This window comes from Silurus meridionalis, chromosome 22 (genome assembly GCF_014805685.1).
Source record: "Silurus meridionalis isolate SWU-2019-XX chromosome 22, ASM1480568v1, whole genome shotgun sequence".
NCBI classification, from domain to species: domain Eukaryota; kingdom Metazoa; phylum Chordata; class Actinopteri; order Siluriformes; family Siluridae; genus Silurus; species Silurus meridionalis.
The window spans coordinates 18,692,962-18,814,857 of NC_060905.1; the positions used below are offsets into that span (position 1 = coordinate 18,692,962).

The following is a 121,896-nucleotide window of genomic DNA, read 5'->3' on the forward strand; positions in this document are numbered from 1 at the left end:
GCACACATTCATCTGCAATTGAAATTAGTGAAAAGATTTTCACTGCATCAATCCTACAGTTACTGTCTTTATATAAAGCAACATACAGCATAACATCAAGATTTAGCTGCCTGTCCTTGACTTAAACACAGGCTCTATTCTCCTACACAATGGTAACCCACAAAACACACAACAGGTATTTCACTGTTAGGTTTTACAGTATTTTGTTGCTTTTTTTCTTGATTTTACGGTAAACGACAAGCAGCAGGGTATCTACTGTTTTTATTTACAGTTTGCTTTCATAAATTAAACTTACTGTTAAAATACATTTTATTTCACACATTTAAACGCTTTAATCTCACAGCAAAATCCTCAGTAATAAAAGAGCACTTACACAGTGGTGAAGTAACACTGAAGCAGTGATGAAGTTAATAAAACATGGGGATTGAACTTTGATGGACACCTGTGAATAAGCAGGATCACTGAAGGGAAGAGAAACAAGAGCAGAGAAACACAACTTACAGCCAAAGCCAAAGATGAAATCAACTGAAAATAAAACATTAAATCTCTCAAGATTTCAGCAGAGGATCATTAAACAATCCCCAAAACAGCATCACCAGCTTCACTTATTAAAAGCTCTATTGGAGATTTTGTATGTTTATGTGTGCGTTTATTTGTAGTCACCATAATGGAGATCAGTGTTTTAGTGTTGCTCTTGAAACTTGACTACTTAAAATTAGCTAGGAAAAAGAGTAGAAAAAATGTATTAGGAAGAAGATTAATAAAATAAAAGCCTCACAACAGATTGGATCAGATCATATCTGATCACCATGGAACAGTTGAGTAAAAAGTCATTGCCTAAAAATAAGTGAAGGAAATTATATGAACAGCTGAATAAATTATTCATGCTGTGATGTTTTTTGGGAGTTTTGTACTATTCTGGCACCCAGCATGCATTGTGGCATGAAAGTTATTAAATCACCATTCTTGAGTTTCATATGCTGATTCTTGATGTCTGTGTATCTAAATGGTGTTACAGCTCTAAAAGCTTTATGCATAAAATATTTTCCCTATACTTAGTATTTTGTCAAGTTACATTGAAGTCCTATTACTGTCATAAACAATAGACGTTTTATTAGAAATCAACACTAAGTTAAGTTCATTATGCAATGTTTATTTCACCATCACTACCATCACCACCAAATAAAAAAATTCTCTTGATTTTTCTTGTCATAACAAATGTGCTTTACAAACACAGTTACAACAACCAGAGAAATTCTAACAAAGAGTCAGGAGTCAAAAGCCCAACTAAAGCATCCACTGATTTTAGAAACGATGAGGTCAAACGAAACATTGACAATAATATAAACCCCTGTTAAGTCTTAAAGAATATTTTGTAGAAATTTGACAGAAATAAAGTCAAACTATAATAAGTGAAGCTGGTAATTCTGTATTTGGAGTTGTTTAATCATCATGTTTTAATTCAGTTGATTTTATTTAAGGCTGTAACTGTCACCCATCATGCATTGCAGCATGAAGGTTTGTTTGTTAATAGTCACCATTTTTGAGTTTTATGTGCTGATTCTTGATGTGTGTGTGTGAGAGATGTTAATAGTGCTGTAGCGCTAAAGGTTTTGTGACTAAAATGACCAACATTTTCTTGGAGAGTTGTTTTACTATCATAAACACTAAATAATTTACTAGAACGAAAGAAAGATCCTCAAAGCTTAAGCACTCATTAGTATCTTAACATAATGATCATTATATAATCAGTCATATTTAACCATGGACATTTAATTAAAAGCTCTTTCATTTTCTTGTTGCAATAAATGTGCTTTACAAACACAAATATAACAGCAAGAAAAAAACTAATGCTAAAGAGTGGAGGGTCAAGAAGCCCAATTAACACATCCACTGATCTCCAAAATGGTGAGGTCAAACTAAACTGTTTAATAAAATATAAACCAAGTCTTAAATAATGTTTTTAGAAATCCCATATGAAAATCTGATATATGCCATATATAAACATATATATAAAATCATACTTAATATATATGAACATACTTGTAGTTATATTGGTTTCTTGAGACATATATAATAAAGTATATGCACAAACATTTGGAAAACATGTTATTTAACTTATAGTCTAATGTTTTTATACATACAGTATGTAGGATACATATACTTTAATATACATTTAAGTACAAATACATATATGAGAAACCTGATGTTGAGTTATGGAATTAGTTACTATGTGAAACTAATGTTACTTAGATGTTCCTGTAGAATTTGCCCATGGGACTATTTTACACTGCTATGCTCCTAGAGAGTCCTTTGAGAGGTCAGTCTCCGCTGTTGGATGGAGATCTGCCAAATGTATAAATGTAAATGCTGGGGAATTCAATTATTTTGGCTCTTCCTTGAATAGAAGCAAATAATTCAAATAAGATATGTTTAAAATACTATAAGATAATTATAATTGTTCCCAAATTACTCTCTCATAACATGAATGTAATGGATCCAAAACCAACCTGATCAAATTTTATACATTATACATGCCATTTTACCATTATACATTAAAGATGAAAAACAAAAAAAAATACATAAATGGAGGCAAGTGGGCAGAATACTTCAGCTTTGTCATCTCGGTGTATATTTTCCTTTGATAATATTCAAATTTTCAAACAAACATGACTGTCTCTAAATCTTTTACTTTATTTTAACTTACATTTACTTGTGTAATTTCTTTGTAAAAGGGTTGACACGCTACAAGCCGTCACGCTCCCTGAGATCTCAAAACTCTGGGCTTCTAGTAGTTCCTAGAATAGCAAAGTCCACTAAAGGTGGTAGATCATTCTCACATTTAGCTCCTAAACTCTGGAACAGTCTTCCTGACAGTGTTCGGGGCTCAGACACACTCTCCCAGTTTAAGTGTAGATTAAAAACATATCTTTTTAGCAAAGCCTACACATAACACACATCACATATCATAACCTTGTGCTCCAGAACATCTGATCACATGCACATTATCAACTTGTGCTGTTAATATCATGAACAGCAGCTACGCTAATTCCTCTCCACTGCTTCTCTTTCTCTCCCATCCCGAGACACCCTGAGGTTTGGCCAGCTCCAGTCATGTCCCACCTCATGAAGATTATGGACTTTAAAGAAGTAGATGCCGAACTCGCAAACATCCTGAACCATCTAGAGACGTACCAGGGCCAATTGGATCCCACTTCATGTGTGGAGTTTGACATTGGACCTCCTGAAGTGTTTAAAGGCTCTGGCATGGAGAAGCTGATGCTGGATCTGTGATGATCACAAATGTTGAGCTCAGTAGCTCCTACTTTTATACCAAAGACTGTAGAAAGAACATTTACTTATAATCTTATACTCCAGTGCTCATGTTAGTTCTCACTGTCCAGTGTTCTGTATTGTTGAAAGATTTATGATCAAACTCTTGATGTCACCCAAATGAGGATGAAGTTCCCCTTTTGAGTCTGGTTCCTCTCAAGGTTTCTTCCTCATTACATCTAAGAGAGTTTTTCCTTGCCACAGTTGCCACGGCTGTTCATCAGTTAACGCTGTTAATTCACAGTATACAGTTTATATGAAATTAAAAAATGGCATGTTTCTGTCAGTGTAGAACAGAAAAAAATGTTCAATTAAGTTGCGATTAATTACAAATGAACTCGTTTGATTAATCATGACAAAAATATTTTAATCTATTGACAGCCAATATATAAATAATATATATAAATATGTATGTATGTATGTATGTATGTATGTATGTATGTATGTATGTATGTATGTATGTATATTTGTTTGTGAGTAAGTTTGATATGATGTTAAAAGTCTGTGTATATGGCCTCTGATGTTTTCACCCTCAATGTCTGCTCCATGCTCTCCCAATCTATAAATGTAAATGCTGGGGAATTCAATTATTTTGGCTCTTCCTTGAATAGAAGCAAATAATTCAAATAAGATATGTTTAAAATACTATAAGATAATTATAATTGTTCCCAAATTACTCTCTCATAACATGAATGTAATGGATCCAAAACCAACCTGATCAAATTTTATACATTATACATGCCATTTTACCATTATACATTAAAGATGAAAACAAAAAAATACATAAATGGAGGCAAGTGGGCAGAATACTTCAGCTTTGTCATCTCGGTGTATATTTTCCTTTGATAATATTCAAATTTTCAAACAAACATGACTGTCTCTAAATCTTTTACTTTATTTTAACTTACATTTACTTGTGCAATTTCTTTGTAAAAGGGTTGACACGCTACAAGCCGTCACGCTCCCTGAGATCTCAAAACTCTGGGCTTCTAGTAGTTCCTAGAATAGCAAAGTCCACTAAAGGTGGTAGATCATTCTCACATTTAGCTCCTAAACTCTGGAACAGTCTTCCTGACAGTGTTCGGGGCTCAGACACACTCTCCCAGTTTAAGTGTAGATTAAAAACATATCTTTTTAGCAAAGCCCACACATAACACACATCACATATCATAACCTTGTGCTCCAGAACATCTGATCACATGCACATTATCAACTTGTGCTGTTAATATCATGAACAGCAGCTACGCTAATTCCTCTCCACTGCTTCTCTTTCTCTCCCCATCCCGAGACACCCTGAGGTTTGGCCAGCTCCAGTCATGTCCCACCTCATGAAGATTATGGACTTTAAAGAAGTAGATGCCGAACTCGCAAACATCCTGAACCATCTAGAGACGTACCAGGGCCAATTGGATCCCACTTCATGTGTGGAGTTTGACATTGGACCTCCTGAAGTGTTTAAAGGCTCTGGCATGGAGAAGCTGATGCTGGATCTGTGATGATCACAAATGTTGAGCTCAGTAGCTCCTACTTTTATACCAAAGACTGTAGAAAGAACATTTACTTATAATCTTATACTCCAGTGCTCATGTTAGTTCTCACTGTCCAGTGTTCTGTATTGTTGAAAGATTTATGATCAAACTCTTGATGTCACCCAAATGAGGATGAAGTTCCCCTTTTGAGTCTGGTTCCTCTCAAGGTTTCTTCCTCATTACATCTAAGAGAGTTTTTCCTTGCCACAGTTGCCACGGCTGTTCATCAGTTAACGCTGTTAATTCACAGTATACAGTTTATATGAAATTAAAAAATGGCATGTTTCTGTCAGTGTAGAACAGAAAAAAATGTTCAATTAAGTTGCGATTAATTACAAATGAACTCGTTTGATTAATCATGACAAAAATATTTTAATCTATTGACAGCCAATATATAAATAATATATATAAATATGTATGTATGTATGTATGTATGTATGTATGTATGTATGTATGTATGTATGTATGTATATTTGTTTGTGAGTAAGTTTGATATGATGTTAAAAGTCTGTGTATATGGCCTCTGATGTTTTTTCACCCTCAATGTCTGCTCCATGCTCTCCCAATCTCCTAAAACAAGCTGACCTGTGTATTATTTTCATTTGTTGCGCACACTCAGCACATAACAATGACAGAGTGAGAATGTTTACTCGCGATTAGCAGAAAGGCCTGTCACTAATTAGTCCGATCTACCTTTATTGTTCCATTTGCACATTTCAGACAGACAGATCGTTATTAATTAGGGTCACGGCTGAGGTAAATGAAGTGAACAAGAAGCCCTACAGCTATATGAAGGACACTGAAACTATTCTCCCATTACCCCCAGCGGAGCATTTAGCGAAGTAAAGTATTGGCACTACATAAAAGCTGCATTAGAATTGCAGAGGCAGCTCATAAACTCTCCAATCAGAGCTTTAAAATGGTTCGCTAATGCATTCACAAGTGATCCTTAATGACCTTTCAGCTCAATACAGTTTATTAACTGGTTTAAATACCTCTCAAATGTGAATAATGACCTTAATAGCAATATGAGTTAAGCATATTATTGGAAAACTCAGACCCATGTATGTAGTACACAGTGCAGCGTATTGATAAAATTATGGGTCTGCTAGATTTTAGGAACCAGAGAAATCAAACATTAAATACTTACTTACTGTATAAGCTAAGAATAAATGTTAAAAAGCTTTATATGTTCTCCTTTTTGACATTACCATTGATGATTAAGCTTTAAAAAACACAAAGATTAATTTATTTTACTGCATTTAAAGAATATTTCGCAACAATAGGTTTGGACTTCAATTGCCGCAAATAGTTTTTCACTCAAGTCTTCATCAGTGTACTGATGCTACACTGTAAAAGTTTACGATAAAAAAAAAATGGCATCTATGGTTGCCAAATCTGCCACAATGAACTTTTCAGTGAAAAAAATGCTCCTGTAAATTAACGGTAAAACACTGGCAACTCATTTTATTTGCAAAAACCGAATGCACTTAAATTTGCCAACAGATTTACATACAGAATAATACAAACGCATTAAAAATAGCTATTAAAATAAAATTTCTTGCAGATAACAACAGCACAAATTGATGTGTATATACTGTATACTGTATTGTGTCTTTATTCTTTTATATATTTGCACATTTCTTTTTTTTCTGCAGTAACAGAGACATTTCACTACTGTGGGATGAATAAAGGTAGATCTTATCTTATATCTAAAATTAGTGAAGAGATTCTGCATCAGTAATAACAGTTACTGTCTTTATATAAAGCATCATGCAGCATAACATCAATGTTTCACTGTCCGTTCTTGACTTAAACACAGGTTCTATTCTCCTACACAATGGTAACCCAAACAAACAACAGGAATTTGACTGTTAGGTTCTTCAGCATTTTGTTGGAGTTTCATTATTTTACAGTAAAAAACTGTCAGCAGGGTTAAAATCAACTGAAAATAAAACACAATAAATCTCTAATGATCTCAGCAGAGGATGATTAAATAATCCAAAAACAGCATTAGCAGCTTTAGACTATGAATTAAATTGAATTGAATTGAATTAAAATGTATTAAAGCCATTGAATTGAATGAATAAGGTTAGTCATGCATACACAGCTATTATAAGAGCTGCTGAAAATGAAGCAACACCTTCCAATTAATCTGATTTGAGAATCTAAGTTGAACAGATACATTTATGAGATCATAATGGAGACTCTGTTTTTCACAGATTAATAGATGGCGGCAGAAAATCAATTCGACAAATTCTAAAAAGATGAATTCGATGTTATAGACAAGGATATAAAGAAATAATCAATTATTAATAAAATGAAGTCTTCGCATGTGAGCAAGAGTCTCTATTTAATGAAACTGTTTAACCATCTAACCATCTAATGTTAACTAAATGATTCAAAGCAATTTTAATGCAATCATCATCTTTATTCATTTTTTGCATTTATTTGGATGGATTACTTAATAATTTGAATAAAATAATAAATCTTGCTACATATAACATTTTTGGAAAAGCTAAATAAGATACTAAAGTGACTGATCTGTTGATCCCTACTTCTGTAGACAGGAAGCTACGCTGTAAGTTGCTACACCTACACCTGACCATGAGATTGGTCTTTTTTTTAACATCCTATTCCTAATTTTAGTTGCCATTCGATGTTATAATAACCTCCACTCTTCTGAGAAGATGTTCCAACAGATTTTGTGGAGATTCATTCAGTCATGAGTTGTTAGTAAAGTCAGGTACTGTTGTAAGTGAGGTGAGGAGGTCTGGGGGTGCAGTCAGCATGAATTCATCCCAAAGATGTTCAACTGAGTTGCTGCTCTATAGCAGGAGATCTTCCACTCAAACCCATTTTCATGGAGCTGGCTTTATGCACAGGAGCATTGTGATGCTGGAACAGGTTTCAGTCTCCAAGTTCAAGTAAGGTGAAAGTTTCAGCTACAGCATCAAAAAGCGTCCTCTACAATTGTGTGTCTCCAACTTTGTGGTAACAGTTTGGGCAAAAAAAAAAAAAAACATATGGTTGAAAAGGTCTCCCAAAAATGTTGTCTAAATGGTGTCTCTTATTAGATGAATGAGATTTGTTTATTAAGTTCTATGTCATTGATATCTAAAGCTCTTATGAAAATAAAGGTGAACATTTTTTGACACCATGAGGTGGTGCTACAATCTCACTCTTACAATCTCAGTTTGTGAATTTGATTTCATATGAAGAATTTGTGATTGAATGGACATCATAAGATATTGAGAAGTTAAGAATAAATAAATCTTCTTAATATTTAAAATTTTGTAAGAGAAAATCAAAATTTAGCAGTTTAATCTTTTTTGATTTGTCTTTTACACAAACACACAGTACAGCATGCAGTAAAATGCTTATTGCAACAGTCTGTGACATAAAAAGAGTTGGAAACAATTAAAAGGCAAACTGCATGAAAGGCAAGAAATGCATAATAGAGTAGAATTTCCAATACAAAAAATGTATATACATATAAAAAATGCAATATATATAATATATAAAATTACAGTGAACTGAAATAAAATATCATCTTTGCAAAAAATGTACTTTTATTATTTATCATTTTTACTTATTTATTTAATTCATATTGCACCAATAATTAAATGTATTTAAACATGTTATATGCAAGTAAGAACTCCTCGATGACAAACAGGAAAATACTTATGGCCATTAATTCTTCCGATTACAGTCTTTTATTCCTTCTAAATCACAGCAATTGAATAAAAATCACAAACAATAATAATAAAGAAAGAACAGAATGTAACAGTTATTACTGCTATAAGTTTTTAGTAATAGTTAATGCTGTTAAACATTCATGAAATGTTAGAATATGTTAAACTAGCTATAAACATTTAGCAAAACGCATACAAAAGAATAATTGATCAGCCTCTATTTTTTAATCTCTCTGTCAAAATAAAAAAAACAGTACAGTTTCATATGTGATTGAAAAACTAGAAAGCCTTCTGTGTTGAAAATGCAAAACTGTCTACTCACAGACTTTCTTACTCTACTTACACACGATTTCTGCCATACAAAGTTATAGAAATTATAATGCATTAGAACTAACGGATTAACATAAACCTTGTAGCTGTGAGGACGGTCAGAGATGCTGTGATAGAAAATCCTTCAAACTCAGCATTGAGTAAGTTTTGTGCCCTTCCACTTATTTCTAGAAAATCAGTTCAGTTCAAATTTTCACATTTGTCAATGAGATTTCCCATAAAGCACACATGATTTATTTTCCAGTGTCCTTCACAATAACTTTACGATTATAAGTTTAAAAATGGTTTTAAACATTTTTATTATTATTTTTATTATTATTATATATCTTGTCCAACCATGCCATGTTCTCACATCTCTCTGTGCTGCTGGATCTGCCTGGACATTGTGTCTATTGATTAACCATGAATCTATTGAGCGAGTATTGAGGTCACTGTATTTGTTAATAAAAACACAAAATGCCACAGTGGAACTCCATTAATCATATGAGCCTCTGCTTTCCCTTTTACTTTCACAGTCTTCACTGTGTTGTTTGTTTGGCGACTTTCAAACACGTCCTGAATACGTTTCTTTATAGAGATATGTGCAAAAAGCCATAACGTCACTTTGTAGCAACAGACAGTTTGATGAAGTTAAAATTTATAACATGCAACTGATGTGACTCAAACACACCACAGTAATCTACTGTAACTTTTATTTATATATCTACTGTTATATGTTATATTCCTTATATGTATTGTGATGATTTGTTGTCAGAAAACGAGCTGTTACATATTATTAGTTATTTCCATTGCCAGTTATTATCATGTATTTTTGTTAGATTAGCTGATGTTTTCCTTGGGGAAAGAGTGCAATCAGTAAATAAAATCAGCAAATAAATACAATCACATGCAATCAGTAAATAAAATCAGTATTAAATACAATCACCTACAATCAGTAAATAAAATCAGTATTAAATACAATCACCTACAATCAGTAAATAAAATCAGCAAATACATACAATCACCTACAATCAGTAAATAAAATCAGTGTGTGAGCTGAGGATTTATTTATTTTTTGCTTGAATTTCTCCTGCTTTAGTTTCATTGAGGAATATGAAAATCTTTTTATGTATTTATTTAGGTGAGTAATTCCACAGAATTAAATGTTGTCAACTCTCAGTGCCTCTGTGGTGGCCAAGATCAAGTGGTGTCAGTCAACACCCTGAAAAAGTGTTGTGGTCTCACGGAGACGGGTGCCGTGGACGCCTGTAGTCTTTCAAGCTATCAGCTGTCTGATAAACACCTCGGGTTAAACACCTGTGATTTTCTACAGTGGAAATGTCCATCTCAGAGTAACTCTAGAGCATGTCCACATGTGATGTCCACTCATCAATATTCACTCATAATGTCTACTCATGACTGTCATGCTCCTGAGGTCCAGGCGATCAGTGTTCCTGTCTCTTTCTTCTCTTAGGATCTGCCTGATTAATCCCGACTTCCTACCTCTGGATGGAGTTCTCTTTAATTTGAGACCACTGTGTGAAGCTGAGGATAATGTTTACTCATTATGTCCACTCATTATTTTAATTCAAAATGTTTACTCAAAATACCTATCCGTAATTTCTACTCATACATATCCACTTACAATATCGACTCAATATATTAACACATAAATGCTCAATCATAATGTAAATTTTATCTGAAAAACATTTGCTTGATTTGTATGTGAGAGAGCAGTCCATAGTCTCTCCCTGACAGTAGCAGCACCTCGTCTGTTCGCGGGCTTATTTCAGATTCTGGACTCATTGTTCTGTGTTTGATGTTTTCATCCTTCAATAAGTTATATGGCTGTGGGCACACTGCAGGCTGAGAAAGCAGACATAATGTCATTAATACGTGACGTGTCCCACCACGATCCATTGAGAGCTCAGGGTGTCCCCAGGGGAAACTCCTCTTTATTCCCACCGTCTCGGCAGATATTCTCCTCGGATAAAGATCTAACCAGGGAAAGAGGTCAACTATAAGCAAATATCTCACAATAATGGCTCAAAGTGGATTTAATTTTTCACAAAGCATCCATATTATCCCAGAGGATGAAGCTCATAAAGCACAGACCTTTGTTCTGGGGAGGTTTTATAATGTTAATTAGACTTGGAGGTGGTGAATGTTTTTTTTGTCTCTGGACTGTAATAAATTATTTTCCAGAATGTGTGTAGTATGTTTGGATAAAGTCTGAATATTGGAAATTCATAATTTATTATTTGAAACTAATTTTATCATATTTTAAAATTATATTTTTCTTATAAAGTGTTTTTCTCTACAACTGCAATTTGTGATTTTTGTTATAAAAATGTATTGATTTATTAAAAAAAATTACAATGCATGTCACTTTTTATCCATTTATAACTACATTTAAGTGTATTTTCTTAGTTAAAGTTAAGTTTTAGGTTTTATTTCATGCTTTTTATTATTATGTACAGCATTTTGGATCAGCTTCAACCAAGGTTGATTTTAAATGTGCTTTATAAATTTGATTTGATATTTAGCATTTATGTTCTTGTGGCTATAATGTGTGTAATGTGTGTTTCTTTTACAGTCGATTTCCTTTTTTTTTAAGTTAATAAAACAAATAAAATGCTCATGTTACTGAGAAACCCGAAGTAAACAGTCTTCTGTCATGAATACTTTCCAGCGGTGGAAACTATTTTACTGTTACAAAATGTTGACACTTTTTCAGTTTCAGGTTTGGATGATGTTGCTATTGAAGTCTCTATGGATTTGCTGTTACTATAGAAACAGTGACGGATTCAAACAGACTGTGCTGTCATATAAACTTGTGATCTGAATTGCTGTTGGTACGACTTTCAGAGCTGCTGTTGAAAAAAAATGGAATTGACGCCTTCTGAACATTAGTATTTAAAACTACAATAGCTACATGTGATATAAAAAAAAAAATGATTTAGAGATGGAACATTAACGTGATTGTGTCCCACATTAATACCATCCACATGGCAGAATCCTGACCACCCACATCACTATAAAAATAATTCAAAATATAGTTATTTATAAAATGTTTTTATATTATTGCTATTGTTTGTTAAAATAACAATAAAGGAACATGTGACTATAAGATTTTTAGTCTTCTTTTAAACAAAAGAGCTCAAATTCTTGAGGCTCATGTGCCTCCCTCCTAAATGTGTGTGTATGCATGAAAAAGAGCTCTGCTTCAAGCTTTGGCTCCATGTTCCCAGTGTGTTCCTCTTATTAGTCTTGCCGGGTGTGTGAGCGGCCCTCTCCTCTGGCCTGTTGTTGTTTGTGAGTGCTAGGGGAGCTGCTGAAATGACAGGACATGCCAACAAATTGCATCACTTCTGCCTCAGTGACTGAGGACAAAGTAGCGCCATATGCCCAGATCCAGCGATGAATGGGGTTCATTTCCATGGTCTACTTCTGCCCCAGTACCCCCCCATACCCCTCCCTCCCACCCCACTCCATCCCAAACCACCCCAACTGCTTTATCTTCTTTCTTCTTCTACCCAAGATGCCTGTATGCTATTGCAGCATGATTAATATTTCTTGTTTGGGAAACTGCCTTTATTTTATTTTTTTTATTTTATTATAAACTATGCAATGCATTGCTGTATCATTATGGGTCCAGCTGTGACCGACTCTAAAACTGACTATAAATAAAATTCCGAACACCGATGACTTCAGAAGTAATGTGGAGACATTTTTGTGTATTTAAAATTTCTGATATTATTTACCACAGTATAGATTAAAGAGTTTGTAGACAGTATATTGATTTCATGTACATTTAAAAAGCAAGTTATTTTAAGTCTTTTATATTAAGTTACTATTACAATAATAAAAATTGTGTTACTGTTTATTTATTTCAACTTTATTGATTTTAACTAATGTAAATAAATGATTTAATTAGTTGAAATAAATAACTAAACTTTATTTTACATCATCATCATCATTATTATTATTATTATTATTATTATTATTATTATTATTATTATTATTATTATTATTATTATTGTACCAGTAGTAATAGTTCATTATATTTATCATCATGACATGATTGATTCTTTATATATATATATATATATATATATATATATAAATGTTGTTTTTAATTCTATAATTACTGCCACTACTAATAATAGTGATTATTATTATTATTATTATTATTATTATTATTATTATTATTTTAGATTGGAGAATTGCTTTTTTTTTTATTCCTTTATTTTAGAATAAAATGAGCTGCTGCATCTGGAGAAGGTATCGGTTAATGGTATCTACACTAAACCCCACTCTGTCTCCAGCAGAGTTATGTGTCCTCGTAATCCCTCTAATTAGAGTGCAGCACTGATAATCAATTAAAACACTAGGGTCTAATCTGTTAACTTCACCCTTTGCCCTGCGCTTGCAAACTCACCCATTAGTATCAGTTTATTTTATTAAAACGGCAATTAAGTTTGGAGAAGGGAAACAATCTAAAACCTTTATCACGATCACTGCCTATTTGTGGCACTGTGTTTACTGATTAGTTATTTGGAGTGTCTGATAATACATCTAATTACAAAATGTGTGTGTGTGTGTGTGTGTGTGTGTGTGTGTGTGTGTGTGTGTGTGTGTGTGTGTGTGTAAGAGAGAGAGCGAGAGAGAGAGAAATAGAAGGAACGAGAGAGAGCGAGATGGCGAGAGAAAGAGAGAGAGAGAGAGGAATATATATATATATAGAGAGAGAGAGAGAGAGAGAGAGAGAGAGCGAGAGAGAGAAAGAAAGAAAGGAGAGAGAAGAGAGAGAGAGAGAGAAAGAGAGGACGAGAGAGAGAGAGAGAGAGGAAGGAGAGAGAACGAGAAAGGGAGAGAGAGAGAGAGAGAGAGAGAGAGAGAGAGAGAGAGAGAGAGAGAGAGAGAGAGAGAGAGAGAGAGAGAGAGAGAGAGAACGAGAAAGGGAGAGAGAGAGAGAGAGAGAGAGAGAGAGAGAGAGAGAGAGAGAGAGAGAGAGAGTTCGTCTCTCAGTGTCTGTCAGTGTTAAATTGAGCGTAGACAGTCCAGAGGTTGAAACCATGTCTGTACAGATGTTGGATGGCAGATTTCTGATTGTCGGCCCCCCTTAATGAATGTAGGTCACTTTACTACTGCTAATGTGCAGCATGCAGGACAGCTGCTAATCACTTAACTCTTTTTCTGTTATAAAAAAAAATTAACATCACGTTTTTATAAAATATTTCTATGTTCTGTTGAACATCTGTAATGCAGCACAATACACTATACAGATCTACTATTCTACTTCTACGCTGTTAAATGAATCAGAACGATGAGTTTAACTCCTGACTGTTTTTCAGTTTTGTGCTATTTTATATTTAGAGTATATCATGTTTGATGAGAGACAGAAGATATTCTGCTTCAACCTGCATCCTCTGTGCTATCAGCTTATTATTATGACTTTTTTAAGGATTTGATTTGATATGTGAAAAAAGAAAAAGAGCAAGACTGTGTATTTTCAGGACTCTTCTGACATGCCTGGGTTTATTACGCTAGAGGTCATGTTATATCTTTTTCTTTGTACCACAAAGTTACTGGATTCTTTAATCTGATTGGCCGAGGGCTGCTCTGAAAGTAGCTCTGACTGTAATTCGACTCACAGTTGAGAAAATGAATGAACAGATTTTTTTCTTAAAAAAAAAAAGATATTTATTTTGTATTTGTTGAAGGGTCTTTAGTGGTATTGGACATCACAGAAATAGAGATAAAACTTATGTAAGTATTGTGTCTAGCAAAGGAAAAACTTCAGCAGTGAGCACGCATTTTAATCTTTAACAGATTCCTGGCTGTAGCCAATCAGGTTCAATGCTGAGATGTTGAGATGTTCACAAAGGCTGAAAAGAATGAATATCTGACTTACTTTATCTTTTGTTGAACAAATCTGGCTTTTTTCTTCTAAGGTCTCTTATCAACAAGGCATTTCCTTTAATAGAACTAGTGCTCACTTGATGTTTTTTCTTATGTAAAATAGTGACGGTAAAATCCTGTAAATTATAAAACATGAACTTACTGTTTATTTACCAGTTGAATATTGTAAATGTAAATAACAGTAAAAATAATACTTTTTGCTTTATTGCTTTGTAAAACTATTCCCTACATTAGTTTACTAGTTTAGTCCACTTGACAGAGTGAATGAAAACAAATGAGTGAATTGAGACACTGATGAACACCTGCTGTTAACAAACACAATCACTGAAAGAAAGAACAAGAAACAAAACTACACACAGTTACAGACTTTAATGAAATCAACTGAATTAAAACATGATGATTAAACAACTCCAAATACAGAATTATCAGCTTCACTTATTATAGTTTACTTTATTTCTGTCAAAATTCTACAAAATATTCTTTAAGACTTAACAGGGGTTTATATTTTATAGGAAATGTTTCGCTTGACCTCACCGTTTCTAAAATCAGTGGATGCTTTAGTTGGGCTTTTGACCCCTGACTCTTTAACATTAGTTTGTTTCTGGCTGTTGTGTACGACGGCATTAATACACCATCGTACACAACAGCCAGAAACAAACTAATGTTAAAGACGAAGCTTTCGAGATTTAAACTCAAATATTGTGATATTGATGATTTTATCCCAAAGTGGCCTTAATGCACCATTGTGGTTGTGAATGTGTTTGTAAATCTTATTTGATTTTGGTTAAACATTGATGGTAAAATAAACATCAGCTAATGAAATTAACTTTTCAACACAAATAACTTGTGCACTACTTTCTTCATTTATTTTTATTTTGATGTTATTTGACTTGTTAGGACTTTTTACTAGTCTGTTTCATGGTGAGCAATTTCGATTGGCTTGGTTTGGTTTTGTTTTCCAAAAACGAATTTAAACAGGTCAAGGTTCTAGAGCAACACTAAAACACTGTTCTCCATTATGGTGACTACAAATTAGTACACTTAAACACCTAAAATCCCTATTAGAGCTTTTAATAAGTGAAGCTGGTGATGCTGTTTTGGGGATTGTTTAATGATCCTCTGCTAAAATCTTGAGAAACTTTGTTTTATTTTCAGTTGATTTCATCTTTTGTAAGTTGTGTTTCTCTGCTCTTGTTTCTCTTCCCTTCAGTGATCCTGCTTGTTCACAGGTGTCCAGCAAAGTTCAATCCCCATGTAATTATTCAATTTATTATTTTATTAACTTCATCACTGCTTCAGTGTTACTGCAACACTGTGTTGTGTGGACACACATAAGTGCGCTTTTATTACTGAGGATTTTGCTGTGGGATTAAAGGGTTTAAATGTGTAAAATAATATAAAAAAAAACACAGTACAACATTTATTTAACAGTAATATACTGTAAGTTTAATTTACAGATGCAAACTGTAACAAAATAAATAAACAAACAAATAAATAAATAAATAAATAAATAAATAAATAAATAAATAAATAAATAAATAAATAAAGATTACTGGCAAACCTGCTGCCAGTAGTTTACTGTAAAATCAAGAAACAAATCAGCAACAGTCAAATTCCTGTTGTGCATGTTGTGGGTTATCATTGTGCAGGAGATTAGAGCCTGTGTTTAATTCAAGGACAGACAGCAGAGAAATATTGATGTTGTATGTTACTTTATATTAAATGTAGTAACTGTGTAGGATTGATGCAGTGAGAATTTGAATTTATGCTGCTGTTTCATAAAAAAAGATTTGACTTGAATTGATACTTTTAATGATTTTGAAAAAAAAATAGTTTTTTGTCATGGACTTATAAAATACATTCTGAGTACTAATATGCTCAAATTATTTAATTATTATAAATATTAGTTTATAAACAAATGGCCATTGGTTAATTTAAGTGTAGTCAGTTTTTGCGAATAAATTGAGTTAACTCCAGCTGACAGTATTTTACCATTCATTTACAGGACAATTTTTTACAATGTAAAGTACCAGTTTATCCATATTTCCTACAGTAGATTTCTGGCAAACACAGCTGACATTTTTTACCTTAAGTTTTACAGGATTTTATTTTACACTGCACTATCCTGCGTAATTCTAAAGTCTGTTGCAAGTCCATGAAAATAGAAATTATTGCCATTTTGCTGTTGCCTTGTGACTGGCTGATTAGTTCATCGAAAGAGAGTACAGGTGTTCTAATAAAGTGGACAGCACATGTGTTAGCTTTGATTTATTTTCGTGATGACAAGTATGTCTTCTTTTAGGTACAAATTCCAGCTTCAGCTCCACCCTGCAAACTTCACATTAATGTCACAAATGCATGTAATAACATACAGCATTACTCGTGTGTACCTACAGTATGTTCTTACATGTATATTATTCCATGTGATTTGTGTTCACTGCTGACTCTGAAACAATTTACTAACATTAAAATAAATTAATTAATTAAAATAAACCTCCTTACTTTGAGCTGTAAAGTAGTTCAAGGTTCTTAGTAAGCATATGTTTACTCTGGGATCAGGGGAATCTCTGTGGGCTGTAATTCTGACCTGGCTCACTGATGATGATTGCTATGTGTTCCTGCCACCTTCTCTGGCTCACTACCAGCTGTTCCCTGCCACGGGGCATTCAGACTCGATCTCTCAGTGTCTGACCAGGAGTGTGTCGGCCCTCAGGTGATGTTTTGGTGCCAGGTTGGCTGGGTTCATGCCAGATAGCATAGTGTTTATGTCCTTAACAGTCATTATCATTGCTTGTGATCTTGAATAATCAGGTGTGAAAAGTGAAGCAGCTTTTTAAAATTTCTCAATATTGTTTACTGAATTGCCAAATGTTTGTGAATACTCAACCTTAGGTTTGATCTATAGAGCAACGAGGGCTTTTATAAGAACAAATATTATAAAAAATTAATGATGTTGTCCATTTCTACTTTCAAACTTCAAAAAATAAAAATAATTAAATGACTTCTTCAGTGTTTTACAAAATCTTTAATGGATTAAGAAACTGTAACAAACTAAATATGACTTTAAATATAACCACCTTTTGGTTGTGGAGCGAAAAAGAAAAGAAACACCCACTACTGGTCTCCTTTATTCTTTTTTTTCTTTTGGCTCTCTCTTTTATTTTCTAAAAAAAAGCAGATCAAATATTTCTGCATGAGGAGACTTTTTTACATCCTGCTCTGACTGTTGTCCCGGCCCCGCCGTTTCCGCTTAGACACTCTGATCCCCCTGACGGCACCCCAAATGTCACCATCGTGCTGCAGTTCCTGGGTGTGTGTGTGTGTGTGTGTGTGTGTGTGTGTGTGTGTGTGTGTGTGTGTGTGGGGGGTAAAGTGAAGGTGCGGAGGGGAATCTCCTCCTAGTTTACCTTTACACATGCAGATTAGACAGTGACTTTAATGCATTAAACCAATCAATGTTTACATATAGAGCATTAATTCTAATTATTATATAGACCGTGTATTTGCACTGTGCATATAATCATGTAATAACACTGACACTGTGATTATTGCATGGTGATTATTACAGTAAAGTATGTGGTGTCCTGGTTAGTTGTTTTTTGCATTATCGTGCGTTGTTGCCTGTAGCACATTGGTTCTAGGGGAAAGTTTTTTTGTTTCATAGTGTACTGTACCAAAAGTGCATGACTGAAATGACAATAAAAGACTAGTTTACTTGTCAAATACAATTAAATTCATGGACAATAATCACCTTAGAATGAATACATTCTCTTTTCCATTCATTCCCAAACACGAAACATATAGTACTATAATATTACTAATAATATAACTTTTTATTTTATAACCTCTTTATTTCTGTAGCACTGCTTTAGAACAATATGTATTGCTAAAACCACTCTACAAATAAAATGATGAATTCACGATTAATAGAATTGAATATAACTAAAATAATAGTAATGTTTCAGTTTATTATATTTGAATAAATGTGTGCTGGTCTCAGGTCAGTAACAGCTACTTCATAAATAAGATTTAAACATTATTTTATTAAATATTCAAGACTTTGGACCTTTGTAACAAATGAAATATGACGTCCTCTTAACCTCTTTGCTTTAGTGCAATTTAAACATAATCATATAGTTAGTTTCAGTAACACTGGATAGAATAGCAGCTACTGAAGATGATGGTGATTATGTTTCATGTTTACTTGTTTCAGTGACTTTAGGGTAAATTATTTCTGAAATATTTTAAGCAGCTGTGTACAGCAATGCCAGGTCTGTATCTGTTTGGTGCTCTGGGGTTGTTTATTTATTTAGGGGATAAAATCGAATACAAAACTCTAGAGATAGGAATAGTAGTGTCCTAATGATCTATAAATTGTGGCATTTGTTGGGATTTGGATTCTAATCCCAATGAACATCAAAAAACCGTAGACTTGCTAGGTCTAAACTATATATATATGTGTGTGTGTGTGTGTGTGTGTGTGTGTGTGTGTGTGTGTGTGTGTGTGTGTGTGTGTATGTGTGTGTGTGTGTGTGTGTGTGTGTGTGTGTGTGTGTGTGTGTGTGTGTGTGTGTGTGTGTGTGTGTGTGTGTGTGTGTGTGTGTGTGTGTGTGTGTGTGTTCAATTCTGACAAAATGCTGTCTCCAAATGTGACCAAAAAACCCCATAAGTATTAAAGTAAAGATGATGTGTAATGTGTGTTTTAGGAAATGACACAGGCAATTTCTGCTATTGTAGATCTTCTCAGTTTTGGCCTGACTCTGATCACAGATTTATGTCTTTAGCAGGGGTGTGTGAAAAAAAACAACAGCTTAACCACAGAGCAAGACAAATGTTTTCTCACTCATGATTTTGTTCTCTCACTTTCTTTCCAGTGACCAGCTGACTAAATCCATGAAGTCAAACATAACATTCATCATTGCGCCGAAGCGTTCCTGCCTGTTTCGGATAAGCCATGGCTTATATTTGTTCCAACATTTTTAGCATAACTCCACTTATGCAAACAGGGATGTGAAAGACTAGCGAAAGAGTCGTGAATTCTCAGGACTTATTACCACCATTACAATGGCGTCTTATGAACCATATAAAGTGTGTGTGAGGGGGGACTCAGAGGCACCCAAAGTCAACTTTTATCCATTTGTGTTTGTTCATGATCTTCTTCAGCTTGGATTTTAAACATGATTGGGGTCTCCAGGGAAAAAGCTCTCATATGGAAAGAATGACTTTTTTTTTAAATCCAGGCTCTACCCCTGAGGCCATTCCTTCATTTTCTTGACTGCTTTATTTGAGAGAGAATGATGGTAATGTTAATGGTTTGGGACCTGATGTGTATTTCAATCTCATCCTACACTGCGGGAATAAAACAATCCAAGATCAGAGGTGGAAAAACATTGCAAAGAAAACTCCAAATATGCCAATTGTTCGAGAAATTGGTGTAAATGGTATAAATGGTATAATAATATTTAGTAATGTTGTATTATTATATATAACATAACTAAATATGATTATACCATTTATGCCATTTCTTCAGTAAAAAAAAATCCTGTGTTGGAAATCGGAAATTGGAAATCTTTACTCACACTGGATTTGTTTTCCAGATCGATGAATTTGAATTTTATTGGCTATTTGATAATAAAATACAAATAAGGTATTGGACCCTATTTTATTATTCATGTAGTTCATACAGTCATTAACTAAACAAAATAAATAAATAAAATATCAGTTTTTATGTTAATGTTACATTCAAATACATAAAAAGGACATAAATGGTAAATACACCATACATAATAGTTTAGCACACTCCAACCCATATAAAGCATACTGTATATTCATGCTGCTGACTTTGTGCACAGGGGCATTGTCCTGTTGGAACAGGACTGGGTCACCAAGAGAAGGCAAAATGTTTGGCAACAGCAGCCATAGACCTTCTATACAACTATACAACTCACTAGTATAGTGTCATAACAAGTTATAATTATTTTCCACCAATTTCCAGGATGTGCTGTTATGGAAAAGTAATATATATATATATATATTACTTTTCCATAACAGCACACCTGAAGGCCAGGTTTGTGAACATCCCCGAGCGCAGGCCGGGAGATCTGAGTGCTATACCGCTACAGAGATTTAAACTGAAGTGTCATATACACACACACCATGGTAAAATATACATTATGGTAAAAAACTGGCAGCAGTGTTTGCTTACTTGTTTAATTACAATATTTAAATAATGTGATCATGTTAGTACTCAGAATGTATTTTATTTAGGTCTGTGATAAAAAATGTAAAGAATTATGCAAAATCATTAAAAGTATCAATCCAAGTCAAAACTTCTTGTAGATAAATGCAGCACACATTCATCTGCAATTTAAATTAGTGAAAAGATTCTCACTGCATCAATCCTACAGTTACTGTCTTTATATAAAGCAACATACAGCATAACATCAAGATTTAGCTGCCTGTCCTTGACTTAAACACAGGCTCTATTCTCCTACACAATGGTAACCCACAAAACACACAACAGGTATTTCACTGTATTTTGGTTTTTTTTTCTTGATTTTACAGTAAACTACCAGCAGCAGGGTTGCCAGTAATCTACTGTGCTTTTTTTACAGTTTGCTTCCGTAAATTTTATTTACAGAATATTACTGTTTAAATAAATTACATACTGTGTTTTTTTTTTTTTCACAAACTTACAGCCAAAGCCAAAGATGAAATCAACTGAAAATAAAACACATTAAATCTCTCAAGGTTTAAGCAGTGGATCATTAAACAATCCCCAAAACATCAGCATCATCAGCCTCACTTATTAAAAGCTTTAATTGGGATTTTAGACATTTAAGTGTACATTCATTTGTAGTCACCATAATGGAGATCAGTGTTTGCTTTAGTATTGCTCTTGAAACTTGATCCTTTTTAATTAGTTCATGAGAAAAAATAAAAAAAAATAAAAAAAATTTAACTCTGATGTCAATGAAATAGTCTAGTAAAAAGTCTTAAGAAATTAAATTACATCACAATAAAACCAAGTGATGACAATAGTGAATAATTTATTAATGCTTTAATGCATGTTGGGAGTTTTGTACTATTTGGGCACCCAGCATGCATTGGGGCATGAAAGTTATTAAATAATCACCATTCTTACATGTCTGTGTCTTTTTAAAATCCTTAAAGTTTCTTTGAGGTCATATTACTATAAAAAAAATTAAAATAAATTAATTAGTAACCACCCATAAAAAGATAAGTTCATTATGTGATGATTATATCATCAATAGTTAACCAAAACCACCAAATTACAATTTCTTTTGACTTTTTCTGTCTTAAAAAACGTGCTTTACAAAGACAATTACAACAGCCAGAGAAAAACTAAAGCATCCACTGATTTTAGAAACGATGAGGTCAAGCGAAACATTTCCTATAAAATATAAACTTATATAAAAATAAATTATAAAATAAATATTAAGTCTTTTGTCAGAAATAATTTTGACAGAAATAAAGTAAACTATAATAAGTGAAGCTGATAATTCTGTATTTGGAGTTGTTTAATCATCATGTTTTAATTCAGTTGATTTTATTAAAGTCTGTAACTGTGTGTAGTTTTGTTTCTTGTTCTTTCTTTCAGTGATTGTGTTTGTTAACAGCAGGTGTTCATCAGTGTCTCAATTCACTCATTTGTTTTCATTCACTCTGTCAAGTGGACTAAACTAGTAAACTAATGTAGAGAATAGTTTTACAAAGCAATAAAGCAAAAGTATTATTTTTACTGTTATTTACATTTACAATATTCAACTGTTATTTCATGTTTTATAAGTTACAGGATTTTGCCGTTGCTATTTTACATTTTTTCACAGCTAAAACTATGAACATTATATATATATATATCTCAACTCTTAAAAGTCAGGAGATTATCTCTAAAACTAAATGTGCAGCAGAAATGAGAATAAAAATCTTCATTCGGAATTCAGAGCTCTTTAGTTTCTCAGACAGCCACTTCCCATGCTTTCTTTCCACTGAATAATTCCAATATAATAATCATTGTTTTTTTAATAACGAAGGCCATGCTGCTGAAAACCAGCTTAAAGGAACAATGATGTAATTGCTGCTGGAGAAGAGGCTTTACAGGATGAGGGTTCTCCACATCTATACCACACGGCCACTTTTCCAATTAAATACACTTCAGTAGAGAGAGAACATGAGATACAGCTACTGTAAAGAGTGACAAAAGATGAGTGTCTGAAAGCTTCTGGATTATCACAAATCTACAGTCCTCCTCAGTCTTTGTTTGATTTGTGTTGTTTTTGAGAACAAAAAAAATGTTCATTTGATATAATGAAGAGAGTGTTTAATTACTTAAAACAAATAATAGCAGTAATATTAATAACAGTTATGATGATAATGATAATAATAATAATAATAATAATAATAATAATAATAATAATAATAATAACAGTAATAATAATAATAATAACAATTATTATTATGATTGTTATTATTATTATTATTATTATTATGCACTGTACTTTACAGTATTAATGCTCTTTGCACTTTGTGTGTTTATTGTTATTTGCACGGCTATGTTACTTGCCTTATACCTCATTCTCTTACTTGCTTTTTTGCATGTTTTAATTATTACAAGCGTCACTGTAAAGACACCTGATAGTCACTGGATATTTTCACCACATTTCTCTGCACAATGCACCTTTACATTTGCACACAGTGTCATTTTCACTGAGCTGTTCTCTGCTTACGTCCTCATACTTATACTTTTTATATAGCATCTATCTCTGTTTTAGACGCTAACTGCATTCCATCTGCTCTACTTGTTCTAATCTAATCTAAAATAAACATTACTTTAGAGATTCGAAGGTTAAGTTGATTTTAAACCATTTTTTAAATATAGCTTTAAACATCAGCTATTTAAATTCTTGACCTCTGACTAAACATCAATCTGAGATCAAAAATATTGGTCCACATGATGGATTTTACAAAAATAAAAACATCAACAGAAACAATAACAATCCTGAAACTGAATTCTTTTTCTATTTCGAATGCAAATGAATGCAAATGATAACTAACTTTATTTAATAGATGCAGTATTTTAATACTACGAAATTGAAAAAGCCTTGACAATTTATCATTTTCTACTGTTAACTAATAACTAATGTTTTTTCTTATGATTCAAAATGTTGAGCTAGAAAAAAAAATGCTGTCATGGTTGAAAAACTACACCGTCAACAATTCTGCTCCTTTTTCTATAACATTAAGGGAAATCTGTCTGAAATACTGCATGGTGATTTGCATACAGTAGGTATATATATATATATATATATATATATATATATATATATATATATATATATATATATATATATATATATATATATATATATATACATCACCTAAACTTTAATATATGAAAATATGTTGTAAATTGTTTTCAAGACTGATTGGTGCAAAACAAAACAATTTATTTAAAGAATAAATTATCCCTTAAATGTAATTCTGGATATTTTTACTGACATGGATCAGTAGATTACCACAGATTCATATTAGTTTAATTCAGATCTACAACAAATTGCTGTATGTGCAAATCATATCAAATTGTGATGACATAATAAAAGAAAATAATAATAATAATAATTATAGAAATATTGGAAATGCAAATAAAACCACTTAAAAATGTATTTGTTAAATGAGCACAAGTTTTAGTTGTATGATGTGTTGTGTCTCTGTGTGAGGTGTCCAGGCGATTCAAACACTTTGAATTCATATCAGTTCCAAGCTTGGCTCGAGCAAGTGCCAAGGTAATAAGCCCATAAAGACAGTCACAGCGACATTTCAATTTGCATCTGAACACTCGCAAAGGGACTCTCTCTCCTTCTCTCTCTCCTTTGCTCTCTGTCTCTCTTCCTGCCCCTTTCCTCCAACCGTGATTAATACACACATGTTGCACAAAGAGCTCCTTGTTAGCTTAATGGCAGGGTCTAAATGGAGACTTATATTTCCAGGATTATATCTGTATTCAATTGCAAATGATTTTTTGGGGGGACTTTTAATACCCCACTCCCTTGTCTATGAATAATAGTATCATTTAAATGTAGCAGACACCTGGTGGAAGGGGGGAGGACGTGGGGCTACGATGCTGACCTGGCACCACTGCCAACTTCCCTCTTTCCCAGCCTAGTCTTATCCTTACCAAGCAGCCTCCAATTTCACTCCCGTACCTTCAAATGCCACACACTTGAAACTTTATTCTCCCTTCGGTAAGGAGGGGGGAAAAAATCATTCCCCTGTGAAAGGGAGAACATGATGGAAAAAAAGGATTGTGGTGGTTTAAGGAGGATGGAGGGACAATAAAGAAATTCTTATCAATCTTTTCTTTAGAATTGTAAGAAAAGTCATCTAAAGGAATAGTGTATACCGTTTCAATGCAAGTCACCAATTAAATACTGTAAAAGGAAAAAGAAAATCCCATTGGTGGCCTTAATGCCCTTTTGTTGGCTTACAACGAAATGATTTATGTTCATCAGCCTCGGAGCCCAGGACAGAAACGAGGGGCACATTTTAGACAGGAGGCGATTTGTATGCGTCCCTCGTCTTTCCCGCACACAATTGGGCCAGTATTGCAGTTTTGCAAATTTATACCAGGATGTTGGTTTAGAGTGTTTCCCTGAAAAAAGGAGAAGTTTTTCAAGCAAGTGTCTGCTTTCATGAGCACAAGTGACTGAGAACCACAAACAAAGCGTTGTTTCAAAACTCACAGATGTATGGCCGGGGTGAGGCTTTGTCCTCCAAGCCGGAGAGGCTTTTTTTTGGACATTTTCTGTTCAGGCACAGCGTAGAACTTTTCAAAAAAATACTTGTCCGCTTGATGGCCGATATAAGCTTAAGCTTTCCCAGGGCTATATTTTCCACCCAAGAGGCTCTCTCTCTCTCTCTCTCTCTCTCTCTCTCTCTCTCTCTCTCTCTCTGAGCTCATTGGAAGGTGAACATTCCTCCCTACTTTCTGTGTCAATCTTTAAGAGCTCTTTGGTTGTCCCTTTGGAGGAAATTTTAAAGGCTTTATGCAGAACCATACAACAGAGTTTATCCAAATGAAAATCTAGCATGTAGTATGAATTCATTTTTCAGAATAAACAGATGTCATAAAGTAATAGAATATATTAATTGTTTTACTTGCTTGTGTTTTTTTGCCACAAATCAAGTTAGATATGAAGTTTATGGCCGATTAAGACCATATTCATTAACGTGAACATGAGTCGCAGCATGATGCCTTCATGAGATTCATTCACTCATCCTTAGTGATTGCCTTGTCAGGATTACCTCTTTTAGGTAGTTATTTTTAGTGCACTCTACACTCTACACACTTCTGATTGATCCCATTATGAATTTAGATTTAGATATGTGGAGCTCTAAACAGATACAAACATGTATAGCAGCATTGTGTTACACTTAAAGTGCTCAAAGTTCTCAGGGAAATGAGTACAACATTATTTTCATTGATGTAATTTGCAGTTTGTTCATCATTTATATTAAATCAAACATTGTATGGATGCATCGTATAATTTATTTATACAAAAAAACTTAAAAAACACAAAAAACTGCTAAATGTTATATGTAATAGGTTTATGACTGATTAAGATCATGTTCAATAACATGAACACAAATCGCTACATGATGACTTTATATCATTCAATTATTTTAATTCATGTTTATTTGTATTGTGCTTCTAACAATGAGCATTGCCTCAAAGCAGCTTTGCACAGATTATGTGGTGATAAAAGTGAATAAGAAAATTTAACAAGCCGGTGGCGACTGTGGTGAAGTAAAAACTCCCTAAAGTGCATAAGGAAGAAACCTTGAGAGGAACCAGACTCAAGAGGGAACGCTTCCTCATCTGGGTTGCCCCAAATGTCCATTTATTACAGATAAACAATGTTGAGGTGTGTGATGGAGATCAGATGCAAGACTGCAGACTGTTGACATTAACTACAGTCCAAATCCATCCTCAAAGCTCCCGTTCTTACTCCGGAATTTTATGGAACCCCAAAGCGTTGATGAGAAACATCTCGAGCTGCACAGAGTGGCCTCCAAATGAACAGAACAGTATCATTCACTCATCCATAGTTATTGCCTGGTCAGGGTGACATAATTTACTTACAGCTACATCTTTCTAATCTTCTGATACCATTATATTTGGAGCTCTAAACAGATACATACAAAGTGCTCACAGTTATTAGGGAAATGAAATTAAATGTAGTATAAATGCACTTAAGAATTAATTCATAAAAGACTTTACAGGTGGCACAGTGGTGCAGCGGGTAGTATTATACCCTCACAGCGTTATGTACTCTGAATTGATCCTAAACTTGGGTTTACGTGGTTTTCTACTGGGTTCTCCTGGTTCCTCCCACTTACTACAGACATGATGATGGGTAATTTTAACGGGATGAACTGGCCATTTCAATTAAGATGTATTATTGTTTCATGCCTTCTGATCCATCCCAAGCCTGACTATGATTAAGCACCTTTGAGCTGTGTGCATGTATTTATACAGGAAAGGAACGTGATTAGTGTTCAGCCGTTGTTTTGAACTGACTTGCTCTTTAAAGCTTAGTTACAGTTTCTTGCTACCCAAGCACCATGTGTTGAATCTTGGCGTGAAAACGTTCCCTTTGGTTTGTCTAGACTGCAGGAAATGCAAAATTGCATTTGTTTACAACCATTAGGAAATCAAAGCAAAAGCGGCCATTAAAGATCTGCTTCAAGCAAAGAAGCCGAGAAATGAAACTGCCTACTGCTGTTCACCAGGGAAAGGATACTCATGGTTTTCTTTTAATATTTATTTGTTTTGTTTTGGTTTCTAATCAGGGATTGACCTGTATTTTTCCTATTTCTAAACATTATTATCTTACTGATTTAAATGGATTTGCCATTTCTACCCCACAATAACTTCCTTAAAAGATTTGAACATATTCAGAGCTGTGTATATTTCTCCCTGCCTTCCGTTATGTGTGTCTTTAATTAGTTTGCTTCATGGCCATGAACATGTTTCACATATGTCACTTGACACTTTGGTAAAATAACCGAGTATGTTCTAGAGCGCTGTGCTGATGGACCACTGAAACATGTGTCTTGTCTGCGCTGTTAGGACGGATTGATATGACTGGATTTCCAGTAGGACCAGACATAAGACAAATAGTACATTGTTGACTATATGTGTTTAAGCAATTCACCTCGTCTGAGAGGCCATTTGCTTATCATTACTGATTATTACACATTAAACTTGCTTTCATATGTTCATAAAAAAAAAAATATATATATATATATATATATATATATATGTAGAAATACAAAAGCAAGGGAAGGAATAAAAAGAGGCTTATTCGATTTCTAAGCTCTGTAACTCATGAAGTTAATTAGAAATTTTGAGAAGGAAACATTTAATGTTCCAAAAATAAACACCCACATTTCAGATAAAAAATATATTTAAAAAAAGCAGTAGTTTTTTTCATATTTCTGTTCTTTCATTCTTTTATTTTTTTGGATTACACCTATGAATATATAGCAAATATTTTCCACAGCTGCATTTATATATTGACCATATAAATATATGTCCAGTGAGAAAAGGCAAATTTAGTGTAAAATGTGAGAGTGCCTAAACTTCTCATGAAGTTCAGTATAATTAGATGCATCATATAAATCTTAAGCAGGAGATCCTAAAGAATGATCAGTGAGAAGAAAAAGCTAGCACACACTAGAAGTTAGAATATGGAGAGGAGTTTGACGACTTCTCTCTGTGCTGTCTCAGGTCTGGGATTAAACATGTGTGAAAAGTCATTATTTTAGTGCGTTTGCACAGATGGAGCTCAGGTCTCAGTCAACACTGACATAAAAATGCAGCAGACATGCGTTTTTTTGTTTATTTTCCCCTCACTCACATGCCTTACAGACTCCAAGGTGCAAAACAGAACTTTCCTAAAAATGCTGCAATGTTCGGGTTTCAGTATTGTTTAATATGTGTGAAGCTCAAGCACAAGAATCATTTTGGATCATTTGAAATGTGGAAAGACTGAAAGTCGACATGTAAAAATGGTATTTCAGTCATTTTTTGCCAAAAGTGAGTTTTATGAGTGAAAAAAGGGATTGAATCACCTTTTGTATGTTAATGTATATGTATTGGTGTAAAGTTTGACACCACTATATTACTTAACATCCATGGGAATATAAAAGAAGTCTGAAGTCTAATGCAGCATTTATGGATTGAAAATTTTATGTAGAAAAACTAAACACAGTGGTGTATAGTGGTGCAGTGGGTAGAATTATAACCTTACAGCTTTATAGACTCTGATTTGATCTTTATCATTAACCATGAAATCAGTAGAGTACTGTTGACAAAATTTCCCTTTAATCCCACCATCTTGCTCTTCACCTCAAAGACATGTGCACATTTGTATTATGTTAACTTTTGCACAACTATTACTACCTTCATTTTCTCATTAACATGATGAAACGTTGAAAAATGCTGAGTATAAAAAAGAAGCTCTTTTTATATTAAAAGCAAACAACAAAATCTGACTGTTTTTCCATTCTGATTGAGATGCTTCTTTTTTTCTACAATTAAACACTAAATTAAACGAGGGAAGAATATCATCCTGGGACATCAGACAATATCTCAAGGGACTAATGACCAACATTTGTATCACCAGAATCTCTAAACACATCAGAGATTCAGTTTCTGTCACAAGTATGAAAACTTCAGGACCTTTGGGTTTTGAGAGACATTTCATTTCCATGGAACAAACTCTGTAAAGTAACGGTATTAAGATTGACTTTGACCGAACAAATTTGTCCATTTCCAGATGTACCACTTTATTTTCACTGAAAAATCCTCCCTTATCATGAAGAACACACTCTCAGCATCTGGACGCTTTGTTCTCCAAACATTCAGCTGAAACACTTTACCATGTCTCTTGTAAAACTTGCCAAAGGTGCTCTTCTCTTCACTAGTTGGATATTTTTTTAGAACTTTGCAATCCAGATCATCCCAGAGCAGTTCAATCAGATTTAGGTGCAGTGACTAGGCAGTGATAGACCTAAAGGAATTGCATGGTGATAAAATATGGAATGGTTGCCATGTTGGTTCAGGATTCCTTTTACCCAGAATAAATCTCCAAAATTCCCTGCTCAAAAATATTTCTCAAATCATTAAGCTTCCAACTCCATGTGTGAGTGTGGGGGTGAGGGAATCTGATCACATTTTCTCTCCTGTTCTCCATCTTATAGATGTTCTGCTGTTTGAGACAAAAATCTCCCATTTGGACTCCACAGAACTTTCCTTTTTTATTTTCGGGTTTGTTTGTTTTGGGACATTTGGGTTTGGTTCATAAGTAATTCCTGATTACACCTAGAACTGGCCTTTAAAAGATCATAAGCTCTACTTGGCAACTCTGGCATCTAAGAGTCTCATATTTTACAGGACTTTGTCTGTAGATTTTACAACAGACTGGTGGGAGGCTACCAGATGAGATGGACTCATAAAAAGGGCTCAGATGCATGGTAGTCAGTGTCTGCTTATTTCTGACAGCTCTTTACAATCGCTACGACACTAAATGTCGCTGGGCATCTGTGATCTAAAAGCCAGTAGCACGCAAAGGAGGTGGTACATATGATGTCTTTGAAGTAGAAGGGAGAAGAGATATATGTCATAGCAGTCTGAATAATGATCACAAACACTGACTGTCACTTACATTTAATTTGAAAAGCAGCAAAGGCTTAGAAATAGTCCATAAGGCTGTAGGAGGGAGTCAGGAGAACCTGCTATTTAATGACAGTGATATAACAGTGCAATGGTGTTCTGTGTATGAGCAAGTAGATGATGGATGTGCATCCTAACCCTGTTCTGTGGGCCTCTCAGCATGTTTAGCAAAGCGCTTCCTAATCGTTATCTTGTCCCCAACCTCCAGCTGAGCATCTAAAACAGGACATGGAAAGTTAAGACTTCCTCACATATGCTTCTTTATTGGGCCAAAGATGTCAATAAGGGTTTGACTTACAGCCAGCACTTTGTGAGCCGTATCTCTTTACATAGCAATGGAAAATGGCAAAGCTTCAAGCTCAGCAAACCTTCACTCTTGAAAGTGCCACATTCTCATATTAGACTGACATTAACCCTACATGAACAAATATTTGTGCACCTTTAATCCTAAGATTGGTATGTGCTTTTTGTACATCCCATTTTACATTCAGTCTATTTACATTTTGGGACAAAATCAGGTGTCCCAATACTTTTGTCCATATAGTATATCTCAGCTCATTAAACATGTGCTCAACCAAGAGCAGTAATAAAGAAACACCATGCATGTACATGGATCGTTATCATAGTAAAGTTTTATATTAATAATAAAAGATCACATTTTTTATCCATTTATAGCTACATTTAATGTTGATGAACATCCATGGAAAAAGTGTGTTCCTGTTTTAACTTACATTATAACTACAATGTTTTCTCACCTGCTTCTGTATATGTCATATTCCCAAAATTAATAAAAAAAGAGAAAGTTTGCTGCGTCAACTGACTAGAAATATAATGCTAGAAGCTAACACTGAAGATGAGGAGTGTGTTAAACATCTTAAATTTCTACACTTTTAAAAGAAATATAAATTGTTGATAAATCTGTGATTTTAATTACACATTAATTATTTTATGCTGTTGTTACAGAACATTTAGCATCACCTTCCAACCAATCAGAATTAAGAATTGGTTATTATCGTTATTATTATTATTATTATTATTATTATTATTATTATTATTGTTGTGATTATTATTATTATTATTATTATTGTGATTATTATTATTATTATTGTTGTTGTTGTTGTGATTATTATTATTATTATTATCATTATTATTAATATTATTATTATTATTATTATTATTATTATTATTATTATTATTATTATTATTATTATTATTATCATTATTATTAATATTATTATTAACCACCATCATTCACGGTACATGGAAGACACACTTCCAGATTCTTCTCTGCTCTGAAACTGAGGTGAAACAAACATCCACTTAATGTCCAAACAGATAAATCTAAAGCATTCTTCAATGTTTAAAAACCTTCTTCTTTCAGAGATTCTTATATTAATACTTTTTTAGTGAAAAAAAAACATTATTTTTAACTATTTTCTCTCTCAGCAGCGTTTTAGACTGATGGTATGTTTAGTCTGTGTCCAAATGAACCAGCATCAGAATATATTTAATGATGAGATTAATGATGAGAAGCAGTAATTCTGTAATTCTGTAATTCTAATTCTAATTCTGTAATAATGCTGGATGGGGGGTGCAGTGTGTGTGTTGCTGTGATTCCTGGGGCAATATAAAAAAATTATATTATAAAAAAAAAACCATTCTGGGACAAATTCATTTACTGTTAAATAAAAATGAAAAATATTTGAAGAAATACTATTTTTAAAGTTTTTATTTTTGATAATTTGAATTTATTATATGGTTGCATTACTGTTTATTTTAATATATACAGTGTTCTGAAAAGTTAAAAAAACAAAGAGACATCTAATAAAGTGTTTATAATTTACAATACAACAAAGTACTCAAAGTGCTTACCCTTATGCTCAGTCACTGTACCGGGTTTTTATGATTCAGACTGACAGATTTGCTCAAGATATTCTCATTGGTTTTTGGCTTTTTTCTTTTTTTTTTATTCTGTAAATTTCTTCATCACTGTACACAGTGTGAAATGAGTCAACACATGCAACATGCCGTAATTAAACTTTTTATGGCCCCTCTGCTATAAATCTCCAGGGGAAAAAAACAATAATATGCTATATAAATGTAATTTTTGTAAACTTTTTTTTTTAAGTGAACCTCTTGAAGGTTAGCGTTTCTGTTGCCTGCTTTTGTGTCTCTCTCATAAGCTTCATTGTATGAGGTAAACCATTTTCAGTCTTGTTTATAATCGGATTTTAGCTGTCTCTTCACCCACGACGAGGCTATCTCTGTGCTTTCCTCTTGCCTCTATTGTCAATCATGGCCTTTATTGCTGGGAGCAGCCCTGACATGCTGGGCATCATGTGAAACCATGGCCGACAGGAGGCAATAAGCTAGAGCAGCCATCTCACGATAGTTCTCCATTCAGCCTTGTCTCTCTCTGGCCACCTTCTCTGTTTCTATCCTGCATTAAAGATAAAGAGAACAAAATCAATAGCACCCAGCGAGTTAGATAAAAGCAGGTTGTGAGAAAAGCTGTGGTTCTGGATGTGGGAAATTAAAGCGATCACAAATACCCTGGTCTTTGCAGCACTAAAATAGCTTCATGTCACACCTGTCACTGTTCAATGCTGATCTGTTTTCTGGTCACTACAACCCTCTGTCTCAGGCTGTTACACTGCCAACCTACTGGTTTTTCCTATTATTTATCTTTTTTTTTTTTTTTCAGTATCAGTAGGAAACTGCAATACACTCTACATTATGCTGTCATGTGCTCATAAAAAAGAACAAATGTTAAAAATCCACTGATGATAATGTGGTTACATTGTCTTATTTTTGTTGCATCAATCTTGGCGTATAAACAGTGGTTTTATTAAACAATTGTTGTAAATGATCTTGTAATTTATGTTCTTGTAATTATATATATATATATATATATATATATATATATATATATATATATATATATATATATATATATATATATATATATACGTGTGTGTGTGTGTGTGTGTGTGTGTGTGTGTGTGTGTGTGTGTGTCTGTTATATCGATATCTACTCCCTTGACTTTTTTTCTTTAGCATGCAGTCGGATACTAAAATCATTCAAATGATTTTTTTTTCTAATTAATCTACACTCAGCCCATAATCACTGAGTGAAAACAAAATTCTAGAAACCTGAAATATCACATGCACATAAGTAATCAGACCATTTACAGCAACAATTGAGAATGAGCTCAGGTGCCTCCCATTTCTCTTCCTTGTTGCAGAGAAGTTTCTACAGCTTAAATAGTGTCTACCTGTGGAAAAGGTTATTGATTGGACATGATTTGGAAAGACACACAAATACCGCTCTATAAAAGGCCTTACAACTGACAATGTACCATATATCAGAGCAAAAACCCAAGCCAACAGGTTATGATTTAATTGTTGGACCTGCCTGCAGAGATCAGAGAGGATTGTTGCAAGGCACAGATCTGAGTAAGACTGTAAAACATTGCTGATGAACTGAAGATTCCCAAGAGCACACTGGCCTCCATAATGCTCAAATAAAAGAAGTGAGGCACAACCAGGACTCTTCCAAGTGTTGGTCACCTGGCCAAACTGAGCAACCAGGCTACAAGAGGATTTGTAGAGAGGTAACAAAGAACCTGATGGTCACTTTGACTAAGCTCTGGAGATCCTGTGTGTAGATGGGATAAAGTTCCAGAAGGACAACCATCCCTGCAGCCCTCTACTGGTGTGGGCTTTATAGCAGAGTGGCTAGACGGAAGCCTCTCCTCAGTGGAAAACCAATGGAAACCTGCTTATAGTTTGACAACAGTCGTCTGAAAGATTATAACAGTGTGAGGAGCAGGATTTGGTCTAATGAAAATAAGATCTAACTGTTTGGCCTCAATTCTAAACATTATGTCTGGAGGAAACCAGGCACTGCTCATTACCTGCCCAAAACCATCCCAACAGTGAAGCATGCTGGTGGCATGTTGTGGGGGTGTTTTTCTGCAGCAGGGACTTGGCAACTTGTCGGGGTTGAGGGAAAACTGAATGTTACAGATATATCCTCAATAAAAACCTCTTCCACAGCACTCTGAAGATACACATGATTTTGGCATGTGTTTGTGGTGATTTGTTAAAGATGTATTCAGCTTCTTTCAGGTCAGGTACTGTACTTATGTAGGAGTTTCCACTGTTTAATTTACTATACTACTATACTATACTATACTACTTAACTATACTATACTACTTTACTATACTACTATATTATACTATATTATATTATACTACTATACTATACTACTATACTATACTACTATACTATACTATAGTACTATACTATACTACTATACTATACTATATTATATTATACTACTATACTATACCATACTACTATACTACTATACTATATATATTATATTATACTACTATACTATACTATACTATACTATACTACTACTATACTATACTATATTATATTATACTACTATACTCTACTATACTATACTATACCATACTATACTATACTATACTATACTATACTACTATACTATACTATAATTATACTATACTATACTATACTATAATTATACTATACTATTATATTATACTATATTATACTATATACTATACTATATACTACTATACTATAATTATACTATACTATTATACTATACTACTATACTATACTATATTATACTACTATATTATACTATACTACTTTACTATACTACTATATATACTATACTATATTATACTACTATACTATACTATACCATACTACTATACTATACTACTACTATACTACTATACCATACTATACTACTAAACTATACTATACTACTATACTATACTATATATATTATACTATACTATATATTATATTATACTATATTATACTATACTATACTACTATACTATACTATACTGCTATACTATACTATATATATTATACTACTATACTATACTATACTGCTATACTATACTATACTACTATATACTATACTATATTATACTACTATGCTATGCTATACTATACTATACCACTATACTATACTATACTATACTATACAATATTATATTATACTACTATACTATACTACTATACTATACTACTATACTATATTATATTATACTACTATACTATATTATACTACTATACTATACTACTATACTATAATATACTATACTACTATACTATACTATACTATACTATACTATACTATACCACTATACTATACTATACCACTATACTATACTACTATACTATACTATACTATACTATACTATACTATACTATACCATTATACTATACTATACTATACTATATTTATTTTTAAATCCTCCTCATAGAGCGTCTGTAGATCAGTGTCCCTTTACCCACACAATGCATTTCTCCCAATCCTCCAGCAGTTGTGCTGACAACAAAATAGCACATATTGCACATATTGGATGAGATCTCCTGAGATTGGAAATCATTTTCATCTGATTTGTGATTAATAAATGAAGTGATTGTTAAATAAACGCACTTGTGATTTTTTTGTCGGGAGGAATCAATAGTGCATCATTGAGGAGGTTGCGTGCTATAAGCTGGCTCTTTGGTCACCTTGGCCATCCATCATTTGAACGTACAGATACAGGTCAAAGGGAATTATAGTGCACCAGGGAGAGCTCTTATCTCCCAACGCCAGCAGAGACACAGAGACGCCGATCAATACGAATACACACAGCATGCTGCTGTAACGGAACCAGTTCATACTGATCCACTGGATGTTCAATGGATCCTTATACACTTTCGTATTGGTAGAGCATTTTAAATAATCTAAATCCATGTGTTTATCCGGGTTTAGCCCGAATACAGTGTCTTAATGGTTTAAGATCTTAGTCATTTGTCACGCGTTCTAAGTGCCATCAAGAATGTTTTTGGGCTTAGTCTGATTTGTATAAATAGTCAATTGCTACTAAATGGACAACATAACTAAAACTGATAGTTTCCCATATGTGAAGAAGATTTAGCATGTTGCATATAATGACGTGTTGATGAGATTATATGAGGAATGTGTGAGGATTTTAGTCGCGCGCATAATATGCAATATTTTGGGAAATGGAATCAGATACGAATATGAAAGCACGTGAAGGTGACAAAAAAAACACGAGTGAACTTGTGAAATAAATCGGGGTTTTTTTGTTTTGTTTTGTTTGTTTTTTTTTTTTTTTTTGGGGGGGGGGGGGGTGAAATTATGTGATGTTAAAGCGCGCACGCGCAGGGTTTCTTAAGACTACAGGGTTATTAAAAGGGCCCTGATGCTGAATCGAGTGTTCATTTAGGTCCTGCTGGACTGAGACCAAACCCCGGGGGTGTCAGTTCAGCACCGGGGAGATGGTTTTGTGTGCACTTTGGATGAGCCGGAACAAGTTTCCGGGATCTGGAGACGCTTATTGCGCACTGCAGCGCGCGCGTGATCTCTGCGCGTTGCGCTCTCGTGCTGACATTTGCAAATTACTGAAGCAGGTTTGGACAATAATAATAATAATGATAAACCTGATCATCATTATCGAAATGCTTATAAATAGTTTACAGGTAACAGGTTTCACAACGTTTGGGTGCCTTTATTTTTGACAGATTCCTTCAGTAACTAATCATGTTACAAAAGATAAACTCATGTACAGAAAGTATTATTCATATATAAAAAATACAAATATATGAAAATGAACTATAGAAGAATATTATTTGTTTGTGTATGATCGATCAGAAGTCCTAAAGATTCTAAAGAAGTATATAAGAACACTTCCATGCAAACTACAACAACAAGAAACGTAGTGTCCGAGGACCTGAGAGACTGTACAGAGGTTTCCTACTCAAAGTATCAGACCTGCAAGTAACAATAAGCTGCCTAGCTGGACTACCTGCTGTCCTGCTGAACTTTCCTCTCAGTGAAAATGTGCCGTATTACACTAAAACCACAGAAGCTTTGATTTATTATTTATTATTTATCTTTTCATAAATCAATCTATAGAATAACTTCTCTATATTATAATTGATATTGTGATGTGGTTTAATGCAAGTTAATGTAACCAGTCACAATAAAAAGAAGCAAAGAGGCCAGAACTGATACCTGAGGAATACCTTTAGCTACAGTAGCATCGCAAATTCTGTGTGTTTGAAACAAAACGATTTTGTGTTAGTAACATATTAGAACCAGGTTTTGCTCAAAGGCTGTTACACCAACAGTTGGCGATGAAACTGATCATATCATGTTGTAATAAATTCACTTCTTTAACATGTTTAATGCATTTTAATGGGTTTAATCCCCTTATGTGAAAGCTGTTTACATACATTTAACATGTAATAATTTGTTTCTCACGTGTCATTATGGAAATAATGCAGTATGTAATCAGATGTGATGGAGATGGAGATGAGTCACCAGTCACTCATTAGGGATAAACTTATAAGGAACAAACTTATAGTCACTTATATTACTTTATAACCGCTTTATCTCTATAGTAAAGCTGCTTTGGAATCTCCATCACATCTGATCACATACTTGTGTAAAGTAAAAAGAAAAAAAACTCGCTGTGTGTGAAGCTGTGAAACACGTGAGAAACACAACTGACGTTTTTACCCAAACATTTTAATTAATTTATTTATTTTTTGTTCTGTAGTTTAGTTTAGTTTAGTTTAGTTTCATTGCTGATCTTGTGTATTTCACTTCACTCCATTTTAAGTGTTTGCACTGAAATTGAATGCGTTTAGTTGATCGTATCTGGCAACCCCAAAGGAAACTTCATTCCAATCTGGCAACCCAATCTGGGTCCTGTTTATGCTGTGGGTCGTGCCGTCTCTCGCGCTCGTAGAGCGGCGGCTGATGATCCCGGAGTCCGTGGGTTCATTTGCATATCCCGCGCGCCCCGGCTGGAGAGCGGCCAATCCGGGAGCGCGCGCGCGCAAGCCGGCTTTTTTTTCCTCCTTTTTTACTCCTGATGCGCGAGCCCGCGTCATCGTCAGACCCTCCGCTATGCGCGAGCCGCGCAGTGCCGACGACGACTGAACGTCCCGCCGCCCCGAACCTCCGCCGCGCGCCGCTCCACACGCGACGCCTCCGACACCGATGCGCGGGCGCGCGAAACGAGCAGGATGTCCCGGCGCAAGCAGGCCAAACCTCAGCACGTTACCGCGGGAGAGGAGACGGAGCTGCGCGGGAGAGGCGCAGACAGCGGTACGCACCGGCACCGGGGGAAATACCGGGGGAAATACCGGGGGAGACGCGGGGACAAGTGCCGCGCACTTCACACTTCACACAGGCCAGTTCGCTCTCTGTCCTGCACTGCACTGTCCACACTCTGTCTCATGTCTGATCCGAGATCAGATTCTAATTCACACATTTTTACTGTAGTTTAATATTCATTAAGAATCTGACAAACAAAAACCTGCAAAGTTTCACAATTTATAAATAATCACAATTTATAAATAATCACAATTTATAAATAATCACAATTTATAAATAATCACAATTTCAGTGAAATGGGTTTTAAAACCATTCTGGAGAAATAAGGTTTTTTTTGCCTGCTGTCGGGGTTTGTTTTTTAATTATACAACAAAAAACTAAGAGCTGTTAACAATGTGTGTGTGTGTGTGTGTGTGTGTGTGTGCGTGCGCGAGCGCGCGCGAGTCTTTTGCCGTTTCTCACCAGATTTGCATTTCAAATATATAGCTTTTTAATGAACAAATGCTAAAGTATGAAATAATAACAATAATTAAACCTATTATTATTGTTTTATATTTTGATGATGATTATTATATTATATATGCATTGCGTCGTATTGATATCATTATTATGGATGTTGTCATTGTTAATAATAATAATAATAATAATAATAATAATAATAGTCAGTGTGGTAAAACAGATTTTATTTCACTAAAATGTATTTGTATTTTCTTTATTAACGTCAAACTATTAGCGCAACCTGTTCATTCAGATTCAGTCTCGGTTTGTAAAGATTATATTCATAATTCAAAAAAGTAAAATTAAAAGGATTTTAAAAATCAATTCAATCCAATATGTTTACTGAAACTCTGAAAACTAAAACTCCTAAATGTGGTCATTTCGCTCTTAGTTTTAACTGAAGACTGATGAAACTCAGTGTGTTTATTTGCGGGTGATGTTTGAAATGAAATGATCGAAGTGTTTATATGAGAAAATAAAATGTCAAATCCAAGTACGTAAACAAAACCACAGAAAATATAATTATAGGGTCATGAGCATATAAAAAAACTTTATCGTTTACAAAACATTTCTAGATTTTTGTTATAATAAAAAAAGAACAATAATACGAAGAAAAATCATCATCATCATCATCATGAAAATAATAACAATAATAATAATAATAACTATAATAAATATTATTGTTATTATTATTATTGTTATGATTATTGTTATGATTATTGTTATTATTATTATTATTATTATTATTGTTGTTGTTGTTATTATTGTTGTTATTATTATTAGTATTATTATTAGTGAAGGTGATGACCCAGAGGTGTTCGAGGATGTAAACTTTTCCCTGTTGTTTACTTTCCTCTCATGACTCGTGGCTTTGGGTTCAGTAAACCAGATGCAGATGTTATGAATTCTGTTGGACTTTATGCTTATTGAGAAGTGCCTCGAGAAATGCTGAGGCTCATGTAATTATCGTTAGTGTAGGCCTATGTAAATGAAGTGCACACACACACACACACACACACACACACACACACACACACACACTGAGTAGGCTGCAGTAAGTGTAGTCGTTGTGCACATGATTTGGACGGCTGAAGTGTTGGTGTGTTTCATTCGCTAATGGGGTGGTTCATTTGATCTGCACTCTCTCAGCCCTCTTCACTGCGCTCTCACCTTCCTGTGTGTGTGTGTGTGTGTGTGTGTGTGTGTGTGTGCGCGCGCGAGGGAGGGGTTCTGCAGGACCACCCACACGCTTAAATAAAATGAGATGAGCCACTGACCCACACTGTAACTGCCCCGTGTGTGTGTGTGTGTGTGTGTGTGTGTGTGTGTGTGTGTGTGTGTGTGTGTGTGTGAGAAGAAGGATCACAATACACACTGCAGGGAGAGAAAAAAAATCTGCCTTATTTAATTCAAAGCGCCATTTGGGAAACTGAAGATGTTCTCAGATTATGTGTCGCGAAATCGTTTATTACCAACAGTTAACGATCAAATTCCTGATTGCAGCATTAGTGTCGGTATAACTGTCATTTTCGCTATAAAAATGATCATGGGTTTAGATTGGAGCTTTATTTATTTATTTATTTATTTATTTATTTATTTATTTATTTATTTGCCATCTCAAAGTTGACATAAGTTAATGACCTTTACATTAATAATGTATTAATGAAATACTTATGAACTATTGATTGAGAGTTTTTCTTTAAAGCCATTATGATCTGCCATTTAATTTTGTTTGAGTAAAATCCTATTAGGGCATTTCAATAATTATTATTATCTTCTGATCATCTAATTTCTTACACCCTACAATCACCTTACAATATTGTGTTTTATTTGGAAATGTTTTCTTTTTAAAGAAATGTATGAATAACTTGAATATTGTCAGTATAATATTACAGCATTTATGACATTTTTAATCATAAATTCATTTATGTTTATAAACATTTTTATATTTAGGATCTGATGTGATAAATCCTTTTTTGAGAATATTCTTTTGTTTTAGAGCAACCAAAACCGTCTCAATATTTCAGCTTGGAAGTCAGATTACACCCGATTGTTCCGCTTTTTTGCAACTTCAGTAGGTTTTAATAAGCAAACGTGAAAATAGGATACAGTCAGAAACAGAAACAGTGTGGCCCATGGATATTCACTACATTTAAGTCATTACCATAAAAGTAAATAAAAAGCACACTTTTTCACAGGTAAAAGATGAGCCTCTGTACAAAGATATGTACACTTGATGACACTTTTGAATTGATTGAAGGACCAATAGAGATTGAAACATTTGTATTTCTGTGATTGGGGGACTTTTTGACCTTTTTTGATAGTGAACATGGTTTGTTCATTTATTTTAAACCTAACGTAAAGTTATTCTGTTTTCTATTTAACAACATGGCTAAGGTTCTGCAATTCAGACAGTAAAGAGAGTGTGTGCAGTTCAGCAAAGCCAAGAAGAGGAAAAAAATATGTTTTAAAATAGGAGTGTATGTTGGCAACGGAAAATTAGTCAATCAAAGTCTCAATTTGCTGTGGACTGACAGGTCAGATGTGAACTGATTGAAAACATTGGAAATCAATAGATACAATGGAATTTCATTCAATAAATAAGCCATGTGATTTGATGGATTTCACACAGAAAATGATCCGCTGGGTTTTGGGTGTGCGACAGTATGGACTTCAAGCATCTGTAATTTGTAAAATAGTAGAATTGATAAGATATTTGATTACTGATCACTGAGCAGAAAAAGCAAATAAATCAACTTATGAATATGATTTTTCTCTGTCTTTCTTCTCAACAGTGCTCTTTAGTAAAGGTAGCAGTGAGGAGAGCGTCAGCGAGAGCCACAGCATGAACGAGGTGACTTTCATCTGTAAGACATGTTGTGCTGAATTTTTCAACTGGTCAGAGTTGCTGGAGCACCAGAATAAATGCACTGAGGAGCCTTCTGTGCTCATTGTACACGAGGATGAAAGATTTCCTTCTCCTCAGGGATCTCCTACAGAATCCTACTTAAGTGCTCATAGTGACCCAGATGAAACTGAGACCATGGAACCTGAGTCTGAATCGTCTGAGAAAGGAGAGGAAAATGTTAGTCTTCCTGAGGAAAATGATGCAGTTGGAGCAGATGAACCTATGGATACTACTGCACCTGTGGATAAAATATCAAACCCCAGCCCTCTTCCACCAGACTCCAGTGAAAGTGCCATTCCTTTACCTTTATCATGTCTAAGCACAAACTATGGCATTCCCAGCACAAATGTCACCTTGGAGATCCTTCACAGTACCAGGGTGGCAGTTGCACAGTTTTCTCAACGTATCCAAGGTGACGGATCTGGAGGTAAGGCGAACTCAGTGGCAATACCCATGATTTTGGAACAGCTAATGGCTTTACAGCAGCAGCAGGTCCACCAGCTGCAACTCATTGAACAGATCCGCAGTCAGGTGGCTGTGATGAACAGGCAGCCAACACAAGGTGCGCTGAACCCAGCCTCAAAGGCATTTCCTTCTGTCTCTTGCACTTATCATTTCCAGGGCATTGCTCCTCCTCCTGTACTTCCATTATCTGGAGTCATGCCTTCCACTGTGAATGGACAGGCTTCTGTGTCCCAGGCATCCAGACTAGAAGGGTCGTCATTTCGGGTATCACAACCACAAAATAAACAATCCAATGCCAGAGAAAATGAAAACACTTCCATTCCCTTAGCAAATCCAAATGCTTCTCTATCCACATTTACTGGTGTGTCTTCTCTACTATCATCCTGCAATGGTGCTCTCTATAATGCTAGTCGTACACAGCCTCTGAACTCTCCTCATCCACATTCCGTCAGTCAGAATAATGTTATTAACAATTCTGCCAACTTGCCACTGCTACCTCAAAGCCCTCCTAGTGGAGTCATCTTCCCAAACCCACTTGCCAGCATTGCAGCCACTACAAACGCACTGGAACCACTTGCTTCTATGATAAAACATCGCAGTAAAGGTAAAATGCCCAACACCTCTATGTTTGAAACCAAGCCCAGTTCTGAGGACCCCTTTTTCAAACACAAATGCAGGTTTTGTGCCAAGGTATTTGGCAGTGACAGTGCCTTGCAGATCCACCTGCGATCTCACACAGGAGAAAGACCCTTTAAATGCAACATATGCGGCAACCGCTTCTCCACTAAGGGAAACCTGAAGGTACACTACCAGAGGCACAAAGACAAATACCCACATGTACATATGAATCCATACCCAGTGCCAGAATATCTTGATAATATTCCAACCAGCTCTGGTATTCCCTATGGGATGTCATTTCCTCCAGAAAAAGCAGGGTCAACATGGTTAGACAGCAAACCTATTCTACAGACATTACCTCCTAGACTGGGTCTGCAGTTACCCCCAACTATAACGAATGCGGAAAACATTAATGATTCCTTTAGTGATGCACCTGCAGGAAGATCTCTACAAATGTCCTCGCTAGCTAAAAATGAAAGTACACCATTGTCTTCAAATGCAACTAATACTGAAAAAATAATTGCTATAGAGTCTGACAACCATTTACATACAGCTAAGATGGCATGCTTCCAGGTAAACAAGGAAGTAGGAACTACAACAGTTTCAAAAAACAATGAAATTTACCTTCCATCAAACTGTGTGACTGATTCAGCTGAAAATTCAAATTCTGCAAGTCACAACGTCGTTTCAAATTTTCCATCCACGGAAACACCTATTAGATTAAATACACCAGAGCCCGCTGATGTGATTACTCCCGTGATGAAATCTTCTACTCCATCTCAACTCTCAGAGCACATTAAAGCCAGCTTTCCGTTTAGTGGAATACAAGAATCTATGCAGACATCTGAAACATCAAAGCTCCAGCAACTTGTGGAAAACATTGACAAAAAGATGATGGACCCCAATCAGTGTGTGATCTGCCACAGGGTACTCAGCTGTCAGAGTGCACTTAAGATGCATTACCGAATTCATACTGGTGAAAGGCCTTTCAAATGTAAGGTGTGTGGCCGTGCCTTTACTACTAAAGGCAACCTGAAGACTCACTTTGGCGTGCACCGTGCCAAGCCTCCTCTTCAGGTTCAGCACTCCTGCCCAATATGTCAAAAGAAATTCACCAATGCTGTTGTCTTACAGCAGCACATTCGCATGCACATGGGCGGCCAGATTCCCAATAACATACAAAATCTCCCAACAGACACTATTCAGGAAAAAAACAACAACCTGATTCTTGGAGAGAAGAATTTTGACAGTGTGAATGATTATGATGATGATGGTCTTGATGATATTTCATATGAAGATGAAGATATTTCAGAAAACAGTGAAAACCTCCTTAACGCTTTATCAGACTGTAGTTCAGCACCAATTTCACCACTACCTCCTGATGTGTCTGATGTTAGGACATCAGACGGTGACTCCACAGTTAGTCTTAGCCAATTAACTGAACACAAGGTGGCAATGAGTGGCATTTTTGACAACAATCAAGAGCATGATTCTCTATCTGCAGGAGATTTAGAGAATCAGAATACTTTCTTGCCAGAGTCAGCCAACATCATTCATCCACCAACACTGAAACCAACAAAAAGTCAGATGGAGGGTTTACACGAGATTCCAGTTTCGATTAATATTACCTTTGATAGGAAAGAGCAAGCAGCTACAGTTAAATGTGAAATGTCTGATTCTCCTGGAGCACTGTACGACCAGATCAGGAAGTCTTCAGTCATGGAGCAAGGTAAGATGTTAATTATTTGATCATATATGAGGCAATAATGCATACGAGGTAGTATCAAACAGTTTCAAGACTAGCTCTATTAACAAGAAAGTACTTTATTTATCTATGTTTTCACACTATCACCTTAAAAATAGTCTCCTCGCACAGCAATACGGCGCTCCCAGCGTTCCTGCCACTTCTGGAATGTCTCCTGGAAGTCTTCCTTTTGTGGTGTGCCGAACTCGAAACACCTTGAATGAGTCGTTGCGGCATCGCAGACGTCAGACGACTCTGCCCAGTTTCACACAGAATTTCACGCTTGCTCTTTGTTATAACTTGCTGTCCGGGATTAAATCACAGATGTGGTAAAGCACGTGGTCAGAACAGAACCAGTTATATCAATAGTCTCTAAACCTTTTGATACCACCTCGAATATAAGAGATGCTTGGGCATTAATAAAAAATATAGATCTAACACATTATTTTTTATGGTCTACCATCTACTGTTTTTTGTTATCATGATTGTGGTTATAGTTTTTAATGTTTATTATTACGTTTTTAGGAGTAAGCCAGAGGTACCATGATATGGAGGACAGTTTACGGGCCCCAGTTAAGTTGGAAATGGAAATTAGCAGTAGACCATACACACCTAAAGAAGGTCCTTTTCCTGTATTTGGATCTATTCAGTCTTCACCCACTCCTTCTGAAGCAATAATCCAAGGAATGACTTCATTGTTCGGAAGCCCACCACCACGACGAGCCCCTAAACAACACAACTGCAACGTCTGCGGGAAAAACTTCTCTTCGGCAAGCGCCCTACAAATCCATGAGCGCACACATACTGGAGAAAAACCCTTTGCTTGCTCCATCTGTGGCCGAGCCTTTACAACAAAGGGTAATCTCAAGGTAGGTTGATACACAACACTGGAACTCATAATTAACAAAGTGGTCTCTATGGTAGAGAAAGCAGCAGAAATCAGTACATGCACTGCAGAAATATACTAATTAGGGCTGTCAATCAATTAAAATATTTAATCCCAATTAATCACATGATGATCGCAATGCAAGTTATCACTTGTAATGTTACAATTTGGCAAAAATGTATGCTCGTCCTGCAAAGCATTCGTAAAGCACTTTACTCGCAATGCAAGGTTCTACTGTACGTAAATCATCAGGACATCAAACGCAACTTTTGCTCTGTTTCCTCACAGATGGTTTTATTTGCCAAATGTGTGCATCATGGCGGATTTTGGGGCTGATTTAAGACTTATTTTTTTATATCTGACTAAAGAAAGTATGTTGTAAAAAAATGTGTGCTGCATTGAAGGTTTTAATACGTTTATTTTTTTTATATTTATTTATATTTTAAACAAAAATAGTCAAACAGAAATGCTGCATTAATGCATTAATTTCGTGATAATAAAATGAGTGCAGTTAAAATTAATTTGCATTAACGCCATACTAACCTTTTCTCTTCTTTCATTTTTTTTTCTGCAGGTACACATGGGCACTCACATGTGGAATAACATACCCGCACGGAGGGGTAGGCGTTTGTCTGTGGAAAACCCGCTGGCTCTTCTAGGTGCTGAGGCACTCAAATTCAACGAAGTATTTCAGAAGGACCTTGCAGCAAGAGCCATCCACATGGATCAGAACTTTTGGAGTCGATATGCTGTAGCCATTAGCAATGGCTTAGCCATGAAGAACAATGAAATTTCTGTCATTCAGAACGGAGGGGTATCTCAGCTTCCTACTGCAGCCATGGACAAGACAAACAGTGGCAACAGTCCGGCAATCCGGGCCCTTGGGAAAACAAGTGTAGACCTTGGACCTGGACGACACTTCTCCATGTTGATTGATGATAATAAAGAAATTAGAATTAATTAAACTCACGAGAGGGTGGATTTTAATCCAGTAAGCAAATAAAAAACACTTGAAGAATAAAACTCTGAGGACTTTGATTTCTGAGTTCTTTGAGTATGAGTATGAGTATGTCTGAGTACAGTACGTACTGAGGACTTTCACATGTACATACATTTATAATGTTATCTTTTTCTATTGACTGGTATAGTCATTTATCTTTCAATGTATAAAGTCAGACAAAACAAAATAAAAACAGACAAAACAATGAACTGTGGTTAAGCCAGAAAAAAACAAAAATACAGCACCAGTCTAAAGTGTAGAAACGCCAAATCTTTTATGGTTTATGAGAGACACATGCATGTTCCTCTTGTTTCTATGCAACAAACTCAGTAATGTAATAGTATAATTGACTTTGACTAAACAAATCTATAAATGTTCATTTTTAGTTCCATTGAAAAATCCTCCCTCCACATAAAGAACAGCTTTACACACTCTCAGCATTCAGACAGTTCATTTCTCCAAACATTCAGCTAAAATACTTTGTCTTGCCAAACAAAACTTGCCAAAGATGTTCTACTCTAGTTAGAGATTTCTTTCTTTCTTATGATCCAGTTCAGTCCAGAGCAGTTCGGTAGGATTTTGGTGTGGTGACTGAGCAGGTCATTCCATAATAGATATCACTTATTTACTCTCTAAATAATGCATACAGAGCGTATTTACAGGCTCATCATCTTGTTGTGCGGCTAAGTCGATTCCAATGAGCCGCAGTCGAGACAGAACTGCATGGTGTTAAAGTGTGGATCGGGAGACATGTTGTTTCAGGATTCCTTTTACATTCCAGAACCTTCCCTGCTCCAAAACAACCCCAAACCATTAAACTTCCACCTCCATGTGTGACTGTGGGGGTGAGGAAGTCTGATCACATCTTCTCTCCTGTTCTCCAACGTATTCAAGTTCTTCTGTTGTCACTGTCTATTTCTTGTTTGTTTTTGTCTTTTACAAAATTTGTTGCATAGAAACAAAAGGAAAGTTCATGTATCTCAAAAACCATAAATGACTCAGTGTTTCCACACTTTGGCTAGGCTCTGAAATGCAGTGGAAATATGGTACTGAATGTGGACAATCAGACACCAGCAGAAATAGACTGCACCATACGTATGTAAATTACAGAATTGTGTATCAGTTTATTAAAGGAAATACAAAATATAATTATTTTGTATGATCTTGAAAGCAAACCAGTTACCACTGAAAGTTGTGTGCAGGATGTTCTGCATGTTAAAGGCAGCCTTTGGTTTTTCATCAGGATAAAGCAACGGCTTTATTGTAAAGCTGAAAAGGTTTTTGATATAAAAAAAAAGGTTTCCTCTTATAAAGTAGTTCACTAGTGTCATTGCAATGAAGTAGAACATTCTTAAAGATATATTCTCTAGTTACACTTTTGTCAAATAATAAAAAATTAAATAAAAATATTTAACTGTATGCATATAGATTAATCCTTTGCATTTATTATAAGGAGTTTGTATTGTTATTTCCACAGAGAATAAAATGCAATGGGTTTGATTTATATCGCATCATGCTGCTGTTTCTGCTTAATGCTTATGTATGCAGCTTATATAGTAGCAGGATGTCATTGTTTCTCATTACCATTTGGTGTTTAATGATAAATATTAAGATAAATTTTCATGTTTTGTTTAGCAACAAAGTTAGTGCAGTGAATGGCGGTCTGGGAAAATGCATCTATATAGCTGTTACAGAATTCTGGAAAACAGCCAAAAGAAAAAAAAAATCAGATTTTGACAGAAGTTTCATTTTTTCCAACTACTGTAGCACACACTATATAGATGAAAGTATTGGGACGCCTGACTTTTACAGCCACATTCTTTCAGTGATTCTTCCCCAAACTGCTACTATGAAGTTGGAGACACAATTGTACAGCATGTCTTCGGATGTGGTAGCATTCATTTCACTTGAAGTAGGAGACCCAAAAATGTTCCAGCATCACAATACCCCTGTGCACGACGTGAGCTCCATTAAAGTATGTTTCACATAGGTTAGGGTTTAAGATCTCCTGCTATAGAGCTCCGAGTTTGGCTCTACTGAAAGCTTTGGGATGAATGTGAAGTTGTTATTTCAAAATCAGTTTCAGCACATTAAATTCTGTAGTTTTTAAAATTATACATGTAATTGTATGCATTAGAAAAATTCAATGTTAAGGTTTTCCCAGATTACCACACACTGACAAGGATCACAAGGTATAATTACACAGATTAAGTAAGATTTAAAGATATTAATGTTGTTCTGACAATCTCTTTTTACATTTTTTAATATTTAACTATTTGGGGCAAAAGTTGTCTCAAAGGTTATATAAACTAATCTAATCTAATTATTATATATTTATAACTATATAAATATTATATAATTATATAATGCTATACATGCTATTTATACATGCTATTTATATTTATAATATATTATATTAAAGGTTATACAATATAATATATATAATATACATTTAAATGTCATATATATCTTTAACATTATATAATTATATAATATAAAAAATGTCCATCTTTCACAGACATTGCTTTTGATTTTGATTTGTCACTTTTGGAGTGGATTGGCGAGACATTGCTACGGTAATTATATTTTGGCTTCTATTCCATAGTTCAACACCATGCAATTCCGTCTGCACTGAGGCTCATTGGAACCGACTTCACCGTACAACAATCCGATGAGCCGAAGCATACGTCTGAGTTCTGTAAGTGTTATTTAGAGAACAAATCGTCTGGAGTGATATCTATCATGAAACTACCTGCCCAGTCACCACACCTAGATCCTGTGAAACTGCTCTAGGATGAACTGGATCACAAGAAAGAAATCTCCAAATAGTGAAGAACATCTTTGGCAAGTTTTACTTTATGTTCAATGAAAATAAAGTGGAACATCTGGACATTAATATATTTGCTGGGTCAAAGTAAATGTTCATGCTGTTACATTACAGAGGAAATTCTCATATTCTATTTTCCTTTCACAAAATGAAAAATGTATATATGAAGTAGAGGGAGTGTATTTAATATAAATAATAGTAGTCAATTTAATATGAAACATTTTTAAATATTGTTTTTTGTATTGGTATTTATATAAACAATATCGGTATTTAATTGAAAGGAAAATATCACCTAGCCCTACTTAACAGTATGTCCACACACCCCACCCTTACAGGTGATCAGTACAGTCTTTTAGAACAGTGGTGATAAGTGATTGGTTGTTAGGGAATATGGTGGTGAGTGATTGGTCATTGTGAACAAGGGCAATTACTGTTTGGTTGTTGATGTGAAACAGTGGTAAAAAGTGATTGGTTGTTAATGTGAAACTGTCGTGATTAGTGATTAGTTAATGTGAAACAGTGGTGAAACGTGATTGGTTGTTGATGTGAAACAGTGGTGAAAAGTGATTGGTTGTTGATGTGAAACAGTGGTGATAAGTGATTAGTTAACATGAAACAGTGGTGATAAGTGATTGGTTGTTGATGTGAAACAGTCGTGATTAGTGATTAGTTAAAGTGAAACAGTGGTGATTAGTGATTGGTTGTTGATGTGAAACAGTGGTGATTAGTGATTAATTGAAGTGAAACAGTGGTGATTAGTGATTAATTGAAGTGAAACAGTGGTGATTAGTGATTAATTGATGTGAAACAGTGGTGATAAGTGATTAATTGATGTGAAACAGTGGTGATAAGTGAATAATTGATGTGAAACAGTGGTGATTAGTGATTAATTGATGTGAAACAGTGGTGATTAGTGATTAATTGAAGTGAAACAGTGGTGATAAGTGATTAATTGATGTGAAACAGTGGTGATAAGTGAATAATTGATGTGAAACAGTGGTGATAAGTGAATAATTGATGTGAAACAGTGGTGATAAGTGAATAATTGATGTGAAACAGTGGTGATAAGTGATTAATTGAAGTGAAACAGTGGTGATAAGTGATTAATTGATGTGAAACAGTGGTAATTAGTGATTAATTGATGTGGAACAGTGGTGATAAGTGATTAATTGATGTGGAACAGTGGTGATAAGTGATTAATTGATGTGGAACAGTGGTGATTAGTAATTAATTAATGTGAAACAGTGGTGTTAAGTGATTATTTGATGTGAAACAGTGGTGATAAGTAATTAATTGATGTGAAACAGTGGTGATAAGTGATTAATTGATGTGAAACAGTGGTGATTAGTGATTAATTGATGTGAAACAGTGGTGTTAAGTGATTAATTGATGTGAAACAGTGGTGATTAGTGATTAATTGATGTGAAACAGTGGTGATTATTGATTAATTGAAGTTAAACAGTGGCGTTAAGTGATTAATTGAAGTGAAACAGTGGTGATAAGTGATTAATTGATGTGAAACAGTGGTGATTAGTGATTAATTGAAGTGAAACAGTGGTGTTAAGTGATTAATTGAAGTGAAACAGTGCTGATTAGTGATTAATTGATGTGAAACAGTGGTGATTATTGATTAATTGAAGTTAAACAGTGGCGTTAAGTGATTAATTGATTTGAAACAGTGGTGATTAGTGATTAATTGATGTGAAACAGTGGTGATTAGTGATTAATTGATGTGAAACAGTGGTGATAAGTAAATAATTGATGTGAAACAGTGGTGATAAGTGATTAATTGATGTGAAACAGTGGTGATTAGTGATTAATTGATGTGAAACAGTGGTGATTAGTGATTAATTGATGTGAAACAGTGGTGATTAGTGATTAATTGATTTGAAACAGTGGTGATTAGTGATTAATTGATGTGAAACAGTGGTGATAAGTGATTAATTGATGTGAAACAGTGGTGATTAGTGATTAATTAATGTGAAACAGTGGTGATAAGTGAATAATTGATGTGAAACAGTGGCGTTAAGTGATTAATTGATTTGAAACAGTGGTGATTAGTGATTAATTGATGTGAAACAGTGGTGATTAGTGATTAATTGATGTGAAACAGTGGTGATAAGTAAATAATTGATGTGAAACAGTGGTGATAAGTGATTAATTGATGTGAAACAGTGGTGATTAGTGATTAATTGATGTGAAACAGTGGTGATTAGTGATTAATTGATGTGAAACAGTGGTGATTAGTGATTAATTGATTTGAAACAGTGGTGATTAGTGATTAATTGATGAAACAGTGGTGATTAGTGATTAATTGATGTGAAACAGTGGTGATTAGTGATTAATTAATGTGAAACAGTGGTGATTAGTGATTAATTGATTTGAAACAGTGGTGATTAGTGATTAATTGATGTGAAACAGTGGTGATTAGTGATTAATTGATGTGAAACAGTGGTGATTAGTGATTAATTGATGTGAAACAGTGGTGATTAGTGATTAATTGATGTGAAACAGTGGTGATAAGTGATTAATTGATGAAACAGTGGTGATAAGTGATTAATTGATGTGAAACAGTGGTGATTAGTGATTAATTGATGTGAAACAGTGGTGATTAGTGATTAATTGATGTGAAACAGTGGTGATTAGTGATTAATTGATTTGAAACAGTGGTGATTAGTGATTAATTGATGTGAAACAGTGGTGATTAGTGATTAATTGATGTGAAACAGTGGTGATAAGTGATTAATTGATGTGAAACAGTGGTGATTAGTGATTAATTGATGTGAAACAGTGGTGATTAGTGATTAATTGATGTGAAACAGTGGTGATTAGTGATTAATTGATGTGAAACAGTGGTGATTAGTGATTAATTGATGTTAAACAGTGGTGATTAGTGATTGATGTGAAACAGTGGTGATTAGTGATTAATTGATGAAACAGTGGTGATTATTGATTAATTGAAGTTAAACAGTGGCGTTAAGTGATTAATTGAAGTGAAACAGTGGTGATAAGTGATTAATTGATGTGAAACAGTGGTGATTAGTGATTAATTGAAGTGAAACAGTGGTGTTAAGTGATTAATTGAAGTGAAACAGTGGTGATTAGTGATTAATTGATGTGAAACAGTGGTGATTAGTGATTAATTGATGAAACAGTGGTGATTAGTGATTAATTAATGTGAAACAGTGGTGATAAGTGATTAATTGATGTTAAACAGTGGTGATAAGTGATTAGTTGAAGTGAAACAGTGGTGATTAGTGATTAGTAGAAGTGAAACAGTGGTGATTAGTGATTAATTGATGTGAAACAGTGGTGATAAGTGATTAGTTGAAGTGAAACAGTGGTGATTAGTGATTAGTTGAAGTGAAACAGTGGTGATTAGTGAGTAATTAATGTGAAACAGTGGTGATTAGTGATTCATTTATGTGAAACAGTGGTGATAAGTGATTAATTAATGTGAAACAGTGGTGATTAGTAATTAATTGATGTGAAACAGTGGTGATAAGTGATTAATTGATGTGAAACAGTGGTGATTAGTGATTAATTGAAGTGAAACAGTGGTGTTAGTGATTAATTGAAGTGAAACAGTGGTGATTAGTGATTAATTGATGTGAAACAGTGGTGATTATTGATTAATTGAAGTTAAACAGTGGTGATTAGTGATTAATTGAAGTGAAACAGTGGTGATAAGTGATTAATTGATGTGAAACAGTGGTGATTAGTGATTAATTGAGTGAAACAGTGGTGTTAGTGATTAATTGAAGTGAAACAGTGTGATTAGTGATTAATTGATGTGAAACAGTGGTGATTAGTGATTAATTGATGTGAAACAGTGGTGATTAGTGATTAATTAATGTGAAACAGTGGTGATAAGTGATTAATTGATGTTAAACAGTGGTGATAAGTGATTAATTGAATGTGAAACAGTGGTGATTAGTGATTAGTAGAAGTGAAACAGTGGTGATTAGTGATTAATTGATGTGAAACAGTGGTGATAAGTGATTAGTTGAAGTGAAACAGTGGTGATTAGTGATTAGTTGAAGTGAAACAGTGGTGATTAGTGATTAATTGATGTGAAACAGTGGTGATTAGTGATTAATTTATGTGAAACAGTGGTGATAAGTGATTAATTGATGTTAAACAGTGGTGATAAGTGATTAGTTGAAGTGAAACAGTGGTGATAAGTGATTAATTGATGAAACAGTGGTGATTAGTGATTAATTGATGTGAAACAGTGGTGATTAGTGATTAATTAATGTGAAACAGTGGTGATTAGTGATTAATTAATGTGAAACAGTGGTGATAAGTGATTAGTTGAAGTGAAACAGTGGTGATAAGTGATTAGTTGAAGTGAAACAGTGGTGATAAGTGATTAATTGATGTGAAACAGTGGTGATTAGTGATTAATTGAAGTGAAACAGTGGTGTTAAGTGATTAATTGAAGTGAAACAGTGGTGATTAGTGATTAATTGATGTGAAACAGTGGTGATTATTGATTAATTGAAGTTAAACAGTGGCGTTAAGTGATTAATTGAAGTGAAACAGTGGTGATAAGTGATTAATTGATGTGAAACAGTGGTGATTAGTGATTAATTGAAGTGAAACAGTGGTGTTAAGTGATTAATTGAAGTGAAACAGTGCTGATTAGTGATTAATTGATGTGAAACAGTGGTGATTAGTGATTAATTGATGTGAAACAGTGGTGATTAGTGATTAATTAATGTGAAACAGTGGTGATAAGTGATTAATTGATGTTAAACAGTGGTGATAAGTGATTAGTTGAAGTGAAACAGTGGTGATTAGTGATTAGTAGAAGTGAAACAGTGGTGATTAGTGATTAATTGATGTGAAACAGTGGTGATAAGTGATTAGTTGAAGTGAAACAGTGGTGATTAGTGATTAGTTGAAGTGAAACAGTGGTGATTAGTGAGTAATTAATGTGAAACAGTGGTGATTAGTGATTAATTTATGTGAAACAGTGGTGATAAGTGATTAATTGATGTTAAACAGTGGTGATAAGTGATTAGTTGAAGTGAAACAGTGGTGATAAGTGATTAATTGATGTGAAACAGTGGTGATTAGTGATTAATTGATGTGAAACAGTGGTGATTAGTGATTAATTAATGTGAAACAGTGGTGATTAGTGATTAATTAATGTGAAACAGTGGTGATAAGTGATTAGTTGAAGTGAAACAGTGGTGATAAGTGATTAATTGAAGTGAAACAGTGGTGATAAGTGATTAATTGATGTGAAACAGTGGTGATTAGTGATTAATTGATGTGAAACAGTGGTGATTAGTGATTAATTAATGTGAAACAGTGGTGATTAGTGATTAATTAATGTGAAACAGTGGTGATAAGTGATTAGTTGAAGTGAAACAGTGGTGATAAGTGATTAGTTGAAGTGAAACAGTGGTGATTAGTTGAAGTGAAACAGTGGTGATAAGTGATTAATTGATGTGAAACAGTGGTGATTAGTGATTAATTGATGTGAAACAGTGGTGATTAGTGATTAATTAATGTGAAACAGTGGTGATTAGTGATTAATTAATGTGAAACAGTGGTGATAAGTGATTAATTGATGTTAAACAGTGGTGATAAGTGATTAGTTGAAGTGAAACAGTGGTGATAAGTGATTAATTGATGAAACAGTGGTGATTAGTGATTAATTGATGTGAAACAGTGGTGATTAGTGATTAATTAATGTGAAACAGTGGTGATTAGTGATTAATTAATGTGAAACAGTGGTGATAAGTGATTAGTTGAAGTGAAACAGTGGTGATAAGTGATTAGTTGAAGTGAAACAGTGGTGATTAGTTGTTTGAAACAGTTTAACCAGTGATTGGCTGTTGATATGAAACAATAAAGTTTATAGGTTGTTTGCCTGTCCTTACTGAACAGTATTCTTACACATTCCGCCCTGACAGATGATCAGTACTGGGTAGTAGTGAAGTGTTCAGCGCTGCGCCATAAGGACGCAGAGCGGCGCATTCAAGTGACGTCATTTTGTACACATTGCAGCCAAGATGGCTGACAGCATTCCACTGAATCCAGTACGGAGCAACCCCAAGAAACCCCCGTATTACAATACTGGCAGAGCTCACAGGTTAGAGTTCTACTAAATCTCTCGGGGACACTTTCTTATCATGTCCGCTTGAGTGTCCGTGAGTATAAATGTTATTATATGGCCGCTGAAGTGTGTTATACGGGGCGGTGACGGAGTTTGGAGCTAGCAGGCTAATCTGAGTGCTGGAGCTGTCAGTGTCTCACTGATGCTGTGCAGGATGACAGGTTTTATTCATTACACACATTCAGTCCTCTGTTCGCTCATTAATAAACATTTATTATAAGATTAAGTTAATAATATATAATATGTCCGGTATTGTTATGGCCGTTATGTTTCTGTTGTCAATATGTTAAGGATCTATATCACGTGAGTGGGAAGTCACGTGATCGTCATCAGGTCTCTTGTTTACAGCCTTCACATAAAGTGCTTTACAATAATAACCGCTTTCTTTTTCTTTAAGTAAATCTTTTAATTCTATAATCAAAATGGACATTGTTAGACAAACGTCTCGACAGAAATCTACATGTGGATTTAGCGTTCAGACGATACGATATGACGATATGAACCAGCAGGAATGCAGTGTTCCTAAATAATATTGTTCTGTTTTGAAAGTGAAAGCGTTACAGTCGTATTCAGTAATTCTGTCTTCAAAATAGAGCTGTTCAGGAATTGACAAAATGTTGTCATCTCTGTTAAGAACAGGACAGGGTTAGGGTTAGGAAACTTTTATTACAAGTAAATATAGACACAAAAGCAAATTGTGACCAGTGATTGGTTATGGGGGAACAGGAGTGATTAGTGATTGGTCATTGATGAGAAATTGGTGATCAGTGATTGGTTGTTTGGGGTTATGGTGATCACTGTTTAGTCAAAGTGAGTAATAAATGGAATATAAAATCATTTCAAAATTATTGATCATTTTAGAAATCATTCTGTTTCACAGCTTAAAAAATTCATTTATAATGTTATCTTATAAATGATAAGTGATATTTGATAATTGATTAATATTGGATTAATGATCAATTTGTAACAGAAGTAAATAATTGAAGTGCGTCAGTGGGAGCAGGTCTGTAGGATGTAAGAGAAGGAGATACTGGGCTGATGTGTGGCTGCAATCCGATATCCTCTGGAGACTCGGTTTATCTCTGCATGCTATTGTAGCTTTCTGTTACGCAGCACTGGAGAGTGGGAGTGTGCACAGTACTCTCAATTTAACACTTAAGCTCTTTTTTCTAAGTCTTTTCTGGTGATTTAAAGCAACCCAGGGCTCTGATCTTAATCTCAAAGATTGGATCCAGTGAGCAGCAGAACGCAAACAATGAAGGAAGTTCATCAGGATGCACGTACGGTAGAAGAGTAAGTTATGGTGCAGAATGAGGGATATTGGTGGACGGAAGTTAGATTTGATTAACGCGTAGTTCTGTAACGCTGATCTGAAGCGCTTTATACCCACTGCTTATGTTCATACTTAATTAGATGTTATTTAGATGCTTTATTCATGCTTATGTCAAGGTTGATTGCTGGCAGTCATATTCATGAAACTCTGGGATGAAACTGTAGCACATTCATTCCTTTGGCTAATGGTACTGAATGTTATGTTTTGTCCCTTTGAGTAAGCTAAAAGTGTTTTTTTTTTCTGGTTCTTGTATGAGTTTGTCCATTAGACATCTGCAAATGACAAAAAAATTATCTGAGTGCTTTGCTTCATAATTTCTCCACATCTGTTAGTACTGAAGTCGACTGTCTGCACACTGCTACTGCAACTAAACAATTTGTATACTTTGCATTTTGGGCATCAAACTGTTTTATAACATCACAAGTTTTCCACTGAGTCCTTAAAAAAAAACAAAAAAGCTTGCGCTCACTCTTTTTTGACTTTCTTCCAGGTACCAGATTGAAGACGAGGCTTTGAATCTTGACGAGATGCCACTAATGATGTCTGAGGAGGCTTTTGAGAACGATGAGAGCGATTACCAAACACTTCCCAGAGCCAGGATCAGACAGAGGCGCCGTGGTCTGGGCTGGTTCCTCTGTGGAGGCTGGAAGGTGTTGTGTGGAAGGTACATCACACTTAACCATACTTCAACAAAAGCTTTGGTAGATATAACTGTACTGTATAATTAATACAATTAGTTTGGAGAATTGCATTTCTATGTCTATACAAATAATACAAAAACAACAACTCTGCCCTTCAGCTCAGTTCACCAAACCAGAACACCAACAAAACCAAAGTGTTTGTTTGGTGTTGTTTGAATCAGAAAGCTTTTTCCTGCTAGAGATCACTTAGTATTCCCTCCATCCATTGTTCCATAGAAAGCATATTCATTTATCCACTCATCTACAAATCAGCCATAAAACCGTTAACCATCCATCTTTCCAGTCATCTATTCATCCATACAATCACCCACCTACCCACCCATTAATTTATCTATTCATCCACTCATCCATTTATCAATCCATCTATTGATACATACATACATACATTCTTCTGTTTATCCATTCAACCACCATCTAACATTCATCCATTCATACAACAGCGCTGATCGATCCCTCCATCCCTCCATCCGTCCGTCCATCCATCTGTCCATCCATCTGTCCATCCATCCTCTCATCTATCTTCAGCAAGCACTTTATCTAGTCCTAGTCAGGATTGTAGAAATTTCACAGCATAGACAGTTACTGCTATTTTTACAAAGATAAGAGGAAAACAGAGAACCCGGAGTGAACCTGTAGGAAACACGTGAAACAAGTTATGAGATCAGACAAATATGTTTTTGCAAAAGCTGCAGCAGAAGCGATAAAAAAAAACAACAACAGGTCATAGTTCAGTTTGTTATTAACCTGAACGCAGCTCATCAATACACAGAGTTTTCACACACTTTCATAGATCCTATAAAAAAACCCTAAGACAAATACCCAGAGAAGATTGCATTTACAATCCACTTCATGTCCATAACTTGTGTTTTGTAGATAAATAAATAAAATACTTAGTAGTTACGCATTATAAGGGGAATGTTCTCACCCCTCAGGAATGGCAGTTACTTATCAGGATCTGTGTGAGAAGGGAATATTATTAACTTTTTATTCGAATAGCCTTGGATTCTCAGGTTACTGTGCATGACACACACACACACACACACACACACACACACACACACACACACACACAGGTCCTTGTTGCACATCATCAGTCAGAAGTGAGCGTGGTTAAGTAGTGTGACTGAATTTCAGGTCAGAAGCTGTGCTTACTCAGTGTGATTCCTATCCTGGAAAGCTCTCAATACTGCTCCGTGCCATTTCATATTGAAATATGATTAGCATGGGCCTCTCATCGGAGTGTTCTGTATATAAAGCGACTTGCTCGATCGACCCTTGTTTCCGTTGTCATTTGTTTATCGGTGATGCATCTCAGTTGTAAGCTGCATATTGATTTTGTTTCCCTAATGAACAAATCGGATTTCACACAGCTGACCAGTTTGGTGCTTGCCAGTAATTTTCAGTGTGCTTAGGCAAAGGATTATGAAACGAACAAATAATTCAAGCAGAGTGATTCCGCTTATTCAAATGGCCCAATTATTTAAACAACGTTTATTTGAGCAAATAATCTCTCTTATGAATTGGGCTGCTCGCGACTTGTGCACAGAGGGCTGATAGGCCAACACAAATATTATTGTATTTTTTTCCCCCCAACTTTATGTAATCTGTGTTAATGCCAAGCAAACCAATCAGCATGACTGTGTACACTCAACAGTGGCCTGGCTATCCTCTCCATCAGCACGCCCGTGTAGACTTCAGGTGGAACGTCAAAACAGATAGAAAAGTCAACAAGCTCGCTGTATGACCTTCAGAGTGGGGAATGAGAGTTGAGCAGAAGCATTCGTGCTTGGCTTTAGAGAACAGAACACGAGGGAAACGAGGGAAATAGGAGCAGGGATGTGGTGAGATGCTCCAGTTGTATGTTCTGCATCTTTTTTTTTTTTTACCATAATGCACATTTTTTTTAATTGTGTAAAATAAAAAGCAAATGTAAAACAACTCTAATTCTTGTGCTGGAAAGACCTGCTCGAGTGGTGGTAAAAATATACAAAATTGGTAGTACTAATAAATATAATAAATCTTAATACATTAGAAACGGGAACGTGGCTGATTAGTAGTTAAGGCATTAAACTCAAGGTCATGACTTCAAATCTCAGCCACATCAAGCTGCTCAGCATCAAACTTTATAGTATGTATGAATGAGATAAATCTAAGTTGTTCTGGAAAATGCTATAAATGGAAAATAAAAGAAAATAAGAACTGATTATGATGATGATGGTGAAATCTTGAGAATTAGCCAACACTGAAACATATAGTATTTATTTTTATATTCATTTATTTATATATTTTTTCTTAACGTAAAAGTATATTATAAATAATTTATTTGTGAGCATATTGTTTGCTTCGGCAAATTCTGATTTGCTCTTGATGGAGTGAAGCAGGACAGAATGGGACTTCATTTACATTCAAAAAAACTTTAATTCACAGTCCAGCTATAATCAAAACATACAGACATTATTACAGACAAAATTATTGGGACACCTGACCTTCCAACTCTTATGTGCTTCTTAAAGCTTCTCACACTGTTACCACAAAGTTGAAGGCACACAATTGTATAGGATGTTTTATATGTGGTTGTATAGGATCTTCACTTGAACTAGAAGACCCAAATCTGTTCCAGCATGACATTGCCCCTGTGCACAAAGAAAGCTCCATGAAGATCTGTTTTACTTGCGTTGGAGTGGAAGCACACTCCAAAATCTAGTGGAACATCTTCCCAGAAGAGTGAAGGTTATTATAAGAACAAATGGGTAATAAATGTGGAATGAGATGTTAAAAAAGCATGTACCAATCTTATGATCAGGTGTCCACAAACTTTTGCTCATATATATATATATATATATATATATATATATATATATATATATATATATATATAAATAAATATATGAAAAAATGGCAAGGTTTTGACTCTTCTTCTGATGGTTCCTTTTAACTTCCTGTAAACTCAACAAAAAACATGTTATATTTACTACTTTAAATGTATAATACAATTGTTTTTTTTTTTTTACATTTTGATGTAATTTATTAGTACAAACTGTTTTGTAATGTTACTCCGGACTTTCGTTACTCGCGGCTTCTCACCAACTATCAGATTTTTTAGTTACTTTTAGTCCGGTTCCAAATAAAAAAAGTCACAAACTATCAAGGTCGCGAGTTTCAAGGTCATGAGTATCGAGGTTCCACTGTATATGTTAAAATGCAGCTAAGTTTGATTGCTTGCTGATGAATGTTTAAAGCCACATTGAGCACTTTCTCGTTGTAATTTCACTTCACTGCTGATCTCAGCTGCTGTGATCACATGGCTCACATGTGCCGGAGGAAGAAGGAGCTGAAGGCTCGAACCGTCTGGCTTGGTCACCCGGAAAAATGTGAGGAGAAGTATCCTAAAAACGCCATCAAAAATCAGAAATACAACATCATCACCTTCGTACCAGGGGTAAGTGTAGATCACACACGGGACACATGCAGTTATACATGTATGGCATGGAGGTTGTTTATTAGTCAACACTTTCATCATGGCTTAATGATTAACTAATGATCAAATTCTTGGACTCCAGTCTGCTTTCTCATGATTAAAGGTTTAATTAACGGGAATAAAAACCTAGTAGCTAGTAGCTAGGTGAGCTAGTTTTTAAGTTCATTAATAAAGGAAATGTTTATATGTTTATAATTGTTTAAATGTTTATAATTATTTTCAATTATATTTGTATAGAGCTTTTAACAACAGACATTGTCTCAAAGCAGCTTTACAGAAATAAATAAATTACAGATAGAAATGTTTTACTTCATAAAGTAGTTCCTATATGTTTAATCCTAATAAGCGAGCCAGAGGTGATTGGGGTGAGGGAAAAACTCCTTGAGATGCTATGAGCAAGAGACCTTGAGAGGAACCAGATTGAAGAGGAAAGCCATCTTCATCAAGGGGACATGCAGGGAACAACTTTCTATCAATCCCTAGCTGGGATTTATGCAGGGTTTCCCCAAAATCACTCTGCTGCTGTGGATACCTATGGATTTCTCAGCAGTACAGGTGTTCCCAGACTTGGCAGTCTGTATTTAAGTTTCTGGCTTCACATAAATCGAGTTACAGATTTTTCAGATCCTTTTTAACCTGTTTGATCCACATTTTCTTTTGTGCAGTTTGCTGAACTCCCCACTGTGCAGGTTGAATTCTTCATTACAGTGTGTGTGTGGGTGTGGTAGATGCTTAGCATTCATTCTGACATGTAGCCACACCTTCACAATGTGCGATTTCCATTAACTTCCAACGACTCTGTTCTGAAGTTGATTGCAAAGTGTAACATATATAATCACATTTGGAAATTTTCAAGCGTGTGCCATGCTAGATTTATCAGGGTCCAGGTCTTGGAATCTTAAAGAAGAATCAGTATCAGAGTTAGAATCAGAGTGTGGGAAAAGTCTGATTTTGGCCTTGGGAGAGATGTTAGCTTATTTCAACAGTCACCACTTGAAAGAGTCTATGTGGTAGACTGTGCTAAACTATATTCATCAAGTAAAAAAAAAAAAGAAGCCTTAATTGTCATTTCAGCCATATATAGCTCTCCAGAACCCTGGTGTACATAAACAACATAGAGCTAAATCACACTACACAGAGCTAAATCACACTACACAGAGCTAAATCACACTACACAGAGCTACATCACATTACACAGAGCTAAATCACACTACACAGAGCTAAATCACACTACACAGAGCTAAATCACACTACACAGAGCTACATCACACTACACAGAGCTACATCACATTACACAGAGCTACATCACACTACACAGAGCTAAATCACACTACACAGAGCTAAATCACACACAGAGCTAAATCACACTACATGAGCTACATCACACTACACGGAGCTACATCACACTACAGAGCTAAATCACACTACAGAGCTAAATCACACTACGGAGCTAAATCACACTAAACAGAGCTAAATCACACTACACAGAGCTAAATCACACTACACAGAGCTACATCACATTACACAGAGCTACATCACATTACACAGAGCTACATCACACTACACAGAGCTACATCACACTACACAGAGCTACATCACACTACACAGAGCTACATCACAATACACAGAGCTAAATCACACTACAGAGCTAAATCACACTACATGGAGCTAAATCACACACAGAGCTAAATCACACTACACAGAGCTACATCACATTACACAGAGCTAAATCACACTACACAGAGCTACATCACACTACATGGAGCTAAATCACACTACAGAGCTAAATCACACTACAGAGCTACATCACATTACACAGAGCTAAATCACACTACACAGAGCTAAATCACACTACACAGAGCTAAATCACACTACACGGAGCTACATCACACTACATGGAGCTAAATCACACTACACAGAGCTAAATCACACTACACAGAGCTAAATCACACTACACAGAGCTAAATCACACTAAACAGAGCTAAATCACACTACACAGAGCTAAATCACACTACATGGAGCTAAATCACACTACATGGAGCTACATCACACTACATAGAGCTACATCACACTACATAGAGCTAAATCATAGAGCTAAATCACACTACATGGAGCTAAATCACACTACATAGAGCTAAATCATAGAGCTAAATCACACTACATGGAGCTAAATCACACTACATGGAGCTAAATCACACTACATAGAGCTAAATCACAAAACATAGAGCTAAATCACACTACATGGAGCTAAATCACACTACATAGAGCTAAATCACAAAACAAGGAGCTAAATCACAAAACATGGAGCTAAATCACACTACATAGAGCTAAATCACAAAACATGGAGCTAAATCACAAAACATGGAGCTACATCACACAACATAGAGCTACATCACACTACATAGAGCTACATCACACTACATGGAGCTAAATCACACTACATAGAGCTACATCACACAACATAGAGCTACATCACACTACACAGAGCTACATCACACTACACAGAGCTACATCACACTATACAGAGCTACATCACACTACACAGAGCTACATCACACAACATAGAGCTACATCACACCACATAGAGCTAAATCACACTACATGGAGCTAAATCACACTACATGGAGCTAAATCACAAAACATGGAGCTAAATCACAAAACATGGAGCTAAATCACAAAACATGGAGCTACATCACAAAACATGGAGCTACATCACAAAACATGGAGCTAAATCACACTACATGGAGCTAAATCACACTACATGGAGCTACATCACACAACATGGAGCTACATCACACTACACAGAGCTACATCGCACTACACGGAGCTACATCACACTACATGGAGCTAAATCACACTACATGGAGCTACATCACACAACATAGAGCTACATCACACTACACAGAGCTACATCGCACAACATAGAGCTACATCACACTACATGGAGCTAAATCACACTACATGGAGCTAAATCACACTACATGGAGCTAAATCACACTACATGGAGCTAAATCACACAACATGGCGCTAAATCACACAACATGGAGCTAAATCACACTACATAGAGCTAAATCACACAACATAGAGCTACATCACACTACACAGAGCTACATCACACTACACAGAGCTTCATCACACTACACAGAGCTTCATCACACTACACAGAGCTTCATCACACTACACAGAGCTTCATCACACTACACAGAGCTACATCACACTACACAGAGCTACATCACACAACATAGAGCTACATCACACAACATAGAGCTAAGGTCGGGTTCTGAAAGCCTGCGCTGACCAACTAGCACTGGTGTTCACCGAGATATTCAACCTCTCCCTGGAACAGTCCATTGTCCCCTTATGCTTCAAACACCATTGTTCCTGTCCTGAAGAAACCCCAGCCCGCCTGCCTCAATGACTACCGCCCTGTAGCCCTGACCCTGATGAAGTACTTTGAAAGACTGGTCAGAGACTTCATCACTGCATCACAACCAGACACACTGGATCCTCTACAGTTCGAGTACCACCAGAAACGCTTTACTGAAGACACCATTGCTCATCTTCTCCACACAACGATGAGCCACCTGGACTTCAGAAAAGGGAATTATGCAAAAAATGCTGTTTTGTGGACTACAGTTCAGCGTTCAACACCATAATTCCCTCCACGCTCACCTCTAAGTTTTAGGTCCTGGGACTGTGTCAATGGATCTCCAACTTACTGACTGATAGGCCACAAGCCATACGGGTGGGCAAACATACCTTATCTACCCTCACTCTCAGCACTGCAGCTCCCCAGGGTTGTGTTCTGAGCCCCCTGCTGTACTCACTGTACACATATAACTGTGTGGCCACTTCAAACTCCACCACCATCATCAAGTTTAATGACGACACTGTTGTGGTGGGCCTGATCTCCAACAATGATGAGACGGCCTACATACAAGAGATTAAAAACCTGGAGAGATGGTGCCAGGAGAACAATCTTCTCCTAAACATAAGCAAGACTATGAAGTTGATGGTGGACTTCAGCACGAAGCAGGAGCGGTCATACCAACTGCTAAACATTTATGGGACCCCAGTGGAGAGAGTGGACAGTTGCCGGTACCTAGGTGTTCACATCACACAGGACCTGTCTTGGTCCTGTCACATCAAAACCCTGGTAAAGAAGCCCAGCAGCGTCTGTACCATCTGAGACGCTTAAGGGACTTGAAACTACCCTCTCAGGTGCTAAAGACTTTTTACACTTGCACCATTGAGAGCGTTCTGACTTGTCGCATCACTTACTGGTTCGGGGACAGCACCATGCAGGACAGACGAGCCCTCCAGAGGGTGGTGCGTTCAGCTAAAGGTACCATCTGCACCGAGCTCCCTGACCTGCCGGACATCTACAGCATGTGGTGCTGGACCAGAGCCAGGAAGCTTGTGAAAGACCTCAACCATCCCAACAATGGACTATTTTCTTTGTTGCATTCAGGGAAGCGCTTCCACTCCTTTAAAGAACACTGAGCGAATGAGGAGGAGCTTCTTCCCGCAGGCCATTCGGAGTTTAAACCAGGAAACACCCAGGATCTAGTACTGGAACTTTCTCTCCATCGTCACTCATTTCTGCACAACTTTTTTTGCACTATTATGACACCTTAACTCTGGACTGTCACTTTAACTCTGGACTTGAACAGCACAGTGCCACTTTATACCACACCATACTGCACATGGACACTTTAAGGGCAATCACTTTAATTTGTACTTCTAATATCTGCCATACTCATTTATGTGTATACATATATTTTCATATATTTTCTATAGTTTATACTTTTTATTTATCTACTTAATTTTTTTCCTTAAATTCTATTCCTTTTTTATGCTTAAATGTTGGACAGTCATACAAAGCATTTAATTGCATGTCGTAATGTGTGTGTGTGTGTGTGTGTGTGTGTGTGTGTGTGTGTGTGTGTGACAAATAACATTTGATTTGATTTGATTTAAATCACACAACATAGAGCGACATCACACTACATAGAGCGACATCACACTACAGAGAGATACATCACGCAACATAGAGTTACGTCACACAACAGAGATATGTCACACAGAATGGAGATACGTCACACAACATAGAGCTATGTCACACAACATAGGGATACATTACACAACATAGAGATACGTAAAAAAAGCACAGATACGTCACACAACAGAGATACGTCACACAACAGAGATACGTCACACAACATAGTTATGTCACACAACATTGAGCTACGTCACACAACATAAAGCTGTGTCACACAAAATAGAGATGTCACAAAACCATAAGATACTTCACAGAACATAGAGCTACATCACACAACCCAGATATGCCACAAAACAGATACGTCACACAACATAGAGCTACGTCACACAACAGAGCTACGCCACACAACATGGAGATATGTCACACAACATAGTTATGTCACACAACATAGTTATGTCACACAACATTGAGCTCGTCACACAACATTGCGCCACGTCACACAACACAGAACTACGTCACACAACAGAAATACAACACACAACAGAGATACATCACAACATAAATATGCATCACACAACAGATATATACGTCACACTACATGAAGCTACCTTACACAACATTGCGCTACATCGCACAACATAGAGCTACTTCACCCAACAGAGATACCTCACACAACATGGAGCTACCTCACACAACATTGAGCTACGTCACACAACATAGAGCTACATAACACAACACAGATACGTCACACAATGGAAATACGTCACAACAAAAAGCTACATCACACAGCATTGAGCTATGTCACACAACATTGAGCTATGTCACACAACATTGAGCTATGTCACACAACATTGAGCTATGTCACACAACATTGAGCTATGTCACACAACATTGAGCTATGTCACACAACATTGAGCTATGTCACACAACATTGAGCTATGTCACACAACATTGCGCTACGTCACACAACATAGAGCTACATCACACAACATAGATACGTCACACAACACAGATACGTCACACAACATAAAGATATGTCACACAACAAAGAGATACGCCACGCAACACCGATACGTCACACAACATAGAGATGCATAACACAACAGAGAGATGTCACGCAACACTGATACGTCACACAACAGACATGTCACACAACATAAAGATAAGTCAAGCTACATAGAGCGTCTCACAAAAGATATACGTCACAACATAGAGATACGTCATACAACATAGAGATACGTTACGCAACATAGAGCAGTCACACAAAGAGATACGTCACACAACAGATACATGTTAGAACAATAAGACATTTTACACAACATAGAGATACGTCTCACAACAGGCAAATGTCCCACAACATAGATACGTCACACAACATAGAAATACGTCACACAACATAGAGATACGTCACACAACAGGCAAACGTTCCACAACATAGAGAAACATCCACAGCATAGAGATACGTCACAACAAGAATACGTCATAAAACAGAGAGATACTTCACACAACATAGAGATACGTCACTTAACAGGGATACGTCACACAACATAGAGATAACTCGCACACCATAGAGATACATCACACAACAGAGATACAGCACACAACACAGAGATAAGTCACAAAACACAGAGATACGTTACACAACAGGCAAACGTCACACAACATAGAGATATGTCACGCAGAATGGAGATACGTAAAAAAAAGCACAGCTACGTCACACACCACAGATCGTCACACAACATAGATACATCACACAACATAGAAATACGTCACACAACACAGCGATACGTCACACAACACAGCGATACGTCACACATCAGAGAGTTACGTCACACATCAGAGAGTTAAGTCACACAACACAGAGATACCTCACGCAACAGGGATACGTCACACACCCTAGAGATACGTCACACACCATAGAGATCGTCACACAACAGGGATACTTCACACAACACAGAGATACGTCACACAACAGGGATACATCACACAACATAGAGATATGTCACACAACATAAAGATACCTCAGGCAACAGGGATACGTCACACACCCTAGAGATACGTCACACACCATAGAGATACCTCACACAACAGGGATACGTCACACAAAATAGAAATACCTCACACAACATAGAGATACGTCACACAACACAGAGATATGTCACACAACATGGATACATCACACAACATGGAGATATGTCACACAACATAAAGATACCTCACGCCATAGAGATACGTCACACACCATAGAGATACGTCACACAACATAGAGATACGTCACACAACAGGGATACAGCACACAACAGTGAGATGATTCACAAAACACAGAGATACGTCACACAACAGGCAAACGTCACACACCATAGAGATATGTCACACAACAGAGATACGTCACACAACATAGAGATACGTCACACGCCATAGAGATACGTCACACAACAGGGATACGTCACACACCATAGGGATACGTCACACACCATAGGGATACGTCACACAACATAGAGATATGGTTTAAAGTCATTTAATAATTTGCTTTATGAAGTGCATTGTGTGCGACCGAGTGCAAATACAATACAAGACAGTGTAGGACAGATACACAAAATACACAAAATAGTGCTGAACAGTAAACCTATTTTATAATGTGTTATTCAGAACATTGTGCAAAAATGATTCCTGTAAACAAAAGAGTACTTGTAAATATAAACACAAAATGTTATGCTGAACAGCATCAGCTGCAATTGAGTAGATGCAAAAACTAAATGTAAACAGTAATATGGCTGGTGCTGGTTTTTATTTGTATAGCGCTTTTAACAATGAACATTGTCTCAAAGCAGCTTTACACAGATAATGTGGTGATTAAACATAAATATGTTCTTTGTAAGTATGTTTGTCCCTGATGAGCAACTGTGGCAAGGAAAAACTCCCCGAGATGGCAAATGTTGTGGGGTACAGTGATGACGATCAGAAGCAAACTGCACTCCCGAGTCAGTGCTGCAGACCACCGACACCAACTACAGTCCAATCCGTCCTCAAAGCACCCGTTCTACTCCGGAATTACATGGAACCACCCAAGGTGTTGATGAGAGACTGTCCCGAGCTGCACAGAAGTGTGAAGATCCAAGGAGGGGAGAGGGGCAGGAACAGTGGTCACTGGAGCCTCAGGAGCATGTTTAACTCGACCGAAGAGAGAGAGAGAGAGAGAGAGAGAGGGTGACGGGAAGAGAAGGATATGGATTATTAAGTGTCCCTATTGGTGTATGAAAGTTAATGTCACTGTGCAGTTTGTCTCCGGCAAGACTCGCTATGGCAGCATAACTAAAAGGGAGAACCAGAAGGTAACACAGACATGAGGGATCTCTGGGATAAGAGACGACCCACCACACCACCGTCAACAAACCTGAGTGAGCGTGTGAATGTGAGGGGCGACAGCATACAAATATACCAGTTCACCAAACACTCTATATCCATGCTCCCTCCAGATCTGTGCCTTTACCTAAGAAAAATCTACTGATAAAAGGCTTGACTAAATAAATAAGTTTTCAACCTCGACTTGAACACTGAGACTGTGTCCGAGTCCCGAACACTGATTGGAAGGCTGTTCCATAACTGTGGGGCTTTATAAGAGAAAGATCTGCCCCCTGCTGTAGTCTTCATTATTTGAGGAACCAACAGATAGCCAGCACCTTTTGATCTAAGTAGGCGTGGAGGATCATACTGGTACAGAAGTTCACTCAGATACTGCGGTGCGAAACCGTTAAGTGCTTTATCGTCAGTAGTAATATTTTATAATCAATGCGAGATTTGATTGGGAGCCAGTGTAGACTGATTAAAACAGGGGTGATGTGGTCATATTTCCTAGATCTAGTGAGGACCCTTGCTGCTGCATTCTGGACTAACTGAAGCTTATTTATGCACTTACTCACACCCAGACAGTAAAGCGTTACAGTAGTCTAATCTAGAAGTAACAAAAGCATGAACTAGTTTTTCTGCATCCTGTAACGACATCATATTTCTAATCTTAGCAATATTTCTAAGGTGAAAGAAGGCGATTCTGGTGATATTATTCACGTGAGACTCAAAGGAAAGACTCGGGTCAATAATCACACCAAGGTCTTTGACAGCCGTACATGCTGAAACAGAAACACCATCCAGAGATGCTACATAATCGGAAAGTTTATTTCTAGCTGCATGTGGTCCTAGTAAAAGTACTTCCGTCTTATCTGAGTTGAGCAGAAGAAAGTTATTAAGCATCCACTGTCTAATGTCCTTTACACACTTCTCAACATTGTTAAGCTGATCTCTCATCTGGCTTTGCTGAAATATACAGCTGTGTGTCATCAGCATAGCAATGGAAGCGAATCCCATGTTTATGAATAATTTCACCAAGAGGCAGCATATATAAAGAGAAAAGCAGTGGGCCTAAGACAGATCCTTGAGGAACACCAAACTTTACCTCATAGAGTGTGGAGAACTCACCATTTACATCCACAAACTGATAGCGATCAGTCAAATAAGACCTGAGCCAAGAGAGAGCTGTTCCTTTATTCCTACAACATTCTCAAGTCTAGCAAGCAGTATAGTGTGATCAATGGTGTCAAAAGCTGCACTAAGGTCGAGCAAAACAAGTAAGGAGACAAAACCCTGATCAGAGGCCAATAACAGGTCATTTACCACCTTAACTAGCGCCGTCTCTGTGCTATGATGAGGCCGAAATCCTGACTGATACATTTCAAAATGTTATTCATAAGCAGATGTGAGCATAACTGCTGTGCTACAACCTTTTCTAAAATTTTGGATATAAAGGGGAGATTTGATATCGGTCTGTAGTTGGACAACTGACATGGGTCAAGGTCAGGTTTCTTAATAAGGGGGTGGATAACTGCCAGTTTGAAGGATTTCGGTACATAACCAGTGCTAATGGAAGAGTTAATTATTTTTAAAACAGGTTTGATTACCTCTGGAGCTATCTGTTTAAAGAAACTAGTAGGCAAGGGATCAAGAAGGCAGGTTGATGATTTTGATGAGGAGATTAATGAAATTAAGTCACTCTCATGAATAGTAGTGAAGCTTTGTAATTGATTGTCTGCTATAATGACACTGCTGTCTACAGGGTTACTTGTAAAATAATTTGGATTTATATTAACCGCCTGGATTTCTTTCCTGATGTTTTCAATTTTATTATTAAAAAAGTTCATGAAATCATTACTACCTATTGTAGTGTGCATGTTAGTGTAGTGCTTTTATTCCCTGTTAATTTTGCTACTGTGCTGAATAAAAATCTAGGATTATGCTTGTTATTTTCTATGAGGGTGGAGAAATATGCTGATCTGGCAGCACTAAGAGATTTTCTATAATTTAGGAGGCTCTCCTTCCATGCTATTTGAAATACTGTTAATTTTGTTTGACGCCATTTACGTTCTAGTTTTCGAGTGGTCTGTTTTAAGGTGTGTGTATGATCATTATACCACTGTGCTAATTTTTTCTCCCTGATCATTTTGGTCTTGGAGCTACATCATTTAGAGTGTAACGTAACGTTGTTTCTAGATGTTCAGTGGCCCAGTCGAGCTCTGCGGGGTCTGACGTAGACATGTATGTGTATGTATTTTATTGAGTATTTGAGTGTGTGTTCATTATTGTTTTTATTATTTATAGTTTCATCATTTGTAAGTGGAACCCACAGTAATCTCATGCATTTTTATGGCGTTTTATGGAGACGTCCTCAGCAGCATTGAGCTGATTACAATTTTTGAGAACTATGTAGGATTAAGGCTGGATCAGCAGGTTTTCTCCTTTAAATAGTGTGTAAAAATCCAGTACAAAAAAATCAGCTTGTGCTTGATATCTGGTAGAGTGATTTGTCCAGGTCCTTGGCCCCATTGCTTGTGTCTCTGCACAATTGTTGTTTAGAGTGAAATCCCCACCTGTCTTTTTTCAGGGCAGATTTCCCTCAGCAATCAGGTTAATGAGCCACTATCTGTGGTCTGAAGAGGCTTCAGCGTCCTGACGTACCTTTTTCCGTTGACGTGTCCAGGCGAGCCGCTGTGGTGCCACGGCTGATGTCTTATTCAAGTGTGTCTGGTAACTTTATTTTCAGCTTGTCAAATGAATTTTGCATGAGGATACGAGCTGTTCATCTGAAGTGCCGCTGGGTCGCCAACTATATCTGATCAGTCAGTAAACAGGTAGAACATGATCTATTAGAACAGTGAGTGAGGAGAACACAGAGCTTTAGCGTAATGCTTCCAAAAAAAACCCTAATGTTTTGTTGTTGATCCCCACATGCAAAAATTGTGAATATTAAATGCTGGAAGAGTGCAAAGAAACTGGAATAAATGGGCATTCGGTGTTGAGGATGACGATGGGTTCCCTTTGGAGTCTGGTTCCTCTCAAGGTTTTTCCTCATGTCATCTAAGGGAGTTTTTTTTGCCATAGTCACCACTGAGTAGCTCATTAGGGGTAAACTTTGAGGTGGTATCAAAAGGTTTCGAGACTGGCTCTGTTTATGAGAAAGTACTTTATTTATCAATGTTTACACACTATCACAGTGCTCCCAGAGTTCTTCTGAAACATATCCTGGAAGTCTTTGTTTCGAAGCGTGTCAAACACCTTCTGCTACCTTTGAGCTGATCTTCATCTTCGTGAAGAGGGGTAAAGTGCACAGAAGCGGAATCTGGCGAGCAGGGTGTGTGTGTAAGTTGCAGAACGGTTTCGACATTTTCGGTGTTTGTGCTTGTTGAAGGTCTTCCTGATCTCTCGCTGTCTTCCAGTGATGTTCTGCCGCTCTTGTCTCTCTGTTGCAGATTTGCAGTTTCGCACAGAATTTTACATTTGCTCTTTGTTCTAACTTGCAATTACATGGTCAGAACAGCACCAGTTACAACATTAGTCTCTAAACTTTTGATTCCACCTTTTATGAGGAACAAACTTATATGCTGATAGGAAGGCCATGAGTTTAAATCCTTGCACACTAAAGCTGTCACTGTTGGGCCCTTGAGCATGGCCCTTAACCCTCATCTGCTCAGTTGTGTGATTTGGAGTCTGCATAAAGGCAGCTGCCAAATGCTGCTGAAAAGGAAAAAGATGTTAGTAGATTGTTCTTTTCTGGTCTCTATTTTTAGGTTTTATACCAGCAGTTCAAGTTTTTCCTCAACTTGTATTTCTTGGTGGTGGCCTGCTCACAGTTTGTACCGTCCCTCAAAATTGGCTACCTCTACACCTACTGGGCGCCCCTGGTGAGTCCCACTGATCTCAACAGATCCCACACAAATCCATATCCGACCCGTGTGACCTCTAAAGCCATTGTTTCAGTTTTTAATGGGTTTCATTGTTCCTCCTGTCATTCAGGCGTTTGTGTTAGCCGTCACCATGGTGAGAGAGGCCGTGGACGAGGTGCGCCGCTACAGGAGGGACAAAGAGATGAATTCTCAGATATACAGCAAGCTCACAGTTCGAGGTAAACATTACCACTTCCTCTTCATGCCAGCTGATTATTGTTTTGGGTCCAGGCCAGTAGTGAACAAAAATTTCATGCACAGCCTTCAAAACAGGCCAGAAATAAAATACAAAAATACAGGTGGATTATTCAGTTTAATTAAATAACAGCTCTTTCTGTAGTAGTACCAATTTAACAAATGCACTCATTTTACATTTATTCTCATAAAAATGTCAGTTATTGTACAGTCTCATTACACTGAACGTCTGAGTCTGTTGAACCCAAGGCAATGATTATTTTGGCCGTATCCAAAATGCACTACTTGGACAAAACTTTCTATCCGTATGCGATTCTACCCCAAACTGTTACCGCAAAGTCAGAGGCACACAATTGTACAGAATGCAGTCTTTGGATGCGCTAGAAACTAAATTTACGTTTACCCTTTAATGTAACTAGGAGACCCAAACCTGTTTTAGCATGACAATGTCTCTGGGAAAAAGTGAGCTCCATGAAGATCTGCTTTACATGGGTAGGAACACCTTTAGGATGAGTGTGAACGCTGAATGCACTTAGATCACCTCATCAGTACCTGACTTTACTAACACCATTGTGTCTGAATCAGAGATGGCAAAAGTACACACGTCCTTCACTAAAGTAGAAGTGCAAATACTCATATTTGAAAAGACTCTGGTAAGTTTTTACTCTAGTTAAAGTAAATAAGTTTGGGCTCTGACATGTTTTTAAGTAAAAAATTTGCCTTTGCTACTACCTGTTTTAGTGTCACACTGGAAACTGGACATTATGTCATTACTGTCTTATTCACATTGATCCCAGACTTCTTACTGCCTTCTGTCCTGCTCATTGTGCGCTTCAGAAACTAGTCTACGTTTGTGGTGTGTGAGAGACAGGAAATGATACACCAGTGGATTGAAAACGTCGCAATGAGAAGAAACAATATTGAACGTCACCAAATAGATTCAATCTAAAGTACTGAGGCTGCTTTGAAAATGTAAGCAGTAGGAAGTATATTTGTGTAAAAATGTAGAGTAAAAGTAAAATGTTTCTAAAAAACAAATAGTGAAGTGAAGAACTGATACCAGAAAAATCCACTTAAGTACAGTAATGAAGTATTTGTACTTTTTACTTCCCATCTCTCTGGTCTGAATGAGCACGAATATCCACAATCACTCTCCCAAATCTAATCTTTCCCGGAGACTGGCAGTTATTATAACAGCCAATAGGCATTAGATGTGGAATGAGATGTTTATAAAATCACATAGCAATCTTATGATCAGGTGTCCACAAACTATTGCTGGTGGAGTGTAAATTGAATTGAGACAGCACTATATTAAATTTTGATGTAGTTTTGAACTGGATAAACAGTATGACTTGTTTTTCTTTCATTATGAAATTTCTATGTGATATCAAACCCTTCAACCTGCTAGAGGTTTTCATCTGGTGGAATATTTCTTTTCTTTTGTTAGGTTTTCATTGGTTTGGTTTTTTTTTTGGTTTTTCTTCTCAGGCAAGATCCAGGTGAAGAGCTCAGACATACAAGTTGGAGATCTCATCATCATTGAAAAGGTCTTTATCCTCTTCTCCTTTCCTCCATCTTATTCCTCTCACTTTTTTCCTCTCAGTACAGGATTAAACCTCAGTGTGATCTGTTCTGTGGAATTCTGTCATACTCTTTATTGTGCATCATGTTTCTCACGGCGTGTGGTCTTTCGTCTCTCTGTAATTGCCCGTGTCACGTGTGACCTTGCTCAATTATTCAGAGCCGATGGTATAGCGAGAGTAAAGTTACCGTGCTGCAATCTCAAACCTATAGCCTGAGAGCTGCATATAAACACTAACAGCTTCTGTAGGATCACTCGCAGCAGAATCACACCATCACACTGCCATTCATGTATCCTAATGCAGAAACACCACTTATGCTGAAATTAATGGAGTGGTAAAAGAAATGAAGGAGAAAAGAAAGCATGAGTGATAGAATTTAGTATGTGAAAGACAATAATGCAAAAGCTGAGAGAGAAACTAAGAACAAAAAAGTAAAACAAAGAGCGAGAGAAAAGAAAAACTGCTGTTAACCAGTTAACCTACACCTTTTTTTTTGGAAGATGTTCCACTAGATTTTGAAGTGTGTTTGTGGAGATTTGTGGAGATTCATTCAGCCACATGGGTGTTAGTGAAGTCAGGTGTTGTAGTTGAGATGAGGAGGCCTGGTGTGCAGTCAGCGTTCACATTCATCCCAGAGGTGTTCAATAGGTTGTATACCTCTATAGCAGAAGAACTTCCACTCCAAACAATGGAAATGATATGTTCATGGAGCTCGCATAGAGTCATTGACATGCTGGAACAGTTTCTTGTCTCCTAAGGTCTTCCTATAGTAACTAGCACACAAACACATCCTGTACAATTGTGGTCATATGTCTGTGAAAGTCAGGTTTCCTAATACTATACCTATACAATATCTAAATCTTGTGACCTTTTTGACCATATTTTACAGAATCAGAGAGTTCCAGCTGATATGATCTTCCTAAGAACTTCAGAAAAGTCTGGTATGTTCTTTATGAAACAATCTTTGAAAAGTCCTCATTATTGAAAATTGTGTATATATACACACACACACATAAGGCACAGAGCATTATTGTGAAATATTGGGAATGTCCAAGCAAATTATTGCAATTTGTATTTATGTACATTTCAGTTCATTTGTAGTTTTATAACACGTCCGAATTAGTTTACACAACAGTGTAGAGTTAATGTTCTTTCACTACAGTCACACTCTGAAATTCTATAAATGGATAAAAAGGGACTTGAATGCACATCACAACTACATACATATAGCATCAGGGTGTAGTAATGAAATGGATTACAGCCTTTTTTATCGATCTTCTACATGCCAATGTGGCTGCAGTTCACTTTAATGTGTGTCCAATATTTACATCAATTCCAACAAACCCCTCTGTATAAACTGAAACAGAGTTTTTATAGAGTCTTAGAAAATCTAAAAAAGTCTTACAATTAAAACTATTAGTTTTAGGCCTTAAAAAGTCTTAAATAATTTGTTCCCGATGTCCATGTACCACTACCGCTAATACTCATTGAAATGCTCCGGCAGCACTTGACAATGGTAGTTTCCGTTGTGTTGTTGTGCTTTGTTATCACAAACCCAAATATCATTTGCTGTATTAAGAATACAAATGAGACCAACATGCAGCAGCCAATCAGCGTTCTGTTATTGGCCCAAATCTCTCTCGGATTGTACAACGGACGTAACAAACCCTATGATATGGGTAATAATTATTTTTTTGGGTTTATATAATCATTATTATGAATCACTCGGATGAGGTGGGAGATTTACTCCTGAATGGACCCCCCCACATCCTCATGAAGAGATTTAGATGTATCAAAACAGTACGGTTAGGTGATGTGTTCGCTCTCTCGTCCGGACGCTGTAGTGCCCTGTAGTGCTGATGCTCCGAACTGAAAAACGAGTCGAGAATGATTAAATCGGTCGACACCTTTATGTTCCCCAGGAGCGTGCTTTATCCGAACCGACCAGCTCGACGGAGAAACGGACTGGAAACTGAAGGTCGCTGTTGCCTGCTCTCAGAGGCTCCCTGCACTGGGGGTAAGTGTGGCTTCAGTATACAGTGTGTAAGGTAGGGGGATGTCTGGCACTATTCTGGGGGACCCAACTATCACACACCGAATGTTTTATATTTATATACAAATTTACAGAATTTGAGAACTTGAGAAACGACTGAAGAATCACTGAAGTAGAAATGCAAAGTGTTTAATTATATAGTGAATTATATAAAACATTAAATTGTATACTCACAATAAACTTACAATTGCCAGGAACAAACTTGTACATCCTTTTATAAGCACTTTATCTCTTTAAAGCTGCTTTGAGACAATTTCTATTGTTAAAAGTGCTCTACTAATACAAATGCTTTAAATTAAATATTACAAAAATAAATATTTAAAAAATAAATGAAATGAAATGAATGACTATAATATTAAAAAAATATTTATAATAAAATAATGTGTATATTATAATGTGTATATTATTCGAATAATAATAACAACAGCAATAAAATAATTTATAGACAACTAAATTGTTCTACACGCTATGGCAATAATGTGATTCTAGTTGTACATCTGAGCTTGATATTGGTGTGTGTGAGTTTTTTTTTTTTTTTCGTTTCGATTTCACATTTAGTTTATAAAAACCTCCACACTTCTGGTGTGTTCAATTAGATGTTCTTTTAGATTTTGTGGAAATTTGTGCTCATTCAGCCACACGTGTGTTAGAAAGTCAGGTACTGATGTAGGTGAGAATGTGGGGAGGTCTGGGGTGCAGTCTTCCGCTCCACAAGCACACTCAACAATCTAGTGGAACATCTTCCCAGAAAAGTGATTATTATATGAGTAAAATGGGATTAAATATGGAATAGGATGTTCAAACAGCACATTTGAATAGTGTATAACTGAATGATAGAAATGGCCCTATAACGCAGCCTAAGCTAATATAATTCTTGTATTCTTTTCTCCAAATGTGTTTTTTTTTTTGCTTATGAGGTACTCTGACACTTTCTAGGCGTTTTGTGAACATCAAGGTTTAGGTAGATATACAGTACTTATGAAACAATGCTGCGGAAAAGGTCAGTGTGCCTAATGGTGCTGGTTTCCTGGCCACCAGGTCTCTTACAATAAGGAAAGTCACACTACATGAAAAAAAAAAAACATAATAGAGGGTTTTTTATATAATTAAATAAAAGTAAAGTTTAACCAAAAGCACAAAATTCACTAATGGAATCAGTGATAATTTCTGCACTAATGCAAGTCGAAACAGTGATCAGTCAAATCAAGGACAGTGATGAAGCTGGTGCAGATCATTTTTACCTCAGAAAACGAGACTAGAAAGGGCCTTCAGATCAGATATTCTCCTCCATCCCAGGCTCGTGTTTGATATAGTGGTAAATCTGATTCGACTGTTGGAGCATTTGTTACACATGAGCCGGTAATCGGAGCCGAACACACTGGCTAAATTTTCTGAGTGTTGTCCAGCTCTGGGATCACACCCATCCACCAGTTCAGATTTGTATTTGTCTTTCCAAACCTCTTACTGCGATCACAGAATGAACATTTCAGCAAGCCACCGAATGAGCGGTGCGCTGAGGGACTTCGAGCAGCTGGATAGGGTTTCCTGTGGCCTTGAATTTTAAATATTCTCAAGCTGGTAAGGTTTTCCTGCATTTAAACTTAAATAAATGCCTGGATCAGGGTTTTTAATGAAGATAATAAAAAAGATGAATTATGGTGAATAATAATCCTTTGTTTGACTTTGTCTTTTTTCTCTCTTTCACTAATAAGGGACAGTTGGTTCTTAAGTTGCTTTTACTGCTCAGACATTAAAGATATTTAGAATTAAGACCCGCACAGTCTGTAGAAATGATGCCATCGAAGCTGCATTGGTGGCTCACTAACACATTTCATATTGTATTTTCTTTTAATCTGTAGATTTATTTAAAGCCATGCTTTAACATAATATATATACAGTATATATACATTTTTTTTTAAACATTTGCTCATTTTTAAATTGCTAGAAAGAGAATTAATTAATGATCAATTCAGTCAATGGCATAGTTGCCTACTTTTTAACTTTATTTCTAAATTTCTACTTTATTGCAGAATAACATAAGTAATTGTTTAAATCCTTTGTTCAACCTGTATTATGTGACCCAATGTTTCCCTAAATCATTGGCTAAATGATGTCACATTACATTGATTTTTAATTCAGTCTTTGCTTTCCAAGTTAATATAAAAGCATAAACATAATCTTTATGTAATAAAGATCAAAGGGGGTGTAAAAAAATAAATGTCTGTCAAGCAGTTATTGGAGTCTTTGAGAGAATAATTAAATTAAATTCAGTCAACGTTTATTTCTACAGCACTTTTCACAATGTCTCAGAGCAGCTTTACAGAATGTAAGAATTATAGAACAGAAATTTAAATATACGTGAATTATGCGTATTTATCCCTAATGAGCAAGCCTGGGGTAAAACTCTCTTAGATGTTTGAGGAAGAAACCTTGAGGGAATCCAGATTTAAAAAGGAACCCATCCTCATCTGGGTGACACTAAGAGTGTGATTATAAATCAATAAAACATTACAAACAATGGAGAGTGAGAACGAATGTTGGAAGTACTATAAATAGTGAACCAGGAGTAAACTGCACAGCTTTTTGTTGATTTATGCAGTTATCCAGCCAGTGCAGTTTATAACAGCATGCAGGTACGGGTCAAGACCACGTTGGGTTTCACGTATCTATGAAGAACAGGGGTCTGAGGCTGTAGCAGGTATAGGCTTGTTGTTAATTGGAAAAAGACAGGGTGTTTTTGGTTTCCCCCTAGTGGGGGAGATGGTTGTTCAGTGGCTTCTGAAAGGCTTTGGCTTACAGAAGGTTCCGATGGCCAAGCTGTCGCTTTTGGGCCCTTGGTCAAGGCCCTTTGTGCTCTGGGGTGCTGTATCACAGCGGACCCTGCGCTCTGCCCCCAGCTTCCTAACACCACTGGGATATACAAAGAATTTCACTGTACTATTAAATACATGACAATTAAAAAGCACCTTTAATCTTCAGTCCTCAGATGTTCTCGTGATCCCATACCTGCTGTACTCTCAGATTCCTGTTTATTTTTCTTCTGATCTGCTGAAATATGTGTACAAAGCATTTTACCCTCAGAGCTGCCCCTCTCACTGGAGGATCTTTGTTGAACTGTTTTTTTTTTTTTTAGTTCATTTTTTGTAAGAAATCTTCAAAAGATGCTAAAAAACGTATCTGTTTGTTTTTATCTGGTACCATCAGCCATGCTGTGGTCAGTCACGATTGGCTGATTAGATGAATGTATATATGAGCAGATGTGCAGCAGAGGTGGCAAAAGTCCACACATCCTTCAATCATAGAAGTGCAGACACTCGTGTTTTAATAGACTCTGGTGAAAGTTCTGACTGCACTTTTTTATTAAGTTAAAGGAAAGAAGTTTGGGCTCTGACATGGACTTCAGTAAAAAGTAGTCATTATTAATACCTGTTGTAGTGTCACGCTGGTAACTGAACCTCACGTCATATTAATACACAAGAATTGAAAATGTTGTTTCTTAATGAATGTATCCAGGCTGAAGATCCACCATATAGAACACAAGCAGAGAAAAGATGATGATGATGATGATCAGGTGATCAGGAATGTGTCTGTTCTCAGTCATGTTCTCATCACTGACTCCCTCTGTCTCATTCACGTTATCCCCAGACTTCTTACTGTCTTCTGCCTGCTCACTGTGAGCTTCATAAACTAGTCTATGTCTGTGGTGTGTGAGAAACAGGAAATGATACACCAGTGGAAGATTGGGAAACAGGAAACAGGTTGATGGGCTGAAAAATTCACACAATGAGAAGAACAAATATTGACATTTAAACAAATAGATTAAAACTGAAGTAACTAGTCTGTTTTTGAAAATGTAAGAAGTAGAAAGTACAGATATTTGTGTGAAAAATTGTAGTATGTGAAATAAATAGTGAAGTGAAGAACTGATACCAGAAAAATCTACTTAAGAGCCTCGGCTGCCCGCAACCCTGAACACTGATACTGAACACTGCAGACCACGAACAGCCTACAAGAGCTGCAGTTTTGGAGATGTTCTGACCCAGTCGACGTCACAATTTGTTAAACTCGCTCAAATCCTTACACTCATCCATTTTTCCTGCTTCTAACATCAACTTTGAGGACTAAATGTTCACCTGCTGCCTAATAAATAAATTCACCCACTAACAGGTGCTATGATGAAGAGATTCTCTTCTTCTTCTTCTTTTTCTTCTTCTTCTTTCGGCTTCTCCCATTAGGGGTCTCCACAGCGGATCATCCGTCTCCACACCCCCCTGTCCTCTACATCTGCCTCTTTCACACCTGCACGTTTTCCCTCACTACATCCATAAACCTCCTCCTTGGTCTTCCTCTTTTCTTCCTTCCTGGTGGCTCCATCCTCAGCATTCTCCTACTGATATACCCCATGTTCCTCCTCTGCACATGTCCAAACCATCTCAATCTCGCCTCCCTCACCTTGTCTCCAAAACGTCCTACATGCGCTGTCCCGCTAATAAACTCATTTCTAATCCTGTCCATCCTCATCACTCCCAACGATGAAGAGATGATCAGTGTTATTCACTTCACTGCTCATAATGTTATAATATTATAATGTTATAATGTTATTCCTAATCTGTGTGTAGAGACAAGAAATTATAGCTATATAAATATATGTAAGATAATATAATGTATAAATATATATATATTATATAAAATGTAAGATAAAGTAGGATATAGTATAACAGGTCTGTAAATGTCGTTTAGAGAAGCTAATAAAATAATCCTGCTGAAAAGGTCCTGGATGAAGCTCATTATCTTTTATGTTTGATTTTCTTCTTTTTTCAGGATTTGTTCTCCATCAGTGCATATGTCTACGCTCAGAAGCCTCAGTTGGACATACACAGTTTCGAAGGAAATTTTACTAGGGTAAGGAAGTGATGTCCACACAGATGCACACACAATGTTTTTATTCTAGGAGCATTTCTTAATACAGAAATGCAAAGAAGCTGGTCCCCTGTGCTGGCGATGACATCACATCACAGTCAGTGTGTTGTGGGCTCCGCCCTTGTCCACCGGCTGTGCCGAGCTCCTTATTAACATCAGATTAGTGCAGAGAAAGACTAGGGGAAAAAAGGAGAGGGAGCCCTTATACAAAGCCTGTCTTTGTGTACACTCTTTACTCTTGGCCACACAGCAGGCAGAGGATGGAGATCACTTCCTGCGCTGACTCACTCTCCTAAACCCCACACGTATCCGAGGGCTCAACCCCGAAACGGCTGATCCAGGATCAGAACGTGAAACGCTCACAGTGTTTAGACATGTACAGCAATAGTAAATGGCTGAGCTGACACTGATTCATTGTCTTTTTGTCGCTTAGAATGTCAGGATTCATCTGTCAGAATGACCTTCGCTGGTGCAGGTTCACCCTCCAGCTTGCTTTTACACATAAGCAGCACGTCTCTGCTGAGCTGTCATAGTTATCATATCAGAAAAGTCATTTGATCTGTAACCAGATCGAGCCCAGATGCTTTGTCATCATATCATATACCTGCATTTAAGAGCTGTGTGTGTGTGTGTGTGTGTGTGTGTGTGTGTGTGTGTGTGTGTGTGTGTGTGTGTGTGTGTGTGTGTGTGTGTATATCATAGGTGTCACTAAACTCCTGGCTGTGCCCTTTAGCCATCTGCTAAATTTCCACACTGGGTATAATACATGTAAAAGAGATTCACAGAAAGTGAGATCTACATCTACCAACTCGATTACAGTTTTTAAATGCTGTGTGATAAAATTACAGGTCATTGTATATATATTTTTAGACAGTTAATAGTTTTGCAATTCTTTATACAGAATGTTTAAAAAATGCAGCATGTCCATGCAGGTTTGTTCATGCTCTCAATGATGCTTTTGGAAGTGTTCATTTGTGAGGGATGTGATTATGAGATTATGACAGCTTTTAGCTGTGAGCCAGTAGAATACCAAAAATAGTCATTAAAAGAAATTTCCCACCAAATCAGGAACGAGTTCTTGTTTTGAACTCGATATCAACCACTAGGAAAAGACAAAAGATTTGTTAAAGGATTATAACAGAAATGGACCACTATTATTTTTTGATTGCTACTGCCAGCAAGCAGTTCCTGACCTCACAGCTGAACCTGGAAACTAATAATAACCCTAGTGGCAGACATGGTGTATGGTTTGATTGACTTGTTCTGGTGTCACCAATATTTATTTATTCATTTATTTGTATATTTATTGTATTAAAATGTATGTAGTCATACTGTTTACTACAATTATATACACTATATTGCAAAAAGTATTGGGTCACCTGACCTTTCCTGCTATATGTGGTTCTTCTTTAAAGTGTTACCACAAATCTGGAGGCACTCAATTATAAATGACATCCCAAACCTGTTCCAGCATAGTGATGCCCCTGTGCACAAAGTGAGCTCCTTGAAGATCTCATTTACATGCTTTGGAGAGGAAGATCTTGAGTGGCCTGCTATAGAGCTCTGATCTTATCTCTACTGAACACCTTTGGGATGAATCGAAATGCTGACTGCACCCCAGGCCTCCTCATATTCTGTACATCAGTACCTGACTTTCATAATACCACAAATATCCATAAGCACACTCCAAAATCTAGTGGAGGGAATTATAAGAGCAAATTGGGACTAAATGTTGAATCCAATGGTCAAAAATCACATACCATACTTATGATCAGGTGACCCAATACGTTTGGCAATATAGTGTATATATACAGTGAGGAAAATAAGTATTTGAACACACTGCTATTTTGCAAGTTCTCCCATTTAGAAATCATGGAGGGGTCTGAAATTGTCATCGTATGTCCACTGTGTCCACTGTGTCCACTGTGTCCACTGTGCATGTCCACTGTGCATGTCCACTGTGAGAGACATTATCTATAAAAAAAAAAAAAAAATCCAGAAATCACAATATATGATTTTTTTACTATTTATTTGTATGATACAGCTGGCGACAGGCCAGAAACCTGACTGATCTAGAGAAGATCTGTGTGGAGGAGTGGGCCAAAATCCCTCCTGCAGTGTGTGCAAACCTGGTGAAAAACTACAGGAAATGTGTGACCTCTGTAATTGCAAACAAAGGCTACTGTACCAAATATTAACACTGACTTTCTCAGGTGTTCAAATACTTATTTGCAGCTGTATCATACAAATAAATAGTTAAAAAATCATACATTGTGATTTCTGGATTTTTTTTTTAGATTATGTCTCTCACAGTGGACATGCACCTACGCTGACAATTTCAGACCCCTCCATGATTTCTAAGTGGGAGAACTTGCAAAATAGCAGTGTGTTCAAATACTTTTTTTGCTCACTGTATATAACTATATGTATATATTTGTGTACATATACTAGCTTTTGTGATAAATGTAGCTGTTTTTATTTACCCTCTGCTTACCAGGATCTTAATGACACCTCTAACTCTTAATGTGTTTATGCAGGAAGACTGTGACCCTCCCGTCCATGAGAGCCTGGGCATTGAGAACACCCTTTGGGCCAGTACTGTGGTTGCATCTGGTGAGCAAACCCACTCCTTACCTATTTTAGTATTAGATTTTTTTTAGAAATGCACATATATTGGGATCATGTTTGTCAACAGATTTCTCCTAGAGCTTTGTGAACTTCACACTTAAATGTTTAGTTGACATCCTTCATATTTTCTGCGGCGATCCTGATTTTCACTTAGCCTAAATGTGAAGAAATCTGATGAGCCGGTAATGGGAGCTGGAGTGTCAACTCTCACTAGTGTTGATACTAAACTTCACAGATCTCAGATCAGCCTCACCACTACACCTTCACTGCCATCTACAAAAGCCAAGAGAGCCGAACCTGATCCTAATCGAGCACTATAGCTAGAACTTTCCCTACAGGCCTCCTGCTTGTGTTAACGATCACCTTTTTATTGATTTGTGGCGTATCTTCACCTGGTTCTCCTGAGGTTTGAGGTTTCCCGTAGCTCTTTGCTGCCCCTTGGCCTGTCCTTGATCAAAGTCTATCTTCCAACTTACACTCCTGACATCATCCAGACTCAACACAAGATCCCTGCAGATGGAAAAGGATATCCCCATCACTTCTGCTCCATTTAAAGAACTACATTTCACCAACAGCACTTGAGTGATTCCAAGTGCCCTGGAAATGTTAAAGGGTTTCCAATTAGCACAATGCAGTAAAACTCTTAATTGCTAAAAGCTACATGGCACTTTGGAATTATACAAAAATCCACTATTCTTTGTTCATCTGATTTTACCATTACCACTGCCAGTAAGCACTTCCATCTTCTTCTTCTCTTCTTAGTAGTATTCTGAATAGGTTTATTGTCCAGGTACACTTGGATTTGTTTTGGAAAAACTGGTGTACCATCAGGGGATACATTTTCTGTGATATTTCTAGCTAGTAATGTGGCCAGAGTATGTCTGTAGTCATTATGATCTTTTCACTCAGGATAAACGATTTCTAAATAAATAACAGAAATGGAAGAATCTTTATAATGGTCAACAACACGCACACACACACACGCACACACACACACACACACACACACACACACACACACACTCGCACAAAACAAATCCCTGCATTCTACATACACTCATGAAACTTGATTTTTTTTTTTACTTTTTATTATAAGTGCTTTTTATAGTGACATTGAGTAAAAGACAGGAGGTGGAGCTGGAGGTAGCAGAGCTGAAGATGTTGAGGTTTTCGTTGGGGGGAGAGGGACAGCGCACGCATTGGAGACAAGGTGAGGGAGGTGAGATTGAGATGGTTTAGACATGTGCAGAGGAGGGACATGGGGTATATCAGTAGGAGAATGTTGAGGATGGAGCCACCAGGAAGGAGGAAAAGAGGAAGAACAAGGAGGAGGTTTATGGATGTGGTGAGGGAAGACATGCAGGTAGTTGGTGTGAAAGAGGCAGATGTAGAGGACAGGGGGGTATGGAGATGTATGAGCCTTTGTGGAGACCCCTAATGGGAGCAGAGGAAAGAAGAAGAAGAAGATTATAGGGCTCATGGCCTCATAGGACTTTATACCTGATCATTATACGTGCAGTGCAAGTTATGATGAAATGCAGTGGTGGGCTGTGCATTTGGTACCTGGGCCTTTAGTGGGGACGTACCCACCTCTTAATACCACCACTATCACGTTGCAATTATAGAAATCATCAATACTGTACAAAAACGCAATATAACAAAAACGTGTCAGTACAGAGAGAGAGAGACATTTCACATATGGAGGGTGAATACCTTTTTTATTAAAACAAGAAACCCAGTGAAGACCGCAAACCTCTACACTACAACCACAACGGTGCACCTACATCATCTGGAGCAGTTCAGAATCAATATTTGTCTAATAACATGTCAAAAACATACAAATTAAATAAAATACAATCTACTCACCAGAGAAGCAGACTCATAATCTGATTTAAAAATCTAACTTCCACATACATGTACTGGAAGCAGTGCAGCTATATATATATATATATATATATATATATATATATATATATATATATATATATATATATATATATTATAATTTCATGGAACAAATATTAGAATTTAGGTTGTAAATGTAGTTCAGTGCTTTTGATAGTGAACATTTAAACATATACAGTATCTCACAAAAGTGAGTGCACCCCTCGCATTTCAGCAACCGTTTTATTATATCTTCTAATGGGACAATACTATAGAAATTAAATTTGGATATATTTTAGTCAATGTGCAGATTGTGTAGCAGTATAGATTTACTGTCCTCTAAAAATAACTCGGCAGTAAAACATACAGCCTTTATTACGTGCCAACAAAAGTAAGTACACCCTCAGTGATAACAGCTGAATGTGATGTAAACGTGTAAAGCCACATGTCCTATTTATCATCTTCATGTTTTTGTCTGCTTGTCAGGACCAAACAAATGTGTGTATTCTGTATTAGAGCAGTTATAATGTGGTGCTTTAAGTCCAATTCTCTCATACTGACCACTGGATGTTCAACATGGCCCTCATGGTAAAGACTCTTTATTTAAGAATTAGAATTGTTGTTCTACACAAAGATGCCGAGTCTGTAAGAAGATCAGTATCACCCTGAAACTGAGTTACAGTACAGTGGCCAGGGTCATACTGAGGTTTTCCAAGACGGGTTCCACTCGGAACAGACCTCACAAGAGTCCATTAGAGAAGTCGAGTCCTTGTGCTGTGCGTCAGGTGCAGAAGCTGCTTCACAAAACAGACACATGAGTGCTGCAGCATTGCTTCAGAGGCTGCAGAAGTGGAAGGTCTGCATGTCAGCGCTCAGACCAGACGCCACACACTGCAACATGTCCGTTTGCAGGCCGTCGTCCCAGAAGGAGCCTCTTCTAAAGCTGCTCACAAGAAAGCCTGTCAGCTGTTTGCTGAAGACAAGCCCAGCATGTGTGGTGACGCCCTGGTAAAGAGGAACAAAGAAATTGTGTCTTGCCTGAACCCTATTGAGCACTTGTTGGGGATCCTGAAGCAGAAGTTGAAGAAGCACCATGTGTCTAACATCCAGCAGCTCCGTGATGTCATTATGGAGGAGTGGAAGAGGATCCCAACAACAAAAGTTCTGGATAAGGATGGCACTCACACACAATATTCACACTTTGGACACCGTTTTGACATGTTCACTGAGGATGTACTCACTTTTGTTGTTAGTTATTTAGACAATAATGACTGTATGAGTTATTTTTCGAGGACAGTAAAGTTCCCATTGACTACAGTAAAATATATACGTTATATTTCTATAGTATTGTCGCTTGAGAACGTTATTCTAAAATGGTTGCTGAAATGTACAGGGTGCACTCACTTTTGTGAGATGCTGTATTATAAATATGTAGGTGAAAATGAACCTATGCAAATGCACTGAACTTAAAGAAGTTAAGTAATTTGTTTCTGGATTCTGCCGAAACCAATGACTGTTCCAGGCAAAAGAGGACCAACGTGACTTCTGAGCAGTGGCCCTGTGTCGTACTGTGTAACTGGGATCACTTCTCACAGTCTTGCTCCCGAAGAGCACTAATTCAGTGACAGAGGGGACTAAGGAAGAACATCTAGAACTAGTTTGACTGTATATGTGCAGCCTTATTTATTCATATATACTCTTCTCAAGCTCCCTTTTGCAAAACTGTCATTCCAAGTTGGCCTCTTTTCTTTAGCCATGGCCAGGTCCATGTTCTCCTCCTTTAACCCTTTCTTTTTCTTTTTTCAGTACACAATAAAACCTTGATTTCCAATACAGGATGTAGCTTGCTATATTTGTTTACCACTAATGCTTGCTAATGCTTATATATGTTTTATGTGTTTAATATGTTGTATGCTAATAGCGCCTGCTGATGAGGTTGTATTTTTCTGCACGTGAGTTGTATGATTCAGCAGGTGTCCTCATCGTACAGTCTACATACACATCGTACCCAATTTTATTAGCTCCATGCCACGCAGTGTGATTTGTACTGATATAGATTACTGGAATCACACAGTCTGTAGAAGGCATCAGCATCTCTGCTGAACACGTGTTGACCAAAATCTATTGAGTTTTGACTACGTTTCTGTGTTTTCCTTTCTCAGGTACCGTAATAGGAGTTGTTATTTACACTGGGAAGGAGATGAGGAGCGTATTGAACACATCCCAGTCAAAAAACAAGGTGGGTGTGTGGGTTTTGTTATGATTTATTAATAGAATGATATTAATTACTCAAACACTGATTGATTTCTATTACAATTATCATGAACACAAAAATCACGGTTCGGGTTCGGTCATGTATTCCTCTCTAAATGTTCTGCTTGCTGGTGAACTGACGCTGATAATTTTTATCCGCTCATAAATAAAAAGGAACGACTGATTTCACTATATGTAGTTGAGTAAAAAATAACATATTTACCTTTAAAATTCAGTAAAGTTGAAGTCTCCCTAAATGGAAATACAGGGGTTTTCTTGACTTTTCATTTGGAACCGGATTAAGTGTAACTCGCAATAAATCTAATAATCTGACAGAGTTTGTACTAATAAATGTACTATTTTATTATTATATTATTAATTTAAAGTAGTAAATAAAACATTTATGACAATACTTCACAATTTTTGTTGCGTTTACACTACAGTACATGTGCAGTTCGCCTTGAAGAAGGAAACATCAAAAGGAGAGTCAAAACCTCGCCATTTTTTGTTACTTGCCAGGGGTCAAAGAACGTAACCCCCACGAGTATCAAGTTGGACTGTACATCACTTAAGTACCCTAAAGTACTAAAGTACCACTAAAGCATCACTAAAGTACTTTTTCAGGTATCTACCTGAAAAAGCTACTTGAGTACAGTAAAGAATTAAATTTACTTCCTTACTGTCCAACACTGATGTCTACCAGATTATATCTCAAATTAGACTGCTAACTATGGTTACCTGCTTAAAGCTCAAATTAGAGTGCCATTAATGGTTACCAGGTTACACCGAGGATCACACAACAATCTGTGGTTACTCTATTATACCTCAGATTAGATTGTATTGTATGATTTACCTGATTTTACTTCAGATTAGACTGCCACATATTGTTATGCAGTTATACCTCAGATTAGATTGATGACATTCTTAAATGTGACAGTACAAATGGACAGACTCAGATCTTCGCTCTGTGTATTTCTGAGCACACCTGGACTAATGCTCATTGACTGCATGGCCCATAATGGTGTGGCTGTTGAGTACCACCACAAGTCAAAAACACTTCATCTCCCAAGTGTAGCAGCTTCATGGAGTTCATGTTTCCGTCATGACCTGCTTGCTGGGGGGGTTTGGTTTGGTTTTGAAAGCAGACACTTTATCCAAGTTGCTGATGCTGCATGTGGCCGAGAGCCTCGCTGATTTCTGTAAGCTCCCCGACGGAGTGGAATCCAATACATGAAGGAGATGATGTCAGGAGTGCCGATAGTGTGTGTGAGACGACCGGCCAACAATCGATACGACGCGGCAAAAGTCACAGAGAACGCGTTCTCCACTTATAATCTGTTGTGACACCACTCACACAAAGCCACCACGCAAAGTTGCTGACAGCATGTCAGCTATCGGTTTACACTGCGAGCGTGTGTGTGTGTGTGTGTGTGTGTGTGTTGCTTCTGTAAATGTGTGCTCTCTGTGAAAAACACACTGCCAGCAGTTTGAGTGACAGGACAGCGCTCAAGATAGATTATGCCTTTGTTGTAACAGACTGATTGGATATAAAAACTTGATGTCCTGCTGCTGAGGAGTACGGAAGGGTTCAGGGTTTGGAGAACATGCTGCTAAAACCATTTGTAGATTTCCGACTTGTGTATTGATGTTTTAGAGTAATTTTATTAGACAACACACAAGGCTGCATTCTGTATAAAAGGTTTCATGAGCAAAAATATCACAAAATGATCAATTAAAATAAATAATAAAAGTAATGATTTAACTTCTAAACGATGTACAATTCTAAACGCTGTTTTCACATCGCTTACATTTTTCCACATTTTGTTGTTACAGCTTTATTCCAAAATGGATTAAATTTATTATTTATCCCAAAATTCTACAAACAAAACCCCATAATGATAATGTGAAAGAAATTTGTTTGAAATTTGTGCAAATTCATAAAAAAATAAAAAGTAAAAATTTCCAGTCCTCTCCGACGCTCCAAACTCAGGTGCATCCTGTTTCCACTGATCTTGCTTGAGATGTTTTTATAACTTGATTGGAGTCCACCTGTGGTAAATTCATTTGATTGGACATGAACTGGAGGCACACACCTGTCTATATGAGATCCCACCGTTACCAGTGCATGTCAGAGCTCAAACCCAACCATGAAGTCCAAGGAATTGTCTGTATACCTCAGAGACAGGATTGTATTGAGGCACATATCTGGGGTAGGAGACAGAAACATGTCTGCAGCATTGAAGATGGAAGAAGTTTGGAACCACCTGGACTTTTCCCAGAGCGGCACCACCCAGCCAAACTGAGAGATTGGGAGAAGAGCCTTAGTCAGCGAGGTGACCAAAGAACCAGATGGTCACTCTGAAAGAGCTCCAGCGTTTCTCTGTGGAGAGGGAAACCTTCCACAAGAACAACCATCTTTGCAGCACTCCGCCAGTCAGGCCCTTATAGTAGAGTGGCCAGACAGAAGCCACTCCTCATTTAAAGGCACATGATAGCCCACCTTGAATTTTCCAAAAGGCATCTGAAGGACTTTCAGACTATGAGAAACAAAGATTGCTGAATGCCAAGTGTCATATCTGGAGTAATCTGGAGAATGAATAAGATGTTCTTTATAAGTTTGTCCCTGATGAGCGAGCTGGCGGCGACTGTGGAAGGAAATTTGCCTGTAACAGCATGTTTTTTTCTCTCCTGTAACAGACTTGTGCCAGTTTGGCAAAGCTGACAGTATTGATTTATTAAATTGATTTATTAAATTAAAGAACTTTCTAATGTTAATAAACATAAATTTGTAAAAAACAATCACTTTCTATTATAGCAGCTATAAACAGTAGTTTCCTCACCAGCATATCGCTTTCTCCTTTTTTTCATTAAGACAAATAAATAAAACACTGCAGGACCCTTCTGTCTTTTATGTTCCTGTAGCAAATCGGAAGCAAAACTTAAATGTTATTAATGCGTGAGTAGATAATCTCACAAGACTTCAACCTAAGAGCTGCTGCTGTAATCATGAAGACTTCAACTTCCCATTTTGCTCATACTGAGCATCCTGTAGACACACTTCACATTTATGGCATTTGACAGACCTTCTTATCCAGAATGACTTAGATTTATTTCATTTGTACATCCGAGCAGTTGAGGATTAAGGGCCTTGCTCAAGGGATTTAAACTCACAACCTTCAGATCAGAAGTCCAACGTCTTAATTACTGAGATACCACTTCCTACCCTTGGTATCGAGTATTTCTCTTCAATACCTATATACTGTAGTGATTGAGTGATGATCTGGTGTAATTGAGGATGTGTTCACATTTAACTCCGGGTACACTTAAATGATTAAACTTGTTGCTCTTCACTCTGCCCTCTGCCTCTTAAAGACCGAAATCAACATCCAGAAGCTGCTTTACAAAATCTTTAAAATGCATGTATTCTCCGAGTATTTTGCCATGAAGTAGCCCTGCATTATCATATTGTACTGGGTGAAAGTGCACAGGTTTGCTGGTACAATGCCATATTGTCGAATCTCAGGCTCAGTATAGTTGATGCATTTCAGGTCATAAATATTCATGCGTTAGTGTACAAAGTCATCATCGGATTTCGCACACGAAACACAGGACGGCAAAGGTAGGTTGAGCTGCTCCTTTCATTTGAAATGGGCCTGGGATAAAGGAGTAAAATATGCACTCTGTATTCATTGATAGCATCTTTAGCTCGAGGTAATTGAGGCTCTTTTTCCTCTCGGGTTGAATGAATAATGACTTCATCCGATCCCGATTCCAGCCTCGCAAAAGGAAGAAAGGGAAAAAAAGTAGCTCCATATTGTTTCTCCTTTATAAAAGCAGATTCCTCGCTTTCAGCTGGGAATGATGTCTTCTGTGTACATTTTTCTTCATTTTAAGCCGCCCAAACCCCTATTTTGCACACTAGCTCAAGCATGAAGCATGAAGTGAGGCAGCAGGGCGGCTGGGAGCAGCAGAGGGTGTTAAACCACAGCTGATAGATCAGACACTGCACACCCAGTTTCTCTAGTTCTCTGGGGATCGGGACATGACGAGTAAAGAAATTTGCTGGCATTTTTTCTTTCTTGTTCTTTTCTTTACACTCCCCCTCCTTTTCAAGCAGTCTTTTTTTTCCACTGAGGGTCGAGTTATGTGTTGCTGTTTTGTTAGCGTTTGTAGATGAAAGAGCTCAGTGTTGGGGAGGCTCCGCTGCCGGTCTTAGGAGAAAAGAAAAAGGAGGAAGACTTCTTTTTTGACATAATTTTCCCACATATTCCATTGGCTGAGGGGCACACTTGAAAATGAAAAGGAAAGGGAAAGCTCTTTTGTCAAAAGGCCATTCCTGTATGGAAGAATTCCGCTTTTCCTTTTCCTATTTTTCACTCCAGTGTTTTCATTAAGGAGTAGCAACAAGAGGGAGGTTTATGCAGAAGCGCCACTCATCTGTGCCTACACACACACACACACACACACACACACACACACACACACACACACACACACACACACACACACACACACACACACACACACACACACAGAGAGCATAAGAAATTCTGGTGTCTTGCCAGGTTATAGGATATACACATTTTTGAGTTATGAATTTTATCTTTCAGTGGATTGTAGACCCTCATTATTATTTTTATTACATTAATTATTGACAAATGTTTGGAAACTCAAAATGGTTTTAATTTAAAGGGAATCGTTTGCTTTTATTTTATCAGGTGTGTGAGTGCTGATGTCATGAAGTGTTTTTTTTTTTTTTTTTTTTTTTTTTTGGATGAGGCAAATTTTATTGAAAGTGAGGTTTCAGTTTAGTGACTTTAAAGTTTAGTAACATCAGGTACTGATGTAGGTGAGGTGAGGAGGCCTGGGGTGCAGTGTTCACATTCATCCAAAGCTGGAGATCTTCCACTCCAACCCATAGAAAGCAGATCCTCATGGAGCTTTTTTTTTTTTGCACAGGGGCATTGTCATGCTGGAACAGGTTTGGGTCTCTCTTGGATTTGTCAGGGCCATAATGGCCCACCGGTTGCCCAGACTTAGTAATTCACTGTCAGTAATCATCATCTATCTTTCTGTCTATCTTTCTATCTATGGGATAAACTGCAGTGGAATGTATTGCTGCCCAAGGGTTTTTATTACACATTTTGAGATTTTTAATTGTGTTAAAAAGAAAATGTATTTTTAATAATAAAATGTCAATGGCATGTACTCTATGCATCGTGCTAAGCAGAAAAAGTACACAAGTGCTTCTGTGAGATAAAAGGATCTCTTATACATATAATCTCCAACATATACAAAGCATGCTGTTTCTCCTTTTAATCAAGAAAAATATATCATCATCATCGGCAAAATGGTAGCATAAAAATTACTGGTATGTCAGTGGTCGCAACCCCCGGGCTGCGGACCGGCACCGGTCCATGGGTCAATTGGTACCGGGCCTCACAGAAAGAATACATAACTTACAATATTTCCATTTTATTTATTATCTAAATCTGAACGTTGTTTTATTTTGGAAAATTCCCGGATTCTTTCCGCCACATTTGTCTATGACTCACTCTTGATGCATGTCTTGATGTCCATGTCTTACCTCCATCCACTACCTTCTTAAAGGGGCTGCTCCAGCCACTAACACATAATACATTACCGCTGAATTCAAACCCCCAAGCGAGCAAAATAAACAAAAAACAACACAGTGGATTCATGATTATTATTATATTTAGAAAACACCAGTTTTTATAGCGGTCGTATCATTTTATTTTGTTGTATTTATCCTCCACTCCTTAAAGGCCGGTCCGTTAAAATATTGTCTGACATTTAACCGGTCCGTGGCACAGAAAAGGTTGGGGGCCGCTGTGGTATGCAACGGAATTTGGATGTGCTGGTGTAGAAACATAATCACCTTCTGGGTAGGAACAGTAACACTGCTTCAGGTTCATGCCACAACACAATATGCCACTAATCATGTTTTAATTCATTATTTTCTAATTCAGCATTCTGGTGTTTAAAACAGGGCCATTTTAATTCCATCCCCCTGAAAAGACAGAACAAATGAACTTCAGATACAGTTATAAAAGCAGATGGATGGATGGATGGATGGATGGATGGATGGATGGATGGATGGATGATGTTTTCTGTTACAGTGAGTGGCACAGAGCATAAAAAGAAGTGTGTGTTAGAGAGAGAGAGAGAGAGAGAGAGAGAGACTTACATAAGAAATATAAGAAACCTTGATTACCTTGTGGCTGCCTCCCATTCCTTTTTCATGAGCCATTGAGCTCTACACAGTCAGACAAATAACCAAACAAACAAACCTATAAGCTCCTTATCTCTTTGTCTCCTCTTGCTCAGGTGGGCCTGTTGGACCTGGAGTTAAATCGTCTGACTAAGGCCTTGTTCTTGGCCCAGCTGGTTCTTTCTATCGTCATGGTGGCTCTGCAAGGTTTTATCGGGCCCTGGTTCCGTAACCTGTTCCGCTTCGTAGTTCTCTTCTCCTACATCATCCCCATCAGGTATCCCTGCCTTTTAACCTCAGTACAGTATAACAGTCAACGCAGGACCAGAAGATGCAATCTCTATTCTAAGCACTATTCTATTCTAATGGCAGAGCAGATGGTGTATATCTCTAACTGTACACTGGTTTTAAAGGCCCTGACATTAGGAAATATCATCAAACATGATCCAACACATATCTGGAGATAAAAGCAGTCAGCAAAGCTGTTTAATATATATTATTATCAGTTTTTACAGTAATGTACAAAAGTCTGAGACCACACGTGGAAATGCTTTTATTTTGCATTCTTAGGTCAAATGTATTTAAATGTAATGCAGCTGTTTTAATGACAAAGGATAGAAAAGTAGAGACTTATGAAAAATGAAATATTTACATGCATACGCGTTTTATTTCGATTGTTCCCTTTTTGCCACTCGAACTCGCACAGATTGTGCAAAACAGTATGATCCGTTTTGATCAAATCTAGACTGTGGACCGTTCAGAGTAGAGAAGATTAGACATGAGAAAAAGACGGTCAGTATAATGCATTTCTGTGCTTGTTTGCACCTAAAAACAGTGCAGAATCTTAGATTTTTATTTGTTAAATATATTTTCCTAAACTTGTTTATTTCCAGTTTTCAATGAAGGATAACACTAATGTGGCTTTATACTTTCAGACTGTGTAACTGATTTGTTTTATTTTCTCACAATGTTCATCAAGCTGCTTCTTGGTACGATGAGAATTCAGTTTTCTCTCACATGGACTCTGGTAATATTTAGCTTGGTAATATTTGGCCCAGTTATTTTGTCCTGCACCATTACAGTTCTAAATGACTTTTCTGGTTTTTCAAATGTGTCTCCTTGCCTCCCATGGAACACCGTGTTCGTCTCTTAGCAACCCCCGTGTGTATATGTGTACCTGTTTAGTCTGAGGGTAAATCTGGACATGGGAAAGACGGCGTACGGATGGCTGATAATGAAGGATGAGAATATCCCTGGCACTGTGGTGAGAACCAGCACTATCCCTGAAGAGCTCGGTCGCCTCGTCTACCTGCTCACTGACAAGACAGGTAACAACATCTGATTAAAAGAGTTGATGAGCAGAGGCTGTGGTTAGATTCTTGATTTTATAATACCACAGCACTATTTTATTTGTATAGAGCAGTGAACATTGTCCACTTCACCTAAATATACAAATCAGAAATATGTCTTTTAGCTTTATGAATTAGTCTCTATAATTTTATTCCTAATGATTGAGCAAGGTTTGGCAGCAGCAAAGAAAAAACTCCCACAGAAGGAACCTTGAGAGGAACCAGACTCAAAAGGGAACCTCATTCTCATCTGGGTGACACCAAATGTGTCTGTACATTACAGTTCCATCATTGTTGAACTTAAAGTATATTGATGAAAATGTGTGGTTTTTATGCTTTTACTAAACATCTCATTCCACATTTAGTCCCTATTTGCTGTTATAACAAGTCTTCCAGGAAGATGTTCCACAAGATGTTCCACAAGATTTTGTTGAGATTTGTGCTCCTCCAGCCAGAAGGGCGTTAATAAAGTCAGGTACTGATGTAGGTGAGGTGAGGAGGCCTGGGGTGCAGTTAGTGTTTACATTCATCCCATTAGGATTGAGGTCAGGGCTCTATAGTAGGCCACTTAGTCTTATCTTCAGCTGGCTTTGTGCACAGGGGCAGCGTCATGCTGGAAGTTTGGGTTTCTGAGTTCAAGTGAAGGAAGGATTTCATGCTGAATCTGAAGACGTCTGATGCACTTGTATGGCTCCAGCTTTGTGTTAACAGTTTGGGTAACATATGGGTGGAAAAGTCAGGTGTCCCAGAACTTTGTTTCTATAAGTGTATGATAAGATTTTTCAGATTGTATTTTTCAGATGAATGATTCGGCTGCCTGTACACACAGAGCTAATTCCTGCTTCATTATGCTGTTTTGGCTCTGCTCAGGCACTCTCACTCAGAATGAGATGGTGTTTAAGCGACTGCATCTCGGGACCGTGTCATATGGGATGGACACCATGGACGAGATCCAGAGCCATATTATACAGTCCTATGCTCAGGTGAGTCCCAACAGGTCTGAAAAAAATTCCACAGTTGCATTTACATTGAGTCCAACTTTATTTTTGATTAAAGTTCAACATTAATTATTAGAAAGCCACAGTCATATTTGTAAAAAAAAAAACTGAAATACAATTCAATTAATTTTTTATTTATTGAGCACTTTTTTACAGTGGACATTTTCTCAAAGCAGATTTACACCGATAAAGCGGTTACAAGGTTGTATAAACAAAGGTGTAAGTTCCTATATGTTTGTTTCTTATAACTGTACGTGTATCCCTAATGAGTGAGCCAGTGGTGACTGTGGCAAAGTAAAACTACCTGTGATAGTATGAGGTAGAAACCTTGAGAAGAACCAGACTCAAGAGGGAACCTCATTCTCATATGGGTGGCACCGAATGTCTATTTATTGCAGTTTCATTGTTGAGGTGTGCAATAATATGTGCTTAAATGCAGAGCTTTCATGCAGAGCTTTCATTTCATGTGGTCCTGAGCACACTGTAGTAGACCGGTGATATTAATTACAGTCCAAATCCATCCTCAAAGTTCTTATGTTCCTCTTGTATAAAAACGTATAGTAATTTAATGGTAAGAAGATTTACTCTGGCCAGATAAATATCCAGATGTTCCACTTTATTTTCAATGAAAAATCCTCCCTTAGCATGAAGAACAGCTTTATACACGCTCAGCTTCTCAGCATTGTATAAGAGAGAGAGAGAGAGAGAGAGAGAGAGAGAGAGAAAGAGAGAGAGAGAGAGAGAGAGTGAGAAAGAGAGAGAGAGAGAGAGAGAGAGAGAGAGAGAGAGAGAGAGAGAGAGAGAGAGAGAGAGAGTGAGAAAGAGAGAGAGAGAGAGAGAGAGAGAGAGAGAGAGAGAGAGAGAGAGAGAGAGAAAGAGAGAGAAAGAGAGAGAAAGTTTCTCTGGATAAGGCATCTGACAAATCCTATTAATATAAATGTAAATGTACATTGTCTATTACACATCTGTCCATCTGAGATTCCCCTTAGCATGATATCTCAAGAAAACATTTAATATTTGAAGGATTAATTGATACTGGATTTATTATTGTAATCAACAGATGCACTGATAGGATTTTAGATTTAATCTGAGCAGGGTCAAGGTCATAGCAAGGTCAGATATCTGGAATACTGTTTTCATTAACAGATTCCTTAATATTTAAAGTATATTGTAATATATCTGAAGCTTACAAATGAAGCTGTATATTGAGCAATACAAATTAAATGTGTAAGCAGGTTTATTTTCACTGCACTGACTGCTACTTCCTGCTACTCTGCTTTTTTTTTGTTTCACTTGCTTCCGTTTTGAATATCAATAAAAAGGAAATGGAAAATATACAAACATTTAGCTTTATTAAAGTTTTTGTGTAAATGATTAACATGGACATGAAGAGGGAACTTTTCAGAACATCAACTGAAACGATATAAAAGACAGGCCCAGGTTTTGTTGTGTTGTTTGTTCCTTTCTTTAATAATGAAGTGATATCTGTAGCACTCAGAGATTCTTCAGACTTTGTTCCTTGGTGTGCTCTAGCAGTCACCGCACATGATCCACACACATGATCCGCACACAAGATCCACACACATGATCCGCACACAAGATCCGCACACATGATCTGCACACATGATCTGCACACATGATCTGTACACAAGATCCGCACACAAGATCCGCACACGTGATCCGCACACAAGATCCGCACACATGATCAGCACACATGATCTGTACACAAGATCCGCACACGTGATCCGCACACAAGATCCGCACACAAGATCCGCACACAAGTTCCGCACACAAGATCCGCACACAAGATCCGCACACATGATCAGCACACATGATCTGCACACATGCAAAATATGCAAATACTCATATAAGTAAATGTATTCATGTAAAAGGGATTGGATCCATGTCACTCACTCACTGTACATCTGTTGGTTTCCCTCATCATTGTAGTTGCTCATCAGAGGTTTTTGCATGCAGGCGTGTGTGTAATCCATAGGCTTCATTGATTTTCATGCCACAGCATACATTGCAGAGGAGATGATGTGACTGGCAGGTTAACTGGAACTGTAACAGCCACAGCAATCTATCATTTCCTTGTTATATCTGTTCCCCTAGAGGGCACTTCAGACGGCGTGTAATGAAATCCTGGTGAAATTGAATTAGACAGGCATCAATAAACATAATGTGGGTTATTGATAAGCACTCATTTATTTGCTCAGTTCTGCAGTGAGTGCAGTTGGATGTGCAGTGCTGGGTCAAGGAGAAGGCTGGGTGAAAAACAGGAAGTCACAGAATGTGTAAAAATACATGAGATTATTGTGCAGGGTTCCAGTCAAGAGCCATGAAGATAGATTTGGACTGTAATTAATATAAACAGTTTGATACGATGGACTATAATTGCTACAGACAGTTTTGCACTCGTGTCCATCAGTGCACATTTGATAACCTTAACAATGATGAGACTATAATGAATACATATTTAAATGTCACTTAATCTTAGGATGGGTTTCCTTTTTTAACATTCTGGTTCATATGAGGGAGTTTTTTTCTCTCACCACTGGATCAAGTAAGTTAAGGGATTAACTTCTAGGGCTGGATTAATTAATTAATTAATTATAAAACTTTAATTAATACATTATTCAAAATGTATATTTGTAATCTATTTATTTCTGTGATGCTGCTTTGGGACAATACGTGCGTTCCCATAGAGCATTGGAGGTGGTTTAAGTCCAATCCGAATAGAATTGCTGCATATAAACACCAACACCTCAGTCGGTATAAAAATGCCCCAAACGAATGAAATTGTAATCAGTTTAAGAGAATTGGGATAAACCTTTCTATAAACCGAACTAAATACAAATTCTGCCATGTCAAACTGATTACTGCAGTTCATAAGACCCATTACTTAAGCCTCCTCTTCATCTGGCATCCGTATTAGATCTTGTATCAGCCAATGGGGAAATAGAAGATATACATGAACGTTTTAACTGTGCTCTTGTGATCACACAATTGGAAAGGAATTGAACTGAAATAAATTGATTTGTTTTGTATTGTATTGTATTGGAATGGAATGGAACTAAATTGCATTGGAATGGAATTGAAATTAAATGGAATTGGAATAGGAATAGAATGGAATTGGAATGACATGGAATTGAACTGTACTGTACTTTACTGTATTGTATTGAAATTTAATAGAATTGAACTGAATTGGAATGAAATTAAATGGAATTGGAATAAAATGGAATTGTATTGTATTGGAATTGAATTGAACTGAACTGAACTGAACTGTATTGGAATGGAATGGAATGGAATGGAATGGAATGGAATGGAATGTCCATGGTTTTCTGTTTAAAGCTGCAGTCTCTGCTCCTGAAATATTTGTTTCTTGTATCTATAACTTTTATTTTGTTTATTCATTAATTATGTTCTTGTGAGCTTTTCAAAACCATGTTTGTGGAAATGAGTTGTCTTTCAACCCATAAAAAATTAAGGTCATGGAGGTCCAAATAAACTCCTGTTTTATTCTGTAAAATTCTCTTCCTGTCCATTTGCTTGGATCTCCTCATTAGCAGTGTCACTTCCTTAGATACAGAGATTCCTTTAGTGAAACAAGAGGTTATAAAGTGACCAGGCGAAGCCCTCAAGTCGCCTGTACTCCATTTTCACACCCACAAGCAGGAGTTTGTTGTGCTTAGTTTCAGTTTGAAGCCTGTCATCTCTGCTCTACTGTGGAGCTCTCTCAGGGAAAAGGGGCTAATCGGGAGAAATCACCCGCTCTAGTGAAGCAGAGCCTCTCTCTCATCAGGCACACACACACACTCACATGGCTACACACTGCTACACACAGGCTACTTACACTGCAACACACTGCTACACACACAGCAGCTGGTGGTTGCAGCCCTCATGGAACATTATGACAGGAGAAAGATGAATGATGTGTCTTCGCATCTCCCTTAGTGGTTTATTGAGTTGGTAGTTAAGGACATGACATGAACCTGAACACATGCACAGTGTTCTCTATGGGGTGTGACACATCAAATACACATCAGCCAGAACCATATTGTTTTTGGTTGAGTTTAGCTTTTTATACTTGTATGTAATTGTCCATCATCTTGTTATTCTCTTTTGCAATAATTACAAACATCTAGTTATCCATGGCGTTGGGATTTGAGCTGATGTCAAGTGTGTGTGTGTGTGTGTGTGTGTGTGTGTGTGTGTGTGTGTGTGTGTGTGTGTGTGTGTGTGTGTTTGTGAATCTGCAGGTGAGCTCAGCTGTGTCTAATGGCAACAGTGCCAGCTCGACAACATCCCGTAAGACAGCGCCATCCGGGCCCAAGGTGCGAAAGAGTGTGAGCAGCCGCATTAATGAGGCTGTGAAGCCATTGCCCTGTGCCACAATGTTACACCCGTCTATGAGTCCCATTCTAACGGTGCCAATGCTGAGCCAGAGGGGACAGAGGCTGACCAGGACTTCAGCGATGCCAACCGAACATATCAAGCCTCCAGCCCAGATGAGGTGAACAGAGTCAGCACACAGCCACTGTACTGCAAACCATACGATACTACTGAGTATTTATAGCTGATTTTATTACTGAGCTCACACGCTATCATAAAAGTATCTGTCTGCCTGTCTGTCTATCTGTCTGTCTGTCTGTCTTTCTGTCTATCTATCTATCTATCTATCTATCTATCTATCTATCTATCTATCTATCTATCTATCTATCTATCTATCTATCTATCTATCTATCTATCTATCTATCTATCTATCTATCTATCTATCTATTTTTGTGTCAATGTATAATACCTCCACTCCTCTAGGAAGATGTTCCACTAGATTTTGGAATGTATTTGTGGAGATGATGTAGGTGAGGTGAGGAGGCCTGGGGTGCAGTCAGCTTTCCAGTTCATCCTAAAGGTGTTCAATAGGGTTGAGGTCAGAGCTCTATAGCAGGAGATCTTCCACTTCAACCCATGTAAAGCAGATCTTTATGGAGCATTGGGTCTTTGTGCACAGGAGCATTGCTATGCTGGAACAGGTTTGGGTCTCTTAATTCAGGTGAAAGGAAAATTTAATTTAACACATCCGAAGACGTCTTATAAAATTGTGTACCTTCACCTTGGTGTGATCAGTTTGGGGTAGAAGCACATATGGGTAGAAAAGTCATGTGTCCCAATACTTTTGTTCATATCGCGTATTTATCCACATTGACTTATCCATATCCGTGTATAGTGTATATAGTTTATCTATCCACATCTACAGTATATAGCTTTCTTTTTCTCTACATATTCTAAATATATGACGTTATTGTACAACCTGAATGTAGTTCACTGTGTGTGAATGGCATTGTGTATTCAAATCTCAAATCATATTCATTTGTATTATTATCATTTCAATCTAGATATATTTTATGTATCCCCTATTCCTTTTTATTTTCCCTCAATGTGTTTGTTTTTTAATCACTCTGTGCTCTCTGAATGCTGTGTTTCAGTACCTGCCAGAGCAGATAACTTTGTGCTCCAAAATAATAAGTTGCATGAATACACTGGTCCTCTGCTCTTTTTAATGCATGTAATCTTATATACCTGAATATTTGGCATTTATGAGCGTTCGAGTTTAGAATTTACTGCTTCACTGAATGATAACATAGACTTTGTTTTGCTCGAGAAATCTGAGAAGACACTTAATATATATCAGAGACGGGGAGGGCAAGAGTCGGTCACACACCAGGAATATTTCCATGGAGACGTTGAGTGGATATTTATGACTTTCTTTTTATTGTATAATAGAAGTAGTAATGATGGAGTGTAAGCCAGTGAGTTCAGTGCATGTAAGAGGTGTTCATATACAGTGATGAATAGGAAGCTGAAAGATATAAGAAAAGGTTTTTCAGCACTTTTTGTCTCCTAGATTACAGCACTGCACTTCTGACAACCCAGGCTGAACTTTCTGTGTCCAAATCCAGAGACGTTTCGTAAAAAATGTTTTGTAGAAAACCCAGTCCTTCTACATTTCTGGAGATGATCACTTGATGATCCCAGATCACCTTTCTTTCTTGTTTAACTGTGCATTTATCTTTTTCTTCAAGCCTTTCTTTGGACATAAATGTCTTAAAAGGGTTGTGAGAGAGGAAAAACTGTCCATCTATTCGAGTGAAATTACCTGTCCTTTCTTCTCCCTTGATATGTCTATTTATTTATTTCCTTCAACGCTCACGTCTTATCTGCCCGTCGTTTCCCGCACTCAAAGTGATCAATATTTAATTTTCTCAGGGTGACAAGTGTGTAGTGTTTAGTTCCTGTGTATGTGTGTGTGTGTGTGTGTGTGTGTGTGTGTGTGTGTGTGTGTGTGTGTGTGTGTGTAAGATTTTCAGTATCTGTCACCACAATGCACTCAAGGCCTCTTGTGTATTATCCTGACAGACAATAGGGTCATAATAAATACAAAAAGATTTTATTCTAAAATAGTAGAAGTTTGCTGGTTTTACACCAATCAGAATTTCACAAAAAAAAAAAAAAAAATACATAATTGATATGACCAAAATAATTGAGTTTTAATAAAAAAAAACTCAAAATAATTGAGTTTTAAGTGTAATTATTAGACATGATTGACATAGTTTGAAGTTCAGATCTATAGCCGCATATAACGTTTATTCACAACGTCTTGAGCTTCAATTATCAAGCCCAAGCACTGTATGGACAAGAGCATGTGGACACCTGGCCGTAAGGTGGCACACACCTCGGAATGTGCTTTTTAAACATCTCATTCCACATTTAGTCCCCATTCACTATGAATATAAGACACCCCCCCCCCCCATCCCCCTTTCATTTTAAGTGTACAACTTTTAAAAGAAAATGTTTTAATCTGAAAACACTTTTTACATACATATATAACCTGCAGTCCACACGTAGCCAAATATATTTCATTCACAATAGAAGTCTGCCTAAAAGAGAAAAATATTAGACTTGATTGCATTACACAGTGCAATTAACATAAGCAACAAACAGTAGCGGTCTTCTGCTATTTCCAGTGCCTTCAGCTGGATGACTGCTCAGCTCTTATAGCCCCTTATTAATTTCTTCGGCTACGTACTCACACACTTGCCGGTCTATTTTTTTGAAGCGGAGCTTTTAGGACTGGGATAAGCTTTTCTTTGACTATTAGCATTAGCAGTCTTTTTGGGCTTGCCATCTCCTGACATTACATTCTGACACGCCGTATTTCTTGGCTGCTTGACAGTTGTTAAATGACTCAGCTGCTTTTATCACCATGAGTTTAATGCATCATTAGCTTGCCTCAGATGCTGGTCTACTTGTCCAACTTTTGAACTGGTATGTTCTGGACAGTCACTCGCCATCATGCAGTCCTGGTACTGTAAATAATTATTTTATCAGTTAGCTTCAGTTCAAGGGAATGTGTTTACCTGTATTTGGTGCCACCTCTTTTTACTGGTGTACGGTCTTATTGACATGTAATAGTCTAGAGCTCAAATATAAGATGACATCCTATTAGCAGGCTTTACTGCTCGCATTGGAATATATAGAGAAGAGTCAAGAGCGGAACATTTTAATTGCTTCTGATTCACAGTCCTGTCTTTAAGCACTTAAAACTGTAAAGACTGAGCATCCCATAGTTGTTTAAATTTTAACTAAACTAGACATTTAAAGAAACAAAACTTTAATATTATATTTTGCTGGGTTCCAAGTCACGTTGGTTTGACTGGCAAAGAGAGAGTGGATGCAGCTGCCAGGAAAACACATGACCTGGAAATAACTAACTGTGAAATACCCCCTTCTGACCTCTCAGACCTCTTCAGGCCTTTAATTAACCAATACATCACAAACAAATGGCAGAAGAAATGGGACTTGTATAAAAATAGTAAATTGTATGAAAAAAGCACTAGTAATAAAATAAATGTCTCTTATAGTTCGAAATCAAGGCATGACCAAGTTGTCTACACTCGGTGCCGACCCGGCCACTGAAGTCTTACTCATTGCTTTCTAATGCTGGGTGAAGCTCCTCCCTTATGTCTCTTATGTTAAGTTCTCTTGACTATTAAACACATCTTGTTGGACTGTATCTTTTACGATACTGCTAGGAAATGATTTTACTCAGAAACATGTTTACGAGGTATCTTTCATAATGTGTCACCTGAATGTGTTTTCAGTTTTTTTGTCTCATGTAAAGCTGTGATTTCTTATATAGTAATTTAATTGTTGATGATGACCCCGTATCTGTCATGTTTATAGCCATGATGCTAACATGACGGTAAAACTTTATAAACAAACAAAAAACAGATTCCCTTAGCTAGGTTGGATCATACTTGCCGATAACCGATTCATTAACTGTTAATAGTTTTTCAAATGAATACTGGATTTAAAAAAAAACATACTCCATTTAAAATAGTACTAATCTTTATACATATAAATGTAATTTTAATGCTCTGGCCTTTGTGAAACCATTTAAAGACCTGTTTAGATTTATGTGAAATGGTAATACTTTAAAGTAAGATTCCATTTGTAACATTAACTAAAGTTGATAAATGATTTAGAAGTATTGTTTATTGTTTGTTCATTTTAACAATTACTAATACATTTTCAAACAGTTAATTTTATTTGTTAACTTTATGAACTTTATGAACTGATGTGACTGAGCTCAGTCTGACAACAAACTGCATGTGGCATCAATGATTCACCTCTAAAGGACTGCTCTCGTACTGTATAATTACAGCGGACCTTCTCAGCCTCTCCAGCAGAGACACAACCTGGAAAAACTATTGATATACATTTTGCCGGTAGTTCCAGCAATCAACTGAATCGATCAACCTCTAATAATAACCTCCACTCTTCTGGGTTCTATATTTCACTTGATTTTGGAGTGTGTTATTGAGATTTGTGCTCATTCACAAAGTGACCAACTTTATAGCAGGCCACTCAAGATCTTCCACTCCAATCTATGGACAAAGTTTTCACTTGAACTAGGAGACCTAAACCCTGTTCCAGCATGAAATGTTTCTCTGCACAAAGCCATCTCCATGAAGATTTGCTTCACATGAGTTGGAGTAGAAGATCTTCTGCTATAGAGCTCTGAGCTTGAAACTACTGAACACCTTTGGGAGGAATATGGTCGCTGACTGAATCCCAGGCCTCCTCAGCTCACCTACATCAGTACATGACTTTACTAACACCCTTGTGGCTGAATAAATCTCCACAAATGTCCATAATCACACTTCAAAATCTAGTGGAGGTTATTATAACTTCAAATGGAGACTAAATGTGGAATAGGATTTTCATAAAGCACATACCACACTTATTCTCAGGAGTCAACACACTTCATTATCATTGTTTCGGTGTGATGTTTCTAGGTGGCCCTGGTGCGCTGGACGGAGAGTGTTGGTCTGACCCTGGTGAACAGAGACCTCAGTTTACTACAGTTGAGGACTCCAGCAGGCCAGATTCTGACATTCTGTATCCTGCAGGTCTTCCCCTTCACATCAGAGAGCAAGCGCATGGGCATCATCATCAGGGTGCGTCCGAGTGGGTGCTACTTAAAGCAATAGGGAATGATATTAAATAAGTCATATAAAGCATGGTTTTATGTACCTCACGTTTATTTTATATTTGCTTTCATTTCTTTTGTAACTCTATTTATATTCATCTACATTTTAATTCTAGGAGGAGGCCACTGGGGAGATCACATTTTACATGAAAGGGGCAGATGTTGCCATGGCTACAACTGTGCAGTACAACGACTGGCTTGAGGAAGAGGTAAGAGTAAAGCTCAAATACAGTAAGATAAGCTCAATGTGCTAACTCCTCAGGCTTTATTTCACATTCTGATGTTCATAACACTGAACATCCTGCACTCTGAACATTGGAGGTGACCTTTATTAATGAATTAATGAGTGGCCTAAATAGAGGAATGTTCCTGAGGGCCTTGTAGTGCCGCATGTCATAATCCTGGCTGTGGTGAAAATGATGGGCATCTATGTAGAGGTGTATGTGTGTGTTTGTCAATAAGTAATCAGAGATCAGAATCAGCCTGTTGGGTTTCATATCAGAACTAACGTTACGCTCTAATTCTGTAGAGCTGAATCACTGAAATCCTCTGAAATGTCTATAATGACTGTCCTTGTGTGTGCATCTGTGGTGGCATTCAAATTACATATATTTATTCATTCATTTGTTTATTTTTTTTAATGATGAACTAAAAAATTCATATTGAAACTGGTGGAAATATTGTATAACATGATCTTTCCATGTCAGTGCTCTAAGAGTAATTCACAGCGAGTCATGTCAGGTCTGCTGCATACAACTAGGCTCTGTATGCAAATGTCATTCATATAGCTGTTTATTTCACCCCTAGACATTCAGTGATGTTCTACCTGAATCAATCCGCCTTTTAATACCATCATTATGATGCCACAGTTATAGACAGCATCAATATTACAGAGAAGTGCAGTAGAACAAAGCACTGCACTGCATCACACACAGGAATCTTAAACAGTGAGAATGAATGTTATCACTAAAGCAACAAACCCAATGAACACAGTTAAACACGTCTCCTTTCACTGGAGTCGCAACTGCACCGCTCGCAATCTGATTGGTTAAAGCAACAGTTTTATCAAACCTGTACTTTACTCTACAGGTGCTGCACTGCTGATTCTGAGAGGCTCCGTGACAGATTTTAATATGACAGCTGTAATATGATTGGACAGAAACCTAAACAGACACTGAAGGAAGCACCAGAACCCGAGAGAAGTGCTTTGAAATGAGAAAGAAAATAGACTATTGGGAATCATATAATAATAAATTAACATATCCATTGTAAAAAGTCAGTGATTCTAATAGAGTTTAGGCCAGAAGTGAAGGCCTTGCTAGTCATGACGGCCCACCTCTGAATTCATATAGTTAACAATGGCTTTTTTATACCAGAGAGCCTGAAATTCCTAAATAATCCATCATTTGTCTTAAAGACAATATTAGTTTTTGTAGCTTTTTAATCTTTAATGACTGTTTCATTATGAACCATCAGACACCAAACAAATCCTCATGTTAACCAGTTAACCTCATGTTCCTATCTATCTAAATATTTAACTATCTAGCTACCTATCTCACTAACTAACTAACTAATTGACCAATAATTCTTGTGGTATGAGTATGTCAGGCTGTTTTTTCCTAATTTGCATCTCTTTTCATGTTCAAACATTTTTATCTGAGTTTTCTAAGGTGTAACAAATTATGTAGGATTGTTTTACTACTTTTCTGAAAAGTTTAAAAACCCACTCCATATATACAGAGTTTATTATATATTATATTATATTTATATTACACATTCAATCTGTGTGTGTGTGTGTGTGTGTGTGTGTGTGTGTGTGTGTGTGTGTGTGTGTGTGTGTGTGTGTCTGTTAGTGTGGAAACATGGCCAGAGAGGGACTCCGTACATTGGTGGTTGCTAAGAAGTCTCTGTCTGAGGAGCAGTATCAGGACTTTGAGGTACAGATACATGATCCTCATGACTGACTTGGCTGTGATTAAGTTCAGTGATTTTCTGATGTCGTTATCTGTTTATTGTCGCTCCGTGCCTCTGTAGAGTCGTTATAACCAGGCGAAGCTGAGCCTGCATGACCGTGCTCTGAAGGTTGCAGCAGTGGTTGAAAGTTTGGAGAGAGAGATGGAGCTGTTGTGTGTGACCGGAGTAGAGGATCAGCTGCAGGCCGACGTCAGACCTACACTGGAGCTTCTTCGCAACGCCGGCATTAAGGTCCAGCCACTCTTAAACCCCTTACCAGGGCACAGGGGTATTCTTGTACAGTGCTACTTTCTGTTTACAATATCTCTTTTATATCACAGATCTGGATGTTGACAGGAGACAAGCTCGAGACTGCGACATGCATCGCCAAAAGCTCTCGTCTGGTGTCCAGAAATCAAGATATACATGTCTTCAGACCGGTTTGTATCAGTTTTAAATGATAGGTTTAGTTAGATGCTGAAGTAACCTCACTGAAATCCATTTCACTTCTGACACTTTCAGTATCAAAGTGTGTAATGATGGACTGTTTGGAAATAAAATATGAATTCCTACAATGTGTCCGTGGGGATTAGGTGTCTAATCGAGGCGAGGCCCACCTGGAGTTAAACGCTTTCAGGAGGAAACACGACTGCGCTCTGGTGATCTCAGGAGACTCTCTGGAGGTAGGCCAGTCTAAACACTCTGCATTATTGATAAGCTTTATCTTAGGTGGTGCAAACTAGATCAGAAAGAAACCATGCATATGTACAAATCCTTGTGTGTGTGTGTGTGTGTGTGTGTGTGTGTGTGTGTGTGTGTGTGTGTGTGTGTATGTGTTTTTCAGGTGTGCCTGCGCTACTATGAGCATGAGTTTGTGGAGTTGGCGTGTCAGTGTCCGGCTGTAGTATGCTGTCGCTGTTCTCCTACACAGAAGGCCCAGATTGTCCGATTACTCCAACAGCACACAGCCAACAGAACCTGTGCTATTGGTATATCTATCTATCCATCCATCCATCCATCCATCCATCCATCCATCGTTAAAATAAACTTTTCCAATCATTTCTAGACAATGTCCATTGTGAAAAGTTCTGTACAAATAAAATGAAATCCCTGCACTATATGGACTATAAGGTTTGTGGACACCTGACCATTAGATTGTTACGTGCTTTCTGAACATTTCATTCTACATTTAGTGTACATTTGCTATTAAAATAATTCAATAATTTATTGGATTTCTAAACAGAAAAGCACTTTAAGGGAAATAGCATTTTAACTTTCTTTGAATCAAATTTTAAATATATACATATAAACATATATAAAATGTTTTTAACTCATATGCTTTATAAGAAGGTTCTGTGTGTGGTATGATTGTTTACACCATCTTGTCTGTTTGCTCAGGTGATGGAGGAAACGATGTCAGTATGATCCAGGCTGCAGACTGTGGTATAGGCATTGAAGGAAAGGTAACTTGAGTCCCACCAAAACCCCCTGATTGTGACACTAATCTCTACATTTCAATTCTGATATTAGTATTTCTATAAAGCTATAAACCGATTGGGTTTTATAAGAAATAAATCAATGTAGTATGCAGTGTTAAGATGAATCATCACCTGGTAGAAGACGTTTACATTGAGCTGTTTACTGGAGAGAAGTGTGATTGTGTGGTTTGTGTGTAGGAGGGCAAGCAGGCGTCTCTGGCTGCAGATTTCTCCATAACGCAGTTTAAACACATCGGGAGGCTGCTAGTGGTGCACGGCCGCAACAGCTACAAGCGCTCTGCCGCTCTGGGCCAGTTCGTCATGCACCGCGGCATGATCATCTCAACCATGCAGGTAGCACTTAGACACTTCTTACATCAATACCTTTCACTATTTACGGATAATTACTAGTATTATTTTTATAGTCATATAATCATCAAGAGCAAGTGTTCATTAAGAATTTTTCTTTTTTTCTCAGGCTGTCTTTTCCTCTATTTTCTACTTTGCATCTGTTCCACTGTACCAGGGCTTCCTCATGGTTGGGTATGTAAGCTACACTATATAGACAAAACTATCCGGACACCTGGCCAAAAGTTTGGTATGAGCTTTTCAAACGTCCCATTCCACATTTAGTCCCTACCATCTGGGAATATGTTCCACTTTGTGCTCATTCAGACACAAGGGTGTTAGTAAAATCAGATCACATTCATCCCAAATGTGTTTAATAGGGTTGGAGCTCTGTAGCAGATCTTCCACTCCAACCCATATAAAAGATATTTTCATCAATCTGACTTTGTGTACATTGTCAGGAGAAGAATACATGTAATGCTACCGCATCCGAAGACGTCCCATACAACTGTGTACCCTTAAATTTGTTTGGAGTTTGTAGAAGGACCACATATGAGTGGAAAAGTCAGGTGTCCCAATATCTTTTGTCTACAATGTGTGTATAAAATGTGTGTGCATGTCTTGTGTGTCTGTCTGTGTGTCTGTCTGTCTGTCTGTCTGTCTGTCTGTCTGTCTGTCTGTCTGTCTGTCTGTCTGTCTGTGTGTCCATATCAATAAAGCATTACTTTTTTATTCACAGCTATGCTACAATCTACACTATGTTCCCAGTGTTCTCTCTGGTGCTGGATCAGGATGTAAAGCCAGAGATGGCCTTGCTTTACCCAGAGCTTTATAAAGACCTTACTAAGGTAAAGCCACAAAACACACTTTCCTTCTACCATTCACTTCATTCTCAAAACAACAAGGTACGACTAATTATCTACTTTAATGTTCCTTAAAGAAAATCATATTAATGATGCATTTTAATGTTATTTATTTTGATTCTCTCTTTCACTTTAGGGACGCTCCTTATCATTTAAAACCTTTCTTATCTGGGTCCTGATAAGTGTGTATCAAGGTAAAATATCTTGATCATTTGGCATGTGTCTTCATTTCTTATTTGTGTTAAGTATTTGTACTGAGCTTTGATTCGCAAGGACCTCAACTTGTTCCTACATCTGCAGTATCGAAAAGAGCTTTATATCGAAAAGAGCTTTCCAGCCAGATCTGGTTCTTTTCCAAACTGTTACTACAATGTCAGACACACCCCTAACCCTAACCCTAACCCACACATCGGACGTCTTTAGATGCAGCATGAACTTTTCCTTCACTTTAACTAGGAGAACCAAACCTGTTCTAGCTTGACAATGTCCCTGTGCACAAAGCCAGCTCCATGAAGATCTGCCTTAAGATCTGGTTAGAAATGAAACTCTCCTGCTATTGAGCTCCAACCCTATTGAAAATATTTGCTGACTGCACTCCTCATCTCTCCTCCATCTGAACCTGACTTGATAAAATTGCTGTGTGCTTTTTGAACATCCCATTTTACATTGAGTCCCCATTTGCTCTCAGTAGCACACTCCAAAATCTAGTGGATCATCTTCCCAGAAGAGTCGAGGTTTTTATGAGAGCAAATGGGGACTCAATGTAAAATGGGATGTTCAAAAAGCACACAGCAATTTTATGATCAGGTGTCCAAAAACTTTTGTCCTTATAGTTTATATCCTCAAGCCTAAGCGAAATTACAAAAAAAAATACATTTCTGCTGCTTCCTGGATATACAATAAAGTACAAAAATACCATTCTCTGTGTGTCAGGTAAACTTTTATCCGGAAGCACTGAAGTACCAGGCGCTTTTCTGTCACATAGTAAACAGATCCGGCTGCACAGTGAGCGAGAGAGATCAGTGTCCCTGTCCAAGCGTGACATCCCGACAGCTCCCGCTTTTTAATTAAACCTCCATACAAAGAGAAATGCGACAGTGGGGTCTTTACAGGCGACGGCCTCATTTAATCCAGCAGTTAACTCCAAGGAATGCCCCGGGCCTCCGCCACATGAAGAGGCACAATTATGTGATCAGTCAGAGGCCATTAGACTGAGCCAGCGTGCCGGGTATGATGAAAATGAAAAAGGAGACTAATACAGTAGGCTAGGAAGAGCAGCGTTAAAGAGGAGACTTCAGATCAAAATCTACGTTAGGAAGTGGTTGAGATGTTGGAGCTCTAATTGAAAGGTTATGGGTTTAAATCCCAGCAACACCAAGCTGTTACTGCTGAGCCCTCAAGCAAGGCCAAAAATACTGTAAATGTAAATTTGTGGATTAAAGTGATGGAGCGCTGATATTCTCTGAATAGTTCTGGGAAAAAAATTTAATGTTGCGATATATTTATGTACATTATTCACTGATTGACCACAAATACCGAATTATTCCCCTTTTCTCCACCAGGGGGCATCCTGATGTATGGCGCCCTAGTGCTTTTCGATCAGGAGTTTGTGCACGTGGTGACCATTTCATTTACGGCTCTGATTCTTACCGAGCTGCTAATGGTGGCTCTGACTGTACGGACCTGGCACTGGCTCATGGTGGTGGCCGAGTTCTTCAGCCTTGGCTGCTACCTCGCCTCACTTGCCTTTCTGAACGAGTATTTTGGTAAGAATGTCTGCAGCTCGATTTCCTTTTGTGTAAAAGCCAAAGCTGCTTTGAATACAATATACTTTGATGATTCACATTTAGCAAGAATCCAGAAATGTGTGATCATATTTGTGAAAGGATATTAATAGTAACTTTCAATAAGCTGCTCTTGAAATTACTTGCACTACTGGTGAATAATAATCATAATAATGTACAGTAATCTCCCACTTTACCACGGGTTGGAATCTCGTGCCCCCAGTTTATTGTGGATTTGCATTTTCCACATAACCAATTAGTTTGGCTGATTTTCCCGGTCTCTCGCAGAGAGCAGCATAGACCAGAAATCTTGGAATTGTTTTTATGGAGTTTTATGTTGAAATAATCAAATGTATTAATAAAAATATAATAATTATAAAATGAAGTAAAATGTTAATACAGTACTGTATATTTAAAATAGCATTTTTGGGGCGGCGTCATCACGGTTTTTCGATTATTGCAGCCGGTTTTGGAAAATAAACACCGCGATAAACTGGGAATTACTGTATTAATTATAATTATAGCAATAATAATAAGTATAATTATAATAATGACAACATCAAGCATTTAGCATTATTGTTATGGCCTTGACATTATTAACTTTACTTTGTGGTTGAGTTTTCCGTTCTGATTGAATCATTTATTTTCTACAACAGCAGCTGGGATGGTAGTTTCAGGGTCCACCACTGGTTTATATTGTTTCTTACAATACAAACAGATTTATATAATAGACACTCAATAAAATTATTACAAATGTGTGTCAATTTTGATATTGTGAGTTTGACTTAGGAGACGTTTTTTTTAGTTTGTATTTTCAGTTTAACGTTTTGTTAATTTGTTACTAAAACAATAATCTTATCAGAATAAGTAGAGCTGCTGTTATAAAACAAATAAACACCTTCTGACCAGAATCAGAATCAGAATCAGGTTTATTGGCCAAGTGTGTTGACACACACAAGGACTTTGATTCCAGCTGTTACTGACTTTAAGAATTGAACACCACAGTGGTACAATAGTGTCTTGATGAATGTTCTGTCCACTGCTCGATTTCTAAGCTCTTTGCATTCTCATTCTTTCTCTCTCCCGTCTTTCTTCCTCTTGCTGCTTCGCTTCATGGCTTTCACTCAGGCATAGGTAGAGTGTCCTTAGGAGCCTTCCTGGGTAGGTCTTCTGTTCTCTGATCTTACGTGAACTTTATCACTCAGACGCATGTCTTTCCCCTCAATCACCTCCAGTTCATCATCTCATGCACCATGTCTACCAGGAGATGTGCTTTGACTCAGTGATTCTTGTTCTTCCTTTTCCAGAACATTCCATCATCACTACTCACTGTCTCACCATGTACCAGATCCCTGTTTTCCTCCAGGCAAACATGCTCTCTCTCTCTCTCTCTCTCTCTCTCTCTCTCTCTCTCTCTCTCTCTCTCTCTCTCACACTCTCTCACGTTTCCCTTGTGTTGTTCCACCAGATTTGACGTTCATCATGACAGAGACGTTCCTCTGGAAGGTGTGTGTGATCACGCTGGTCAGCTGCCTGCCTCTGTACATCATTAAATACCTGAAGCGCAAGTTTTCTCCACCCAGTTACTCCAAACTGTCCTCCTGAGCTGAGCGAATCTCACACAGTCATGACGTCCAAGCACACACACACTTCTCTAGCAGCTTCGATAGACACTGCAGCAGGTATAGTCAATGTCCAGGTTTGGAGATCTGATAGAGCTGCATGACGCTGGCTCGTCTGCTTTACGTGTCTGATTAACGCCGTATGCCTCACGCTGTGGAGTGTTACTCTACCCAGCTTTGCGTTTGTTTCTGATTTACCCAGGTGTGTGTGTGTGTGTGTGTGTGTGTGTGTGTGTGTGTGTGTGTGTACTTGGAACAACATGAGACGTACAGTGAATACTTGAAAAAACTAATATGAAGCACAAAAAAAAACAAGAATGAACTCCAGTGCTGAACCTGGTGAGATTATTTGTAGAAGAAAAGATGAACCTTCATTAGAAGCTTCCTATATTTGAGTGCACTTCAATCTAACCTGTGATTGTTTACTTTGTGGGGCTGAGATTTTTTATACAGTGTTTTATTGATGTGTAATGGTGTGCATTATTACAGCATGCTGGATTGTCTGTTTGAACTCAGAGGTTGGTTATGAGCAGAGAAACAGCAATGCTCTTCCTTTACTGTAAACATTTCTTCAGCTTTGGTTGTTTTGTTTTTTCAGATTTTCAATGCCTGCTGAATTCACGTTTTCCTATTTATTATAGATTGTTGTTTTTTACTTTCTATTCTCTCTACCTGTGTGCTGCACATATGATTATAGGCGTCTCTGATGACTGCACCGATTTCCACTGAGCAATGATTTGTACAAAATGCAGACAACAAACCATAAGATGTGCCAAACTGCAGTTTTTTTCTCCACAATGGGACTTTAATTATCCGTAAACAGGAGCTTTAGGATGTTCTAGGGAAAATACACGACTTTCAGAGTTCAGCTTAAACTTATGTGATACTTCATTTGAATCCTTGGACTCAGCGTTGCTCAGATTTGTCCTTATAAACTCACAGCTCTTCAGACAAACAGTTGCTGATAACGTTATTGATGACCTCAATGTGTTATATTTGTTCTTGCATCAGATCTACATGTGGAGGTCTGGGAAAGTCTTTCACACGCTCCCATTTTACAGGTTCAGACAGAAAATCACCCTGATTGAAAAACCTGAAAACCGGGAAATGAGTTCTGAGTTTGGAAACACTGAGTATTTTAAAACGCATGTTTTGTTTCTATGCAACGAATTCTGTAAAAGGCAAAAACACAGTTGAGTTGGTCAGTGAATGAGTAGAAGACGGTTCTTTGGGCAGATGAGTCCAACTTTTTGTCTCAAACAGAAGAAGGAGAACAGGAGAGAAGATGTGATCAGACTCCCTCATCCCCACACACTCACACATGGAGGTGGAAGTTTAATGGTTTGGGGTTGTTTTGGAGCAGTGAAGATTTAAGACTTATTCTGGAAAGTGAAATGAATCCTGAACCAACATGTCTCCTATTCCATACTTCAACACCATGCAGTTCCATCTGGACTAAGACTCATTGAAACCGACATCACCGTACAACAAGCCGAAGCGTACGCCTGAGTTCTGTACGTGTTATTTAGAGAACAAACTGAGAACTGGATCACAAGAATGAAATCTCCAACCAGTGAAGAACATCTTTAACGTGTTTTACAAGAGACTCTAAAGTATTTCAGCTGAATTTCTGGAGAAAGGAAGTGTCCGGATGCTGAGAATGTAAAGTTGTTCTTCATGATAAAGGAGGATTTTTTAATGAAAATAAACTGGAACATCTGGACATTTACAGATTTGTTTGATCAAAGTAAATCTTCAGACCGTCACATTACCGAGTTTGTTGCATAGAAATAAAAGTAACATGCGTGTGTTTCTGTAAAATGTTAATGTTTCCACACTTTTGACAGGATCTTTAGGTAAAAACAAACTCGTTAAATCTCTCTCCTCCATTTTGATGATTTGACAGGATCTCTGAAACGCAACGCAATGCTATGATTTGGACAGCAGGGAAACTGATCAGATGTCTATTGCTGTAAATCTACTTGATCTGATTGTGAGGAAAAGCACAAGCAGTGTTTGAGCAGACTGTTTTAACAGCCTTGTTTGTAAAAAAAACTCATTACATTACATATTAGGTGAGAATGTAAAGAAAATCCTTTTTTAAAGGCAGTATATATTTGAGTTTTCTTGTAAAAGCTGTGTCAAAGTTTAGAAAACATTTCCATTTCAGTCAAAACTTTTTTGGCCGTTTTTCCAAAATTCAGCCACGGAAACATCCGACTTTTGTTTTCCGCCCACGTCACTCATTTTGTTTACGTCCATCACAATCACAACAAACACGAGGGTAAATTTGTACTGTGCTGGATTTGATGTTTCTCTACTAAAACTGCTACTGTGTAATGAATATGTGGCCCAGTTTTCACTCAGTGTATATAAGGAATGAGTTTTATCATTCTTTGTGTTATAAATGGCAAACTGTTGTAACTGTGTTGTAGATGAAAAGAAATTGCTGTAGAGTCTGTTTGAGAGATGATCTGGTGTGGATTTGAGTCATGCCGTGTTCTGATGAATCTTTGAATCACCGTCTTCATGTGAGGACTGAAGTATTGCTGCTTTTTTTTCCTTCAATGTGTATAGAAGTATTTGACCTTTCTGCAGACACTTTTTATACAAAGTACACAGTGTTTAAGGGGTAAATTAACCAGCAGAAGTGTGTGTGCTAGTAATAATCCACATTTTTGCTTTTGATACGCTTGAGCTGCTTTCAGTGTCAAACCACTTTGTTTTGTTAAAGACATAATTCAGAATGTATTTGTTGGTGTAACTGATATGATTTAAAATTGAATAATCTGCATTAAAGAGCAACGTTGGTAATTTAATTATCTCTGGTGTGAATTTTTTTTTTTTTATGAATGAACTTTCTGGTGCTGCTTTCCTGATTAAATATCCAGTTTGACCACTAGATGGCAGCAGGTCCGTGCCTGTCAGAGTTCCATGTGTATTCAGTAGTGCAGATTAACGCTGCCAGTCAGAGCACATTAAATATGTCTGTTTTACAGTTTGACTGAGAAACGTGGCAGAGAAAAATAAAACGTACATAATCAACCTCAGGTAAATCACTTCTGTGGCTGTAGGAGGAGTTAATATTGTAGTTATCTGAAATGCCCAGCTTGTGTCTTCATTTTTGACTTAAAATCCATTAATTTTACTGAAACACATTGCACTCCTCCCTGGATTGTGAGATTGTGTGTATTCCACCAAAGATCCAGATTTTCACATTAATGATTCGTCACTGTCTGCACTCAGATCCTTGTAATAAGTGCTCCATTACAGCCGAATGCACTCAGAGGGTAAGTTATTGACTCATGTATATTAAACAGAAATACACAGTGGCGGTTAAGACGACACTCACACTGTATATTTATATTATATTTATACAGTGTGTCTAAATTCCAGTCACTGTGATCTCAGCGTTCACCAGTACATATAGGATTAAAATAAAATAAAACTATATACCTTTATATACACCATGGTGGTGTAACTCCTCTTTTCGAATCTGGCTTCATCTGGATTCTCCAGCTTTCTTCAGTTTCACAAAAACATGACGTGACTCTTTTTTTTAAATGGCTCCTTGTTTGTGTGTTTTTCTTGACCAGGATCTATACTATATAAACAAGTGTGTGGACACCTGGCCGCAAAATTGCTGTGTGCTTTTTGAACATCCCATTCCACTTGCTGTCATTATATCCTCCACTCTTCTGGGAAGATGTTCCACTAGATTTTGTGGAGATTTGTGTGAGATTCATTTAGCCACCAGGATGTTAGTAAAATCAGGTAGTGATGTAGGTGCGGTGAGGAGGCCTGGGGTTCAGTCAGCAGTCATCCCAAAGGTGTTCAACAGGGTTGAGGTCAGAGATCTATAGCAGAAGATCTTCAACTCCAAACCATATAAAGCAGATCTTCATGGAACTTGCATTGTGCACAGGGGTATTGTCATGCTGGAACAGGTTTGGGTCTCCAAGTTCAAGTGAAGAGAAACCCATCCTCATCTGGGCTGCACCGAATGTCCATTTATAGCAGATAAAGGATGTTGCGGGGTACAGTGAAGATGATCAGAAGCAAACTGTAGTCCTGAGTGTAGCAGACTGTTGACATTAACTACAGTCCAAATCCATCCTCAAAGCTCCTGTTCTTACTACGGAATTTAATGGAACCACCCAAGGCGTTGATGAGGTGTTGGCCTCCAGTCGAAGAGAACACTATCCAGAGGCAGGCCTAGACGAAGTGGGAAGATCCACAGAGGGGAGCGAGGCAGGAACAGTGGTCACTGGAACCTTAGGAGCATGTTTAACTCGACCGAGAGAGAGAGAGAGAGAGAGAGAGAGAGATCTGCTCCTTTACCTAAGAAAAATCTAGTGATAAAAGGCTTGACTAAATAAATGGGTTTTCAGCCTTGACTTGAACACTGAGACTGTGTCTGAGTCCCAAACACTGATTGAAAGGTTGTTCCATAACTGTGGGGCTTTATAAGAGAAAGATCTGCCCCCTGCTGTAGTCTACGTTATTTAAGGAACCAACAGATAGCCTGCACCTTTTCATCTAAGTAGGCGTGGAGGATCATACTGGTAAATGACTGGTAAATTATCTGTATATGTTGCACACACTATGGCTGCTATATATTATACAAAGTTTTATAGTAAACTCTCTATCATACCTGACACACAATACTGTCATTTGCACTACCATGCACTCCCACTCTGTCTGTACTGTCTCATATTGTCTGTATTGTCTTGTATTATCTGTTTTTGTCATGTATAGGTTTTATTTTTTTCTGTACTTTTGAGAGTCACTAACAGCTGGAACCAAATTCTTTGTGTGTGTCAACACACTTGGCCAATAAACCTGATTCTGATTCTACAGAAGTTCACTCAGATACTGCGGTGCGAGACCGTTAAGTGCTTTATACGTCAGTAGTAGTATTTTATAATCAATGCGAGATTTGATTGGGAGCAGTGTAGACTAATTAAAACAGGGATGATGTGCTCATATTTCCTAGATCTAGTGAGGACTCTTGCTGCTGCATTCTGAACTAACTGAAGCTTATTTATGCACTTACTCACACACCCAGACAGTAAAGCGTTACAGTAGTCTAATCTAGATGTAACAAAAACATGAACTAGTTTTTCCTGCATCCTGTAACGACATCATATTTCTAATTTTAGCAATATTTCTAAGGTGAAAGAAGGAGATCCTGGTGATATTATTCACGTGAGACTCAAAGGAAAGACTAGGGTCAATAATCACACCAAGGTCTTTGACAGCCGTACATGCTGAAACAGAAACACCATCCAGAGATGCTACGTAATCGGAAAGTTTATTTCTAGCTGCATGTGGTCCTAGTAAAAGTACTTCCGTCTTATCTGAGTTGAGCAGAAGAAAGTTATCAAGCATCCACTGTCTAATGTCCTTTACACACTTCTCAACATTGTTTAGCTGATCTCTCTCATCTGGCTTTGCTGAAATATACAGCTGTGTGTCATCAGCATAGCAATGGAAGCGAATCCCATGTTTATGAATAATTTCACCAAGAGGCAGCATATATAAAGAGAAAAGCAGTGGGCCTAAGACAGATCTTTGAGGAACACCAAACTTTACATTAGAGAGTGTGGAGAACTCACCATTTACATCAACAAACTGACAGCAATCAGTCAAATAAGACCTGAGCCAAGAGAGAGCTGTTCCCTTTATTCCTACAACGTTCTCAAGTCTAGCAAGTAGTATAGTGTGATCACTGGTGCAAAAGCTGCACTAAGGTCGAGCAAAACCAGTAAGGAGACAAAACCCTGATCAGAGGCCAGAGGACATACTCACACACTATATTCACAAAAGTATTGGTATAATTAAAGTATCAGTTTAAAAAAAAAAAAGTATATATACTGTATATATATATATATATAATATATATATATACACACACACACACACAATTTCTAATCAGCCAATCACATGGCAGCAACTCAATGCATATGTAATGCATTGTGCCTGTAGACATGGTAAAGACGATCTGCTGCAGTTCAAACCGAGCGTCAGAATGGGGAAGAAAGGTGATTTAAGTGACTTTGAACGTGGCATGGTTGTTGGTGCCAGACAGGCTGGTCTGAGTATTTTAGAAACTGCGGATCTACTGGGATTTTCACGCACAACCATCTCTAGGGTTTACAGAGAATGGTCCGAAAAAGAGAAAATATCCAGTGAGCGGCAGTTCTGTGGGCACAAATGCCTTGTTGATGTCAGAGGTCAGAGGAGAATGGCCAGACTGGTTTGAGCTGATAGAAAGGCAACAGTAGCTCAAATAACCACTCGTTACAACCAAGGAATGCAGAAGAGCATCTCTGAATGCACAGCACGTCAAACCTTGAGGCAGATGGGATACAGCAGGAGAAGACCACACCGGGTACCACTCCTGACAGCTAAGAACAGGAAACTGAGGCTACATCTGGGTGGTGTAATGGTGTGTGGGATATTTTCTTGGCACACTTTGGGCCCATTAGTACCAATTGAGCATCGTGTCAATGCCACAGCCTACCTGAGTATTGTTGCTGACCATGTCCATCCCTTTATGACCACAGTGACCCATCTACTGATGGCTACTT

At 37.1% G+C, this 121,896-nt stretch overlaps 2 protein-coding genes across 3 annotated transcripts; both read left to right on the forward strand.

Annotated features, from left to right (window-relative positions):
• The first annotated feature begins 38,359 nt into the window (after positions 1-38,359).
• sall3b (spalt-like transcription factor 3b) lies at positions 38,360-46,891 on the forward strand. Of its 2 annotated transcripts, none has more exons than XM_046835577.1 (4): positions 38,360-38,819; positions 42,037-44,961; positions 45,502-45,845; positions 46,437-46,891. In XM_046835577.1, the coding sequence occupies exons 1-4, from the start codon at positions 38,627-38,629 to the stop codon at positions 46,824-46,826; spliced, it is 3,852 nt and encodes a 1,283-aa protein (XP_046691533.1). In that variant the 5' UTR covers positions 38,360-38,626; the 3' UTR covers positions 46,827-46,891. The 2 variants fall into 2 exon arrangements, with proteins under 2 accessions (XP_046691533.1, XP_046691534.1); XM_046835578.1 differs by having other exon boundaries at positions 38,360-38,734.
• Positions 46,892-55,646: 8,755 nt separating this feature from the next.
• On the forward strand, positions 55,647-118,122 carry atp9b (ATPase phospholipid transporting 9B). The gene is given in 31 exon segments (XM_046834451.1): positions 55,647-55,795; positions 57,643-57,816; positions 61,142-61,292; positions 73,449-73,562; positions 73,675-73,783; positions 75,288-75,346; positions 76,272-76,323; positions 77,305-77,399; positions 82,257-82,337; positions 84,893-84,968; positions 89,030-89,106; positions 95,469-95,629; positions 96,538-96,680; positions 97,572-97,684; positions 101,962-102,076; positions 102,079-102,215; positions 107,062-107,223; positions 107,372-107,464; positions 109,109-109,192; positions 109,290-109,460; positions 109,550-109,648; positions 109,802-109,891; positions 110,053-110,197; positions 110,607-110,671; positions 110,885-111,040; positions 111,165-111,229; positions 111,774-111,882; positions 112,034-112,091; positions 113,460-113,663; positions 114,810-114,842; positions 115,150-118,122. Coding segments are annotated over 31 exon segments (3,408 nt in total). The 5' UTR covers positions 55,647-55,715; the 3' UTR covers positions 115,287-118,122.
• Positions 118,123-121,896: the final 3,774 nt, after the last annotated feature.

Excerpts from the sequence above, each read along its gene's own strand:
- sall3b (XM_046835577.1), top strand. The coding sequence starts at position 38,627 with ATGCGCGGGCGCGCGAAACGAGCAGGATGTCCCGGCGCAAGCAGGCCA. Across the intron at positions 38,820-42,036 it reads GCACTTCACACTTCACACAG|TGCTCTTTAGTAAAGGTAGC; the intron begins GCCAGTTCGCTC and ends TCTTCTCAACAG. Across the intron at positions 45,846-46,436 it reads CAACAAAGGGTAATCTCAAG|GTACACATGGGCACTCACAT; the intron begins GTAGGTTGATAC and ends TTTTTTCTGCAG.